Here is a 101,698-nt window from a genome sequence, read left to right on the forward strand (position 1 = left end):
GCATGTGGTTTTCTAGTCGTAGCCCAATTAGCCGGGTGAGTTATCTTCCTTTCCAGAACAGAAACAGGTTTTTACGTTGGGCGCTTCTGAATCAGACCGAACATAACGTACAGAGGATGTACGGTTTGACGAAATAGAAAAAAAGAAAAGAAAATAAGGGTTCATGTCATCCCTTGATCATTCTAGTTGACTTCCTCCAAACTCCTAACTCTTTAACTACCTATACCCTATGCCTCATAGCTAATTAATTAGCACCTCCGTCCCAATTCCCAAACCTAGCCTTATAATTACTAATCGCCAAAGCACATGCTTCTAAAGTTGTAACCTAATGACCTATGGTAGTCCCCCTAAGGGAAGCTCAAGATTAAGATTATTAATTAATTAATTAATTAATTAATTAATTAATGCATACGGTGATTTGTAAAGAAGAAAACGTAGGACATACTAGATATAGATATAGATATGGTAGTTTTTATGGGGTTATTTTTGAGTTTTGGTGATGCTTGGGGGGTAAGAGATGATGAAGTGGGTCCATGCATTGCATGCATCCATCCATCCATCCATCCATCCGCATCCTTATTAAGGTGATTATGGAGGGTTGAGAATTGAGATGATGAAGTGTCATGATCGGCGAAGGGGATGTTGTGAACAGTACGGAGGTGGGTCCCGATGGATGCGATGGATGATGATGAGCATGGGTGTTTTGTGAACGTGTGGCCAGGTCCTGAGGTTCCAGATCATTAATGCCCATGTGGAACTGGGCCCCATACCTGCACGTGCATCTCTGCTTTTCCTTTTCACAACCTGGTCCTTCCTCCCCTTTTCTCCTTTCAATTCATTCAACCCGAATAAAATAAATTATAATCAAATACAACCATCATCCATTTCGGGATAACAATCCGATGGTGACTCCTGCACCACCACAAATTCGCAATCATCGATCTAAAATTATTTTTCCTCTCATTTATTAATGTGTTTTTTCGTTTTTCGCATGATTAACGTTGGTTTGCATCCCTGTATTATAATTGGATATTGATTGATGTTGGTGGTGGTGGTGGTGCAGAACAATGGCGGTCGTGGGAGTTGTCCGAGCAAGAGCGCAGCAAACAGTAACTTTCTGCCGTTCGGAGGAGGATTACGGCTGTGCGCGGGATCAGAGTTAGCGAAGCTTGAAATGGCGGTTTTCATCCATTATCTCATCCTCAACTACCACTGGGAATTGGCCGAAACAGATCAAGCTTTTGCCTACCCTTTCGTGGACTTCCCAAAGGGCCTACCCATTAGAGTCCAGGCCCACTCTCTCATTTGAGCCATTCAAATAACTCACTTAGTTCACCCCATATAAAAGTAACTCCAACCAAGCCCATCCAAAATTCAAACTCAACTACGTCAACAAGAGTTGAGTTTCATGAGATTAAAACTTTCCTTGTGGCGTAGGAAGGGAAGACAAATATTAAGTACAATTGTACAAACACAGGGATTAGGACCACTTCTTCCCTTCTCTTCTCTTCTCCTTCCCTCTCTGGCCCGTACCAGATTTTTACTACCCACTCACATTGTACATTTTATATATTCCTCCCCACCACCACTCAATATTTATTCTTTTCTTTTTCTTATTTTCCCACTATTGTAATCTACCACCTTTTCTTACTATATATATTTATATATAATTAATAATCTCGATTATCTTTTCTGTAAAAATCTATCCATTACGTTCTGTTGCTTTCCTTTACGCCAACGCATTTCGTACGTCCCCAACATGAACCCGTGCGGGACACAATTATGAAATATGTTGTTCACGTTTCAATCCAACGTTGTTTATCATTATTATATCTTCACACACGCCTTGCAAATTGCTCTTCTTAAATAATTTTCAAACGAATACCCGAGAAAGATACCACGCATTAATGCCGGAAGTTGTTTCTTTATCGGTTTCATGCACGCTCTGTGTAATACTTTATCGTTTCTTTTATCCGTTACTCTTTTTTTCTCCTTGTATTGGGTCAAAGAAGGCGAGGTTTGCAATCTGGGAGGCAGATTCATTTGTTGTTGGGTCTATAAATATGTTGAGTACCGGAACAAATCATAAACTAGAACCAAAATAAAAGTAGCTGCTTTATATGAAATTGTTGACTTTGATGAATCGAGTAGTAATTGGTGAAGACCCCACTCCAGGCTCCTCCATTCACCAGCATTCGGAATGTCTCCTACCCCTTTCTTCCTTCTTTTTTAAGTTTTTTTTCTTTTTCATCTATTAATTATTTGCAACAAAATTAAAATTTACCACAATAGTAAATAATGGTAAACGAGAGGGCTGTGGTGAGGTTATGTAATTTGGCATGTAGCGTGATTGTTGTTAGGTTAAGTTTCGCTGTCTGATCGCAGTGATGTATCTTTTCAGCAGCAGTGGCCTACGGAACTGCTACGGATGGATCCAAATGATAAATACGGAGTTTAGAAGGAAAAAGAGGGTACCAACCGCCTTGTTGAAGTATATATATAAAAAGCCAAAAAATGGTTGTTTGGTGCGTGAGGCTAAACAGTTATATATGAAGTGCAGAAAAGGTTTAGAGTATTTGTATTATAATGAGGTTTGGAAAAATACGGAGCCTAAGAACAGGAACGTGGATGGACATAGGCATCAATAATTATGCAACCGAGAAAACAACCATTGCTTGGATCCAAATCAAAACAAATATTTGCTTCACCGACAAATCCAACCTCTCCTGGTCCCGGGGATCCATAACGAATCAAATTATAGATACACCACCGCAATGTTTCATATCTATATATGTTTTTTCGGAGTTAGTTATTTTCTGTTGGGCGATTAGATTAATTATTTTTGCTTCACTCCCAAGTTCTTGTTTTTATCATATGCTATTAATGTATTTGATTAATTAAGAATTAGCAATATCTAAAGGTGATTCCTCTATTCCCACCACAAATCTCCATAATGCAGGCATAACCGGATAAGCGTCGTGCTGTTCTTTCCTTTCTTCAATAATTCAAGCAATTTCTGGTCCCAACAAAATGGGAAAATGATCGCCAATATATACCAACCCAAATGCTAGATTATACCAGGAAAGAAAAAAGAAAAAAGGTGGAAATATAATGGATGTCATTATATAATATTGAGAGAGACAGAAAATATAATATTGGCGTTTAATTAATGGAAAAGGGAAAAAAAAAAGAATAGTTATCAATTACACTCGCCATGGACTTATTTTGCCATCTTTTTTTTCTTTTACCATTTTTTACTGTTACAATTACATTTTATGACAACTTATCAAAATAGTTAGTTTTATGCATCTTTTAGTTATCAAAATCACTGAATGTCTTATAATTTTTTTTTTTCTTTCCGATGTTTTTAGTAGCTATAAAAACAATGTTTTTTGAAAAACGTTTTTATTTGTTTATAACAATTTCTTTTTTACTGTGATTCCATTGAATTAAAAACTCTTTATGTTCGTCATGTTTTCTTTAATCATACCTACATGTGTATGTAGCTCCAAAATCGTTGGTACAGATAAAAATGAGTTTTGATTACCTTATTTTAGAGTTTAAAGTGTTTATGTAATTATTTTTGGAAAACAAAAATACTATTTTCAGAAAAAAATACTTCTCCCTAAGCATGCTATCAATCGCTAAATAACAATTTTTTCTCTTTTTTTTTCTTTCACTAATCAAAATAAGTAAAATATGAAAATGAGCTTTGATTGGTCTTCATTTTACTTTACCCAAATTTGTTAGAGGGTTACTCCCTACACCACCCCACATTGCTTCCTGCACCACCACGTTTTTTTTAAATTTAAAAATTATTCTTTATATTTTAAAATTTCATACACCCCACCTCTTTTCTTAAACGTCGACATCTGTTGAAGAAAAAATTATACAACGGATGTGCCATCCGTTGAAGTTTTTTTTTTTTTTTTAGTTTTTTAATTTATTGTATTTTAAATTAATATATAAATATTATTTAATATTTTTAAAATTATTATTTAATTATTTATAAATGAATTTTATTTTATTTAATAAAATAATAATTAATAATTTAATTTATGTATTATTATTTAAATAATAATTAAGATATTTTTAAAAATGTATTAAAACGGATGTGTCACATTCTTTAACGGATAATGGATGTGACCGTTAAATTTTATTTTTTTTAGTTTTTAGTTTTTTAATTTATTATATTTAAATTAATATATAAATATTATTTAATTTTTTTAAAATTATTATTTAATTATTTATAATTAATTTTATTTTATTTAATAAAATAATAATTATTAATTTAATTTATGTATTATTATTTAAACAATAATTAAAATATATTTTAAAAATCTATTAAACAGATGTGCCACATCTGGATCTGAGGGATGTGGTCACATTCGTTGAATTTTTTTTATTCTTAAATAAAAATAATAAAATAAAATATAAAATGTAAAATATGTTTACGGATATCAATATCCGTTTTATAATAAAGATAAATTAGGTATGAAATGATAAAAAAAATATTTGGTGGTATTGAAGAGACCAACACTCAATTCGTTAAATCATTGGATCCAGTCCATTTCATTTTCATTTTCCCTTTGACATTTTAAACATGGGTGCTACTTCCTGCATCACCTGCACATTTTTTTAAATTCCAAAATTATCCTTTATATTTTAAAATTTCATACACCCCACCTCTTTTCTTAAACGGATGTCGACATCTGTTGAAGAAAAAATTGTACAACGGATGTGCCATCCGTTGAGGTTTTTTTTTTTTTTAATTTTAAGTTTTTCAATTTATTGTATTTAAAATTAATATATAAATATTATTTAATTTTTTTAAAATTATTATTTAATTATTTATAAATTAATTTTATTTTATTTAATAAAATAATAATTATTAATTTAATTTATGTATTATTATTTAAATAATAATTAAAATATTTTTAAAAAATTTATTAAAATGGATGTGTCACATTCTTTAACGGATGTGTCACATTCTTTAACGGATGTGTCACATTCTTTAACGGATGTGTCACATTCTTTAACGGATGTGTCACATTCTTTAACGGATGTGTCACATTCTTTAACGGATGTGTCACATTCTTTAACGAATGTGACCGTTAAATTTTTTTTCTTTTTTAGTTTTTAGTTTTTTAATTTATTATATTTTAAATTAATATATAAGTATTATTTAATTTTTTTAAAATTATTACTTAATTATTTATAATTAATTTTATTTTATTTAATAAAATAATTATTATTAATTTAATTTATGTATTATTATTTAAACAATAATTAAAATATATTTTAAAAATCTATTAAACAAATGTGCCATGTTCGGATGTCAGGGATGTGGTCACATCCGTTAAACTGTTTTTTATTTTTAAATAAAAATAATAAAATAAAATATAAAATATATTTACATATATCAACATCCATTTTATAGTAAGAATAAATTAGATATGAAATGGTGCAAAAAAATATTTAGTGATGGTGGAGAGAGCAACATTGAATTCGTTAAATCATTGGATTCAGTCCATTTCATTTTCATGTTGCCTTTGACATTTTAAACATGGGTGCTACTTCCTGCATCACCTGTTATTTTTCATACACTTTCATAAAAGTTGTACTTTCCAAACTACTCCTCATAAAAAATAAAATAAAAATTCCTACATTTTTTGTTTTTAATATTTTCCATATTTGATATCGTTGAAGATATTTTCAGCTTCCGAAAATATCTTTGAAACAACTAATCACGAATATAAGAAAGAAATTTATAAAGGAGTACTCCAAAGGGTATATTTAGATTCGAAATTACTTTATAGAGCATTTATTTTGGAAATATTTTTATATTTATAACGCACATTTTGGAATATAAAAGAAATTTTTGAAACGGGTGTTTAAAAGGGATTTATGGATTCAGAAATATATTTCAGACGCACAAAAAAATCTATATTTTGGAGGGTATTTTTGAATTTGGAAACATATTCCAGAATAGTTATTTTGGAATAAAAAAAATAAAAATGAAATTTTTTGGAATGTATTTCTGAAACTCAAAATGACTTTTGAAACATCTATTATAAAAGAGGTTGTCATATTTCAAAATGTATTTATGGATCTTAAAACACCTTCTCAAATAATCATTCCAAAATATAATAAAATACCAAACAAACATTCCTTGAAGATATTTTTCATATCCATAAGTATTTTTCATAATACTTGTAGCGCTAGTTATAATTTCTAACATATAATTTAACAATACATCTTTAAATTATTCAAAACATAATATTTACAAAAATCCAACTTTTACTATCTTTGCAAGTCTTTTATCTTTATGTATGATCAACTTGATGTGTAAAATAATTTGTTTCTGTATAACATTACGAATTATACAATCATCACAGTTATATGCACAATCAAACAAGGGTGAGTAACCTAAAATTTACCATAGCATACTGTCATTAAACACATTCACCATATATAATTCAAACATACATCATTCAAATTCATACACACAATTATTCTAATGTCATTAATTTAATTTCATTATTATGTCTTTCATTTTCCCATATCATACCGCCACTTTGACCGCTCCCATAGTCACTTTGGTCGCTCACAAAGTCATCTTGATTGTTTCCATAAGCATTTATGGTATACCATGCTTAAGTCTAAAGCCTTGTTAACAAACTATTCTCTACCTGCTTCCATAAACCTTACATACCATGCTTAAGCCCAAATGATAGCAATCTCTTAGCTAGGTTGGGCCAAATATAGAAATATGATATGAAGATGGTCCCTTGAAGATATATGGTGTGGAAATGTAGTGGATCATCAAGGATAAGGCTGAAAATGTGAAAGTTATGTTGTTTGTAAGGCTAGAAGCTCATGACCATATAGTGGTTAAATGGTGGTGGTGTGGTGTTTGAAGGCTCTAAGAGAGGTTAGGTCAACTAAAAGAGGAAGGCGACTAGAGGGACTTCATGGGTTGCTCTAGTCTTGATCTTAAGATCAATAGTATGGCCAAAAAATGGACAACATAAATTTTCTCAAAATCCAAAATGATTGCAAGAGAGCATACACTTCTATATATAGGCAAGAGTGTTTCCTAAAAACCCTAAAAGCATTATTTCCCACCTTTGCACTCATTAACAAAAAACGAGTCATTCTAAGGAGTTGACAAGTGTCCACAAATCCTTTCCAATGAGGGAAGGACATGTGGCCACTCATAAAACACAATCTTATCTATTCCTAGAGTGTCATGCGATCACTAGTAAAGCTAAATCCTCTCCAATGGAAACATGACATATGACACATACTTTCCACATGGTTTGGATGTCTAGCTTAAGGAAAACCCTTATACTAATTAGGCATTAATATTAGCCTTAAACAAACCTACATACTTGGTTGAAATACATGGTCTAAAGAAACCTACACTACTTGACCAAAATACATGGCTTACAAAAACTATTTTCTTTAAGAATAAGGAAAATATTTGTAGACTTTACCTAACTCTTAGTCATATCAACAAGCAATAACTGTTTCGTTTTAACCTCCCAACAAAATGGTGATCAATTAAAGTCTATGATAAATCGTGGTTATGATATTCATACATTACCTTTAGTACTCATCCTTCCCCAATATAAATTGGTTTGTCTCTCAATTTAAAAGGATAATTGCATTTTCTTATGCCGGATATACTATGTTGACCATCATTTTTGTATTTCGTGTACTTTCCATCATTTTAACATCATAACAATGCATACGTTTTCTTCCAAATTGACCACCATTGGTTTTCTAAGATCTTATAATGACAACAACAAAACCAAGATCAAAAGCAATCTCCCAAATCTATTGAATTAACTAGTCATATGTGAGAAATTTTTTATTAGTAGTACAATTATTTGTGTAATCTCCATCACATTTCATTTATAAAAAAAGAGAAATCTGACATGAAATTGGTATTTACTTGTGATTTCATAAAACTTAAAGGACAATCTTTCATATTATATATAAAGACTTTCACCACCTACAACATAACATTAACATAGAATACCTCATTTGTTCAATCATAATTACTGAAAATCAATAAACTCGTAAAACAAAACAAGTAAAATAAATTTTTAAAAAACCTAGTATCGAATTTCAAATTCTGGTAGTATCCTTAACTGGATTTCAAAAATTTGGTAATATCGTTAACCAAATTTCAAAGTCCAGTGAGTTTCTAAACTTAGAATTTGACAAAATTTTTAATTGGATTTCGAAATCTGATAAGTTCCTAAAACATATTTCTAAATTCGGTGAATTTCTTGATTAAAATTTAATCACCTTACGAATTTTTAAATCTAGTAAATATTTTTATAAGTCAAAATTTGAAATTTAGATGTAAAATATAATAAAAATAAATACCAAATATGACATTCTAAAGAAAATATAAGTGAAAAGAATGAAGTGAATAGTGTATCTCTTTCAAAGATGAACAAAAATGAAAAAAAAAATTCTATCAAAAATGAATAAAAATAAAGGAAGAAACACAACGTTTTTCAAGAAGAAGAAAGTTGGAGTTGAAGAAGAGAGAAAACACCGTTCTAGTTGCTTCTGAAAATGAAAGTAACTTAGAAATGCGAGAACCAATAAATATAATACCTTTTACAGTAATATTTTATATATATCGGGAAGGGATATATTTAGCATCACACTAAAATTTGGAGCTACAGAAAGAAAAGATGGGGGTGCAGTAAGAAAGCCCCAGGGAAACCCTTACCTTTTTTAGTATCGGGTTTGAGCCTATTTGTTATATTTGGGCCTAAGTTTAGAAGCACCAAGTTCTGTTCACAGATTCTTATCGCTATAAGTTTGGAGTATGAAAAGGTTATTTTAAGCAATAGTAGCTATAGTATGATGTTAATTTTAAGACTTACAAAATTAGGTTAAATATTTCTTTAACAAGTGAATTTCTGTGTAGACTATTTAATATGTATTTTTTAAAATAAACATATCGATTAAGAAGAAATCATGCAGTTGTGAATTAGGTTTAAAATTAATAGATGAAAAACATTTAATTCATCTTAAAATTATTTTTAATTATTAAAATTTCATTAAATGCTTTTTTATAGTGTATATATAATAACCACGGTTAATATTCTTTCATATTATTTTTTTTACTAGGAATACAATATAATTGTCATATAATTATCCCCAAAAAGGATATTTCCACACACAAGTGTTTTTTTACCCATGCAAACACACAACAAATGTTTGTTTTTTTTTCTAACTTAAAATTATTTTAAATTAATTTTAGAATTATGTTTAAGTTTACAATGGACACTTTATACTATGATATGTTTTATAATTATTGATCATTTCAAGCAATTAAAAATAAAATAAAAAATACCTAAAGAAATAAAAGCTTAAGAAAATCTCCCAAAGAGTAATAAGATTGATTATCGTTAAAAAAGCACTTGTTTTTTAAAAACTGAGCTATAAATCCTATTTATAATACAAAGTTTAGCGTTGGCAGTAAAATCATAGTGTAATGATGTAATTACCATTTAATTACCGCTTAATGAAATCCAATTTAATATCTCCGAGGTAGTGTGTGCACCACGTGTTCGCCATTGAAGCGTCGTTACTTTCTCTTTGTGACGGCGTGAGAAACGAAAGCAGAGAAAAGAAGTGTAAGGTGGGAGGCACACGCACAAAAAGAGAGTCGGAATCTCCAGTATTCAATCGGAGACAACACCAACTCAGCCGGAAGAAGTAGAGTGCGCGGCGGAAATGTGGCGGTGCATCGCACGGGGGCTTCGTGGGGCTGCTTCTACCACCAGATCCACCTCTGATCACCCTCTCGGATCTCACCTTTCTAGATTCTTCTCCGTATGAGAGACTCTCTCTTTCTTGCCGATCTTACCATTTTTCGTTTATTCTTTTAACTCCGTGCATACTCAATCACTTCGCCTGTTCTTTTACTCCAATTTATTTCCTTTCATTTTTACCTTCTGTATCTCTTTGACTGGATCTTTTACACGCGGATGATGTTTCACTGAACCTGAATCCTTTTTCGTGATGTGCAGAGTGGGGTTAACTCCTCGTATACCGTGGTGGATCATACTTATGATGCTGTTGTCGTTGGTGCGGGTGGCGCGGGATTGAGAGCTGCTATTGGACTTTCAGAACATGGATTCAAGACTGCTTGTATCACCAAGCTCTTTCCCACTCGTTCACACACGGTTGCTGCTCAGGTATGAGAGCATTGCTAACACCTTTTTCTCTTGTTTATTAGTTGTACTGGTATTGTTACTATTTGTTCTGCGGTTTTCGTTATTGGGTCTTTTGGCTGACTTCAGTGTAAGTAGTATCCATGTGAAAAGTTCTCCCACTGAAGTGTATTTATGAAAAAAAAAAATGAATGGCTGTACGTGGGCTATTGGCTGATGATTTCAACTAGTTGAGAGTGACTGTAGCTTCCTTTGGTTGTGATGTCAATTGTAGGTATGTCTCGTGATGTAACTTGTAGTTGTCCCCTAACTATAGTCTTGGGTCACTTTGATACCGTTACCGCTTCCCTTCTTCATAATTCATTCTCCTTGTGTTTAGTTTTATTTGCTATTCATTGCAATTTAAACTTGGTAATATAATATGTTGTTTTGTTCGTTTCAATGATGGATGATGATTTAACTATTCCTCTGCCGTTGTGTGCTTTTAAAGAAACATTTTGAGGATGTCCCCCTCTCATCTTGTTCTTGTGTGCTTGTATAGTTAGTTACAAATCATGACATAAGAAGTATTGGGTGATGCACCAAAGTATATTTTGTCGAAACTATTGTCATATCAAGCCCCCCCACCCGAATATACTGGCAATACTAATTTGTGAGAATAAAATTCTGTACAGGGTGGTATAAATGCTGCTTTGGGAAACATGACAGAAGATGACTGGAGGTGGCACATGTATGACACTGTCAAGGGAAGTGATTGGCTAGGTATAAACTAACTCGATCTTTGAAATTTTACATCCCGTGTGCCAAAAACATTTATAAATTACATTTGCCTCAAAATCGGTCTAACTCTAATGAATAAGATAAAGTCCCTTGCCTGTTTACCTAAATGTGAAAATAAAATCGACATTTTCCTATTTAATAGTATGATTTTCCCCTTGTTTCTTAATTAATGCAAGCTCTATGGCCAACAGGTGATCAGGATGCCATACAGTATATGTGCAGAGAAGCACCAAAAGCAGTCATCGAGCTAGAGAACTATGGTTTACCATTTTCCCGAACTGAGGATGGAAAAATATATCAGCGTGCATTTGGTGGTCAAAGCTTGAACTATGGAAAAGGTATTTCGAGAATTTATTGTAGACTGTCAGCCTTTTTTTTTTTCTTTTGAGAAGAGACTTGATAGTGGTATCCTTCTGTTGCTATGATACAGGAGGTCAAGCATACCGCTGTGCATGTGCTGCTGATCGAACTGGGCATGCTTTACTGCACACTCTCTATGGTCAAGCTATGAGACATAATACCCAGTTTTTTGTGGAATATTTTGCGTTGGATCTTTTAATGAATAATGATGGTAAGTTTGTAGAAACAACTTGCTTTCACTTAGTTTGCAACCAATTCATCTAACAAGATCTTAGCATTCATTGGCCTTGATGAGCAAATTTCCCATGTACTTCGCATTACTTGTTTACTGACTGTAATTATGTTATCTATTTCAATTGTAGTTGCTTTATATAACTAGTATTCAATGGTGGGGGAGAATTGTATGTTGATAATAAAGTTAACTAATTTCTATATTGGATCTGTAGGCACTTGCCAGGGAGTAATTGCCTTGAATATGGAGGATGGAACACTACATCGTTTCCAAGCAGCCTCAACAATTTTGGCCACAGGGGTAACATAGCCTTCTTATGTTAGACAGTACTTAATTTTTTTTTTAATTCACTTATGAAGGATAGGTGAGATCTTCTATTATGCTTCAGGGTTATGGTAGAGCATACTTTTCTGCAACCTCAGCACACACATGTACTGGAGATGGCAATGCCATGGTTGCACGTGCTGGGATCCCTCTTGAGGTGTGTTTCTCTTTTGGGTTGCTTTTCCATATTAATTTGATGTCTTTTGGCATTATTCTTTTCTCATTCGAATGCTTATCATAAATTCTGCAGGATTTGGAGTTTGTACAATTTCACCCAACTGGTATATATGGAGCAGGTTGCCTTATAACAGAAGGTCTGCAGTTCAAGTTTTATTTGCTACCTGTTCTTGCTTTTGTTTTTACTTTACAAGCACCTTGTCCAATGAAATTGGAATGCAATGTTTTTCATTTTCTGATTTTAATTTTTTGATCTTTTAGGCTCTCGTGGTGAAGGTGGAATTCTCAGGAACAGTGAGGGTGAGCGATTTATGGAACGATATGCCCCTACTGCAAAGGATCTTGCATCAAGAGATGTAGTTTCAAGATCAATGACAATGGAGATTAGGGAAGGTCGTGGTGTAGGTATGCTGGCTTATACTGAAATATCCATGTCTTCATACAAAAGTTTATATTAACATATACAAAGTTTGGTTGCTATTACTTCTTAGGCTTAAGGAAAATGAGTGGTAAAGATGTATAACTTTTATGTCAAATTCTCAAGTTATATTTTATTTTTAATTCCTACAATTGAATGAATCATCTGAATTCGATGAAAATCATGTCCTCTCATTTATAGTTTGATGCTTTTTTCTTTTCAAGTAAAGTTGTATTAACTTTGAGAAATTATTTTCAGGACCCCTGAAAGATCACATCTATCTCCATTTGAATCACTTACCCCCAGATGTGCTCAAGGAGAGACTTCCTGGAATCTCTGAAACTGCTGCTATTTTTGCTGGTGTGGATGTTACAAAGGAACCCATCCCTGTTTTACCAACTGTACATTATAACATGGGTGGTATTCCCACAAACCATTATGGAGAGGTATAGTCATGCACTCAGTTTGAAATGGGACTTCCAATTGAAAGATTAAAAAATATACAACGTAATGAAAATGAGAAGAAAAATCTAGGATAATTATTCATGCTATAGTTGTTGAATTTAAAGGGAGGGGAAGACAGATATTCTGTCATAACTAAGCACTGTACAATCAGTCAATTTCACTTGTGCAATCCCGCTGTGTCCCTTAATCTCTTAGACTCTGAGTAGACTACGGGAACTATTTCCAGGCATTGAGTAAATGGGTGCTACTTCGGAAGAACTAATTCCAGTGAAAATGCATTTAACTTGTGACGAATGAATCCTTTTAAAATTCAAAACATAAACTGCAGCTTTTTAACATTGTTTACTTCTATCGATTGTTTGATAAATTAGTGTTCTATGCTTACTTTTCTCCAGTCCCATTCTTTTGTCCTTCATTCAGCTCTTCTCGTACACAAAATTTGACTAAAAACTTGTGCATCACAAGTAATAATTGTTTGCATTTCATTTTTGACAACGACAATATTAACAGTATCATTTCATTTTGAGCTAAATCCAAGTAATTATCTAATTAATGCTATTTGCTGTGCAGGTGGTTACCATTAAAGGTGACAATCCAGATTCGGTGATTCCTGGATTGATGGCCGCTGGGGAAACAGCCTGTGCATCAGTCCATGGTGCCAATAGGCTTGGTGCAAATTCTCTTCTGGATATTGTTGTTTTTGGTAGAGCTTGTGCAAATAGAGTTGCAGAAATCCATAGACCAGGCAAGATTCTTTTTGCTGTTTGGAAATAGATTGTGTACACTGAAATTAGTATTATAATATTATCTGTCATCCATTTTTGCAGGAGAGAAACAAAAGCCTTTAGAGAAAGATGCTGGTCAGAGAACAATTGCATGGCTGGAAAAATTGAGAAATTCAAATGGTTCATTGCCAACTTCAAAAATTCGGTTGAATATGCAACGAGTCATGCAAAGCAATGCTGCTGTGTTCCGTACACAGGAAACATTAGAAGAAGGTAATCCATTTCTTGTCATGCATATTTTATCCTCATGTCAAATCCTTTTTAATTCTTGTTGATTCCTTAACTATCTCCATGTTCTGAACTTATCTGCTGCACTACAGGTTGTCAATTAATTGATAAAACGTGGGAGAGCTTCCGTGATGTTAAGGTCGAGGACCGCAGTTTAATATGGTAATTCCATTTTAGCACTTATCCTAATATTTCATGGATGTTCATTTTTTTACGCCTATTGGCTACATGTTTACAGGAACTCCGACTTGATTGAGACTATTGAGTTGGAAAATCTTTTGATAAATGCTTGCATCACAATGTACTCTGCTGAAGCTAGGAAAGAGAGTAGAGGAGCTCATGCCCGTGAAGACTTCAAGGTCAGTTTTCTATCACTCGTGCAAATTTCATACCATCAACGTGAATGGTGCACTTAACTATATTATGTTGGATTCTGCAGGTTAGAGATGATGAGAACTGGATGAAACACACTGTGGGGTAAGTCATGTTTCATACAGTTATTTGGTTTTCTATTTACAAATGCAGGCACTTGAGTAGTGATTTTTTTCTTTCCATTGGTAGCTTGATGTTATTAGGTAATTTGAATTGATGGAAAGGAATGGTAGTGAGTATGAAATAGAACTGGGATATTTGTTCCTATGCTTCGTTTGTAGAGATAGGAATAAAATGATGACACTCCTCCATCTTTATGTTTGTTTTTCGTTGGAGTGATTTAACCAGTTTTGACCCAACCTAATTTCTGGGTTTTGCTGGGTCTGAGTAGGTGCTAATTGTCTAAAAAAGCACAAATTTGAGACTGATAAAGTGTATCAAATGGGTTGTTGATAGGTATCCAGACTGTTACTACACACGCACAGAACTCCGAGACAGGTTCTTGGATGTTCACTAAGAAACCAGACAGTCCTGTTCTACCAATGTGGTAAGAACAGGAACCAACAATGAACAATTTTTAAGGTCTTTCGAGAGGACCTGTCTCTCCTAACTTTTCCCTTTACAAAATATTCCAAAAACTGTCTGCTCACCTCCTAGTAAGACTATTTATAATAGTCTGTTACAGTTATGTAATTACAGCTGTACTAACTAACTTCTTTTTCCCTTCTTTTGTAAACTATATCAAACCTATCAATACCCCTCCATGAAGATTCACCTTTTCTTCAAGGTGAAATTCTGGAAATTCTTTATGAATGCAGGAAGCAGATTCCCAACTATTCTCATTATCTGATAGATGTTTCTATTTGAGAAGAACTTCTAAAGTCACCTTGAGGGGTCTTTCTAGTATATAGCAGTTGTTCTGGATATACTTCCAGAATATAGTCTTCAGTAAGTGGAGGAGGCATGGGCTGGGTAGATGTGGCTGGCTGCCCTCCCTGCTGACAAGTGATGCTACTTGTTAAGTCTGGTATCTCCCCTTTTGCTGTAACTCTGATTTTTTCCTCTACCATCTGAGCCTTCATCATCAACTCAGGAAGATTTCTGGGTTCATACAACTTAACCTCAGCCTTGATATCCTCTTTTAACCCATTCAAGAAAATGCCTACCAAATAATCCTGTTGAATCCCCTTCAAGAACCCAGCATACTGTTCAAACTGCGCAATATAATCTTCCACTAAAACCATTTGTTGCAAGCCAATCAGAATTCCAAAAGGGGTTTTGCAGCACTGTTGGTTGAAACCTGCGAACAACAGCCACCTTGAATACCTCCCACGTAGGATTTGGATTGCAGGTTTTCCATCACTGAAACCAATTCAAGGCTTTCCCCTCCAAAGCAACCATGACAGCCTGCATTCTTTTCTCTTCACTGACTTCTTTTTCAAACGAAAATACCTCTCCAATTTGTTTGTCTAGCCATAGGCTTCCTCTCCTACAAAGGCAGGGATGTCCAACTTCCTCCATTTTGAGGAAGATAGGACGGACCCTCTTGTCATTCTCTCTACTGCCCTCACTTCCTCCATGTGTGACAAAACATTATCCTCTGATTGTTTCGCAGTGGAAGACAGCTTCTCCACAACCACTATAAGCCCCCTAATCATATCTTCCAGCCGTTGGAACCTCCTATGATACTCATTATCCTGTTCTTGCACAATCTTTTCAAGTGCATCCAATCTTGATTCCATTCTTGTATTCACCATGCCCCAAACAGCTACCACAGCACCAGGAAAGAGACTCTGAATACCAATTGATAGGTACCCAGACTGTTATTTCACACACAGAACTCCAAGACAGGTTCTTGGATGTTCACTAAGAAACCAGACAGTCCTGTTCTACCAATGCGGTAAGAACAGGAACCAACAATGAACAATTTTCAAGGTCTTTGGAGAGGACCTGTCTCTCCTAACTTTTCCCTTTACAAAATACTCCAAAAACTGTCTGCTCACCTCCTAGTAAGACTATTTATAATAGTCTATTACAATTATGTAATTACAACTGTACTAACTACCTTCTTTTTTTCTTCTTTTGTAAACTGTATCAAACTTATCAGTTGTGATATATTTTGTTGGTGAAATTGAATCCTCATTCCGTCATTTTTATGTAATAACTATTTTTAAAGCCGTAAATGCTTGGTGCTAGTTGCAGCTGCAATCGTGGAGTTAAACATGTTAATGAGGTAGATCCATTTCAGTGATCCTCAACCTGTTAATCTTCTTTCGGTCTTTGAGCCTTTTGTTTCTTAAGAGCTGGAGTTCTCTCAGCTCTCGTCCATCGTTGGATCATCCCAGTCGCCCACTAAGTTGATGCACTTGTGACTGGGATGATATTGTCATTAATTGAGCATGCTCCCTTTTTAGGTGGAAAATTAGCTGCTATTGTCTCTAATAGTGATCTTTTACTCAATGACAGTTAATTTAAAGATGTAAGAATCTGGTATTTTGCAACGCATTAGAGAAGTTGGTGTGAGGGAGATATTTTGGTTGTATTACTTAATCCTAACTCTGACCGGAAGCGTGATATTGTCTAGAAAACAACAATTTTAATTTAAGAATGGAGATCCGAGATGATCAAACAACCTATCATGTTCTTTCGAGTAAGAATTATGTCAGCTTGAAATACAAATGAAAGGGATCAATGTTTTCACCATGATCACTAAGGGATGATTAATCGATTCAATATTAATTAACCAGCTATTCTGAAAGATTAATGGGTGGAGTCGGCTAAAATGGAGCTGCTTGTACTATTTACAATTATTCAACTGAGGAAAAAACTGTGTCAATAAATTTCGTGTTAACTAAGTGTGCATTCATTTGCAGATACTGGGAGAACGAGAAGGTCCGGTTAGACTACAGGCCAGTGCATTTGAATACATTGGATGATGAGGTTGAATCATTCCCTCCCAAAGCTCGTGTCTATTGATTTCCTTGCTGATGGATGGTTAGACTTATTGTCAATGCTAAATGACAGGAACAAAAATGCAATAAATTTTATTTTTGGTGATAATTGTTGCATTCTTCATCAACGTTGATTCATATTCCTGTCATTCTCAAATAAAACTGTATTTGCAGCAAAGAATCATAGCAATACAATTCTATTTAACTGCTTGTATTTTGACAAGCTTTTTTCAAATTTACTATTTACCACGTTCGCGTCTCCAAGCTTATAATTTTCTAAGTTTCGTGCTTTCATAATTTTCTAATTTTGGTGTTTATTAATATTATTCTAAGTTTCGTGTTTATATTCGAAGATTGTTTATCTACTGTATTTTGGAAAAAGTGGCATGGCAGTCTCCTCTTTGTTACAGCTGTTATGCACAACTGTTCGGGCCCCCTAAAATGGTACTTCAGCTTCTCGTCAAGTTGTTTGAACCAATATGGAACCATATCCCTGAACCAAAAATCTGAGGCGTATATAATCACTTGTCAGCTGCGGAATGCCCAAATCTCCTAAAATATTGCTGGCTTTTCTAGATTATCATTTACGTACTACACAATTCGAATAAACCGCGTTAGGTTTAATTCGAATATTTGCAATGTCAAATATGTAAATGGGAAAAGATGCAAAACAACGTTGAATGTATCAATTCTTGTGTCATTTAATCAAACTCCGTTTCAGAAAGAACGACGAAATGAATAGAGTAGACTTGTGACCCATTTATTAGATACCGGAGGCAAATTCGATTGAGTCTCATTCATCTTGCTTTATGTACACATTAGGTACATTACCTCCATTTTAAAAATCCACAAATTTGCACTGTTTTTTATTTATTTATCTCTCAAATATATTTTTGACCCTTTCTCTATACCTTCCTGCTCTTCTAGAAACTCGTCTCTTTAATTTCTCATTTTATTTTGAGTAACATTAAATTTCTTCATCCTCTTTAAAAAAAAGTCACTCTCAATCTTTCAACTGCCCCTCTAATTCAGTCAATTAATGGAACGAAGAAAACATTTTTCACCATTTGAATTATTCCCCTCTATTTCAGTCACTCAACCATGAAAAAAACAATTTTACAAAAATAAAATATATTTTAAAATATTAAAATTAGAATCCAATCTTATTATAAAAACAAAGTGTCTAAATTTTAAGACGACTATATATATATATATATATATATATATATATATATATATATATATATATATATATATATATATATATATATATATATATATATATATATATATATATATATATATATATATATATATATATATATATATATATATATATATATATATATATATATATATATATATATATATATATATAGATATGTATATATTAAAGCGTCATATCTTGCTATATTAATAATCTCAGCATAATCTTTCGATTGATCAAAATTTAAATTTATAAGACGCTGAATTATCAGAATTAAATTCGATGCCATGAACCATCATATATTAGTCGAGTCATTCAAACTGTAATTCTTGATCATATCTGACAGAATTTGTTAAAAATCTATAACCATTTGATTGTTCTTTCTGCTTCGAAAAGGATTAATCTAAAATATTAACAAAAAAAGAGCACTGAAAAATATCTTGGTGTGCAAGAAGCAAAAAGATTCTGATGCAACATACGTGAAGGCTCCAAGTAGAACTGAAAATGACGCTGATATATACAGGTCAAACGAGCTTTGTTTTTACGTTTAAATCAGACCATAGTAACATTTAGGTATATGATTTTTTTACATATTTTAACGTTTTTCCAAAAGGATGATACTTGTGAAGGAGGGGGGAAAATGGTTTGACAAAGATAACAACAACACGTAATGCAATACATAACATAATACAAAAGTCTATCTGTTTCCAGGTTAAAATCCAAAAAGAGCAGAAAAGTAAAAATCAACAACAACAATATCATAGCATGTTACATGGATAAACCCCTCCTCATAGATAGGGTAATTAAGCGTTGGCACTGGGTTGATGCCTCGCTTTTTCCTTCTCCTTCACCTCGCTTCCCTGCGTCTTGTCATAAGCTTCGTGTATATACACACCAAACAAAAGAAGCCAATAATTAAGACAAACAAAACACAAGAGACAAATATATATACATGTCTGATAAGAAAACTAAACCTGGGTGATTTTCATGTATGCACTCATCCGTCTTGGGCATGGATTGTTTTCCACCATAAATTCCACCAAACCCTTCTTCATCACACCTCGTAGCGTACCCTTCCCCAAACGAATGAGACATCACATCTCTTCATAACATTCATCATAATTAACTCATTTCAGTATGTACAGAATCAAGAATAATCCACTGATTGTCTTTCACTTTTACAATATCTAATATAATTAATAACATGGTTACTCTTAAGATCATTAATTGTTATCAAATGCGACTCATGATGTGTTATAGAATCTAGTAACATGGTAATGAATGAAATCGAGATATATTGTTTGAGCTCACCCATGTTTAGTTTCCTCGCTAGGTTTCTGACTCTTGTCCATGTTATGATCTCTACTGTTACTATCAGATTTGGTGCAGAATCTAACTGCGGAAGCTTCCCGACCGAGGTTGGAAGAGAGAGAGCGTGGGAGTGAAACGTGTTGATAGGTTAAAACCGTTTTGATGGAGTGACGCATTGCTTTTTCTATGTCGAGAAGGATGGATCTTGTGGCAGAGGCAGTGTGGTGGTAGTCCTATAATTTCGAACAATGCAAATCCTATTAATCCTCTCGTGCACTTAATCTGGTTCACATGCTTCAGAAAAAACATGAAGCACTTTCATGACATGACATGTGGTGTGTTTTGGACGTTTGTCCTTCACACAGACCCTCACGTGGAGGGCTGTTGAGCCTTTTGCATGCAAAGAATATTTCAATTCCTTTGATTTGAAGACTGTCATTGTGTAACAACTGAATAAACGCCACGTCCACCAGTGTGAAGAATATGTATTCTATTCTAGATTATTCTTCCTTTCTTGGTATGGAAAGAGTTCAAATTCATCCCTTTTTGTATTTGTTTGCAAATTGCTATTGTAAAATAAGATATCCATGGTTCACCGTGACTGGACCCAGACATGTTGCACAAGATCTTATTCTGGGCTACCTTCGTATTCTCAAAAATATTAAACAGTAATTAGTTTTAAGAGTTGGGGTCAAATATTAAATGAAAATAAAAAAATATGAAAATAAACTTTTGAAAATGTAAGTCAACTTCACACAATCAACTTTAACTTGTAAAACAAAGTTTGTAACTCCTTATATATTATAATATTTTTTATCTTAGAATTTCCAGCAGCATAATTTTTTTAATAATATTTAAAGAATAAAGAAGTTTTAATAAACCGAAATCAGTTTATTTTACTAAAATATAATTAATATACACTCTTGTATAAATGCTTTGAGAACTAATAGATGTGCGGCCAAAGTTTATTTTAATGAAAACAAAAATATATACTCATTGTTTCTTATATTTTTATTAAAAAAATTAAACAAAATGCAATAATATACTACTAATAAAAACAAATGAACCACTAAACTCTGTAAGATTTAAGGAAATTACATTTGAATAATATTTACCCAATTGTTTCTCGTGCTTTTTATATGACTCATTTTTTATTTTGATATTTAGACCATAAAATATTTAAAATGATTTTTCTTTTACTTTTCATATGTTGATTCCTCTTGATTTTGATTTTGATTTAGATGGTCTATCTTAATTGTCGGTTCAATCAGTTTATTACAATCTTCTATTTTTGATTTAGAATTATCCATCGCGATCTTTGACTTATCTTAATCTTTGATTCTAAGTAATTTGTCTCGATTTTTAATTTAACAATCCGTTTTGATCTTTAATGATAATTCGTTTCAAATTTTATCCTAAAATAACTTGTCTCAATTATCAACTTAAACAATTTATCTTAATTTTTGATCCAAAATGACTTTACTTTTAACTTTGATTGAAGATACTAATTTTAAAAATTGATTAAAATTTTATAACATAACCAAGCTCACTTTATCGATGTCTTAACCCACTTTTAAATAGAGTCGTAAAGATATATTTTTGTGTTCAGAAATCATCCTAAAAGTGATTTATTAATTAGGATTCACTCAAAAACCTTAGATAAAATTAACATCGATGTTCAAACCTTGACGAACATAAGTTGCCTAAAATTGTTGAGTCCAGCCGAGCAAGATTGAAAATTAAACCGTTGAGATAAAGCAAAATGTTGCAAAGCAACGAAATGGAGAAATTAGCACAAAGAGTGGCACTTAGATGTGAAGACCCTACACGCTACACGGTTGGACACTGAAGGCATAGGTTGTCGGATACCCATGCAATCAATAAGCTTACATTACTCTTTGAGGCCAAAAATAATTTCGCAATCTTATGAGGAATGGAGATTGAAATTGTCGATTGATCATGGTTATGAAATTCTAGATTTTACATATCTTTTGTTCGTATATAGAATTATATATATAGTATATATAAACAAAAGAAGACAAAATAATTACGGAAATCGAAACTTTTCGTTTCCCTCTTTCTCTTTGACAGAAGAGATTCGAAAACAAGGTGTAATAATTTTATTTTAAATAAAGCTAATTTTTAATACCAATAATAAAAAATAATAATAATATAATATAAATAATAATAATAGTGATGAATATAAATAATAACAATTTTCATTTTTATTAATTAAAATGTTTTTTTAATTTATCAAACTTATTATATCATTTGTTAACTTTTTTAAACTTTAATTTCAAATTCTCTCATTTCTCATTATTTTTCTCTGTAACATCCCAAAATATAGTAATTACCATAATCAGAATTAATTACATTAAACCAATAAAACAGTGCAGTCTTTACAATTCTGAACGAGCGTCAAAAGTCGAACGGCTTAAAATACAGAAATAAACGAACACAATAGAAAATAGGAGTTCAGAGACGAACGGTCTTACAAAACTATGACTGGACGTCCAAAACTAAAACTAACAGACAACAATAGACACACGCGAGCGCTCTAAGGCTCGGCTTTAACTTCCACTTCCACCAGATTTGCGTCTTCCAAATTTTCTTCTTCTAGCACCTCTTCAAGTGACGCACCTCCATCTGCTCACATCCACACGGATGATCATTGCAAAGACAGGACGAACGTACATAGACAAAACGACAACACAAGGAAAAACGAAAGGGTAAGCTTAAGTAATTTAATTCATACGTCAACATATACACTAACATTTCAATTCATACAAAACACATAACTTCAACATATAACATAATCCAAAATATATATATATATATATATATATATATATATATATATATATATATATATATATATATATATATATATATATATATATATACTAGACCAACCGTCCGGACTGTATGAATCTGTGTAGTTACAAGCGTCCTTGCACCCGAGTGATGTAGTAACTGGGATACACCAAACAGCTGCCACTCGAGGTCAGTCCGTTCTTACGTCGCCCATGTTAACTTATGGACTAAGGACCTCCTGCCGTTCCCACACATGACATACTTCCTCTACATGAAGATAGTACTCACGGAACATCAGGATGGACAGCGAGTCTTAACTTATCCACAGTCATACTTTACCAAATTTAATATTCAATATATATAAGAGTCGTTCCTCCATGGAACGCTCGTTCAAATACCACAATCATAATTTCAATTCTTATAGTGTTCGCACATCTTAATACTTCCTTTTATTTACATTTTCATTCTATGTTCCACTTCCATAAAAAGACGAGCGTTCAATCCTCTACATAACGAGGACGAACGTCAAGAGGGAGACTGAAAGATCTTCTTTTCAAAAAGAATTAAAGCTGACGCATTTTACATGACGAACGTGACTTCTACTAGAATCAGTTGAGTGAACCGATTCTTAGAGATATAACATAAATGTTTCAGAATAATTTAGGTTCAAAGACTTTAGACCAAATTCAAATGGATAAAGATACAAAAAGATGATTTAGTTATCCTGAGGACAATTTGTTTAACAGGATCGACTGCCAGTCAATGACCGAAAGCGAATATTCATTTACTGATAATTTGAGTCGAACGCTATTTACGTACGTTCTGAAATCAAAGGTATGGACGAGCGTTCGGTATAAGACCGTACACTTCTTAGGACGAACGCTAGATATAAGATCGAGCGCTATTTAGGACGAACGCTTGGTGTAAGACCGAGCGCTATTTAAAGTGTAAGGACATAATTTTGAATTTATTTAAGTTAAGGTATCCGGTATCGCTATGCTGAGCCGAACGCTCAAACATAGTATTTCAAATGAGGACACTCGTTCTCGGACAGAATTCTTCCCGAATGAAAGAATTCCACTCTAAGTCATTTTTCAGAGAAACCGAACGGTATAAGACCGTACGATGACGAACATATTTTATCATAGTAAGGCTTATCATATTCAGATTTTTCATCTATTCTAACTCAACATTTCTCATACAATTCATAATCTTATAATTTCAGATTCATCATTTAATTCACATACTATATAGAATTCATATTAACACTCATACTATACAATAATCATCCATTATCCAATTCATACGTATCAACCAACACATACCATATTCGTTCATGCATAACAGCGATCGTTCAGGCATACTCAAAACAGCATACATCTCATACATTCTATTTCTATCATGCTTGCACAAAATCATCTACGTATAAACTAAATTACTAAGCTTCCCTTACCTGGATAGCAGTGTACTCCCAAAAAGCAAGATTTAGTGCTTCCTCTAACAGCGTTCTACCCTCAGGTTTCGCTCAACAATTTCCACTTAATCTAAAACACCAGAAATCAGAACAACTCAGACCTATAACCCATGCATGCAACCAGAACTAGGGTTCGCATGAAACCAAATGGACGAACGGTTAGCGACGAGAACTTACCAGTTCCGATCCAAATTTTGTTCGGTCCAGAATGACGCTCACGTCTCCAGGAACGTTTCTACGGTTCTGAAACGTGATCGGAGAAGGAGATGATGAGTTACAGTAGAGAGAAGGTGAACTGGTTCTAGAGAGAAGGTGGAGAAAATGGAGAAATCAGTTTTGAGAAAGAAGGTGAGTGCATGCAGAGAATGGGAAGGAGTGTTTCAGAAAATTCAGTTCTCTTCCCCAAGTCAACCGGACGTTCTCTCATACGCGAACACCTGTCTTCCACTACTGTTTTCAGAATGTTCCAACGTGACACATGGCAGACGTGCAGCAGAGAATGTGAGTGCGTTTTAATGAGACTGAGTGTGTGGCACGGTGCATTTATGGAAGCAGCCAGGTGACTCAGCAGTGCATTAATAACAAATTTGACATGATAATTATGGTTTAATTTTTCGAGGTCTCACATTCTCTTAATTGAAATACCTTCACCATCATCTATTTTCCTTTTTAAATTATGGATAAAAAAATTAACGTACATTTTTAGCATTATGACAAATATTTTTCTTTTTTTGTTTATATACTTACTTCCATTTAGGTGATGTAGACCGGTTATTGTAAATAATGATTTTTTAACATTAATATAATTATATGCCTAAATCAAAAGTATTAATTGTTAAATTGGAACAGCTTCTGGTTAAATGATTCACGAATTATAGTTATGGTTTTTACTTTCGTATTATATGCTGACAAAAGAAATCCTGCTCTTATATAAGATATTAAGATAATTCATTTTATTTAGATCATACGCATGGGTTGTTTAATGATTAGGATTATTGCTACTTTTTGTTTTGAGGTATCAAATTAATCTATAGTCTATTAGTTAATTTCAACCACTCTTAAGTTTTATTTTTCTTTGGTTTAACAAATGGTTGGATTGGAAAGATCCTAATCACTAAAATCCATACTTATATTTTAGAATCCGAGTTAAAATAGGTTTGATTTACTATAACATTTTAATAAAATTTTAAATATTTTTTCATAATAACATGTCTTCAAAGCTAATATCAAAATATTTTTTATTAATTATAAATTGATTCTAAATTTTTATTATTTTAAATTTAATAAAAAATCTATCATTCAACTCAATTTATTTGGCAAGGTCAACTTAATCTAATTTAAATTTGTCCTGAATCAACATTGTTTAGCTTAAGTTTGACCTTGGTCAACTTTGTCTCATGTGAATTTACATGATATGTTTGAACTTGATTCGACATCGACCTAACATAAATCTAACTTAACTTGATTTGATGTGTGTTCAACTCAACTCAGTTAAAGTTTTACTCAACTTAACCAAAGGTTATTTTGACACAACTCGGCCTAAGTTGGGCGAATCAACTTGGTTTGATGTAGACCTAACTAGATTATGCTAGAGGTAGATTGGAGTTAACTTAGCCAAGATGGGCTAATCTTAACTCATCAAAGATGAGAAAGACTCAACTTGACTAAAGGTGGACCTAACCCAACTCAACCAGAGGTGGCTCAAACGATTCAGACAGTGGTAGGTTTGACTATACTTAACCTGAGGTGGGCTTGATTTAACTAGGCCTAAGATGGATATCTGTTTAATGTGGGTCTAAATCTACTTAACCAAATGTGGGCTTAACATAACTCAATCGAACATAGGTCTAACTTAACTCAACTCAACCTGATGTGGGCTCAACTTGCTTTAGCTTGAGGTGGGTCTAACTCAATTGAGTTAATTGTGGGCTTAACTCGATTAAGCTTGAGGTAGACCCTGAATCAACTTGACTAAAAGTAGACCTGACTCAGATCAACTCATGGTGGACTCGACATAACTTGGTCTGACATTATCCTAACGTAGATCTAACTTGACTTGATTCAATGTGAGTTTGACTCTACTTGGTTCGATATAAGTTTAACTTGACTCTATCTAACATGAACTCAATTTAACTTGCCATAATATGAACCTTAATAATCTTTGCTTAACCTAAATCTAACCTAACTTGACCTCAACTCGAAGGACCTATATGACTTGGTTTAATCCAACCCTTTCTATTTTGGCCTGAAACTAATTCACACAAACATGTTATCCCCTCAACTAAACTTGATCTAAGCATTACTTTACTTGGTCAACATGAACCCAATTGAACTTGGTCTAACATGAACTGTATCAACTTGATCTATGTATCTGAAAGTGGATTCGAGTTTGATTTGGACTGAAATATAGCCTAACTTATCCTAACTCATGTTAAAACCTATGTTTTATAACTAAAAACCTTACTCATGTCACATATTTTAATTGCCAACAAATAAAAAAGTTAAAAATAACGTGACATTTTCAAGTTAGATATATGGCATACAAAACAAAAATAAAGAATGAAAAACTTGTCAAAATGACATATGATCTAAACAAAAGGTATAAAACTTGTCAATATTAATAGCTAAACCTAAACAAAAGGTGAATATGACTTAATAAAATATAAGGAATAACTTATTAATGAAATTAAATTCTATACTCTTGAGTGTGATTAAAACATCTTACAAAATCAAGAAGACAACATTCAAAGATTTTAAAGATGATAATAAATAAAGTAAGTAAATTTTTAATTCTTGCTAATTATTATTCATAGAAATTTGATTTATATTTATAAAAATTTAAATAAAAAAGTTCTTATCCTACGTGTTTTTTTTATCCTAATTTCATAATTAAGAAAAATATTTAAAAATAGTAAAACAAAAGAAATGATTTTTCTTTATTGTCATTTATCTAATTGATCCTCCAAAATAATAAAGAATAATCACTAATAGAAAAAAAGTCAGAATATTTTATCTCATTGAATCTTTAAATTTGTAAGTAATCTCTAATGGAGAAATATACACGTATTCTCTATCTAATATATATATAAAAAACTTATAATTTTAAAATTTATTTCAACTTTTTATATTATGTATATGAAAAATCATTAACTTTTCTCTTTATATTTACATGAAATCATGGATACATGGGGTGAAAAGGGAAGTAAAAGCAATGGAAGCATATGACATGAAGAAACCTATTATTCCAAAGATGAAAAGGTTCACGTTGTTATAATACATGAGATGCTAAGTGATTTTGGAGTGTTTGTCCAAAGAAGGTCAATGGTGTAGAAATAGGAGCGTTGGTACAGAGGATGAAACCTATTAAGCTTTGTTAACCTTTTATTGACTTAATGAAAGAAAAAAAAAGGAAAAATAAAAATATTTGAATTTTATTTAATATATTTTATCATAATTTATCAAGTAAATTAATTTAGATTTTTTTATATTCTTTACATTATGCAAAAATAATTATTTGTTTTAAATTTCTAATATTTATATTTTAGAAATACAAAATATTATGTTTTAAGAGAAATTGTAATAGAAAAGAATTAGTCATTGCTTTTTTTTCTATTCTTACACAAAATAAATTAATATAAAATAATTATAATTAATTTAATGATAAAATATAAAATATTATTGAAAAATTAACTTTTTTAACTGCATAATTTAATTAAATAAATATATTTTTTATATTTATCTCTACTGTATTTAAATAAATTTTCTTTTATCATTTTATAATTATTTTTCTTTTGAGTATTTAATATATTATAAAATTTTAGTTTAAAATTTCTTTAAAAGAGATTTATTTATTATTACTATTTGAATTCAAATAATTACTCATTATAAACCTTTTTACACATTTATCATTTTAATAAATACTTTTCAAATTTAAATAATTACTCATAAAATAAAATATTTACAGAATATTACTAATAGTAATTTTTATTTTAATAACTAAAATTCATTTTATATATAATTATATCTATAACTCTATTTTCTATATATATAATGATAATATTTCTTTTGGGATATTTATTTTTTTCCTATTTTATCCTTAATATAATTGTGACATTTCATTTTAATAATATAAAACTACTAAAATTTAAAATGTTACATATATAATAATAGAACCATTAGATGAAAATAAACCTACTAAAAATCAAAGAAATCTATATACGTAGAACCATCTAACAACCTATCTGTTTTACACTCACTTTTTGTTGGAAATACTAAAAAGACGTCTTTCTAAGCTTACACCATTTAAATAATCATTGCGAAAAAGAAAACAACACAAAAACAAGGATGAACTATAATATAAACAATTAATGTTATATATATAAACATTTAGACATTCTACACATGATACACATATCACAACAACAAACTAAATACTTTATGCATGACCATATTTTGACTAGACTGTCCGAACTTAGAATAAATGTCGAGCTATGACGAGTTATGCACTTGGGTGGCTTCAACTGCTTTGCAAAGTCATTGCCAATGGTCTCATCATACCACACTCACAAGGTTAGTCTATTCCACGCCTTAGGTCATACTAGAAGCACCCAAGACTAAGACCTTATGCTACTCTTACCACATGCGTCAAACCTCTCTATGTGAGAATGTATGATAATTAGAATGTTAGGAAAACCCCCAAGACTGAGCTACCTGCATTCACTCTAACACACTTGAATCCACACCAAGAAGTTCCACCTTGAAACTAACCTTCGTAACTCTAAAACCATTGATATCACTTCACCTTTGCATATTATGTCAATACATGAGACTTGATCATACATTAAAGAAATATAAACACTCTTACAAGTCATCAGAAATCACATAATAACACAATTTCTTCATAACAACTTGATACTCACACCAGGCAAGGAAAATAACTTTGAAACCCTCACCAATAGTTTCGAAAGAGTTCAAAACCTCCAAAACGACCTAAAGAACGTCCAAAACTAACACCCGAAACTCCGAATTTGATATTTCCAAAACCTGAAAAAAAAACAAAACTGGTACAGTGGCGCTTAGTGCCCTGACTTTTGTTTTCTGGCGCTCGACACCCTGGCCCTTAAAATAGGGAGCTCAATGCCCTGTTTGGACGCTCAGGAGCTATCAACAAAAATTAACTCTTTTTGGATTGTTTCTCCCACTTACCCCACAACTTCTAAAGACCTTTAAGACCCTTTAGACCTTGAGAAAACTCTGAAAACATTATTGTAAGTCAAATTGACCCCTTAAAACTCAAATTCAATCCTACAAGCTACCCAAACTCAATTTTACACTTATATCAGTTTATTAGCTGCACAACCAAATCTAATTACACTAAATAACACACTTCAATACCTCTAATTGTTGTTCACAACCCTTATGTTTCAAGTTTTCACCCTTCAAAACCTCTAATTGTACTAAAAACACCTAATAATTTACTCTAAAATATCCCTAATAGTTCTACACTAGATTTTTCCCTTTTCAAAGCTTAGACAAGTCATAATATAGCTAATAACAAGCCCCCAATGTCTCAAACCAGTTTACAAACCTTGCCTCATGATTTCACTACTTAAAACCCTACTTTTACATAAAAAACACTACTAAAATTCACAAATAAACTACCACTTGTTTCGTAACAAATTTTACTCAAATAACACCTCTAACAAGACTTGAATTACCTCATGACAACACCTATACAACTACTTTCTTACTTTAGTCTCTCTTTCTCAAACTCGTTCATCCAAACTCCGCCTATTTAGACTTAAAACTCAAGAATTTGACCAACCTTCACTCCAACCACTTGTATTCAATTTTTTAAACCATCATACCACTTCACCATACACAATTATAACATCATAAACATTACAATTTCACACTATCAAGAATTCAAACAGATCATACAATACTTGATCATCATCCATACAACAAAATATAAGTGCAAACATATACAATTTCATTTAATTCATGTTATCATACATAGTAAAATTAACTTTTAAAACACCAATAGAATTTTAAGACTAAGTCTAACTTTCCTTACCTCACAAGAAACTATCTAACTCTAGAAACGTCCCGCCGATTGTTTGAAACACAAGAAATTTCTAGACAAACCTACGAAACACCAAATTAGAAACGGGCATGGTCCTTAAAACTTTAGATTAACCAAGAATAAGTAGGAGAAGTATGATCACATATGCAGTAACCCTTATTTCTTCTAAAAACATTAGGAACGAGAGGGAAAAAAAGTCGAAACTTATCTGCTCTATAATAGAAATTGATCGGCTAAAAATGTAGATCTTGTCGTTGTGATCGATTAGACACCTTTTGTCGTCAAAGAAATGACTCGTGAATTAGAACTCTTAGAAAAAAAAAGTAGAGAAGTTTTGTGAGTTATAGAAAAATGATACATTTTAAAATAATGAAACTCATTTATAACCAAACTATTTATAATAAAACTATTTAATATTAAAATAATTAAGTCTTCCTATTTTTAATAGACTACTCTCACTTATAAAATACCATTTTGTAAGGTTTCACAATAATAATTATTAACTTATTTATGTGAAGGGTAATTTTATAAAACTGTTACTAATTTTAATTTTACTTATTTTTATCCATTAATTCAATTGATTATTTTTTAAATTTGGATTAAAACTTTTACTAAATATTATTATATTTTATTTGGTAATATTTTGTTTGTTATTTTTATATATAGTTATAGATACTAATAAAAACAATTGTGTGGTATTTTTTTATGATAATAAAAATAATCAAATTATTATTGTTTTAAAAATGAATAAATAAATTTTATAATTTTATTTTAATTGATTTTTTATTTAATGTTGTAGTGATTTTTTACTTGAAAAAATATTAAATTTAAAAAATAAACAAATTAAGAAAAATATTAAATTTAAATAAACCGACACTTAAAGTGTAACATTGATCAAATAATTAATTTAATTTAAAATATATTTTAAAATAAATGTGAACATAAAAAAGTCCATAATATTTATTTGTTTAGTATTTTTTATTATAATAGGAAATTATTTATTTTTCTTGTATAATAAGGTCAATACATATTATTAGACAATATTCTAAATTGTTTAGGCTGAACCGACATCGGAAGATACATCCGAAAGATACAACTAACATATATTCAAACAAAATTATTGAGTTTATTAAGTATTGCTTATTAAAAATATCTATTAAATGCTGAAAATAAAATTAAAGTGTATTTCCCTTCATCTCTTTCAAATATGCTTTAAGCTTATTTAAAATTAATAATTTTTGGTGGCTTTAATAAAATATTTATAATTTTTTATTTATAATTTGATATCACAAAATATATATATTTGACAAAAAAAAATATTTATTTTTAAAAAAATATACTTTAAATTTAAGATATTTTAATAATTTTTATTTTTAATTTAAAATAAAAAAATAAAAATTATTTAAATATTTTTAACTTTAAAACTTAAAATCTATATACATATAAGAGTTTTTTTTAACTAAAATTTGCGCAAATTAACGTAGTTTGCAAATTCATATATATGTATATTAAAAATTCATTAATAATACAAATATATAATAAAATGATAATTAATTTTTTTCTAAAATAAAAGTTTAAAAATTATTTTTAAAAATATATATTCAAAATAAAAAAATTAAAAACTTATAAATTTATCTCAATTTAATTCTTAGACAAATAAAAAAATTGTTGACCTGGTCAGTCAACAAAATAGTATTTATTATTTATATATTTAGCAACGTAGGGATAACGCAATCTGATGCTACATCGTGCGTAACGACCACGCGACCTTGAAAAGTTGGAAGCCAGCGCGTCATTGCCGCCCTTGTAGGGTTAAACACCAAACCGCCATTGTATTAGTCTTCTTTTACAAAACTACCCCTCTATTATTGTAAAGAGACAGATAACAAACAGCTTTGCCCCACCGATAAATGAGCCGCACCTAACATTACACGTCACCAAATCCTCACCGTCAACCCAACAAATCTCAACCGTTCGATCCCAAAATCCCATTATAAAACAGAGCTTAGGTTCTCTACCTTCTTTCATTCAGCGCCTCTTCTTCTCAGCCTTATCTTCAACATTCTCTCAAACCTCCTTTCTGCAAATTCAGATCTATTATCTCTCGTACCTCTGAGGCTTCTTTCGTCACCGGATCGGGATGGATCTGATCAAGATCTACATGTCCATGGTGGTTTCGGCTTGGTTCGATCAACTTTCCGTCGGGGTTTTACTCCGGTTAGGTTCGGTCTTACGTTATTAGCGTCTTGATTTTGTTATCTTCAATTTATATTATCCGCGTTTCATAGATCCGGTGCATGGAGACGTAGATCTATGCATAGAGGTTTGCGCTTCATGTCCGTCTTGCTTATTTCGTGGGAGAGTCCTTCGGTCTTTGTATATGCCAAGCCTCTTGAGGTGTTTTTTGCAGGTACGTGAGATAATCCATGGGAAGAAAGCTGATCCAACTATAGAACGATGGGTCCATCTACTGACGCTCTTTGGATCGTTATGGATGGATGCGTGTATGGATGATTTGGATTATTCAAGAAGCAGTGTTACTTCCTAGGCTGCATATGTTGCTGGTCTCAGATGTATAATTATTGTATGATGTGAAGCTTTGAGGTGGAAAATATGTGGATGTAGGAGATTTCGGGATGAACGACCTCAAAACGATGAGTCGTTTGGGGTTGGGAGTCCTGAGTGATCTTGTCATCCGACCTTTGCCATGTCAGGTGCGCTTGCTTGGCAGGTCAAATAATTGTTAATAAAAAAAAGTTTTGTTGGTTTCGGGAGAGATCGCACGGGAGTTGCCCGGGATCTCTCCCTCGTGTGGTGTGTGCTCTGCTCTCTTTCGTTTGCCTTTTATTATTACCTTTCTCTGTCGCTCCACTCCGTTATACATCTCTGCACCAGAGGGATTCAACAGAGGATTCGCTCCAACCATAAGGTATTATTTATCAATTTACAATCAAAAGGTTAGATGTTTCAATTCGCATAATTAAAGATAAATCAACAACCGTATACTTGTTTTTAAAATATAACAAACATCGTTGAAGCTTCAATAGTCAGCAGATCGAAGAATTTGTCATCTTCCGTTAATTTCATTTAATATTTTATTTAAAAGGTCGGTAATGTGAATAATGTCAATCTGAACTTTTTGGTAATCTTATAGGCAGAAGATGCTAGGTGGAGTTCATCAATAGTTTCATTCTTAAAGGTAAAACGGGGTCTGTGTTTATAAAGGTATTTTAATTATGAATTACTTATTTGAAGCCGTTATCAGGCCAGTTTTCATGAAACAACTATACTATTAACGTCAATCCATGCCTATCTAATAATTACTTTCTTCGTTATTACTGTCTTGTCGAACAAGTTTATGTTCATTATTACCATTAGCGCAACAGTTCTGTTGTCATTTTGTTTATGTTCATTATTGTTTCATTTCACTTGTTTAATCCGGTGACGTCTTCTCATAAAGATTGATCATATGTAGTATTGCCGGTTTAGAATCATATACTTGTAAATTTGGTGACATGTAATAAGTTCAGCTTCGGCAGTCGACGTTTGTAATGCAGAAATAGCTAATTTTCAAAGCGTATAATTTTGAGGATTGTAGCATTGTTATGATTTGCTAATGGGATCTTCTGGCCAACATTGATGTATAAATCTTCAATTATTTGAAGTCGCTATATGGCTTCTGCTGGGGGAATTCACTGGGATAGGAGCTTTGTATTGGATAATGTCGTGGATTGCGGAAGGTTCTGATTAAGGCTTCTATTTTTAAGGTGAAGATAATTTCGGCTCTCTACTACATACACAGAAAGTACATTTTTCTTTCAAGTTTATTTAAGTTTGGATTCATTTTTGGATGTGAGTTACGATGTTATTAAATCCCCTCGTCGTTTACCTATTTTACACTGTCAATATTCAGATGTTCATTTTTGGTTATTGTTGAAAACTTGGTTACACAAAAATTGATAATTCATGTTGTCAGTATTCAGAACTATACAGAAATTCAATTATTAAGTTGTTTTAGTACCACAGCTATTCATGTTTACATGAAACATAGGTAGTATATATTATTTTACAGTGTTATTCGTTAGGATAAAGTTATTCAGATACTTCTTACTGCACTTAATTTGTTATAATCTTCAAATATCATATTAGCAGTGTTTGCCGTAGAACTGTTTTGTCCGCCTTACTATCTAATTAATTTTTATCTGGTATATTTATAATGTTGAACTTTTGTTTGTCAAAGTGCTTAATCTTCGTAGCGTGGTTTATGTTTTTTCTAGGTTGTTGAAGAATTGGAAATTTGTTTTATAAATCTTGCAGGAATTATGCAAGAATTTTTTACGATTTTATCATGGAAGCTTCTTTGTATACTGAATTTTTTTATATTCAATATTTTTCTTGTGTAATCAAAAACATTAAAATGTTATCGACCGACATTATTAGATAAAAAATAACCTATTTAAAATTAGTTATATTTATTTATTTATTTTTATAGTAAGTTAGTGGTATTTATAATTTTGGAGCCAGGAGAGTTATTTGCAATAATTAATAACAATATTGCCGAGAATTGGTTTTGGAGATGTTCAAAATAGCTTTTTACTTTTAATAATTATTATGTACAAATAAATAATAATACTCTTCAAAATGAGAAGTGGAATTTATTAAGTAATTAAGTCGGTGGCTAAATTTTTTAATTTTTTAGCATATCTTAAAGTAATATTATTGGAATCCATATTTTAATTTTTTATATATAAAGTAAACTCGTTTTTAAACCCGAGAGTTTATTGATATTCTAGTCACTAATTTATTGATAGATCTGTAAGCTCAAAACGGTAGAGCGATCAGAGCATTTTGTCATATGGCAACCTTATGCTCTGATAGGATGGTGGTTCGAATCCACCCTGATCTGTATATTGTATATTATAATGCTTGGTTGCAAATTTATAATGCTAGATTTAGACGTATAACTATTTTTGTGCTTCAAAGTAAGTTTGTTTGTAAGTGGATTGCAAATTTATACTTAACACGAATTACTGGATTTTTTTGTTAAGTTATGCTTATAGTTTTGAACCTTTGTTAAATGCTTTATATTCTTATTTTTAATATGGAGAGGCAATTTCTGTATTATGTTGAAAGTGATATTTTTATTAAATTTTTGGAAGACATTTGTGAAAATGAAAAACTGACAGATTATTATATAGAAATAATGAAATGTGATTAAATTTATTAATAAATTGGTATTATATATCACTTTCACATAAACTATGAATATAAAGGATTAAGAGAGTCTTATTAGCTATTTAAATTTTAAAATAGTTCTTTTAAGCTCTTTTATTTAGAAAAGAAAAATAGTACTTTAAATTTATAAAATAGTTGGAAAATGTTTTATCTATTTTTTAGTATGGTTTTATTGAAAGTATTAATACCTTCCTTTTACATTTATAATATAAATTAGTTTTAAATTTATAGAACTAATATACGCTGTTGAAATTAGTTTGAATCGGAAACATATTTAAATATAGAAGTGATTTTAAAGAAAGGGATTGTACTTCCGGATGAATAAGAAAGTAGAAGGGGTAATAATTTCGCTCTTTAATACAGGTTTATTATTTTTCTGGTTATATTATTTTTTAATGATTTCAGTTATATGTTTAACTAATAATGTTGATTAATAAAATAGTATAATTTAGTTATATATTTGAAGAATTGAAAAAGCATTTGTTTTAAGAAACAATATTATTTCTTAATCTAAAAACGTGTGATTATTTTTATTAATTTCTATATAAATTATTAGCAAATTATTTCCGTTTTAAAGAAAGTTATTTATTTTTAACAACTTTTCTTTAAATTATTAACAAATTATTTTAATTAGAATTTAGTATTATGTTAAGTCTTTTTTCATTTAATAAAAAATTAATTTTACTAACCATCTCTTACACATTCTTTGCAGAAAATAATGTATTTAAATGTGTTTACAATAATATTTTTATTTTTGTAGAAAATTAATTTGTGAAAATTGTTACAGAATTTCATTTTCTCTTGAAAAGGTCAGAATTTCGAAACTCTGCTCTGTCCCGTTCATTGGTACCTCCTCTGTTTGTATCTTGTCTACATGCATTTAATCTCTTATCAGATTTAGGTTTGATTACATCAATTTATCTTTCTATTTTGATTTCATTGATTTTCCTTTAATTTGATTTGTTCATGAAAGACTTTGATACCGATTTGTTTCACTATCCGAGTGTTGAGTCAAATGTAAAAGTAATTCATTCCCAGGGCGAAAGAAAGTCTGAATGATAACAATGTTGTATAATTAGTTATATATCCTGACGTAAATCTTCTCAGTTCAATTGATATCTTGTGCATACTTTCTTTTAGGAATGTGTGAATGTTCATAAATAATATGGACAGAGGATAGGAAATGCTTTCTTTACTTTAATATAACAATCATCTTTCATTTCTTGAGTAAATCATGGCACTTTTATTTGTATACAATCACTCAATGTTTAAACCGTACGTGCTTAAATGCCATTTTTTCAAATACATTACATCACTTGGGAAGGGGTTGAATCCACCAATAATCCTATATCTGATTTTCTGAATGGTTTATTGGAAAATAAAAGTTCATTTACTGGTTTTAACACTTTTCTTTCATTTTTGCTCAGTCTCTTTGAACTTGACTTGTGCTGCTGTGACCTTTTCTGAAGTAAGCCCAGCGGGCAAGTTCATGACCGATGATTTGGATGCAAACTCTAATATTCAAAGCTCCAGGTTCAATGTGTGGGAAGCAGATGATCTGGTTAATCAAAAACTGATCTATTAGATTTTAATTCGTTGGAAAAAGTAAATTAGATGAAATAGACCCAAAACAAAAATCTTGGCCTTCTTTATGCAGGAACAAATTTGACACCAGAAAATTGTCACGAAACTGTTTCGTCTCCAACTTTGGTGACATAGTTTGTGTGAAAGACCTTCTACGCTTTTGTGTATGCTTGAGAACTAGTGCTCATTAGCCATTTGTTATAATGATTAGCTCATTTTTCGTTTATGCAGAGACACACAACACATTATACTATTGTCCAACAATAGCATTCAAAGAGCCTTTGTTTTACGGAGTTTTTGGGCTGTTATACGCAGTTTTTGTTTTTTTTTATAAATGAACTGCTTTTTTTTATATGTATAATTGCACTGTTTCTATTGATTTTGCTATAAATTAGCAAAGGTGGTAATTGTTAATTGAAGATGTTAATGTAAGTGATACCATTTGTGGGAAGAGGGTATAGAGCTCAAGCATATATGCAGTCAGAGCTTAAGCTTTGTTTACGTGTGAGGATTTGTGGGAGATAATTTGGAATAGAGTGATTGAATGAATTTAAGGGTATATTTTTTGTTGTTTGTTTGAGTGAATATTGAGATAATTGAGAATAAATTTGGAAGTAAAGTTTGTGAGAATTAGTATAGATTTGATTGATGTAACAAATTTAAAAAAATTGTTTAATTAGTAAAAATTAAAAATTATCAAAATATCCATAGTTATTAAAATAATATAAAATATTTTTTTGTTAATGTTATATTTAATTGTAAAAATGTTTATTTGTTAATGTTATATTTGATTGTAAAAATCTTTATGAAGAATAAAAAAATTAAAAATAATAATTAAAATTAATTTTAGCCTTCTTATTAAACTAGTTAAATGTAAACTGAAAATTTAAAACAAAAAGCTTAATATACAAACGTTGATTTAGCCATTGAATTGCTAATTGAAGGAATAAAGTAATAAACTAATTAATAAAAATTTGAAGTCAAATAGTATAAAATAATAAAATTGGTAAATTAATTAATAAGGGAAGAAGGGAGAAAGAAGTTACTTGTGTGATGTGAGTGTAGGTAACGTTTGGAGTTAGGACAAAAAAAACATAAAGACATGTGTGACAGAACAACTAGTGTCAAATGAACAACACCAATATAAACGTCGTTCCAATTTCCGACTCAGATTCTATCAGACTCAGCGTAGAGTCGGTTGACTCGGTCTCATACAGGACACACCATCCCTAGAAAAACCATTGATTATTTATCGACTGACTTGGTGGCAGACTCGGCGAGGCGGAGATGGCGTTGTTGGAGGAGAAACAAGTGGAGGAAGAGTTATTGTACCCGATTATGGTGGCAGAGCGAGTTCGCTCGGCGGTGGACAAGGCCGACTCATTCAAAGCTGAGTGCTCGGAGGTGTGGAAGCAGGTCGATCGCCTCCTCCAAATGCTCCGAACTCTCGTCCACTTTGCCATGACCACCAACACCTCCGCCGCTCTACGAGCGTCCCATCCGCCACGTCGCTGCCGAGACGACGAAGAATCTCGACCGTGCTCTCACCCTCGTGCGCAAGTGCAAGCGTCGGAGCATCCTCCACCGTGTTCTTAGCTGGTATTATCATATGTATTAAGGGTAAAAAAGCCATTTTCCTTCAATTCATTGCAAATCTTCTCAGCACAGCGAGTGATACCAAAAGGAGGTATCCCGCAAATCTCCTCAATTCCGTCGTCACAAATCTGTGAAAGTGAACAACATTGTGGTTTGGATTCATCGCTCACAAACCCACATGAACAGTAAAATCTGTTCATGCGAACACGACGTTAGTGGGCATGCTAATTTTATCTGTATAAAAGGATGTGTTTCTGTCCAATTGAATAGGTATATTAAAAAACGTTAAGCCTCTTCATAATAAAATAGTCTAAACTTCCTTCTATTTGAGTTATATTAACATATTATAACTAAATTTTTGGTAGTTTGGTTTGTTAGTTATTATTTATTTACCATTTATTACATGATTATTATATGTCTAACATAAGTATTATCTCTATAAGAACATATTCACTATTCATATTGTTCCTATAAATATAATTAGTATTTTCTAAGAAATACTAACTTGATAAACACTCATACACATAATATTTAAAAAGATTTTAACTTTCTTATTGACTTGACCATTATGAAGTTTTTTGAAGATGAATTTTCCCCCTCTCAACAACAAGAGGTCTTTTCCAGACAACGGGAACAATCGAAACCACCGTTAGGATTAAGCTACTTGTCCGCAAGTCCACACTTAAGATTCTAAGTAAGAACATTGACACTCATCGTGGAACCTTGGTAAAATTCTTCCCCGACCTCACATTCCCATTGTCACCAAGCACAATTATGGCGACCATGTGACATCAATATAAATGTAAATCCAACAAAACAATAGCATGAAAACCAACAAAAATAGAATACCGAGCTTGAGGTCCTGCATGCCCACCAACAACACCCTATCCCAATAAATAGCGTAAACTGTTGCAAATAAAACCAAACCTGGGAACAACGTGAACAACCCAACCAACGCTGCTAAGTTCAAAATGAAGCCTACAAGATTATAAGAGCTTAGAGAGAAGCTCATTTCCAAAACACAAAACGTCATGCAATTATCAGAGTTACCAATATCTTTTATAGTTTAAAGATGTACGCGCCTTAATTCCTAATCCTCCTATTTGAACTCACCTTCATTTCTTTTAAGACCATGAACGTGATACTCAAATATCTAAGTTACTAGATTGTAACATAAGATCACAAATGTAACACTTAAAACCATGATCCAAGTTACTAGATTGTAACAAGAACAAAAATCACAATCAATGTTCCTCTAGAAAAATTCCAAGGCAAAGCATCAACATAATAAAGGAGATATTGAGCTAAAACCGACAACTCAAAACACTAGACCAAACACGAAAAAGTTCGGCCTTCCTATGCCCAAACACAAAAATTGACTCGTCATGTAATCGAGTATAGAAGGAGGACATAATACAATCACCACCCTAAGACACGAGGGCAAAAGAAGCCCGACCACTAAAGGACGAAGCTCGATTAAGGAGCTTGGTTCTTCAAGATTTTGAAACTATGCATTACATAGGTATCCCTCTCAACCAAGTTGTCCTCTCAGATATCCAAATCTTCATTCTTCACCATTATAGGTATCATATCACTCTGACACAATAACAATATCCAAAATAATTAAAATATATAAACTTTTGCACTTTTCACCAAACAAAACAACAATATAATTTATTTACCTTCTCAATTAAAAGAATCAACTTCATATGACGATTCACATCTCAGTTCTGAACAAACCATAAATCTCTTATTCTATCAGCTAGTTTCAATGTTTCTCTCTTTCCATCGATATTTTTAATTATATCAAATTTCTTAACATTTATACCAATCAAAATGTAACATAGTAATGTGATTTGGTATTAGGGTTTATAACTTAAAAAAATACCTCCATAGATCTTAACAAATAAGTTAACTTAAGCTATAAATCATACGGGGATAAGGTTTTGAATAGAATTAAATGCAAATACCATATCTTAGGAATGATAACGCAGAACCCCTCCCTACGATTCAAACAGCGGAAACCCATAACTTTTCAAAATGTCTGGAGAATTTAGCAAAGAAACCCACAATAATTCAAACAACACCTGAAGACTCCCTCCATTTATGCGTAAACCATCATCAAATAGTGTTTCTAAGGATACAGTGTTCCCTCCATTCCAAAAGTGGAAAACACTAAATTACCCTCAACCCAACCAATAAATAAACATTAGAAAAAAATATAAACAAAAGTGTCAAATGATGGACCAATTTGAGCCGAGATGGAATTAAGTTGAGAAAATCGACCATTTAAAAAGAACCTTATAAGTTAACAAGTGTCAATAATCCCAGTTGAAGTATTTGGCTAAATTCAATAATAAATTGTTATTATAAATGTTATATAGTGTTGTTTAACATCAATCAACTTTCGTAAGTAACTTTATCATAGATAAACTAAAAATAAAGACAAAGGAAAGGAATATAAAGACTAAAATGAGAGACGTCGTAGTTTTTTTTTTTTTTTAAGAAAAGAATGTCACTTTGGTTTTTAAATCGATACGAGATTCTTACATGAATTTCTAAAACGAGGAAGAAAAAGTCTTTTTTAAAATATCATGTCAATTCAAAATTAAAAAAAATGTGACGAGAATATATTTAAAGAATAAATTGATAATAAAAATTAAGTTCAGAAATTTATTTATATTTTAGAATCTTAATTGACATTTTAATACCAAATATTACACAATAAACCGCTTTAAAAGACTCTAGTGGTTAATTACTATTTTTTTAATCTTTTAACTTAAAATAAAATAAATAAATAACTCGTGTAAAGTTATTTTAAGCGTTCTCAATTTTTTACATTTTTTTTCAAAAGTAAATCATATTATTAATAAGTTTTTACCATGCATGTTTAAATTCAGAACATACTATTTATAGAGCAGAGGGACTTTCTCGCAAAAAAAAAGAAAGAAAAAGATTATACATTTTCTTTTAGTTTTTGAGATTTGTAATAAGTTTATTTTTGGTCTTCATATTTAAAACCAACTTTTTCAGTATTTGCAATTTCAGAAATACTTATTTTATATTTCAAATATAATTAAAAAAAATTGTCTACGTAACTAATAATTATGAATTACTTACACGATAGCCTGTGTAACATCCCAAAAATACAGTATAAAAACTATATAATGGAATAATCACATCTTAATAATATTTCATATCAGTCTTACAAAAGATGAGACGTACGCTTATGGCCGAACGGCCTTACAAGATAACGGGGAAATTAAAACTGTACAATTATGCTACATAGACCGAACGGTTTACAAAATACTTATACCGAATGGTCCTCCAAAACAAGAAAAACAACAGATGACCGAACGGTTCTACTGTTCGGTCTTAACTTCTACCTCGACCAAATTTTTTTCTTCCAGCGCTTCTTCCAGCAACTCTTCTCCTTATGCTCACATCCACACGGATGATCATTGGAACAGGACAAACGACCGAACGTACAAAACGGACATGACAGGAAATAGGGTAAGCTTATGTAATTCAATTCAATTATCAACATATATCTCACTCAATCAATTTAAACAAGATAACTCATTAACTCTTTCATGCAAAGCCTAATACTAGACTCTGACTGTCCGAACTGTATGAATTCTGTGTAGCTACGACGTTCGTGCACCCGGGTGATGTAGTAACTGGGATACCCTCAACAGCTGCCACCCGAGGTTAGTCCGTTCCGTCCAAATTAACCATAAGGACTAGGACCTCCTGCCATTCCCACACATGACTTACCCTTCTCTACGTGAGAAACGAGTAATCACGGAATATCAGGATGAACCGCCAGCTTAACATGCCCACATTCATACTTTACCAATTCCAATATACATTCATGAGATATTCCTCCCCGGAATACTCGTTCATAACCAAAGTCATTTCATCCATATCATATTCCACCATCTTTCAATATTAAAACCTCAACTGAACCAATTTGAAAAAAGATCCCTCAGGATACCAAACACCGAACGTTAATCTTCAACCCCGAACGAGACCGAACACTTGTAGTGAGACCGAGAGGTCTCCAGTTCCAAAACAGATCAAAACAGAGAGAGTTACTATCGGGGTTGAGAAAGAGACCGATTACAATAATATTTCTCAAAGACTAATAGAATCGAACGCTATTTACAAGATGAGCCAATTTAATGAACTGACCCATGAGAGTTTAGACCAAACGCCAATAAGACTAGGCCGAGTACTAAGACTCTAGGCCGAACACCATAGAAACTAATACTGTAGGACATCGAATAATAATAAGTGACGGAATTATATGAAGAAACTGAATGCTATAAATACTTAGCTTATTTATGAGTTTAACATCAAGGAGAACGAGTGCTAGTTGAAGACCGAGCACTGTAGAGACCGAACGCTATTGGTTTTGGCCGAATGCTCTTATTTGAAAATTAAATTACAGAATCAAGGTCGAGCACTTGGTTTAAGACCGAGCACCACTTAGTACGAGTACTTGGTGTAAGACCGAGCACTACTTAACTTATAGAATAAAGGCTTGATAAATATAAGATACCATTTAACTAGTGTTCAAGACGAACAATATATATACAATTACATATAGATATACTTAAGTTTATAACAGAATACCAAGGAACGAATATCCTTGGTTGAACGCTTATATACAAATTTCACTAAACGAAGACGCTCGGTCCTCAACTGGAATTTCATCCAAATGAAAGAATCCAGTTCCAACCGAGTCCACAAGAAAACTGCACGGTCAAAGACCTTCAGGGACGAACATAAATTTTCATATGGAATTACATACTTAGAATTCTTTATATCAATTCATTTCTCAACATCTATCTTCATAATTTCATACATCCATATCATAGTAAATATTCATACTTCATGCAGTCAAAACATAACAACAATCATATTTCATATTCATTCAGCAAATCAACGAACATGCATTCATTCAAAACGAACATAAAATCAAATTATATAAGCTTCCCTTACCTCTTACGTGACCGAACGCTACTAGATATGGTTACTGGTTCACCTCTATAAGTCCTTCTACCCTCAACGCTCAACAATTTCCAAAACTAAACCAAGTAAAAACCAAAATACTATCATAACCACTCATTTTAGAAGGGTGATCAACACATAAAACCAGAACTTGATTTGCACATCCAGGAAACCGCACGGCTGAGTGAAGAGAAGAACTTACCAGCTCAGATTCACAAACCGATCGGTTCAATCGAAAGCCCTTGACACCGGAAGAGTGGAAATGATGCCTGAGTGATGATCAGAGAAAGAAAATATGAGAATCCTTAGAGAGAAGTAAGAGCTTTTTAGAGAAAAGAAGGAAAAAATGAAAGTTTCAGAAGATTGAAGAAGATGGTTGCATGTAGAGAAATGACACGACATTTGAAATTTGGCCTTAAATACTGCCGTCGCCCAAAACGAACGGTCACTCTCCTGGAGCCACCTGTTCTCCACTAACTGAGACACTCACTCACCTCTTGACACATGAATCCCACTACTTGAGGTTTTAGGTGTGTTTTAATGAGTTGTGATAGCCTGTCTTGATTTTAAATTCAGATGTATAAAAATTTATTTTAATATATTTAAATATAAAATATTTGGACAGAAAGATTCAATATTTATTTTAAATTATATGAAATAAGTCCAACTAAGAAATTAAATGTTTAAGTTAAATATATACTAAATATTTTAAATGCAACCGTAAGAGTTAAGATTACCCACTTCAGAATTTTCTGATTGGTATAATCTTGTTCGTCAGATGAGAGTAATTTAACAAGTTGATCAAAACAACTCGAATCTTAGATGACTAAAGTAATTTCCCAGAAAACATAGCAGATATTCCTTCAGTAATTTCTCTGTTATAATCACTGAATTATGAATCTGGAAACTGTTAACATGTACAAGACGAACAGACACACAAAATCAAAGATGAATCCCCAAAGTAAATATGAAACAACACAGAAAAGTTGATTACAAATCCATGAAACACAAACCAGAAAGACATCACCACCCCTGAATTGGCCACCGTTTATCTGGATGGGGAAGCCAGGAAGAGCGTTTCTTCTCCTTCTTTACCACCCTCTCCGCCATCTTATTAGGCTCTTCGTGGGGAGATGAAATTCTCGCAAAGGAGAAAACTTTACCAAGAAGCCCCGCACCCCTTTTGTTTTTCTTGTACTTTTCACTGAAATCGTATTCACCACTTAGCCTCATCGACTGAGAGAGTCTCTCGTACCCACATTCCGATGTTAGATTTTCTGATGAAAACGGTATGCGGTGTGACTTTGACAACCTGAAACTTCTGCTGAACTCCATCAACCTCAAATTCTGGTCTGTTTTTTTTTTTTTTTTGGTTCCAGAATGGGTTGAGTTCCTGGAATTATGGTACCTGGGAAATGATGGGATGATTAGTTGGGTTGGGAGATGTCTTCATTTATTTGGTTGGAGATTCTTTCGTCTGAAAAGGAAAGGGGGTCAGTTTTGGAAGAATATTATTCAATTGATGCGTCCCAATCCCCACCATGGCGTGATGGGGTTGATTCATTGATTGATGTGACTTTAGTGTTTGCAAAACATTAAATATAGTAATACATTAATTCATTTGGAGGTATATCCTTTTGATCAATGCACTGTTTTGCTTAAATTGTTGGCTTTGACTTTTCCCGGGTAGTGGAATTCAATCCTCAAAATCAAACATTGAGTTGCCGAGTTGGCGAAAGGAAAAGTCAATCTAGGAGAATCAAATGCTAGACTGGATCATGGAGGTTAAGACCTTGGTCTTGCCTTCAGACCTTGGTCTGAAGAATTGAGAAAAATTACGTCTTTTATCTTAAAAGTGCAATTATAATCTAAAAATTAGTAGCTTATTCTGATTGAACAATTATTCAGTAAATATTACAAATATGATGCGTTTAAGATTTTATTTACACGTTTTGTTTGGTAACTTGCCACCACTGATATTCCAACTCAAATTTCACAATGTTCCAATTACCAAAGTAACCTCAAAGTGATAGAGTACATTACATTCTGTGATATGTTTTTATTGTCGATAAGATTGGTATCAAGAGCTAAGCTGTAAAAGACTAAGAGGAGTACGAAGAAAAAAAATAAATTCTTTCACAGATCTAAATTTATTCATTTAACATTATCCTTGTTTACTTTTTATTTTCTTCTTTCTTAAAACAATACAAAAAAATTATACTTTAATAATCATTTTATTCATGATACCATTACTTTCACGCCTCCACAATCGTGACATGATATCCTCAAAAGCTACGAAATTTATCATGTTTACCGGATATTAATGTGTTTCTAAACGTGCCCTTATCGTAAATCATGGATGTGCCTTATCTGTCATGGAGCAACCTCACTTTACGAAAAATAAAATCCATTTTTCCGTAGCAGACCAAACCGCATTGACCAGATATGCCAATCGTATGTGACATAGGAAATCATCGGTTGTGGTACCAGAATGTTTGCAAGACAAACAGCACTTCGAGAAGCATTGGCATTAAATAGCAAGAGACAGCATAACAAGGCGGCCAACTCAATTAAAAATAATTAAACATGATGCGACGTATATCAGTAAATATAATTATCATTTGTCAGACAAAAGATATAATGCTTACTTTCCACCAAAACAAATTAAACGTCATGGCATGAACTATGAGTGCTAAGGACCGGGCCAACCCATAAAAAGACCATTTCAGCATATTCTGTAGTGGAAGGTACAAAGGTATGACATGAAGATGCCTAACTTGATTTACATACATTATCGCATGCTACATCCAATGTGAAGAAGTTGGGAGTCGAAGAGATAAAGCTTCTCGAAAGGTAAACACCGTCCAACTAATTTCCATACATATGGACTACTTGTTATATCATCATAAGCGGTAAATTCCCTGTACAACAGTTATTGATGTATTATGTCTCGTTGCTCACAGTTCATTGGAGTAGAGGCACTCATCCACAAGCTGGCGGAGATTGGGATTCTCCAAGGCAGCAGCAACTCTTTCTTTATCATTTAACTGCTTGTTGACTGCAAGAAGAAGATTTCAAGAATTATGTTGTAGGAAGAAAGGAATCCGAAGGAAACTGTTGTTTCTCAGTGAGGTACAGGGGTAAAGTAAAAGGGTCATGAAGTTGACGGGCAAAGTAGTTTCGGAGAAAGAGGAAAAGACTTAATGTTAGGAATGGATAATCTCGGTTACAGGACTAGTCATGTTCAAATTCTCTCTTAATAGACATTAAATAGATCCTCCTATCTAATAAATTCCTCACCCCGTATTTAATGTCTATCAAATCTACAAGATATGAACATGACTAAATCATGTCAAATTCTGCCACATGAAAAGTCTAAATTGTTGTTATTTTGGCAAATGTTTAAACCTCACCTGATTCTTCGTCAGCATGAGATCCAGGAGAAACCTTGATGTCCACCTGCAAAAAGAAAAATTTGAATAATGGATGGGATTAATTATCAGACAGGAGACAATCTAATCAGAATGGAAATGAATTTTCAGCATTAGAACTACAATCAACATTCAAAGAGCCTGAAGGAGCAAGGGGAACTAACAAACCACCAACCATAAATGCCAATCCCAAATACTTGCACCATAGTGGGATGATTAATGTTCTTAACAATAAGAACAAAAAAATCTAGGGTAAAACAAAACTTAGAAGTTAGCACACGACAGGGATATGATAGACCTGTTTTAGAGGGAATAACAAATAACAAGGGACAGAACAAATCAAGGCAGTAAAGGTCACACTTCACTGCAAACAGGTTTGGCAAAAAATGGCGCAGAGGTCTCAGGAAGTGTTATGAAATGGTGGCATGTGGCAGCCAACCTCAAAAGTGCTATAGAGGATAGCAAGATAGTAGCTATTATGAAATTTTCTGTCTGGTTTATATAATACATACTATATATATAAATTCTCCAAAATCATAAAATTACTCAAAATTCAAGTCTTAATAAGAGAGACTGGATGTATAAATTTCTCTATAAACATTTTCAGGAGGGAGAAAAAGATAAGATCTGTATGCAAACTAAAAATGAACTTTGCACAAACTAACTTATAAAAAACTTTCTCATATTAGCTTTTTCTAAAAGTATATGTAGTGAAATTTATCCAAATAGACTCATAATTAACAATAAAAGTCATAAGTGCTTAAGCAAAGCCCACAAGTAAATAACACCAAAGTCAAATACAAGTTTTCAAGTTAGGAAGCATCAATCATCATCTTCTAAATCAAGCCCTTCTTCTTTATAATTTGTACAGCTATTACAGCTGTAAATTTCAATTTTTTGAAATTTAAATCCCAAACTTAGCCCCACCACTCCAAAAAAGTCTTAACTTCTTTGTTCACAAAGCTCTTTTCGGAATTAACACAGTCTGTAGTGCACTATTTAAAACCCTGGTTTCAGGGATAAACAGAAACTATGGAGAGCAGAGATTGGGGATAACAAATTTCACAGCTGACCATGCTAGGAGATGCCGGAAAAGTGTGAGTATTTCTCATAAAGAACAGTACGTGCTAATATATAACAGAGCGCACACAAGTGACTGAGAAAGTAAAGTCCCAGTTCTGACTAAAAGGAGGGTAAAAGTCCAAATCCACTCCTCTAGACAATGCTATTTCATGGTTAAAATAGATTTTCTGCAGGTGATTCTTATAGAACCTGCCTGTTCCAGCCATGATTTTCTGCATTTCTGTCCGCTACTGCAGCCGCTACTTCAAACTCAAATGCTTTTCAGTATATGCAACCCCATTTAATAAGCTAGAATCCACTACACTCAATGATTATCCTCATTATTCTATCCCCAAGATTCATAACCACTCTGGTTCTTCTGGAATCAAATTCTTCCCGATATGCAGAATGGAAATGGACCCTGGCCCCATAATTTATATACAAAGGAAAAGACAAATAAAAATACCTTCTTTATATTTTGATGAACCGAATATCTTAACATACTCAATTGAAAGGAAAAGAAATACAACACTTTTTCAAGGAAATCTGCATAGGAATAATGCACACTTCACCTTTATCTATCAAACCAAACCGATCACAATTCACAAATCTGCATAGGTAAAATATTGAACCCGATTCAGATGCGAAGCATTCACGGAGTTAAATCTCGGATGTATATTTTAAGGATTAAATATAAGTCCTCCGATCTTCATCGAGTGGTTCGCTTGACTGAATGCATTTCAAAATAGACATACTGCCTGCATGGTTCAAATCCTTGGGCACATAATTAAAAGTTTGATTTAGAAACTACGACTTAACCATCTTCATCCAACTGTTTTAATTGATCGCGTGAATGCATTAGCATTAAATCCCAGATGAGATGAAGCTTAAGCCAACAAAAACCTATTCGCTCCATTTATTTTCCAGTTTCTTCTCTCGTTTTATTCACACTTTACACGTTATCAATTCCCAGCAAGCTCTTAAGCTTAAAAAATAAACAAAAAGAGAGAGCAGGATATGCAACCCACAAACAAGACACCTCATAACAGTATAGATCAATAATTGAGAAAAGCAAAAACATGCAGGAGCGAAAATGAGTAGCAAGGAACAAACTTTGTAATGAGGAGGAAAGTAGTGCTTCAGTTTCACTCTCAGGCAGAGACCAATAACCGTGGCCATGCTACAGTGCTGAACGGTCGGCGTAAAAGTTATCCTAAGCAAAGATAATTGAAAAGTGAACAAAACCAATATATTAATAAATCCTAGAAAGAGAAGAGGAGGAATTTGAAACTCACAGAATTCGGCCTAATTTGTCATCGACGGTGATTGATTCCTCGGAGAGAACACTGAGCTGTTCCAAGGAATAAGGATGTTCGGGATCCCGAATATCCCTCACGAAATTTGTCAAAGCGAAGTCAAGGATCTCAAGAGTATAGCATCAAGTTGAAGCCATCACAAAAAATAGTGAAGCTAAATTTGGAAATGAAAGCGTAGAAAACAAAAAAGGATATCATAAATATCGAGAGGATCAACGGCGTGAGGATCTTCGGAACGAGCGATTCGCTCCTTCTTGGCGTGAACCACGGGGTTTGCATTGATCAGACCCAGCGTCATCCTTTTCTTTCCACTGTCACTCTCACTCCCACGCGCAAAACTCACCAACCATTTCTTCCCCTGTTTTCTTTCTTTTTCTTCTTAAACCACGCACCTGCTATAGTTCCTCTTTTTTATATATTAAATATCTCAGAAATCTAAAATATACTAATATTTTTATTTATTAAATAAATATTTAAGTTCTTTTTCTTTATATATTTATCCATACAGGTCACTACTTTTCTCTTTCTTATTTTCTTCATTGCTATTTTGTTTCACATTTCTTGCATATTCTCAAAGTTATTGATTGCTAAAATGTTTAAACTTTCTATTTGACTACATCAAATTTATGTATTTTCAATACTCATTTTTGTTTATTTCTCTTTATCTCATTGTTTTTTGTTTTCTTATTCATTCTTTGAATCCTTTTCGTATTCCACAGCAGACAAAAAAACCTTCTGTTTTATTTGCGTTAGTTGCATAAACTCTCAGATAGAATAATGTCCTAACTAATCTATTTTTAACTAAGAAACATGTTATATATATTAATCCTTATTATTTAGATGATAAAACCTAAAGTGCATTAAAAATAAAGAATTAAAATAATATGTGTAAATTTAAAATTAACATTTTTTAAATATAAAATGTTTATAACTGTATAAACTAGATAAATAATTAAATCTAAAATAACTGCAACATTCTTTTGTTAGAGGAAAATAAAAGCGAAGAAAAGAAATAAAAGAGAATAAGAAAAAAAATCATTTTTTATTCCTTATTTGATATTAAAAACAAAGAAGATTAATATTTCTTTGAACCCACAAATTAGGGAAATAATATTTAAAAAACTTGTTATGGATTTAAATAACAATTTAACATAAGTTAATGAAAAAAATAATATTTTTATGTTAGCGAGCATTTTATAAGATATCCTGTGTGCATGTGGTCATTTTGGAAGGTTGTAAAATTGAGAAGGTAAGTTTCTTGTTTAGATTTAGACTTCTATGATACATCTTGTTATATATTTTAATTGTTCCAAAGTTTTCATATAGGTCCCGTAGCTCAGTTGGTTAGAGCGTTGGTCTTATGAGCCGAAGGTCGCGGGTTCGAGCCCCGCCGGGACCATACTATTCAACTTAATCTTCAACCTTTTGTAATCTTTAATTTATTTTATATTTAATGTTTACCTTATATCAATAAAATAATATTTACTGCTAATTAAATAATTTTAACTTTGAAATAATTAATATACAAATTAAGTACACTTTATACACAAAATAACAGTGCATGACTAGATTTATACATTTCAAGTAAGTTTTTCCTTGTAAAGAGAAAAACAAGAGAAATGAAAGTAATTATTAAAATACAAATCATAAGAAAGTTAATTTTAATCAAACATGTTTTTATTCAGTGGGAAATTTTCATTATTTACATCTGTGTTATTTTCCGTGTTAACTCACCACCAAAAACCATATAATTATTTAATTTAATATTGTTTATTAAATGAAATGTTTAAACATAACCTAAAACACGAAGGAGGAGTTACACAAACGTTATAACAGCAAAAAATATGGTTTTATAAATTAAACAAAAATATATATTAATGTTAGTTTAAACTAATTAACAAAAAAAAGTTAAAATTCATTTGTACACTAACTAAATTATAGTTAAATCAAGAAGTAAAAATTCATTCAAGATTAACAGGTATTGGATCACGTGACTCAAACTTATATAAATAAAAGACCCATAAACAATAATATAAATAATATATTCTAAAAATACATTAATTACGTAATTATTACTTATTTACACAATTAAATAACTTAAATGTTAAAATATCTTTTTTATTCTTAACCTTAGTTAAAAAATGACTTGTTAAAATTTTGAAACTTTTAGAGTGATTCTTACAGTCATTACGAAATATATTTAACATGTAAAAACACATTTCAAACTAAAACTAAGTTTTCATATATCCTTTACTTAAATTTGTTAATTGAAACTAGTTTTATGATATTTTTTCTCTTTTGATAATTTTTAATAAACTAGTATCTTATAATAGAATAATCTTCATTTTATTTTAAGTTTGAAAAGTTAGTTTGTTCTAATATGTTGGTGACCGAGTGAAATAAATTGAATTGGTATATTTCATTCACTACTTAAAAAACTAAATAAATATCATGAAAAACAAATAAAATAGATTAGAAAAAATGTAAAATAGAGACTTAAATAAGGAAATATGATGAATTTTAGTATAATATATTGGACTTAAGAAAAATATGCCAGAAATTAAAAAATAATAGTGTTATTCGTTAATTCATATAAAAGAATATAAAAAAACTATATTAGAAATTAAGGGTTTAATAATTTTTTTAACTATTGTGATAATATTTTTCAATTTTATTTTATTGACATCCTATTTTAAAAAATAGTCAATATATATATTTTTTAAATTAGTAATAATGATATTATTTTAACGTAAAATCATGTGGATTTATCTCTTTTAAAATAAAAAAAAAAGAATTAAAACATTTAAATTAGGGAAGTGAATTTGAGCGGCAAAAAGCAAAAAATATACATTTACTTTTGTACAAAAAGTTTATATATAAACGAAATAAAACGATTATAACTCATGTATTTATCTAGTTTTGCCACTCATGTGTGTATTTTTCTCTTATACACTGAACAATGGATTATTTAAGGAAAAACATCATACTACAAATTGATTGTGAAGAAAAGGTATTTGGAAAATAGCACTTAATTTAAACCCATTGCTCTGAAATCACACTGACTCTAATATTTCGATCTCTTATTTCAAACCACTAAACCAATTATTTGTCTTTTTGACGTGGAACTTTTTAGTTTTTTAGTTCTTTCTTCATAATTTCATCTGATCCAAATGATAGCATTATTTTTTTAAAATTCGTATTTTCACTATTTAATCACAATTTATGGGGTGAACGAACTGTGTAAAAAATGAAAGGCAAAATAAAACAAGGGATTAGTTGTAATTAATGTATGCAATTGTTCTCCTTTGTAAAGTTCTAAAAAGAAAAAGGGTGTGATTGAGTTAATGAAGAGGGAGTGAGGAAATGGTGCACAGCGCGTACGATTGCGTGGAGCTGGTGCGTGAGTGCTCTGCCAAGATCGAATCCGTCGAAGCCTACGGTTCGAAGCTCCTACTAGGTTGCTCCGATGGATCGCTCCGAATATTCGCGCCGGAAACGGAATTCTCCTCCGATGGGTCCAAGTCCTACGCGTTGGAAAGGAACCTTGTCGGGTTCGCGAAGAAGCCCGTGCTATCAATGGCGGTGGTGGAGTCGCGAGAGCTCCTCATATCACTCTCCGAATCTATCGCTTTCCACAAACTACCTTCCTTCGAGACCATCGCGGTGATCACCAAGGCCAAGGGCGCCAACATCTTCTGCTGGGACCACCGCCGAGGCTTCCTCTGCTTCGCCAGGCAGAAGCGCGTTTGCATCTTCAGACACGATGGTAACGCCGATTCATTTTCCTTCCCTTGCGTTTCTCGATTGTTGTTGCGGTTAATTGAAATTAAGAGTATGAGCGCGCGCAGGTGGCAGGGGATTTGTGGAGGTGAAAGAGTATGGCGTGGGGGATACGGTGAAGTCCATGTGTTGGTGCGGCGAGAATATATGTTTGGGGATTAGAAGAGAGTACGTGATTCTGAATGCTTCGAATGGAACTTTGTCCGAGGTTTTCACTTCGGGGAGACTAGCGCCTCCTCTGGTCGTTTCTCTTCCCACTGGAGAACTCCTTCTTGGAAAGGTATTGTTCTTTTCTAACGTGCATTGCCCAATATATTGGTGTATGTTTGGCTTTATGTTGAATTATCCAAAATTACATTGAACTATCCATTACTTGTTTAGTAAATTTTCTTATGTTCGGTTTCATGATGAGGAATTGACTTTGGTTGGGTCCATAATTGATTCTGACTATGTTGGATCCATCATTTATGGTGAAATTTACCACTAACTTGCTTTTATAACAAAATCATCCAAACGTAAATAACTATTATTTCAAAAGTCAATATTGTCATCGCTTATCAAAAAACACACATAAGATTCGTTTCAATTTTTGTGTTTCGCACTGGGTGTTTTCTTAGGTTAGATGAAGAATTTGACATTTGTTTTGTTGATGTATTTTTTAGGAGAACATTGGGGTTTTTGTGGACCAAAATGGGAAGCTTCTTCCCGAAGGTAGGATTTGCTGGTCTGAGGCTCCTTTGGAAGTTGTGATTCAGAAGCCGTACGCTATAGCTTTGCTGCCCAGATTTGTGGAGGTAATTCACTGTCTGAAACAATTTTCATTGTTCTTTTTTTGTCAAGTGGTTGTGGATTGATGTGGTTTCGTTTTACAGATTCGATCTCTCCGAGCTCCTTATTCTTTGATACAGACAGTTGTTCTTCGAAATGTCCGCCACCTTTGCCAGAGCAATGATTCCATGATACTTGCTTTGGATAATTCAGTTCATGGACTCTTCCCTGTTCCCCTTGGAGCCCAGGTATTGCTAATATTGTTAAATGATTGACGCCTTTTTGATTTGTCACCTGTTTCTGGATTCCAATGCAAAAGGCAGGCAGTGAATTTTCGTTTTGCTCTGCACTATAAAATCTGTACTTAATTTTGTATTGCAGATAGTCCAATTAACAGCTTCTGGCAACTTTGAGGAGGCCTTGTCACTGTGCAAACTTCTTCCACCTGAAGATTTAAGTCTCCGTGCTGCAAAAGAGGGTTCAATTCATATAAGGTTAAATGCCATTTCGACATTCTTCCTTCTGAAAAAAATATCCAGACATATTGCCTCTATTTTGTTTAATACCTTTGATTTTAAGTCCATCCAAACTCTGAGCATCAAGCACCGATTAGCTGGCTGTTTAAGTTTGTATTGATGCCAAATTCTTACATATTAGTTTCCAGATGCCTTGAAACTTGTAGGATTCAGTAGTTATGATTGAAATAAATCTCACATAGGAGGTATGGTCTAGCTTGTTTACCAGGATTCTGTACCAATGTGATCAAGATATCAAATGTAAACAAAAATAGAAATGTCTATAACTTGTTGTATTTGTTACTAAGTGTTCCTTGTATAAGAGCTTATTAAGCTTATTAGTAGATGTGGCTAATTGAAGTGTTACTAAGTGACTCCTGTTATCATGTTAATAAACCTAATAGAATCTGAGTTTAATTTGTTTCACCCAGTAGAAGTGAAATATATCCTCTTCTTTCACCAATGGGTAAAGCACATTAAAATTTTTTGAAAATCTCGGATTGTGTTTCATACAATTTGATTGTGGTCTGTACATTCTAGTGGGAATTCCTGTATTTTATAACCATTTTGATATTGTACATAGTTGTATTATTAGGTTCATAAAAATAATTTTTACAATATTTGTGTTATAATCAAAATCTTTACACTGCTAATTAAAAAGCAAGAATAGGTGTGTAAAATCATTTCAGTGATATTTTCGCCCCAGAATATTTGTATACATGTTGACAGTTACTGAACTCCTATGAGTTGTATAATGAAACCTGCATTAATTATAAGGTTAATTTTTTCTTGGAGGAGGATGTTGCCTTTCATGCATTTATATATATTAGTAGTTTTCCCAAATTACATCACCTCAACATATTAATCATTACTTTATACTTATCCAAAAGGGCTGTTAAATGTGTTTCTATTATGTTGCTACAGATATGCTCACTATCTTTTTGAGAATGGGAGCTATGAAGAAGCTATGGAACATTTTCTGGCATCTCAAGTAGATATAACCCATGTGCTTTCACTGTATCCATCCATTATTCTTCCAACCACAACTATTGTTCACGAGCTAGAAAAGTTGGACATTTATGGGGATGCTTCATATCTCTCAAGAGCTTCTTCAGGTGTGTCAGATGATATGGAACCCTCATCAACATCTCATATGTTAGAATCTGATGAGAATGCAGCACTTGAATCCAAGAAAATGAACCATAATATGCTTATGGCTCTCATAAAATACTTACAGAAGAAGAGATATAGTTTTATTGAGAAGGCCACTGCTGAAGGAACTGAAGAAGTCGTTTTAGATGCTGTTGGGGATAACTTTGCATCTTACAACAGGCTTAAGAAATCAAACAAGGTAACAAAAAATAAACTAGTTTTATTATATCTTCTGATTTTTTCGCATTGAATACATCTGCAATGTGTGATAACAATGATTTTTGGGGTAAAATTTATAAGCCATACCTTTCAATGGGAAGTCGACTTGATGAGTGTTATGCCATGCCTATATAAAGGTTTATTTTGTGTCGTGCATCCTTGTGAATGTGTATTTAAATATAGTGTATCATGTGTGAGAACACACTAGATTACTTATTTGTTCGTTGTTATTTGATACACCCCCTTCCCTTGATGCACACATTCAAGATTGATGGTTGTTAAGAAGTGAATTTTAAACTTAACTCCACAAAACCGGCTTGTGAGATAAGGTTTACACCTACTTATATACTCTAAATTGGTTTTATCTCTAGTCGATGTTGGACTTCTAACACCTCCTCACGTCAAGGTATATACATCTCGTGCATGGGACTAGACATTAATTGGTGATGGTCCGATAGTGGCTCAATAGCGGATGGAACAATATGCCTAACAAACAATAAATCTCGCTAAGATAAACTCTAATAATGACTCTGATACCATGTTAAGAAGTGGACTTTAAGTCTAACTCAATTCTTTTGAAAGATATGATGACATCAATCAATCCATTAATTACTCAACAAAGCAACACTTGACTTAAGATGTGATGGTTATAGAAATGGATAACTCTAAGCATTAAGGCATAGCTGGATACATTTTAAGAGCCCTCGCCCCTAAAGCCCCTCTCAAGTGGGTTAGGGTCATGGTGGTTTTACCCTCACTACAAAGAAAAAATGAGGTCACTCTCCTTTATTTTAGATATGTGTTAAAGCTGTTGTGTATAATATATATACCTTCCAAAGCATTTGTCAATGGAAAAATTCAAATATAAGTGAGTAGCTTCAGTTTTGAAGCCATCAAAAAGAATGAAGGATGATTGGTTCCAATTGAGGTTTCTCAAACACGATTCGCCCCACTCGAACAACCTTCTCATATCTTCTTGGGATTCCACTCTTCACCTCTACGACGTCAAGCATCGTTCGTTTGCAGGCTCCTCTTCTTGATTCCTGCTTCCAAGACGATGTCATTGCTTTCGCCGCCTCCTCTGATGGACGAATCTGAAGTTATATTTCGAGAATGGAAATTACCTTATCCAATCGGTTAAAAAGCCTGTCCAGTTTATACAAGTCAGTTTTCAATTATTGTCAATCTTCCTTCATCACCACTATTTGACTCTACCATAACTCGAGATGCTTCTCCAAGACCTTTTGAGGTATATTAACATAGTTCACATTCTGTTGAGATTCCAATATAGGACCCATCTTTGATGGATAATGATTTAGTGGAGGTTATGCCTAATCCTTCTCTCGTACTTGGTTTGGTCTCTTCTAAAAAGGACTGGCCTATTACTATTCAAAAAGATACATGTTCATTATGCATGTTTCTTTTCTTATGTTATGCATGTTTCTCCAATTCTTACCTCAATTTCTTTTTCTTTGGAGTTTGGAAAAGTTTTCTAGTTATCAGTGAATACATGGATGACTGAGAAGCAATTTTTACTATTAAGAATATGATGCATTTTCTTGGTGTTTGTTATCTTGAGAATTCCCTGTTCTCATATTCTGCCCCTCAAGTTTGAAGATGATGGGAACTTCTTTTTTCTAGTTGGTTGATGGATACAAGATCTTTAGAAGTGAAACACTTAGCTACTTGAAAGTACTTGGATGCGTGGTGTGTTTTCACTTGTCTTGTTTTGTTGGGTAATTGATGGATTGATTGATGCCATCATATCTTCTAAAAGGATTGAGTTAGGCTTAAAGTCTATTACTTAACATGGTATCAGAGCCATTGTTAGAGTCTATTCTAGCGAGATTTGTTGTTTGTTAGGTATATTGTTCTAGCTGCTATCGGACCACCCATTAATATCTAGTTCTACACACGAGATGTATATACTTCAGCATGAAAAGGGTGTGTTGAAAGTTCCACATCAACTAGAGATAAGACTATAACAATGACTCTAATACCATGTTAAAAAGTGAACTTTAAGCCTAACTCAACTCCACAAAATTGGCTTGTAGGATGAGATTTGCACCTTTATACACTCTAAATTGACCTTATCTTTAGTCGATGTGAGACTTTCAACAATGGTAATGAGACAACCCAACTCACACAGGTTAACACAAGTTAATTCAACTTGACTCACTTTTTGGTGAGCAAAAAATTTTGTAACCCAACTCAACCAACCACGTATTATTGGTTAGGTGGGTTCATTCACTCAAGTATGTTTTGTTCCCTCAACTTATTTCATCTATTTTTTTCAGTCCAATAAAAAATGGATTGACTAGTGGACTTACCTATTTATAACAGTACAATCAAGGTGTTTACCTATTTCATCAAGTGCCTCCCTCTAATCATAAGGACTCCAACCACTATATAATCTTCCTTTTAGAAAGACTAACCCCTCCTAACCAACTAACTATTTTTTTACATACTTTCTTCTCACATATACTTTCCACTTCCTATCATGTTTGGTTGGTGACAGGTTAACTCACTTCCAACTTAGTTTGGACCCATTTAACTTGTGGGTTTGGTTTACTTTAACTGACATGTAAAAAAATTGTATCCAATGCAACCATGTTTGAACCCATGGTAAGTTGGGTTGACTCTAAGGTTTGAACACATGTTGACACCCCTAATTGAAGGTGAAGTGGTGGGATGCATGATGTCCTTTATTTGTTTTGAAATATTAGAACAGTTATATAATACTACTAATTTTAACTCTGTTGTTACCGAGGTTATCACTTTATAATTATTGTTATGTTTCAGGGGCGTGGTAGTATGTCTGTTAGTTCTGGAGCTCGGGAGATGGCTTCAATATTGGATACTGCTTTACTCCAAGCATTGCTTCTAACTGGACAACCTTCAGTGGCTTTAGAGTTACTGAGATGTGTTAACTACTGTGATTTGAAAATATGTGAAGAAATACTTCGAAAAGACAACCACAATGTTGCTTTATTAGAACTTTACAAGCACAACTCATTGCATCGGGAGGCTCTTGAACTTCTTCACAAATTGGTGGATGAGTCAAAATCTAGCCAGTCTAAAATTACACAAAGATTCAAGCCTGAGGATATTGTGGAGTATCTCAAGGTAATTTTCTATTCGGTTAAAATTTTATTAATTTTGTCCTTTAAATTTTCAAAATGTTGGGATGTCTAAATTTTTCCCTGCCTCAAACTATCTGGTATAGTTGGTACTTTGGATTTAGAAAACAATAGTGTCATAAATACGAGATTCTATGAGATAATGACTCCTCAATCCACTGAAGTTGATATATTTATTGAGGGTTCTATTACCATTAGGTTCTAGCATTAATGGTGATTATATGAAGGTACTATTATTTTGCATTATTTAGTAATAGTGTATATCAGATCACATTGTGTTATTAAACATATGAACTTTTTGGGTCTGTGGCACTGATATGTAACAGCACATGTTTGAGAGGTTTCATATATTGGTTAATTGACTTAATTTAGTTATTTTCCTCTGCATGGAGTTATGCTGGAAAATGCTGACTCTGTAATCACAACTTAATTAGAAATGTATTTGATCTCCATTACTTAGGGATTTTAAGTTTGCCAAAGAACTCCGTAACAAAAAAAATGCTTCTGGTTCTTATTTTTTAATTTGGTGGGTTTCTGATGCAGCCACTCTGTGGGACAGACCCTATTCTTGTACTAGAGTTCTCAATGCTTGTTCTTGAAAGCTGCCCATCTCAAACTATAGAGCTCTTTCTGTCTGGAAACATTCCAGCAGATATGGTGAGCTCATATTTGAAGAAGCATTCTCCAACCATGCAAGCTAGGTACTTGGAGCTCATGCTTGCAATGAATGAGAATGCGGTATCTGGCAATTTGCAGAATGAAATGGTGAGAATGACTTGCATGTTTTTTTTCCTACTTTTTCTTTGGGTTGGGAAGAAGGGGGGTGGACAAGGATTTCATGGAAGTAGCATGGTTTGCTGATGATTAATAATGAGAAAATTTTGCATTTATTTACAGTTTTTTGTAATGTAGGTACACATATATCTTTCTGAAGTACTCGATTGGCATGCTGGTTTATGTGCTCAACAAAAATGGGATGAGAAAGATTATTCCCCAACAAGAAAAAAGTTATTGTCTGCCTTGGAGACCATTGCAGGATACAATCCAGAGGCTTTGCTAAAACGCCTTCCACCAGATGCTTTATATGAAGAGCGTGCGATATTGTTGGGAAAAATGAACCAACATGAATTGGCATTATCTTTGTATGTTCACAAGGTATAATATCAATTAAAAATCATCTATTCACTGTGAAGGGAAGGTGCATAGATAATTTCATTTTTTGATATCCCTAAGGCACTTCATTTCATTGTTTCATATTGAATGTGTGATATAAATCATTGTTTTAAACTAATGAATATTACGGTAAATGATTGTTTTTCGTTTGTAGCTCAATGCTCCAGAACTAGCGTTGTCATATTGTGATCGGGTCTATGAGTCTATGCGCCAGCCATCTGCAAAATATTCCAGTAACATATACCTTGTGCTTTTGCAAATTTATTTGAATCCTCGAAGGACCACAGCAGGTTTTGAAAAGAGAATTACAAATCTATTATCCCCACAGAATAAAACCATTCCAAAGCTTACTTCTACGGCATCCATGAGAAGTAGAGCTCGAGGGTCTAAGAAAATTGCTGCAATAGAGGGTGCAGAGGACACAAAAGTTAGTTTAAGTAGCACTGACAGTGGCAGGAGTGATGGTGATGCAGATGAATATAGTGAGGGTAGTTCTACTACTATCATGCTTGATGAGGTCCTTGATTTGTTGAGCCGCAGGTGGGATAGAATAAATGGAGCTCAGGCCCTTAAACTTCTACCGAAAGAGACAAAATTACAGGTATCCATTTCTTGTTGGTGCACCATAGTCGAGAAACACACATCAAAAGTGTTTTACTGATCTATATTTTGCTGTTACTTGTTTTGTTCTTTTGGGAGGTTTATTTTGCCAAACATTCATTAGTTTCTTCAATCTGGTTGGTATAAGAAATATATTATAATCTGCAGGACCTGCTCTCATTTCTTGGACCCCTTTTGAAAAAATCAAGTGAAATGTACCGAAACTGTTCGGTGATCAAGAGCTTGAGACAAAGTGAGAACCTTCAGGTAAGCATATACCAGGAATAAAATTTCATTTATTAATATTTTAGGGGGACTTGTAGGATAGGAGGCTGTGGTGGGGACTTACTAATTTTTTGCTTTTGGATGGATATGTTATGCAACATCATTATCTCGTACCCTCTAGTAATTGTACTGTAGTCTATTCAGATATAGACCAGAGCAAATGAGCAACACTCTGTTGCATATTCAGATACTTCTGCTTTGTTAATAGCAAGTGGCATGATTTACTTTGTTTCATACAGGTGAAAGATGAACTGTACAGTCAGAGGAAAACGGTAGTCAAGATAACCGGAGATAGCATGTGCTCTCTGTGCCATAAGAAAATAGGGACTAGTGTTTTTGCTGTCTACCCAAATGGTAGCACTCTCGTGCACTTTGTCTGTTTCAGAGATTCTCAAAATATGAAAGTGATTGGCAAAGGGTCTCAATTGAAGAAGCGATTATGAAACTGCTGGCTATATCAATTGGTGCTCCGGTTGTGTTGTTTGAGTGTGCTTTTACACATGGAACCTGCTGATTGGTGGATTATGATGATCACTATAATTTGCCCTTCAAAGGACCTTTTTTTGGCGTCAATTTGTGTGGAAAGTGAGATTTGATATTTTGAAGATCCTCCTATCCTAAAGTGAGATCTAGAAATTGTGAAATTGCGTAGGTGAATGCTTATATTTTTTTCTTCAGTTGTAATGTAAATATTGAGTTAGAGGATTTATTTTGAGCATTGAAAGGGAGTAGATTTCCTCCCTCACGTGTTATATTGTCCTCACCAAAATGTGAAAGTCAAATTTGAGTATTTATTACTATTAACAATGCGGTGATAGCTCGTATATACGTTGAAAATAACTGCTATCACCAAGGATTGATGGAGAGTAATCTTAGTCATATAAAAAGTCGAGAACTATCGCAAAACCCGCCTCAAGTAAAGTTGTACTTCAAGAAATTACGTGATTAGCGCAAATTCTTTCGGCTTATATTATAATAGATTTTTCTTGAGTATTTGACAATATGTTTTTTTTATTCAAATTTGATACCTAATAAATTATAAAATTTTGGTTTAAGTTTTTTCAGAAAAGTAATAATTTATATTTTATTTTTTAAATATTTTACATTTTTCTTTTGGTTCTTTAATCTATTTTCTAGTATGATAATTGTAACATCCCAAAAATATGGCAATGAACCATATAATTGAATAATTACATTTAATAATATAGCAGATAAGTCTTACACTATACAAGAACGTACGGTCTCGGCCCAACGGTCTTACAGAAAGAGTTACTATATTTAAACTATACAAAAGTACGAGTCTGACCGAACGGTTTACAAAAGTCAAATACCGAACGGTCATACATACAAAAAAATGGGAAAGTGGCGAAAGACCACCTCACTACAAAAACTACTCTACTGACCGAACGTCCTAAGGTTCGGTCTTAACTTTAACTTCAACAAGATTCTCTTCCTCCAGTGTCTCTTCCAACAGTACGTCTCCTTCTGCTCACATCCACACGGATGATCATTGCAATGACAAGACGGACATACATAACAAGACAGGAAAGACAGAGTAAGCTTATGTAATTTAATTCATGCATAAACATACATTTCACAAAATCATTCAAACAAGATAATTCATAGTTCGTTCACACAAAGCCTAATACTAGACTGACTGTCCGGACTGTATGAAATCTGCGTAGCTACAGGCGTTCGTGCACCCGGGTGATGTAGTAACTAGGATGCCCTCAACAGCTGTCACCCGAGGTTAGCCCTATCTGTCCAAAGTAACCCTAAGGACTAGGACCTCCTGCCGTTCCCACACATGACCTACCCTCCTCTACGTGAAGACGAGTACTCACGGAACATCAGGATGAACAACCAGCTTAGCATGCCCACAGTCATACTTTACAAATTCCAATATTCACACATGAGTCGTTCCTCCCCGAAACGCTCGTCCATAATCCACAACATTTCCATATCACATTTTCTTCATCTTTCATTAATAAACATCTCATTTAACCACCTCGTACAAAGATTCTCGAGAATTCCAAATAACGAACGTTCAACCCGAACTCAGAACTAGACCGAAAACGTAGAACGAGACCGAGAGATCTCAAATTTAAGAATAGATTAAAGTCAGGGGATTGATATCGGATTGAGAAAAATAACGAGTACAATCATAAATCACCAGAACTAATGGAACGAACGTCAATTACAACATTGAGCCAATTAGATGAACTGACTCTTGATAACTCCAATTGAACATCAAAAAGACCAGACCAAGAACAAAGACTCCAGAATGAAACCAATGAATAAGGATATTTCAAGGCATTCGAAACTAATACTTAGAATGATTCACATGAAGAAACCGAACACTTGTGAATACTTAGTTTAATTGAGTTTAGTATCAAGAAATCCAAATGCCAGTCAAAGACTGAAAACTATAGTGAGCGAACCCTAGAGGGCTTGAATGAACGCTCGTATTAGGAAGTTTAACTTATGGAGGTAGAATGAGTGCCTGGTATAAGACCACACACTTGCTTAGGACGAACACTTGGTATAAGACCAGGTGCTACTAAACTTATAGAAAAGAGGCTCGATAAATATACTGAGATACTATTTGAGTAGTATTTAAGAATAACTAAAATATACAATTTCATATATATATATATATATATATATATATATATATATATATATATATATATATATATATATAAATATATATATATATACATACTTAAGTTTATAACAGGATATCAAGACAGAACTATGCTTGGCCGAACGCTCAAGCACGGTAATTCGAAGCGACTACGCTCGTTCTCAAATAGGATTCTTCCCAAATGAAAGAATCCACTACTAACCAAATTCACTAGAAAACCAAACGATCAAGGACCGTTCAGTAACGAATGTACACTTTCTTAGGGGAATTCATATCCGGATCATTTATTTTCCAACTCATTATTAACATATAGTTTCACAACTTTATACATTCATATCATAATCACTTTCATATTTCATACCATCCAAACATAGAGATTTCATATATTTCATACATCATAACATAACTCAGTCATATTCCATTTCCACTCATTAAATAAACGAACGTTCATGTACTACAATCATATCAACCATCATGCATCCAATTCATTCAGTCAACTAACGAACGTTCATACATTACAACAACATACCAATTAAATTAAATAAGATTCCCTTACCTCTGTGCGTGAACAAACGTTCCAAGAGGCAGAAATGGGATTCGCCTGACTAAACTTCTTCTACCCTCACGCTCAACAATCCTTTAAACTAAACCAAACAATATACCAACTGTTTCAGAATAAGACTATGGACTCATGCAACCAGAAGTTGGTTTGCATGTGTCAGGGAACGGACGACTAAAGGAGGGGAAAAACTTACCAGTTCAGAACTTGAAACCGATCGGTTCATAATGAAGCTTAGGACGCTGGGAGTGCTTCTATGGTGCCTGAACGGAGATCGGAGTAGAGAAATGGTGAGTTTCGGTAGAGAGAAGGGAGAGCTTTTTAGAGAGAAGAAGGAGAAATGAAAGATCAGAGTTTTGGAAAAGGAGGGTGCATGCAGAGAGTGGGACGTGATTTTCTAAAAACTCAGTTTTTGCCTAAAACGAACATCCGCTCCTCTGCTGACATCTGCATTCCACTATTTGATTTCTGACTCCCCTCAGTTTGACACCTGGCGTCCGTTCAGAGGGGTTTTGGGTGCGTTTTTAATGGTTCTGACAATAATCTATATATTTTTCAATATACAAAATATTCTTATTACATGTAGAAAAAAGTTAGTGTTTTATCATTCTATATTACTTATTAAGATATATTTAAATATTATGTATAAAATTGTTGGATGTAGTTTCTTATATATTGTTTATATGATATAATGTTTATATGATATAAAGGGGGAGATTAATTCGAAGATGACATAATAGAGTGGTCCACTTTCTTTCTATTCTTACTTGATCTCAATTCTATTGTAATTATTATAATATTATCACTTTTTTTTTATTGTAATTGCTATTACTCTCTTCACTTTTACTATTATTGTTATCATTGTTGTCATTATAATTTTTATCATAATAATCATTCATTTTATTTTATGTTGTCATAATAGTCACCAACAATGTTAGCACAACAACATTAGTATATCATTAATATTGTTACCAAAATTTTTTGTTATCACTTTCACATGATGACAACATTGTTATTATCATTATTTTTTTTATTAATATTAACGTGCTGTCTTCATTGCAGCAACAATTTATTATTTTTATTTTAGTTGTCATACAGTGTTTTTATCATTAGATATTACTATCTTGTTATTATGTGGTTATCATTGTTACTATTTTATCATTTTTCTTTTCGCTTCACTTGTTTACCAGTATAGTAATGCATTTCTCCTTAATCAATCTTATAAATAATATTTCTTCTAATTCACCTTTTAATAAAAATACTAATTATTATGAGTAAGATAAGAAAGAGAACTAATACAAAATTTTCATAATTTTTATTCCCAAGGTGAGATTTATAGCGTATAATGGATAAGTAATTATAACTAAAATTATGTCAAAAAGAGAAATTTTCAAAAACAGTTATAGTAGCAAAATATAAAGCATTCATAATCTTATATTTTGTATTTTCTTTTTCGATGATTCAGGTTAACCAACTAAAAATGCTCTTCTGGAAAAACTATGAATCAAACGGAAAATAATAATATATTAAGACAAAATTTAAAAAGTTCTTATCTAATTACGAATCCTTTAAAAGTAAAGGCTAAATGGTATGAGGGATACATAATTTAAGAGCTGTATAAAGATATCAGCAGGTCCCATAGTCTAGTGGTTAGGACATTGGACTCTGAATCCAGTAGCCCGAGTTCAAATCTCGGTGGGACCTAAATTTCTTTTTTCCCAAACAGTTGACTTTTATCTATGTTATTAATAACTTCCAATTTCTTATTGCTATTATTTATTAATAAAATACATACTCAAGATATTTGATAAACACAAATAAAAAATTAATATTATATCAAATTTATAAAATAAATTATTTCTTCTACTTCTCATTATAAGTTATATTCTAAAAGAAATTGATTATCATTTTATAAAATATTTTATAATTATTCTAAAGCATTAATTTTTTTTCTTCATCTACTCTTACTAATCTTGTGGGTATTTTTAACTAATAAATTATAAGAAGATAATTTTAAAAATGGTTAATAATAAAGATAAATTTGGTGGTACACTGCCAATATTATTTTGGAAGTTCAGCAAAATGAAACAAATTAATTATTGCCTATGAAAATATCATACATAAGTTTCACTTATGATAAACAATAACCTCATTAAATGAGTGAGTACTACTGAGTAATTACTAAATTGATATAATTTCGACTAATGGATTTATAATTTTTTTATAAGTGATAGAAAAATTATTAAAAAAATATACAAATTGTACTAAAGATAATATATATATATATATATATATATATATATATATATATATATATATATATATATATATATATATATTGACTTAAAATTTAATCATATTAAAATTCAATAACACTTAAAATTTAATCATATTAAAATACATATTGACTTACATAAAACAAAAAAATTAACTAATAACAATTTTAGCACCCTATATGTAACTTATGAAATTTTATCAATTTAAACTCAAACAAATACTTTTAACTCGCATAAGAAAGAATAATATTTCTACAAAGCTAAACTATTCACAAACATGAATGTTATTGTTAAAATAAAGTGTAAGAGAAATGTATACATTCACCTACATGCTAATATACTTTATAGATGCATATTTTATTATTAGTTAAACTTTATTACAAATTATAAAAAAACTTATTAAACAAGAAGAAAACTCATAAAATATATAGTTTATATCGACAAATTTTTACTAATAATAAAAATACCTTAAAAATATATCATCAACATTTTTTAAATTAGAAAAGAACTCGTTTAGGGTTTTGCCCTTTTTTTTTGAAGTAGAAAGGGTTATTTGAAACAAACAAATTTATAAATCAATAGCAAACTTTCACATTTTAAAAGTGTATCTTTAATTTTAGTTTAATTTAAAACAACTTAGTTTAATTTAAAACAACTTATGAAGTCAATCCATTGTTTATAATTTATTTTTCAAGCTAAAATCACTTTAAATATTGGGTTAAATATGTTTTTGTTCCCTTAATTTTCAGTGAAAATTGGAATTAGTCCCTCTTCAAAACTTTGACCTAATTTAGTCCTCAAACTTTAGAAACATGTGAATTTAGTCCTTTTAACTAAATTTTGTTAGCTTTATTTGATGTTTCAAGTGCGTTTTATGATAGCATTTGAGTTGTTTACATTGTTTGACACATTTTTGTTTCAATGTTAACTGATCAATGCGTTTGAAACATCAAATAAAGTTAACAAAATTTGGTTAAAATGACTAAATTCAAACATTTCTAAAGTTTGAGGACTAAATTAGTCCAAAATTTTGAAGAGAGACTAATTCTAATTTTCAGTCAAAGTTAAGGGATTAAAAACATATTTAACCCTTAAATATTTTCCATATTCAAAATACAGACACCAAACTTAAAATAAATATACAAGAATTGGTAAGAGATTTACGTGGAATATAAAATATTTTTTCAATTTTATTGTGGAATATAAAAGATTTTTTAAATTTTATTATCGCTATTCTTAGAAGAAGCATAAAGAGACGTGTGTCCTCCCACAGGAAGATGTAGCATGTGGAATTTATAATATTAAATTGTGATGAAGGAAGGTTGTGGTACCTAATACATTTATTAAGAACATTTATAAAATATAAATGCAATGTACTATGTGGAGTACTGTTACGTAATCCATGTGTTGCTGCTTTTGGGTCCTATCTTTTCTCTTCATTCCAAAACAAATTGCTGGAAAGACTAACGTCTATTTATCACTAACATCTAAATTTCTTTCTTTAGTTAATTCTTTTTATAAAAATATATATTTCTAGAAGTGCATTGCGATGATCTAAAGTTCTTAGAAGTAAAATAAAAAACCTTAATTACCGTTATATTCCAAGCCAGACGAAGAGACCGTGAATTCTGATATCACTGTTGGATTTATTAAAGAGGAGGTTCACCGTAAAAATACAAACACTAATAACACTACTTTCTACTCAAAACCTTAAGATAAAGAATTAACGAGTTTTTCATCTTTATATAATGTTTTACTTTTTCATTTAACATGAGACTTTGACTTATATTTGAATTTTTAATTGACGTTGTAATATATGACAATGATATAATAATTAAAATGGGAGTGACGAGTGTGATTGATAGAAAAATAAACATTGAAATTCCCTTGAAGAGTGATATCATTTGAGAAAAAGATATTTGAGTAATGAAGTAAAAAATACAACGAGACAATAGGTTTTCTTTTGATAAAGATAACACTATCATAATAGGGTTTGCATAACAACTAAAATAGCTTCTATCATCTGCCATTACTTGAACTAAAATTCGAACAATGCATATAAGTTCACTATGTTTATCTCTTTAAATTATTGTCTAGTTTTTGAAATATCACATGTACTAAACCAGTAGAACAAACATGGAATACTGGGTCCAAAATCCTTATTTAACTTTCAGCCGTTCAGGACAAACACTACAATACTTGAAAAGGAAACAACTGATTAATCTTCAGGACTTAATCCTTTCATTAATCTTCCCGCTGCAAAATGATCATATTATATAAACACAGTATTAATAGCTCGTACTTTTGTTTGACCTCTCAAAACTTTCCATATATAGTTTAAAAGACGCACCAATTACTAGTTTTGCAGTGTCATTTCTTGAATCGAGTGTCCTCTTATAATATTCACTTCAACAACTTCCTACTTCATTGTGTTTCCCACCAGTCTTCTACAGTTCCATCCATTGTTTTCTCACTCATTTACGCCCCCTTTTGCAGTCAAAGATTCTTCCTAATTTAGTGACTAGTTGTCCAAAGGATTTTCACTTTCTTCACTTCTGATTTTTGTAGCCATGACATCAAAAACACTTTCTTCTCCAAACACCAGTCTAAGATGGACACCCCAGAAGAACAAACTGTTTGAAAATGCCTTGGCAATATATGATAAGGACACCCCTGACCGTTGGAACAACATAGCTATGTTTGTTGGAGAAACAGAAGCTGAAGTCAAGAGGCAATATGAGATGCTCCTTGAGGACATAAAAAGCATTGAGTCAGGCAAAGTTCCCCTCCCTGCTTACAGGAGAAATGCTGGATGTACCAAAGTAAGCATCAGCAATGCAGAGCAAAGGTAACATATGTTGTTCCCTCGTTAGCATTATTGTGGAAACAAATTTATGATTCCACCAAAAGTAGAGTTGTTCCTCTCTCTCGATGTATGAAACTATCAGTTTCCAATAAGTATGACTTCACTGATTTATGTTATACCACAGTTTTCAAATCACGACTCCCCTAAAGGAAAGTGATCAATGGCTATTATCTACTACCTGACTAGTATGGCCTGATGTTGATCCTCATATCCCATGAGAATAATATTTTTTACAATAATTATTGACTACAAAATGCAGGACAATTAGGAAAAGTTGTTTGCCTACCCCCACCACAAAAACTGTGCGAACGAGTGATGCATTTAGTTTGAATGCGAATAATACCAGTCAATTCACTCTCTTAGTCTCATGCATATCGTTAGAGATATAGATCAATTTCAAGATAACTCTTTTGGTAAATATTTGTAGAAGAATAGAAGACAATTAGTTTATATACAAATTAAAATCAATTTTGAAGAAACTAAATAAGATACTTTTATGAATTAAGTCTTTAACTTCCAAAAAAATTAGTTCATTTGACCTCTTTAGCTTCTTTTTCATATAAATGTCTAATTTGGTATTGAAATTTTGTAAAACGAAGATAATAATATTCGTAGGTACTAGTTTATAAATTCATAATGAAACTCTAGAAAGATAGTGCGACAGAGTCTTCACCCCTTATATATACTTTTAACTGGATTAAGTACCTGACCTTAAGAGGGACGGGGAAGTGGAGGATCACAAGATAATAAATCCACTGTAGTACGCTAATTGAACTTTTTTGACAAAAATTATGTACAGGCTGAGGGATTTAAAACTATGAAGAATGGACACCATTTTTCGGGAAGTCATTTTAATTTTAGCATTGCTCTTCATTACCTCTGTTTTCTCCTTAGAACTGGGTGCTGTAAATTTCTTCCATGCTTAGCATTCACCATGATACCTCTTTTTATATAAGAACAGATGAAAGGCCTTGCTGCAACTTCTTATTTTGGAAATTGAGCATTAATAGTTAACTAATCCTATGAGGACTAAAGCAGGTGCGGAATATCAAATAAACAAGAGAATTTAATGTTGACTTCAATATGCTCAGTACAGAGTTATAAATTCTACAATCACATGCAACAATAAAGCAAGCTCCTACACAACTATATTGGCTATGATTAGAAAATAAAATATATTTTTTTCAATAAACTAAATTTAAATCATATTTTAGATAAATTAATATAAGAAAGCTTCTACAATTTATCTATTGTATGTGGGTTTAAGTAGTTAAAAAATGACCAGACGACTTGGCAGTGAAACATAGAGAATCACATCACATATATATTATTCGTGTATCAAGCAAAAGCATGCATTGTATAAGGCCACGGATGTCTTATAAACTCTTATCACTCTACTGATGATGAGTCAAGAAAGCCTTCTAGTTTTTTGTAGATGACTGGAGGGTTACAGAGTCTCCTTCATTTGTGCTGCGGCCATTTTTCCCAAAAAAGTTTGATGCATCTAATATCTGTTTCAAACAAATTATAATTTATCACTTACCACAAAGCAGACATCACAAAAAAAGACCTTATAAGATGCATAAATCTTCAGTAGAAATTAACCTTTTGAATTGTATTTCTCAAGCACGTTTTGTGTTCGTCTGCGGAAGCATGCATAAACTCATGAAAGTGATTTCTTAAATTGGACACGAAGCTTCCATTGCGAGACTTCTTTCTTTGGCAAAATGAAAATCTTGGTGCTGATTTGACTGGTTGTTGCTCATCAGTCTGCTTGTTGTTGGAATCCATTCTAGCCAGCACCTACCATCATTATGTATCTTGCTTTAAAACTGATATTCAAAGGAACTCACTTCCTTTAAATTTCCTTTAAATTTTATATAACTCAACAGCTAATACATGCTTGTTCTGAAGATTAATTATAAAGCTTGACCATTATGAGAAAATTATAACAAAAATTACTGAAAGAGGTAAAGTTCATTACAATAAAATGATTTGATAGATAAATGTTGAAGTTTGGAGCTAAATTTGTTTGTGTGTACATATTCATGCACCCCATACACTCCTTCCTAAAATTAAAATTTACATCTGAATTTGATGGGATACAATTTAAATAACATTGACAAAGATTAAAGTTAGGTAATGCAGAAGCAGATAGAGACAGCTGTAAAAAAAGTTTACTGCGACGTAATTTGTGACTACTCACGGAGATATTGCACTAAGCCCATCAAACATCTACCAAACATTCATAAGAAGAAAAAAAGTAACTATTGGAATCGCTGGTTGGTTGCAAGGAGCATCTAATTAAAACAAGAGATGAGCATAAGTTTATATACACATAAGATACCTCTATTGATAAAAAAACCTTTGAGAGTGATACCAAAAGTAAATCCAGGAGAGTTTGGCTCAGAACAGACAATATCTTACCAATGTGAAGATTTGTGTGTGTTGTCCCTCCCTACAATTGGTATCAGAGCCGATGGTTCAGGTTTGAAGACCAAAGGTAAGATGAAGCCCTGACAGGTGACCAGATATATCATGGGAGGTAGCAAGAGATAAAAAAATACTTCACCTCTAGGCCTCTAACGAGTTTTCTGCTATGGATAAAGGGTTTGAGACTGACGGTTAGGGCTGGGCAAAAATAACTGATCTGTACTGTACTATAGTTAACTATACTATATTATACTTAAACAAACTGATCCACTTTTACTAAAAGTTCAGTATACTATTTTATGGTTTAGTTTTTAAAAACCGAACTTATAACAGTTTCGGTTCAGTTAAATGTGAGAACTGTATCTACTCTTTTCTTTTCTCTACTCTTTTCTTTTCTCTAGTTCCAGTTCAATTGCTCCGTCTTGCTAAGAAAACGTTAATATTAATAAAAGAAATCGTTCAAATAAAAAATTAATAATGAATTTTTTAAGACAAAATCTTTTTATCACAAATTTTTATATTTTTTTATGAATAAACATATATTACTTTTTAAATAATATTATTTTAAGTAATAAAAGTAAAATATATTTTTTTAAATTTAATTTTATTAAATGATTAAGTAATATAAATCATAAAAAAAAGACTATATAAAAAAATAATACTTTAAATATATTATATTATTTAACATATTATTAAATATGTAAAAATATGTTAAAAAAACTTTTAATGATATTAAAATGTGTATAAACGCACACTAAAATAACTATTTATTTTAAAAATCAATTTATTTTAAAATAAATATCAATATTATTATTTTTAAATGATAGTATTTTACATACTAAAACTAAAATATATTTTTTAACGTTAAATTTAATTAAATGAATATATAATGAAATATCATAAAAAAATAGTAATGTAGCAAAAATAATTAATATTATAGAAATATTATATTATAATAATTAATAAATATTAGTTTAATTTTCACATAATAAAATATAAATAATAAATAATTGATTAATAAAAAAAATTTAAGAAAGAACAAAATAAATATAAATAAAAAATTATTTTAAAATAAAATAAGTAGATAAAAAGATAAAATAAATTATATATACATATAAAACAAAAAAATATAAATAAAAAATTAAAAAAATAAATATAAAAGTAAAATAATATTCATGACAAAATAAATATAAATAAAAAAATAAAAAATAAAATAAAATAAATAAATAATAAATAAAATAATTTCCATACACATATAATAATAAAAGAAATATAAATAAAATAGAAAATAATAATATCAAATAATTAAAAAATTAATTTGTAAAACACTTTTGAATAAAATAAAATAAATATTAAAATAAATTTCAATTAAAAAGAACGTGTATTGTTATACTATTCAGTTTAAAAACTAGTACAATTCAGTTTAAAAACTAGTACAATTTAGTTTAAAATTAGTATAGTTAGCCGTTTAGTTTAAAATTAGTAGTATAGTTAATAATTTAGTTTAGTTTATATTGTAGTTTAGTGCAATTTAGTATAGTTCAGTTTGATAAAACAACAAATTAGTTTTTAATGCAGTACAGATTTTAGTAGTACAGTGCAATTCAGTTGTATTTACCTCAGCTGGAGAGACGTTACGACCAATCAATGTTCGGCAGACGCCGTAGTAGATGAGAGTGAGGCCATGTTATCATCATGGAGAGTCTGTTACCAGACTGGGCCGTGGGCTGCATCACGTGTCCTGACCAGCTGCGTCCAACCCCCAAAGCCATCTTCCAGGATCCTCTAGAGTATAATCGATTTTATCAGCTGAGAGTTCATCATTGGTTTCCCCTAATGTCTTACATTGATTTGAGACGGCTCAACCCTAAAGAAGATGAGTTCACAGTGTCAACTCAGTATGGCACAATCTCTCTGGGCCCTTATGACCAGATAATTCTGAGGGTGTTGGGCTATTACTATTCCACTATGCCTTTCATTGGGTTCTCTCTGGCTGCATTCCAGTTTCTGCACGGTATCATTTTGTTGAAGCAAGGGAATAGGAAGTTCTTTGGATAGACAAGCTGGCTCCGCTCCTAATTAGCCGGGATGCCTATATTGTAACAGATGTATAATGTTGGCTCTGAGGGGAAAGAGTCGATGGTTGCCCTATTCAGGTGTGCTCCATTCAGGTGGGCCATTATTTGAAGATAGGAAAAGTAGCACTTGGCCTATTCCTAGGCTGGTGATGCATAATCTGTTGAAAAATTTCTATACAAACTAACAAGAAATCCTCAAGAATCAGCCGAACTGATAACAAGCAAATCAGAGATTATGCTTGCATATGACTCACGAGATGAACCGATTGCTAGGTTTGAGTTCACCCTAATATTATAGCTTAAAAAAATAGACCAAAAAACAGAGAGTTCTGACCCAGTTAACAGCAAAAAATACCAAAGACAACTTACTTTGCTTTTGCGCGAAGGAAAACGAAGAGCAATGAACGATGGGTGAAACAATAGAAATGGTCTCGTTTCGGGAAAAACACCAACCGCATCACATTCGAGATTTCCGGTGAGTTCAAGACTGTACGGCGCCTTCTTAATTAACAGCCAAAAGCCCACTATTTCTATTTGCTATATTTTTCAAAATCTAGTAAAATATTTTTTTTTCAAATATCGATAATTATATGTAAAGGAATCACTTTTTTATGTATACATTTTTTATAATTTTATTCTTTAATTTTTTTATTTTAAATTAAAATAATTACATTTCTATTTCTATCTTTTAAATAACTGTTAATTTAAATTTAATTATTATTTAAATTAAAACAATTATTGTACTATTTTATCTTGTAAATTATAAATTATTTAAATCCAGTTAATTTTTTAAAATTAAATTAATTATCTACACTAAAAAAGAAACATGCATTTCCCCTAGTGATATATAAAATCAATATACTCAGTTGATATTAGAAATAAGCATTAAATATATATGTATTTTTTTTAAAGCTAGTCCATTTTCTTTAAAAAACAATTTAGTTCTCAAACTTTTAAGAGTATACGTATTTAATCTTCTCATCTTTGTATTTACGATTTTAACTATGAAAAATGCCATTAAATGTTCAATTTAAGTATTGAAAAGAATAATTATATATATGTAAATTTAATTTTTTTTCAATAAACTCTGGATATTAAAATAGTTACTAAATATTAAATTTCAGTATTTAAAAAATTAAAAGACACATTTTTCCAAAGTTGTAGATGAGTTCATCAAGTATATATAAAGATAAAAAAACAAGTTTAAAAAAAGTTGTGAAAACTATACTTCCCTAAAATTAATCGATGCAGTTTAAAACTTCCCCGAAGTGTAAAAATACACTGTCCCTTGTGACCATTACAATCAGAAAATATATTTTTAATATAAAGTTGCATCTCTGATTTAGCCCTTCAAAAAAGAAATGCTAGCTCTTTCCTTGCATACCTAATAAACCCAGTACTGCTGTTGAGGGAGAGTGTGAAGCTCATCAGCAAATCAAGCAAGTTTAACATTAAAACAACTTTTTTTAAAACCTAGCTCCTCAACTTGAATAGTTGTCACAAAAAAGAAACATAGAACGAACTAACTAGTTCAATCCGCCACCTACATGCTTAAAATATCCACAGGTGCTCCTTTTGCACGTGTGGTTCTGTTAAATGAATTTAATTTGATTAAAAATACGTCCCTCATAAACTTCTCCAAGTGTTCAAAATCAAGTCTTCCCAATTCTCACATGTGCATGCAGGTATGTTACCTCCAAGTAATCCAGTATCTTGCTGCTTCAAAATCCAATATCAATTTTACAGACACTAACCCATCCCCTCCTAAGAAAAACATCAGTGAGGCAGTGAATCCATAATCTCTTCCAAAGAATAAATATTGGGTTTGAGAATTCTCTTGTAAGTTGGACAAATTTCAAGGAAGATGGCATAAACAAGCATCAATCAAGCATATAGATTCTAGAGGCAATATCCTGGACCAGCCAATCAAATCCCTCGAGCAGACCCTCACCAGTGTATGCGCTACAGCCAACTATCTGCCAATGCCGAGATTTATCCATGGCTTCCAAGTTCAGCACCTACATGATTAGTTCATATTAGAAACATTCGTAACTTAAGTTACTTGTCGGCGGTTTCGGGGTCTTACGATATGAAAAGTTAAAAAATTTCTCTCTAACATTTAGTTCCTGTGTTTCCTGAAAATATATAAAATTCAACTTTTGCTAATAATTACAGATACACCAAATAAACCTATTCCTTGACCACTTCAAGTAAACCAGAATCGTCAATTCCTAAAATCAGTTTGTTGAATCTGCTAGGCTGCTTTATATACAGAAATTCAGGAAATTGTACCCAGTTTAAGGAAGAAACACCATATAAAATTAAGCTCACCTTAGCTATTTCTTCAGGTGTAAGGGCACCTTTTATGTCCTGTTTATTTGCTAATATCAGTAAAGATGCTCCAGACAGCCTCTGTTGGATGAACAATAAAAGCATTGTCAACACCGATACTCAATAAACACCCACATGAGTAAAAAAGATAAAAGATTAATCGTGTAATCTTTCCAAATTGGTAAACACCAAGCTACAACAACAGTTTACTTTCTTGATAGAACTAACAACAACAAATCCTTATCCAACCAGATGAGGTCGACAACAAGAATCACATAACTCCGTTCGGTTCAATTAAAGACCATGTGAAGGCAAGAGCTTATGGTGATGGGTTTGGCACTACTACTACAAATAATCCATTGGGGTGGTAAAAACATTGAACCAAGACCAAAAATCTCAAACATTTACTCAATGCAAAGTATTAACTTCAGACAATATTAGCTCAAAACACCAATAGAAGTATAGAACTTTATGTCAACCAAATAAATAAAGAGTCCAAAAGCATGAATGCATAATATATCTTTAATCATCAATACCAACAATACATGTATAAAACTTGTTTGTCAATAAGTAAGAAATTTTTGGATTGAACAAACCTCTTCCTTGAGAAGGTTATCCAACTCCAACTTGCAATCATCCAACCTTCTCAGATCTGAACTGTCAACCACCCAAACCAACCCATCTGTTTGCTCAAAGTAATTTCTCCAGTAAGATCTTATTGTTTTCTGCCCCCCAACATCCCATATATTTAGGGTGTACCTACCAATTTCAATTGGAATCATAAAATGAAAGCAAAAAATTTGAAGCTACACAGATAAAGAACCTATTATAATGCGATTGAGCGGTGAAAAGGTGAACAGTACTTTTGGTAAGCAATGGTTTTGATGTTGAAGCCAAGCGTGGGACTGATGACGCTAGTGTCCTCTCCGTTTATCTTCAAAACTATTGTAGTTTTCCCCGAATTGTCCAATCCACTGTATAAAAAGTGAATCCAGATTTTGATCGAAACGTGTTATTGACAAGGAAAATAAAAAGAAATTGGAATTGAAGGAATAACTTACACCATCAAAATTCGCATTTCCTTCTCTTTCCGCTTGATTTTTCTAATGATGCTCAGAAGACCCATTTGGCTCCCAAACACTTCCACTCAACTTCGAACCAAAAATGCGTTTCTTGATCTCTATTTAATTTGACAAGCTAATAAATATTCCACGTCAGAATGCTTCTTGTATTCTGTTTCTTTTTCATTGTCAAAATGATAATGCTTTAGGCCAAATTTGAAAAATGATTTATAGCAAGATGCTCTAAAAAAATCACATTTTTTTACTTATCATACACACATCTCCCACTATAAAGCAATATATAGTATAGATAAGATACAAAACACAGCCACGAGCTCAAATAAATATATTGGCGTAAAAGTAAATGATAAATACCTTTCTATTTTATTGAGAAAATACCCTGTAAATTGTTAATCAATTAATTTAAAAATATTAATTATTAGTGCTCATTATTTTTGGTTGGAAGAGGAAGTTAGTGATCGTTATTTATTCATATGATAAATCACGGCTTTTAATCAAAACAATAAGTATAGTAATAAAATTTAATTGATAATTTGAAGTATGTTTTTTTTCTCTTTGTAAAATTGTATTTCTAAATATAACTTACCCAAATACACAGTTTTTTTTTATTTCAGTATTTTTCAAAGTAAATTACATGATTAGGGTGCTTTCACAAAAACTTTGACTTTGTCACGACTGTTGATTTTTTTATTTTTTTAATGAATTGACAAGAGTGTATATGATATGGCTTTGGTGATTCCTTTTAAATTTATTTTTATGAAATCTTTTTTATAAGTATGACTTTTAATTTTGATTATTATTTAAAATTTTCAAAATTGAACATGAATTTTAAAAAAATAATAATTAGGTATAAGTAATTATACATTAAAAATAATTGGAATATTTGTAAGGGCCTATAAATAAAAAGGGGCTATTGGGCCCTAGTTGGGGGCAGTCAGGCCCAGACTAAGGGAACCTGACCTTAGCAAGGGTTTTTTTCCCAAACTCAGATTCTTCAATCTGCTTTTTCTCTTTCTCTCTCTAAACTCAGTTCCATTTCCCTATTCTTGCTCTGACTTCTCTCTACCTTTCCACCACTTTCCACCGTTGGAATTTCAAATAGGTGGTGTGCTTTCACTCACGGAGTTGAGAGCTTCCCATTCATCCGATTAAAATTCTGATTTAAACGGGTAAGTCGATTTTTCCATTTTCTTGAATCTAGCGCATGCAACTTTACTGGTTGCATGCAACTGGGTAATAATTCCTTTTGATTCCCTGTCGGTTCTAGCTCTAAGAGCTGTTTTCATAACCATTTAGGTGGTTGTAGAGCATTGTTGGGTTCTCACTGTGAGGGGCACGACTAGGGCACTCTAGTTGAATATATTGTTTGACTTCCAGGTAAGGGGAGCTAGTTATGTTTTGTTTGAACTGTATGGTGTGTATGCTTGATAATTTGTGATTTATTACTGTTCGAATTATATTCTGTGGTGAGCATGTTGATTTGTATTGGTGAATATGTGAAATTTGTGTGACCATGGTATACTGATGATTATTGGACTTGGATGAGTTGGTTGGCTGTAAGTGAGTTTGGTGGAGAGGTTTGGGAATGAGAATTTTATAATAACGTAAAAAGGAATAATAATTAACTGTACGGGTACTATTTTAGCTTACTGTAAAGGGAAGTGAAATAGGGAAATTGGGAAATTGGAGTCTAAAACACCTTAGGACAGTTTGGATGACTTAGATAAATAACTTGGGACTTGTTGAGAGTACTGTGTTGGTAGGATAGAAGAATCTTAAAAACCTGAGTTGGCATATCCCTAATCATAGAGCAGCCCTGGCCTGGTCCAATCAGTTGTGACTAGTCATATGTGCTGGCGTCGAAGGTGAGACTGATGCGTTCAGACATCTGATTCTTCTCCGATGACCAATTGGGTTAGGATGATGTGGTTGAGGTAGAAATCATGTGTTAGTTTTGTTAGAGGAGTAAGAGGTTGAGAGAGTATTGTGTTTGGTCCTTTGAGAGGAACAGAGGTAGGGAGTTTCAGCATAGGTGGTCTTGAGTGTAATTGGACAGTGAGGCTAGCTTGTATGAGTCAATTAGAACAGGTTAGGATCATAAAAATGAGTAAAGCAATGTTCAAAATGGTAGAATCAAAATTGGGTCCCTGGATTAATGAACTGAGAAATTAAGTTGAAAATTTAAATAGTAATCACTTTAGAATGATGTTAAGAACGTTTATAATCATCTAGACAAGCTTAAATAGGTGTGACACAAGAATTAGGAGGATTAGAAGTTGGGGAAAATAACTAAAATTGGTGAAGGATGGGTGAGTTGCATAATTATACAGAATCTGCGTCATGCAGATTATGCAGACTCGCTATGCGAGCTGTCTCGTATAGCGAGATCCTGTAGAGGGTGCTTACTGTCTTGGAAATTCGCTGTACGACCTGGTGCGCTGTGCGAATTTCCATAGGGTGTTGCTCACTGTTTATCAATTCGCCATGGCGAATCTTGTCGCTATGCGACTGGTGGTGGTCTGGGATCACTGCCCATTTAATTCGAAGGGCGAGTAGGGCACATAACGAGAGCTCTGGGGAGGTTGGTCTCTGTTTGGGTTCTTGCATAGCGACCTGGGTGCGCTATGCGAGAGGTTTGGGGTATGATGCATGTTGCAACTTAATCCGCTATGCGAATTAAGGTGTGCTATGCGAGAGGATCCTATCTCGCCTTGTGGATAGTATGCGCTATGCGAGAAGTTCTGATGAACAGTAGATTAATATATTCTTGTTGTATGATTGGTTAAGTGGTGGTTACATTGGTGGTGAAATATCTGTAGAAACATATTATATTGTATGAGAACCTTCAACATGTGATGTATGGTTAAAGAAAAAGGATATGTGGTTAAGAGTATGGTGGATTGACGTAATTCCATGATTTTCAAGGAGAAGACTCATGGTGGTGCAGTAGTGTTTAGAATGATCTATAGGGAAACTCAATCTTGGGGGTTATCCTGACGCTCCAATGGTCTTTCGTTCTCAAGTAGAGAGGATTGAACCATGTGGTGAGGAGTAGCAGGAGGTCTTAGTCTTGGGGGGCTTCCAGTATACCTCAAGGCCCGGAACAGGCTAACCTCGTGAGTGTGGTAGGATGGGGAACCCAAGTTTCATAAGCCACCACGAGTGCATAACCCGCCATAGCTCGGTAGTCATTCTAAGTCCGGACGAGTCAAGTCTAGTTTATAACATGTTCTTGGTATGATTTAACTTGCTTGGCTTAAAGTATTTATTTGATGAATTGTTTGCTCTAATATAGTATGCTTGTTTGAAAAACTAGCTCACCCTTGCATTGTATGTGTTGCATGTGTTTGTTTTCTTTTGCAATGATCATCCAATTGGATGTGAGCAGACGAAGAAGAGATGTCTGTGGAGCAAGCGCTGGAAGAGGGTGATGCAGCAGCTTAGTTTATTTAGAATCTTGATGAGTATAAATATTCGGATGAAACTTTCCAGTGGTTCTCTATGTTTGAGAGACCGAATCTGATCTTATTTTGGATGACTGTAACTCATATAGTCTGTTATATGCCTCTAACTGCTTTCCAATATTATAACTGAATGACATCTTTATTATATATGCATGTCGTATATTTTGAGGATGTAACAATATTAGATAGTCAATAATATATAAAAACAACTTTAATTTATTCAGATAATTAAAATTTGCCCAATCTTGCTACTACATATTAAACAATAAAAGTAGAGGATATATTTGGAAGCACGACAGCATTTTTTTTCTGTGAAATTATAATGTGATTAAAATAGGTATTTTCTTAAAAAGGGATCCGTATTTGTTTTTTAAAAAATTACAAAATGATGGTTTTACCATTTCTTCTTAACAACAAAATATAGAACTAGAGTCTAGTCTTTGAAACAATAAGAATTTGGACATAGATAACAATTTAACAACTTTAAATAATAATAAAATATTAAATTAAGTTACTTTGAAGGATTATTATACTTTGACACTTACTGTATTTCATATTTCTATTCAATAATCATAAATATTATTTCTATTCAATAATCATAAATATTATTTCTATTCCCACTCAAAATTTGACCCAATCTTCGTCCAAAATCCGCTAACTTAAAGTGCCACGCCTAGACTTTATTTTCATAAAAAAAAGCACGTTATTGAGTTGTGTTGGACTAAAATTTAAGTTTAACAAAACTAAAACAAGAATTCAGGATTTAAACATTAAAATTTGAAGTAAAATAAAACTTATTGAAAACAAAGCTGCTAATACTTTAAATCTAAAAAAAAATTCAAATTTTCAGAAGAAAAACGGCTAGCAAACTTTTTCAACTAGCAACATGCAAAGACAGAACCAGAGTAATTTTTTAGCCTGGTAATAAATTAACCTCTGAATTTTCCACCCTCACATCGTCCCATAATATGTCATCCCAAGCATTTTACAGACTACAGGAAAACCAAAATGCAGATAAAAGAAAACAAATTTACAAAATTAATCTTAGTGTCTATAATTCATTTTTAATGTTTAGTGTATATAGCTAATATTATTAGGGATATAAAATGAAAAATCAATCAGCATTACATTTAAAAACTAAATTAACACTTATTTTCAAACTTACGGCAACTTCAAAAATGAGGTACGGCAACATGCCACTACATCCCAGAAATATATGAAAATAATCGGTTCAAAAAATTAATGTACACAAGAATTCCCTAGAGACGCTTGTCTGAAATTTCCAGCTCAAAACACCATTGCTGCATTGCAATAATTAATCCGGCTATGCATGGACAAATTTATCTTCACGTCTTGTATGTATGTCGGGAATTAAGACATTCGATTGAAATATATCCTCTATGTATTATGCCATATTGTCCGCTTGCTTCTTTACCAAGAATTAGGAAATCTTACCTCACTACTGTTCGGCTTGCCCAAGTTGTGGAGGTGGAAGGGAATAATGTACAATGAAGATTAAACATAGATATCAATCTACAGCAACTCCTTTTCCCTCAATAAAGTGGTACTCTTTTGCTCTACAACATTGATCCTGCAATTGACTGATTCCTCCATTCTAACTAATGCAAATTTTCTATCGATATAATTAGCTAGTTACCGAGCAAAATTCTTTCAATATACATATTGATAAGATGACCAAATTAATACTAATCCCTGAGCCTTGGGGGCTTAAGAAAGTATACACTCCTCACAAATCCTTTCCCAATTTCCCCCACTGCTTTTAACACCTTCAAAGGATTATATTCTTCATCAACCACTTCCACGTGCTTTCGCTTCTTTAGAGAAAGAAAAAAATGGTGATCAGAAGATCGATTTGTTGAGATTTGTGAAGAATTCATAACATATAAATGCAAATTTTATACCTTGGAAGAATATGATTCCCCCCATGTTAGGCCAATAATATCGCCTCCCAGATAATCATGCCATACTTGGAATGAGGCTGAGAACTCATGCTGCAAGTGATAAATGATATGTATCTAATTAGCGAAGAGGACATATTCAACATAAAATCACTTTCACTGTACTTGCCTTTAAATCTCTGATAAAGCACTTTGATGGATCAAAATCCACCAGCAACTTATTTTTAAGTTCATCTGGCCTGCCCTTCAAATCTTTAGGCAACAAAAAGGGTTGAAAACACTTGCTGGCTTGTCCTTCTGCAACATGTATTCCTGCCAACATAGCAAGTGAGAATACCATTTGATTAAGCATAACTTGTGAAAGGGAAACGAATAATGTATAAATGTTAAAAGATCAAGCTATCAATAATTACTATTCTTTAACATACTAATTTCTTAGTCTAATGAGTTTGAACCCATGCCATCCTGCATTATAAATGTATCTTTCATGCATAGTACAACATTTTATGTGATTTCATCACACTTGACCACGCAGAAAAAATGTTGTAACAATCTTGCTACAATTATAACTACCAAACAATTACATAACCCGAAACCCTTCACCATCAAATCATATAAGAATTGTTTAACAAGTAAACTACCAGCCACTGATTGTACCATGATTAACTTCTGAAGGGAAGAGAAGCCTTTGGGGATACGGGAGATTGTCCTTGTGGAGAAGAATTACTGCATCATAATTGTTTAAAGGAGTCCTGAAAAGGCACTGCAGCAAAAATGAAAAAACTCAATAACTCCGAAAATATACTCTTCTACAACAAAAAGTTAAAATGAGAAAATAACTTAAAAATTTGCTCCACTCACCTCCCATCGGTATGGACCAAACTCTTCTTGAAATGTGAGTTTTGTCAGCAAATTGGCACTGCTTCGGGCATATGCAACTAACCTTCTCAGTTCCTGGTAAAATCACAAATATTGATGCATAGTCACAAGGCAATCACCGCGGAATAAGCTAACAAACGCTTGAAACAGACGCAACAGAATCCTTAGAGTAAAGTGTTAAAATGCAGTCATGAAGTTTAAAACATCAACAGATCATAATACTTATGTGTGGAAAACTGAACAATATAGTAAACTGTGACAATTTCCTATACATTCTAAACCCACGCTATAGTTTATTTTGTAGAGCATTATTCCATGAATTATAGTGAGGAATGAAATCAAGAAACCTCAGCGCCTCAAGCTCAATTAATTCCAATTTGAAGAGCAACTAACCATTCCACTAGGTGATAATCCAGTCCAAGCCTCAGATTCTTTATCGTAAACTGTAGCTAAGAACATTGCTTGTCCTACACTTTGTCCGCTCTCACCCTGACTTTTTCTTCTTACCAAAAAGTTGTCCTGAAAATCCATGATGAAAAATATTTTCAGAGACTAACATTATCACGATTTACCTAATCATGTACTCAGACACACAACTTACATTTATTTCTTTCTCGTCACTTTGGCTCAAGTCATTATTTATGTCAACAACCAATGGAGAGAAAGCCCAATCATAGTTTGAGAGTAATCGCAGGAACCTGTCAAAAAAATCAATAAGCATAAGATCGTATTATAATATATTTTAGTAATTTTCTCGTATGTGAATGCCAAGTCCCGAGAATTTGCTAGAAACCCAAAAATAACTAACGTCTGTGTCAGAAGGAATAGAAAGGTGCCCAATTTAGAGGATCATGACTAAGGGAGAGAAAAAGTAACAAATGAAGTGGTAGAAATGTTGGAGAATAATGTGTACGATCTGTTTGTGGATGGAAACGGCATATGACCTCTGCAAGAGTGTTGAAGTTGTACTTTAGTCGCTGCAGTTCTTTTTTATGCTAAAATACGTTAGGTTTTCAATTTTTAAAGTTGTTTGACTGTTTCAATAAATTTAGGAGTAGGTCCAGAGTTTTAGGAAGTTGTTAAACATGGAATCATGTCCCATGTGTAGTTCCTATTTCTTGTTTTTCAATTTAAGTTTGAGTTGTATTTAAAGTCTTCACCAATTCAATAAAAGATAGACTTCATACAGCAATTTATTTGCTTTACTTCCTACGTAACTCATTCCTTCATTTCTTTTAAAACTCCAACAAAGAGACTAGGCTGGAGATTCCAGAGAAGGTATAATGAATTTCAACCTTCTGTGCAGTCATCTCTTTGGTACCCATTATTTGGACATCCTAACATCATATACCCAGTTCACAAATCCCTTAACAAGCCAATTGATACATTGTCTGCAGTAATGTATTCTACAGAGAATATAGGTTTAAAGGAGAAATGACTACGGCTTAGTAGACACTCAATGTCTCTGGACAAAATTGGAAGGTTTTGATCTATCATCTTAGACACGAAGGTAGTCCTTTTAAAAGGAAAAAGATCATTAAAGGAGAAAATCATTCAAGAGAAGATTAATATGGTCCTTAACAGTTTAATCAAAGAGATGAGTGCGAGACTGAGTAAGTAATGCAATGTTGAAGCAATCACTGATTAAGTAGTAGTCATTTCATCCTGTCAAAATTAATTGGTTGATAAGATGACTAACAATGACTAGGAAACTCACCTCAAAAACCCAGTGATCCGTGAACAGGGAACATCAAATGGCAAAGGATTAAGAAAAAGATATGCAACCAATAGTTCGACAGCCTCTTCTACCAAGCAAGCTGAAAATAGATGTGAAGCAGCCCATCGTTTTGCAAGTCTAGACAAATGAAAGGTATACATCAGCTTCAGATTATAAATGTAACATAGCTTGACAAAGAAATTTGCAAATTTTCACCTAGCTACTGGTCCAAATATTGGATAACGACTTTGTAATCCATTGATCATATTAGCATGTTGACTACGGATAAAAAGGTCCTTGTCAATGGAAGAAACTTGCTTAGCCGGAACATCCCCAACTGCATATTAAAATGTTTTGATAAGTTAAATTGAGAAGTGGCCTTTCCAATTAAATCATAATCATATACAAAGGGGAAGTACATACCCAATTAAATCATAATCATATACAATGGTATGATAAGTTAAATTGACAAGTGGCTTTTCCAATTAAATCGTAATCATATACAAAGTGGAAGTACATACCTTCCTTTTTTAGCAAGCTAAGGCCTCTCTCATGCAAAATTTTTAGACGGAAAGCATATCCTGACATTAGTACGTCCACATTATCCTCAGTGGCAGTGCATGTCATCCCCCACTTCTTTTGAAGACTGCCATAAAAATATTATCACATCTTAATAAATATCAAAAAGAATAAGATCCTGAAATGAATAAAGGATCTACACCCTACCTCAATCCAATTTGAAAAAGGAAGCTAGATTTTGTTTTTTCAATTGCAATTTCATCCATTGGCCAGTTCCCAGAACCTTCCAGCTGTAAAGGACAAAAGAATTTTCTTTTCAATTATTTGTAAAAACACCAGGACACTGAGCACAACTGGTGCGTTAAGCCATACCTGAATCAGAACTTCCAGTGCTTGAATGCATGATGGAACAAACTTATTCAATCTCAGAGATTCAATTTTTTCATTAGCCAGAAGATGAGGTTCCGGAGGGAACACTGATGTATACCTAAAAGCTGAAAATGACAATAAGCATAGAACATTAGTTGAGCTCAAGCTTAAATGAGATTCAACATTGACTTGAACATCCTTATAATTGCAGTTTTTTCCAGGTTTTAATTAACAATGAAAACATACACCAACAAGTATTGACACAGATGACTTCAAAAAATTGTACAAGAAAATATGTAGGGATCCTATACTTGAATGAATAAATAAAATATCTGTCTAGGATGGTAAAATACCAGAGTCTAAAGGCAGTACACTGGACACCTTCAATGGAAGGTCTTCAATAAGACGCAAGCGCTTTGATAAAACATCAAATGCCCCAAGCAAACTACCAGCGTATGATATAGGATCTGTAGGTGAATCATTTCAAAAGCATCACAGCAGTTAACAAGCCAAGCATATGATATGAGACCAGAAAAGAAAGAATTCACAAAGATCATTACCTCCAGCACTGTGAATCAAAGAGAAATCAAGTTGATCCACAACAACTACAATATCTTCCATGGACAGAGAAAGATGTCGACTAAGTACATGCTCCGCTATTCTTTTCAAAATAAGATATCTAGCCCATTGCTCACTTTCCCATACTGTGAAATGTTATAGGGCAAAAGCCACTACCATGTCAGTAGTTGTCAAGATATTTATCTAAGCTAACAATATGAGAAAGTTGTGATGCTCAGAAAATTAAAAAAAAAACGAATCGTAGGAATAAATGACTCACCTGTGCTTTCTGCAATTCTACCATCTTTAAATCTTCGAAGCTCTGCTTTCTCTCCCCAAAACTTTTGAAATTCAAGAGCCTGCTTCAAATAATGGGTGAGCACTGTAATACATGCAGCAACCCAATGTGAAAGCAAAAAGATAAAAGGGATATAAGGAGATGAATATATACCTCTTCTTTACTTTCAGCATTTGGGCCGATATCAACCATCCTATATGCTTTCTCCAAAGTACTCACTGAAATTCCAATGAATAAGGGCTCTTTATCAAATACCGACAAGCCCTGACGTAGTGAATTCAGTTAGAAATAGAACACAAGAGAAAAAGCACGAAAACACATTTTAAATGGGATACTGAAATTCATGCTTGGAATCATACATCGTCCACACTCCACTGGCATTGTGTATTTCTCCATGTAACTTGAATGGCTCTTGCTCTATCATTTAACCCTTTAGATAAAATACCATGTATTTTATCCTCGTATGCTCTCCAGCACTCATCGTCCAAACAAAATCCCAGTGCAAATACCTCCTTCTTTCCCTTAAAATTTATTCTACAAGATCAAAAAGAAGTAATATAAACTTATAGTACTTCTAACATGAAGCAAGCCATAATGAAATTTACTCAAAGAACAGAGTATCCATTCATAAAATAAAGTGTTTGAATAGACAAGCATCTATAACCCAAAGAAAAGCAAAGGCAGAGGAGAAAAAGGTTAACGAGTCTCCAACGTGTTATAAGGTAGTAAGGATAAGCACAAGCATCAAAATAAGTGCTAAAAGGCTGTTTATTTACATCATTGTGATTAATATATTTTCACATTCCATATCCATGTTCATATGGACAACATTCCATATCAAAATAAGTGCTAAAACCTTATAAACAGATTACACTTACATTTGGTTTAAAGTACCAGATACCACATTTAAAATTCTGCAAAGCAACTATTGCTCCAATTTAAACCCATTTATAACTCTCAATTCAAATACCAAGCATATCCACCTATATCTTCTTGATCTATGAAGCCTTAATATTTAGTACAACACATACATGACAATTTTTTAAAATTAAGGATTCAATACATTTTAGCTATGGTGATAAAATAAATATAAAAAATGTACATATCCAAAATATTAAAAAATCCAATAATTAAAAACAATCTTTTATCACAATATAACATTTATTATAAATCAAAAATATAACCCTATAAAACCAACTTGTAAATTGAAAGGTGAGGTGTGGTATGTGTATATCATGGTGAGTGACCTTTTAATAAATCAAGGATACACTTTGATACCATCTTACAAAGTGCAGACTTAACTTATAAATATATTTTACATATTTAGTTATTTATGTATTGTAAATCTTGCTAAATAAACAATACATTAACTTTTTAATCAACATTTAGACACCCTTTGGAAAGACAATTATAGTTTTTTAATCAGCAGTTATACTTAAAAACATAAAAGATAAAAATAATCCTATTAAATAAAGGAGTATAAAAATAAAGCACAATCATAAAAGCCCATTTGGATAGAATATAAAACTATTCTTATAATAAAATTATTGGACAAATATTTTTCATTGTATATTTATTATGTAGTCCGGTAGTATTAGGATCATTGGGTTTAAAATTCATGAACCCGTTGACCCAATCCAACCCACAAATTTGGATTAGGTTGGGCAAGTTCACCACTCAACCCTCTACCTACCAAAGAGGCAAAGCTGCCAATCACTGTTAAGACAAACTAGTATTGAATAAACGTTACCTCATACAATAGTCATACTTAACAGCATAGTCAATCTTGGTCATAAAAACTTCGTCAAATCCACCATCTCTACACTTTTCTAAGCACCTAAGTGTCATAGCAGCCTCTTCTTGAAGCTGAATACAGAAGAAGATCCAAAAACAAATACATAGTCAAATTGAGAACTACAATGTTTATAATATTGAAAAAACAAGTAGGTGTACTTTTCAAAGTACCCGAGTAAAACCAATCCTGGACATTCGGAAAGCTAGATTGAATCCTCCAGATGGATGACATATGAGAATTGGAAATGACTCTCTAAGTTGAATCTTTTGCTGCAAATAGGAGTAGTGAACAAAACATATTACATTGGAAAAGAAACCTCCAGTAAACAATGTAATTCATATAACATGTTGTGCGAGAACCGTTGCAATGTGTTACCAAGACAACAATGAAGGACTAACAATGAATGGAAACGTATCCCAAAATGAAAAGAAAAAGACAGAATTTACCAATAAAGTTCTTAATAAATGGAGCGAATAAATTTGCCATTCATTCAGGATTAAAACTAAAGTCTAAGCAATTGAAAACATAACAAAGCTGCTTTGGGTCAAAAGCATTACGCTAAATTACCACACTACGATTTGTTTAAAAATTGAAAAAGTAAATAGTAGCTTTTTGTTCAGTTTTTTCAAAGTGCTTTAAAAATAATAATTCGGCCAAATTAGGTTTAACAAACAACCATTAAAACAAAACAAAAAGAATAAAGAATAAATAAACATGAAATCAAATGATACATAAAATAGAATTACAATAAGTAAAAATAGTTAAAGAAAAAACCAAGCAAAGATCCAGACCTCCTTCGTAATATGGATCTGGCCTTCCTTTGGAAAGTATAACCCTCGGTTCCACGACTCTGAGGTTGCTGCAAAACCACTAGCATTAATAAATACCTATCTATTGTGCCAATACATATTGAAGCCCCATTCCCAGTCGATGCCTACTTTAAAGTTAGTAGCCAATTGCCTACATGTTCACTAAGAAACTGAAAAGTACATTTTTTGTGGGTAATTCCTTTGGATGGAAAATAAAGGAATAGAATTTGATGATAGAACTCAGAAGCCAAAATATACAGGAGAAAAATAATGATAATGCATTGAGAAAACATAAAAGAAAACTCAAACAAGTAACAGTTTTGTTTTCATAACACTAAAAAAAGTAAACGATTTTAGACTCTTAGAAGAGAACTAAACAATGTTTTCCATAGCATTTCATCAAAACACGGATCTGTATCACAAACACGGTATATTACACGGGACTTAATTAGTGTAAGTATATACGCATTGACAACCATAACCACCAACATGAGTAGCTTAACTCTCATAACATACCAATCTTAGCACACTAACATGACAAAGAGAGCTGAACAAAATGAACTGAGATGCAAGGAGAGACTGCACGCATACCAATGAAGTTCAAGGTGACGCGGATTATTTCAGTAGCCTTCATTGAATTGCTAATATGCTGCTTAGAAGCAAGGTATGCCAGTATGACAGAAATCAAAAACCCATTCAGGCAATCATGAACATATACTGAACTTCTTTGCCGGGCCCAAACCTAAATCAATGAGGACAAGCAATCAATTCATCGTTCCACTGTGCAATTTTATTCATTGAATCCCAGACATAAACACCCAAAAACAATCAAATATCAAACCTTAAGCAGGATTAAAGCCTCCCTTAGTTCCTTCCATCCAACAAAATACTTGTTCACGAATTCAGCATCCTCTATAAACATGTCTTCCAGAATACTAGAATTGTACTTCGGTGTAGCCTGAAGATCAATCCCTTCAAGATATCAACAATCAATCATCAAAAACTCTGTCAAAAGAAGACACCACAATCTTGGAGAAATAGAATAAAGGTATAGTGAAAACAGACCATTACTCAGGTTATGAATGTTGTTGCGCTTCAGGTTCAACTTCGCTACGCTAAATATAGCCTTCGCGGACGGAATAATTCTTACAAAAAAACCAGGAACTTCAACAAGCTTCGCAGCTGCAATTATTTTCATGGTTAGAATAACCAACATCATTTCAGAGGCATTAGATTAAATTCTGGGCGGACACGTAATGCAAACCTGGATATACAATGAGCAAGGGTTTTCTGGCTTCATTGTGCATAGTGGACCATTCAACCCTATCAATAGATGAAGACCTCTCCAAATACTTCTTTATCAAACATAAATACAAACACCTCTTGGCATAGTATCTGTAATTTAAATAATCCTTCTCATGGAAGCATTCCTAACAAAAAAATGAAAACAATTGAAAACAGTTATCAAAGTCGAAACACACATCTCGCATTGGCAAATTAAATAAAACATTAATTAATTAATATATAAATTTGGTTATCGCTGTTCTTTTTTCAGATTATTGTACCTTTGGTAACCTGATAATAAGATCAGCATTAACTTCAGGCCTCGCAATACTCTGTGTGGAGTAACTCCCACCAGTCTTGATTAACTCTGGCTTCTTAAACTTAAACTCGACCTTATCGGCGCCAATGTCCGCAACAAACCGCGATGCTAAATCTGCAGTTACCTGCCAATTCACGCGCATTCAGAAGTTTCAGTGCTGAATGCATCGAAAATCATAGCAGAGAGAAAGACGAATAGAATAATAACCTTGAAATCGTTGGGGATTTTGTCTATGGAGGCTTTGATGGCGGAAACGGTATTGTCAACGAGCTTACTGAACTGAGGAGAGTAATCTACGTTGACCTCTTTCAATAGCTCAGACACCTTTAACTCCGTTGATTCCATGGCCATAGTGTCGGCCTCCATGGTCGTGAGTGTTTGTGGAAACGCGGCAGAATGACTAACGGCTTGTTTGGGTTTAGGGTTTATGGAAGAGTGGAGGGACTTAACGTGTTAAGGGGCAAAACTTTCAAAATATTGCGAGTGGGTGGATTAATTTTGGGGTTACTGTGTTAGATAAATAATCCGAAATAATTTAGATTGTATTTTCTTTTTTTATCTTTTAGAAAAAATAATTGTTTGAATATTTTCTATTTGAGAGGACGAATTGTTTATTTTAAATACTTCAATTAATTTTAATCTCACTAACTTCGTAAACCTACAATTTGATTCTTATAGAAAATTTAGTCCAGATTTTACTTTTCAAAATTAAAAAATTTTGATTTAATATCAATATATAATTTAGTTAATTGATACAAATCTGTAAATATTATTTATATTAATTATTTGTCTAAGTAAAAAACTAATAAAATATGTTTTAAAATTAGTTTTGGTGCATATTATTTTAAGAAATACATTAATACTTTTTAATAATATGTTTATTATGGATTAAAGGATTTAATATTAAATATCAGAAGATCAAATTTTCAATTAAGATTGTATAAAAAATTGTGTATTCAATAAATTATATCACTATAGGGAGTTAAGCCTTCTAAAAATAATCTATTCCAGGTCGGGTTTTTTACTAAAAGATTGGATTTTCTCCTTTTGCCTTTCTAGTTTTTACTAAAAACTGTTTAAATTTAAATTAGTGAATAAAAGTCAACAAAATAATTATGAATAAAATATTTATAATAATCAAGTTACATTAATATGAATATATTATGTTATTTACATGCCATAAATCTTGTCTGTTTAGATTTGATAAGAGATTTGAGAGAGTAAATAGATAAATTTAAAGATATAGCGAAAGAATTATGGTGATATTTGAAATAAAAGAAATATAATATAATTTGAGATTAAAATTTATGTATAATATAATATGTATGACAAATTTAAATATACATTTTAATGAATAAAATTAGATGATTATCATTTTATCTTTAGAATAGATGTGATATAAATTTAAATATAAATAATAAAAATCATGTCCAAATTGAATTAAAATTTTTATTTTAAATTAAAAAAATATTATTATTGTTATTATTATAATAACTATTGTTATTATTTTATTATAATATTGTTTATTCCGTTATTTATTTTATTAATGTATTATTATTATTAGTAGTGGTATTATTATTTACTTAAATCCCTTTTGCTAAAAAAAAAAAAACAGATCATTGGTTCCATTTGTAGCTAAAACCCATTGGTTGGTTTCTGTGAGATCTCGAAAATTAAAACCATAATTAAATGTCAAATCTGTAATTATTGCACTGCTGAGTCACCTGGCTGCTTCCATAAATGCACCGCGCCACACGTTCAGTGCATTAAAAACGCACTAAACGCTGCATGCACGAGCGCCACTTGTCACGTTGGAAGCTTCTGAAGTCAGAGTGGGTATGCAGGTGTCGGCTTGGGAGACGTTCGTCCGCACGAACGTGGATTGAACAAAATGATTTTTTCGAAAAACCCTTCCACTCACCTGTACCACTCATCTTCTTCCTCAGAATCCAACTCTTCTTTTTCTCTAACTTCTCTCTAGAACCAATCCACCTTCTCTCTTCTGTAACTCACCATTTCCTTCTCCGATCACGTTTCAGAACCGTAGAAACGTTCCTGGAGACGTGAGCGTCATTCTGATCCGAACAGAATCTGGAACGGAACTGGTAAGTCCTCGTTACTAAGCGTTCGTCCTTTTTGGTTTCATGCGAACCCTAGTTCTGGTTGCATGCATGGGTTCTAGGTCTGAGTTATTATGATTGCTGATGTTTTAGATTAAGTGGAAACTGTTGAGCGAAACCTGAGGGTAGGAAGTTGTTAGAGGAGGCGCTAAATCTTGCTTTTTGGGAGTACACTGCTATCCAGGTAAGGGAAGCTTAATAATTTAGTTTATACGTAGATGATTGTGTACAAGCATGATAGAAATAAAATGTATGAGATGTATGCTGTGTTTTGAGTATGCCTGAACGATCGCTGTTATGCATGAATGAATATGGTATGTGTTGGTTGATACGTATGAATTGGATAATGGATGATTATTGTATAGTATGATTTATTAATATGAATTCTATATAGTATGTGAATTAAATGATGAATCGGAAATGATAAGATTGTGAATCATATGAGAAATGTTAAGTTTAGATGAAGATGAAAATCTGAATATAATGATTCTATCATATGATAAAATACGTTCGTCATTGTACGGTCTTATACCGTTCGGTTTCTCTGAAAATGACTTAGAGTGGAATTCTTTTATTTGGGAAGAATTCTGTCCGAGAACGAGCGTCCTCATTTGAAATACTATGTTTGAGCGTTCGGCTCAGCATAGTGATACCGGATACCTTAACTTAAATGATTTCAAATTATACCCTTACACTTTAAATAGCGCTCGGTCTTATACCAAGCGTTCGTCTTAAGTAGCGCTCGGTCTTACACTGAGCGTTCGTCCTAAATAGCGCTCGGTCTTGTATCTAGCGTTCGTCCTAAGAAGTGTACGGTCTTATACCGAACGCTCGTCCATACCTTTGATTTCAGAACGTACGTAAATAATGTTCGTTTCAAATTATCCGTAAACGAATATTCGCTTTCGGTCATTGGCTGACAGTCGATCCTGTTGAACAAGTTGTCCTCGGTATAACTAAATAATCTTCGTTTTGTATCTATATCCATTTAAATTGGTCTAAAGTCTTTGAACCTCAATTATTTTTTGAACATTATGTTATATCTCTAAGAGTCGGTTCATTCAACTGATTATAGTAGTGGTCTCGTTCGTCATGTAAAATGCGTCAGCTTTATTCTTTTTGAAAAGAAGATCTTTCGGTCTCACTCTTGACATTCGTCCTCGTTATGTAGAGGATTGAACGCTCGTCTTTTTATGGAAGTGGAACATAGAATGAAAATGTAAATAAAAGGAAGTATTAAGATGTGTGAACACTATAAGAATGGAAATTATGATTGTGGTATTTGAACGAGCGTTCCATGGGGAAACGACTCTTATATATATTGAATATTAAATTTGGTAAAGTATGACTGTGGATAAGTTAAGACTCGCTGTCCATCCTGATGTTCCGTGAGTACTATCTTCATGTAGAGGAAGTATGTCATGTGTGGGAACGGTAGGAGGTCCTTAGTCCATAAGTTAACATGGGCGACGTAAGAACGGACTGACCTCGAGTGGCAGCTGTTTGGTGTATCCCAGTTACTACATCACTCGGGTGCAAGGACGCTTGTAACTACACAGATTCATACATGTCCGGACGGTCGGTCTATATACATATATATATAAATATATGTTGGATGATGATTTATGTTGAGTTATGTGTTGAATGATTTGAATTGTTAGTATATATGTTGAAGTATGAATTAAATTACTTAAGCTTACCCTTTCGTTTTCCTTGTGTTGTCGTATCGTCTATGTACGTTCATCCTGTCCTTGCAATGATCATCCGTGTGGGTGTGAGCAGATGGAGGTGCGTCACTTGAAGAAGTGCTGGAAGAGGAAAATTTGGAAGACGCGAATCTGGTGGATGTCGAAGTTAAAGCCGAGCCTTAGAGCGCTCGCGGGTTTCTGTAGTTAGCTTTATTAATGTTATTTTTGAGCGTTCGGTCATAGTCTTGTAAGACCGTTCGTCTCTGAACTTCTGTATTTTATCGCGCTCGTTATTTTCTGTATGTTTATGTCGTTCGGCTTTTAACGCTCGTTCGGTTTTTAGTTAAGACTGCACTGTTTTATTAGCTTAATGTAATTAATTCTGATTATGATAATTACTATATTTTGGGATGTTACAGTTTCTAAAAAAACATGCATACAAATTGGTATTAAACATGGAATCGATTTCACTGTCACAATTGAATAGATTACATCCTCTTCACACCAGACACATAAAACCAATTCGACAAATAAAATAATCGATTCCACCTTTATGCATAATGTTATTTTAAATTAAAATAAATGGTGTTTTAGTCACTTGCGAAGAGTGTATCCCCACATCTCATGCTTCATGCATGAAGATCTCATGCTTCATGCATGAAGATCTCATGCTTCATGCATGAAGATCTCATGCTTCATGCATGAAGATCTCATGCTTCATGCATGAATGACTTTAATTATTGGGTTTGATTATCTAAAATATAGATCTCTTTATCAAAACATATCTGACTTGAGAAACATATCTGACTTGAGGGTCGGAGTGTCTTTTATAGGTCAACAACTCATTGGAGTGGATCACGTTCTCAAAGAGGATTGAAGATCAAAATAGAGCATAGCAAAGAAGGATGGCCAACCCTCAGGCCAATTCAACCGAAACATTTTGACGTCTACCGTGGGGCCGAGCGGCATCCCCATGAAGCCACGAAGAACCAAACGTGCGCTCAGTCTCGACATCGTTACTTCGGATCAACACCAGGTTTTGCAACAAGAGTAAAAAAATTCGTAATAATTCCTAAAGACATGTCTTTTGTTTTAAGAACTTCCAGCCTTACATCCAACCAACCTTGACACGTTCTAGTTTTCATTATAATTTACAAATTATAATATAGTTGTTTAACTCATATTTTTGTGAGTAAAAATATCCTCCACAGGAACATACAGAGTTGTGTTCAACCTTGTCAGGTTCTACAACTCTTAAATTATAAATTATTATGCACACATGGTTCAGAGCTGTGTTCAACCTTGCCAGGTTCTACCGACTCTTAATTTTAAATTATAAAATATCCTGCACAGGAAGATATATAGTTTCCTTCAACCTTGTCAGATCTACCAACTCATAAATTTTATAAAATATTATGCACAGATGGTTTGCGTTTAAGGTTCTACAGACTCTTAAGATATCCTGCCCAGGTACATATTTGCCTTCAACCTTGTCAGGTTCTACCAACTCATAAATTATAAAATATTATGCACAGATGATTCAGAGTTGCGTTCAACCTTGTCAGGTTCTACCTACTCTTAATTTTAAATTATAAAATATCCTGCACAAGAAGGTACATAGTTGCGTATGAGGTTCTACCAACTCATAAATTTTAAAATATCATGCACAAATGGTTCAGAGTTGCATTCAACCTTCTACCGACTCTTAATTTTAAATTATAAAATATTATGCAATGGTTGAGAGGTGTGTTCAACCTTGTCATGTTCTATCACTCTTAATTTTAAATTATAAAATATTATCCACAGGATGGTTCAAAGCTGCGTTCAACCTTGTTAGGTTCTAAAGACTCTTAATTTTAAATTATAAAATATTATGTGCAGGAAGGTTCAGAGTTCGTCGTTCGGTACATAGAGCAATGAAGACTTAAAGCATCGAAGATAGACTTCCTAAATACAACGTGAGTGACCTCTTTTAAAGCTCATAATAATCCCTACGCACCTTTTTTAATAAAGAACTTGCTCAGACTTGGGGGCTTATGTACTATAACTAATAGGTTAGATTGTCTTACGCTCTACAAATATACTCATTAATGATTAATTATTGGGATTGATTACCTAAAATATATTACACTAATGGTTAAACCTTATAAGTAGACAATTGATGTCCAGGCAATCACCTTTTTCTATCCTAATAAAATATAGACATCTTTATGAAACATATCTTTATGAAACATACCTTTATGAAACATATCTGACTTGAGCATGAGAGTGTCTTCTGCAGGTCAACAACTCATTGGAGTGGATCACGTTCTCGAAGAAGATTGAAGATCAAAAGAGAGCATAACAAGGAAGGACAACCGATCCTCGGACCAATTCAACCGAAATACCTTTAAAAATCATTAAATCAAAAATATAACCCATCTACAAATCCAAACAAAAATTAAGTATTTTTTTTTAACAACATAACAAATGAAGTCGTCTCTCAATATATTGTTTAAAGACATTGATTTTGATTAACAATATGTATTAAGTGGATATTAGTATAAATAATACACAATTTTTAAAAGTATCTGTAAGACTATATATATATATATATATATATATATATATATATATATATATATATATATATATATATATATATATATATATATATATATATAACCAAATGTCGTTCTTTAATTTATACACATATCATTAAAATAATTTTAATTTATTAGGTAATTTAACAAATTTATATAATTTTTATTTCATCTTTAGTTTTATAATTTATTTTTAAATTATCTGTACTCTAATAAACGTTTAAGTTGATTTTACGGTATAATATAACAAGCCTAATAATTTGTACTGTGTTTTATATTTATTTGATATTTTATTTAAATGTTATTATATTTCCATTAATATTTATATAATCATAATTTTTTTTTACTCATAAATAGGTTGAGATAGTCAATCTTGTCTCTCAACCATTAGTCTCCCAACCATTAGGGATGAAAAATACGAACACTGACTTATGATTTTGATAAAAAAAATCCTTACATTATAAACATATATACATATCTATAACGTTTCCATCTATTATCGTGTATGTAAATTACTAAATCACTTTAATTTAATAAAAAAAAAACTTATATTAACTCTTGTTTGTTGCTTATTTTCTTAACTTATTTGTAAAAGCAGGATGAGTCATCATCACCAGACTGCCGCACCCTCCATCGCGAACCACACTTGTATCAAAACACAAATCAATCAAGCACAACCTCTGAATCGCAGCTATCTGAATCTTCAACACCTAAACGCAAATTAAAACCCTAAACGCTGCAGTATAGTTCAATCCCCGTGAACTCGATCGTGACATGAAAGCTCTATGACCTATCAACAAGGTTTCGTAAGCCAAGATGAGAACTCCATAAATAAATAAAATGACAGAAAACACGGTTTGAGAAAACAGAATTAGGAATTGTAGAAAAATAAATAATAATTAAATACTTGGCGCTTTACTTAATAAACTGTCGAAATATTTTTTTAAAAGAAATACTCCAAACTTAATTGCGGTTTTAATAAAATCACTATTTTCAGAGATTTTTGGAACCACTACAAATAAACCCCTTTTATATTATATTTTTTGTGTAATGATAATTAAATGGTTTTCATTTAATTGTACAATGCTCATACAAGTATAAAAATGCTAGAAATCTTATATTTTTAAATATTAAGATAAATTTTCACATTTATTAAATAGCTATGCAGAATGAACTAAACTTAAAATTTATTTATTAAAATAGTGTATTTGTAAGATTGTTCTATCTGTTAAGATTTGATTTAAAACTTAATAATAGCGTCTTATCTTCTTTTTTTCTGTACTTTCGTGTGTATCGTGAACCAAGGGATAGTTGCAACTTGTAACATCTCAAAATATAGTAATTAGCATAATCAGAATTAATTACATTAAGCTAATAAAACAGTGCAGTCATACAAAAACCGAACGAGCGTTGAAATACAGAAAAAAATAACGAACGCTAAAACATACAGGAATTCAGAGACGAACGGTCTTACAAAGCTATGACCGAACGTTCAAAAATAACATTAATGAAACTATCTACAGAAACCAGCGAGCGCTCTAAGGCTCGGCTTTAACTTCGACATTCCCCAGATTCGCGTCTTCCAAATTTTCTTCTTCCAGCACTTCTTCAAGTGACGCACCTCCATCTGCTCACACCCACACGGATGATCATTGCAAGGACAGGACGAACGTACATAGACGATACGACAACACAAGGAAGACGAAAGGGTAAGCTTATAATATTTAATTCATACGCTTAACATATACGTTCAACATTTCAGCTCACACATACAACACACAATTTAACACAATGTAACATAGAAATATATATATATATATATATATATATATATATATATATATATATATATATATATGTATATATATAAGACCGACCGTCCGGACTGTATGAACCGTGTAGCTACAGGCGTCCTTGCACCCGAGTGGTGTAGTAGCCGGGATATACCTAATCAGCTGCCACTCGAGGTTAGTCCGTTCTTACGTCGCCCATGTTAACTTATGGACTAAGGACCTCCTGCCATTCCCACACATGAACTACTCTCCTCTATATGAAGATGAGTATCACGGAATATCAGGATGGACCAAGCCAGCATTAGCAATAGCCACAGTCATACTTTACCAAATTTAATATCCAACAACATGAGACGTTCCACCCTGGAACGCTCGTCCAAATTCCATAATCATGTTATCATGTATTATAGTGTTCACACGTCTTAGTATTTCTTATTCATAACATTTTCATTCTATGTTCCACTTTCTTAAAAAGACGAACGTTCAGCCCCCTTCATAATGAGGACAACCGTGGAGAACAAAACCGAAGAATTTACTCCGTTCCAACACAGAATAGAACCGATTACCAAATAGATGGACGACCTGTATTAATCAAGGTTACTCGACACTGTCGGTCGACACAGATGGATGATCTGTGGTCACAAGGGTGATCGACACAGTATGTCGACACAGATGGATGATCTGTAGTCACAAGGGTGATCGACACAGTAGGTCGACACTGATGGATGATTTGTGGTCACAAGGGTGATCGACACAGTAGGTCGACACAGATGGATGATCTGTAGTCACAAGGGTGATCGACACAGTAGGTCGACACAGATGAATGATCTGTAGTCACAAGGGTGATCGACACAGTAGGTCGACACAGATGGATGATCTGTAGTCACAAGGGTGATCGACACAGTAGGTCGACACAGATGGATGATCTGTAGTCACAAGGGTGATCGACACAGTAGGTCGACACAGATGGATGATCTGTAGTCACAAGGGTGATCGACACAGTAGGTCGACACAGATGGATGATCTGTAGTCACAAGGGTGATCGACACAGTAGGTCGACACAGATGGATGATCTGTAGTCACAAGGGTGATCGACACTGCTCATTATGAGCTCTATGTAAAGGACCGACACAGCTCAACCTCGACCAGAAATCTTCCCAAATGAAAGTATTCCAATTCAAGGAAGTTTACTGGAACATCAAACGGTCGAGAACCGTTTAATGTCGGACATACGTTATCATAGGGAAGTTGATATTCAAGTTTCACTTATGTTCACTGCTTCTAAGCATGTATATTTCATATTCACACGTATCACACATGTCATACATTTCAACCAACATATATCATGTTCATGCAGTACAGCAACGTTCGATCATGCATACTCAACCAATATACACCTCATACTTATGATCATATACCAACAATCAGATAACACAGTTCATACTTCATGCGACACACGTAATGTTCATACAGTACAAGACAAACATACGAATTAAATTTAATAAGCTTCCCTTACCTGGATAGCAGTGTACGTCCTAATGCAAGGGTTTCGCTCGCCTCTCACAGCCTTCTATCCAAAGAGTCACTCAACAACTTTCACTTAATCTATCCTACCAAAAATCATAACCAGATCAGACCTTTAATCCCTGCATGCAACTAGAACTTGGTTCGCATGTACTAAATGAACGAACGTTCAGAGACAAGAACTTACCAGTCCAGATCCCCGTTCTGTTCGGACCAGAAAGATGCTTAAGTCTCAGGGAACGTTGCTACGGTATCTGAAACGTGATCGGAGGAAAGGCGTGAGATTCACAGTAGAGAGAAGGTGGAAGGTTTTAGAGAGAAGTTGGAGAGAAATGAAAGGGTGAGTTCAGAGGTAGAAGATGAGTGCGTGCAGGAGAGAGAGATTTTCGAAAAACCAAAGTTTTGTTAAATTCCACGCCCCACGGACGAACGTCTCTTCTGCTGACACCTGCACTCCCACTTCTGAATTGGAAACTTCTCTCGTGATAAGTGGCGTTCGTGCATGCAATGTTTAGTGCGTTTTTAATGCACTGAACGTGTGGCGCGGTGCAATTATGGAAGCAGTCAGGTGACTCAGCAGTACAATAATAACCGATTTGACAGTATTACAGAGTTAATTATTTGGGGTCTCACACAACTGGTTTTGGATGCATTGGAAATTCGAAGCCAAAGCAGTCCACGTCTCAAATAAGGAATCTTCTCGTGAGGTGACGAAAAAAAAGTTTA

At 32.7% G+C, this 101,698-nt stretch overlaps 8 protein-coding genes, 3 long non-coding RNA genes and 2 other non-coding genes across 19 annotated transcripts in view; 7 read left to right on the forward strand and 6 right to left on the reverse strand.

The window, feature by feature from the left end:
* The window catches only part of LOC108334671 (cholesterol 22-monohydroxylase CYP90B51), a 4,303-nt gene extending 2,623 nt beyond the window's left edge, over nucleotides 1-1,680 (forward strand). Inside the window, exon 8 of the mRNA XM_017570568.2 lies at nucleotides 1,064-1,680. Coding sequence (XP_017426057.1) covers nucleotides 1,064-1,309 — 246 coding nt within the window. The 3' untranslated portion in view covers nucleotides 1,310-1,680. The remainder of the gene's footprint in view (nucleotides 1-1,063) is intronic.
* Nucleotides 1,681-9,597: 7,917 nt separating this feature from the next.
* On the forward strand, nucleotides 9,598-17,549 carry LOC108335773 (succinate dehydrogenase [ubiquinone] flavoprotein subunit 1, mitochondrial). The gene is made up of 16 exons (XM_017571921.2): nucleotides 9,598-9,867; nucleotides 10,065-10,232; nucleotides 10,883-10,970; nucleotides 11,180-11,326; nucleotides 11,419-11,559; nucleotides 11,795-11,880; nucleotides 11,969-12,061; nucleotides 12,155-12,218; nucleotides 12,343-12,486; nucleotides 12,758-12,945; nucleotides 13,535-13,709; nucleotides 13,792-13,962; nucleotides 14,070-14,139; nucleotides 14,216-14,336; nucleotides 14,417-14,454; nucleotides 17,223-17,549. The coding sequence occupies exons 1-16, from the start codon at nucleotides 9,769-9,771 to the stop codon at nucleotides 17,323-17,325; spliced, it is 1,896 nt and encodes a 631-aa protein (XP_017427410.1). The 5' UTR covers nucleotides 9,598-9,768; the 3' UTR covers nucleotides 17,326-17,549.
* A 1,613-nt stretch (nucleotides 17,550-19,162) lies between these two features.
* Nucleotides 19,163-20,196, reverse strand: LOC108335471 (uncharacterized). The gene is made up of 3 exons (XM_017571492.2): nucleotides 19,819-20,196; nucleotides 19,482-19,609; nucleotides 19,163-19,384 (listed from the first exon to the last, which is right to left on the reverse strand). Exons 1-3 carry the CDS (start codon nucleotides 19,992-19,994, stop codon nucleotides 19,311-19,313), a joined length of 378 nt encoding a protein of 125 aa, XP_017426981.1. The 5' UTR covers nucleotides 19,995-20,196; the 3' UTR covers nucleotides 19,163-19,310.
* An 11,807-nt stretch (nucleotides 20,197-32,003) lies between these two features.
* Nucleotides 32,004-34,211, forward strand: LOC108335894 (uncharacterized). 3 transcript variants are annotated; one of them, XR_001832797.2, is made up of 2 exons: nucleotides 32,004-32,514; nucleotides 32,602-34,211. It is a non-coding gene; the product is annotated as an uncharacterized LOC108335894 (long non-coding RNA). The 3 variants fall into 3 exon arrangements; XR_008245672.1 differs by having other exon boundaries at nucleotides 32,004-32,413; XR_008245673.1 differs by having other exon boundaries at nucleotides 32,004-32,408.
* A 7,566-nt stretch (nucleotides 34,212-41,777) lies between these two features.
* On the reverse strand, nucleotides 41,778-45,209 carry LOC128194299 (uncharacterized). The gene is made up of 3 exons (XR_008245674.1): nucleotides 44,636-45,209; nucleotides 43,825-43,891; nucleotides 41,778-43,699 (listed from the first exon to the last, which is right to left on the reverse strand). It is a non-coding gene; the product is annotated as an uncharacterized LOC128194299 (long non-coding RNA).
* A 963-nt stretch (nucleotides 45,210-46,172) lies between these two features.
* Nucleotides 46,173-49,820, reverse strand: LOC108336100 (protein AE7-like 1). Its single transcript, XM_052869530.1, has 5 exons — nucleotides 49,625-49,820; nucleotides 49,411-49,514; nucleotides 49,229-49,328; nucleotides 47,036-47,081; nucleotides 46,173-46,680 (listed from the first exon to the last, which is right to left on the reverse strand). Exons 1-5 carry the CDS (start codon nucleotides 49,727-49,729, stop codon nucleotides 46,580-46,582), a joined length of 456 nt encoding a protein of 151 aa, XP_052725490.1. The 5' UTR covers nucleotides 49,730-49,820; the 3' UTR covers nucleotides 46,173-46,579.
* Nucleotides 49,821-50,756: 936 nt separating this feature from the next.
* TRNAI-UAU (transfer RNA isoleucine (anticodon UAU)) lies at nucleotides 50,757-50,830 on the forward strand. The gene has a single exon. It is a non-coding gene; the product is annotated as a tRNA-Ile (tRNA).
* A 1,891-nt stretch (nucleotides 50,831-52,721) lies between these two features.
* Nucleotides 52,722-61,857, forward strand: LOC108335794 (vacuolar sorting protein 39). The gene is made up of 12 exons (XM_017571949.2): nucleotides 52,722-53,197; nucleotides 53,280-53,491; nucleotides 53,874-54,005; nucleotides 54,084-54,227; nucleotides 54,361-54,473; nucleotides 55,419-55,845; nucleotides 58,668-58,991; nucleotides 59,549-59,770; nucleotides 59,918-60,160; nucleotides 60,333-60,779; nucleotides 60,947-61,045; nucleotides 61,303-61,857. Exons 1-12 carry the CDS (start codon nucleotides 52,795-52,797, stop codon nucleotides 61,504-61,506), a joined length of 2,970 nt encoding a protein of 989 aa, XP_017427438.1. The 5' UTR covers nucleotides 52,722-52,794; the 3' UTR covers nucleotides 61,507-61,857.
* A 4,044-nt stretch (nucleotides 61,858-65,901) lies between these two features.
* Nucleotides 65,902-65,973, forward strand: TRNAQ-CUG (transfer RNA glutamine (anticodon CUG)). Its single transcript has one exon. It is a non-coding gene; the product is annotated as a tRNA-Gln (tRNA).
* A 2,669-nt stretch (nucleotides 65,974-68,642) lies between these two features.
* On the forward strand, nucleotides 68,643-69,811 carry LOC108335795 (protein RADIALIS-like 1). The gene has a single exon (XM_017571951.2). It carries the CDS (start codon nucleotides 69,116-69,118, stop codon nucleotides 69,395-69,397), a length of 282 nt encoding a protein of 93 aa, XP_017427440.1. The 5' UTR covers nucleotides 68,643-69,115; the 3' UTR covers nucleotides 69,398-69,811.
* Nucleotides 69,812-70,459: 648 nt separating this feature from the next.
* LOC108335398 (uncharacterized) lies at nucleotides 70,460-74,430 on the reverse strand. Of its 5 annotated transcripts, XR_008245677.1 has the most exons (5): nucleotides 74,292-74,416; nucleotides 73,463-74,103; nucleotides 71,839-72,005; nucleotides 71,017-71,214; nucleotides 70,460-70,922 (listed from the first exon to the last, which is right to left on the reverse strand). It is a non-coding gene; the product is annotated as an uncharacterized LOC108335398 (long non-coding RNA). The 5 variants fall into 5 exon arrangements; XR_008245676.1 differs by lacking the exon at nucleotides 74,292-74,416 and having other exon boundaries at nucleotides 71,839-71,927; nucleotides 73,463-74,272; XR_008245675.1 differs by lacking the exon at nucleotides 74,292-74,416 and having other exon boundaries at nucleotides 73,463-74,272.
* A 1,079-nt stretch (nucleotides 74,431-75,509) lies between these two features.
* LOC108335247 (ADP-ribosylation factor-like protein 2) lies at nucleotides 75,510-77,511 on the reverse strand. Its single transcript, XM_017571226.2, has 5 exons — nucleotides 77,315-77,511; nucleotides 77,117-77,227; nucleotides 76,850-77,012; nucleotides 76,254-76,334; nucleotides 75,510-75,940 (listed from the first exon to the last, which is right to left on the reverse strand). Exons 1-5 carry the CDS (start codon nucleotides 77,377-77,379, stop codon nucleotides 75,803-75,805), a joined length of 558 nt encoding a protein of 185 aa, XP_017426715.1. The 5' UTR covers nucleotides 77,380-77,511; the 3' UTR covers nucleotides 75,510-75,802.
* A 4,395-nt stretch (nucleotides 77,512-81,906) lies between these two features.
* Nucleotides 81,907-91,735, reverse strand: LOC108336120 (uncharacterized). The gene is made up of 26 exons (XM_017572465.2): nucleotides 91,473-91,735; nucleotides 91,228-91,389; nucleotides 90,927-91,092; nucleotides 90,728-90,844; nucleotides 90,504-90,634; nucleotides 90,254-90,404; nucleotides 89,645-89,712; nucleotides 89,024-89,122; nucleotides 88,809-88,924; nucleotides 87,418-87,592; nucleotides 87,212-87,322; nucleotides 87,041-87,119; nucleotides 86,763-86,906; nucleotides 86,556-86,669; nucleotides 86,206-86,327; nucleotides 86,041-86,123; nucleotides 85,836-85,960; nucleotides 85,531-85,651; nucleotides 85,315-85,452; nucleotides 84,199-84,295; nucleotides 83,991-84,116; nucleotides 83,580-83,672; nucleotides 83,376-83,481; nucleotides 82,888-83,030; nucleotides 82,722-82,811; nucleotides 81,907-82,634 (listed from the first exon to the last, which is right to left on the reverse strand). The coding sequence occupies exons 1-26, from the start codon at nucleotides 91,629-91,631 to the stop codon at nucleotides 82,506-82,508; spliced, it is 3,165 nt and encodes a 1,054-aa protein (XP_017427954.1). The 5' UTR covers nucleotides 91,632-91,735; the 3' UTR covers nucleotides 81,907-82,505.
* Nucleotides 91,736-101,698: the final 9,963 nt, after the last annotated feature.

This window comes from Vigna angularis, chromosome 10 (genome assembly GCF_016808095.1).
Source record: "Vigna angularis cultivar LongXiaoDou No.4 chromosome 10, ASM1680809v1, whole genome shotgun sequence".
Classification (NCBI taxonomy): Eukaryota; Viridiplantae; Streptophyta; class Magnoliopsida; order Fabales; family Fabaceae; genus Vigna; species Vigna angularis.

Bases quoted from the DNA above. Each gene is read 5' to 3' on its own strand.
- LOC108335247 (XM_017571226.2), bottom strand. From the start codon at position 77,379: ATGGGTCTTCTGAGCATCATTAGAAAAATCAAGCGGAAAGAGAAGGAA. The intron at 77,228-77,314 runs GTAAGTTATTCC...CTTTTTATACAG, and splicing joins GAAATGCGAATTTTGATGGT to TGGATTGGACAATTCGGGGA. The intron at 76,335-76,849 runs GTTTGTTCAATC...TTCATCCAACAG, and splicing joins ATAACCTTCTCAAGGAAGAG to AGGCTGTCTGGAGCATCTTT.
- LOC108336120 (XM_017572465.2), bottom strand. From the start codon at position 91,631: ATGGAGGCCGACACTATGGCCATGGAATCAACGGAGTTAAAGGTGTCT. The intron at 89,123-89,644 runs GTCTGGATCTTT...TCCTATTTGCAG, and splicing joins AGATCCATATTACGAAGGAG to CAAAAGATTCAACTTAGAGA. The intron at 87,120-87,211 runs GTATATATTCAT...TATTTGAAGCAG, and splicing joins ATGCTGAAAGTAAAGAAGAG to GCTCTTGAATTTCAAAAGTT.
- LOC108335773 (XM_017571921.2), top strand. From the start codon at position 9,769: ATGTGGCGGTGCATCGCACGGGGGCTTCGTGGGGCTGCTTCTACCACC. The intron at 14,140-14,215 runs GTAATTCCATTT...ACATGTTTACAG, and splicing joins GAGGACCGCAGTTTAATATG to GAACTCCGACTTGATTGAGA. The intron at 14,337-14,416 runs GTCAGTTTTCTA...TGGATTCTGCAG, and splicing joins ATGCCCGTGAAGACTTCAAG to GTTAGAGATGATGAGAACTG.
- LOC108335794 (XM_017571949.2), top strand. From the start codon at position 52,795: ATGGTGCACAGCGCGTACGATTGCGTGGAGCTGGTGCGTGAGTGCTCT. The intron at 53,198-53,279 runs GTAACGCCGATT...GAGCGCGCGCAG, and splicing joins TTGCATCTTCAGACACGATG to GTGGCAGGGGATTTGTGGAG. The intron at 58,992-59,548 runs GTAATTTTCTAT...TTTCTGATGCAG, and splicing joins ATATTGTGGAGTATCTCAAG to CCACTCTGTGGGACAGACCC.
- LOC108335471 (XM_017571492.2), bottom strand. From the start codon at position 19,994: ATGCGTCACTCCATCAAAACGGTTTTAACCTATCAACACGTTTCACTC. The intron at 19,610-19,818 runs GTGAGCTCAAAC...AATGTTATGAAG, and splicing joins AGCGAGGAAACTAAACATGG to AGATGTGATGTCTCATTCGT. The intron at 19,385-19,481 runs GTTTAGTTTTCT...ATATACACGAAG, and splicing joins CATACATGAAAATCACCCAG to CTTATGACAAGACGCAGGGA.
- LOC108335795 (XM_017571951.2), top strand. From the start codon at position 69,116: ATGACATCAAAAACACTTTCTTCTCCAAACACCAGTCTAAGATGGACA.
- LOC108336100 (XM_052869530.1), bottom strand. From the start codon at position 49,729: ATGACGCTGGGTCTGATCAATGCAAACCCCGTGGTTCACGCCAAGAAG. The intron at 49,515-49,624 runs ATCCTTTTTTGT...GCTTTGACAAAT, and splicing joins ATCCTCTCGATATTTATGAT to TTCGTGAGGGATATTCGGGA. The intron at 47,082-49,228 runs GTTTGTTCCTTG...TTCTTTTTGCAG, and splicing joins ACTTTCCTCCTCATTACAAA to GTGGACATCAAGGTTTCTCC.